At 33.7% G+C, this 144179-nt stretch overlaps 4 protein-coding genes and 5 pseudogenes across 5 annotated transcripts; 3 read left to right on the plus strand and 6 right to left on the minus strand.

The window, feature by feature from the left end:
* Window positions 1-1693: 1693 nt before the first annotated feature.
* Window positions 1694-3224, minus strand: LOC120199051 (putative clathrin assembly protein At1g33340). Its single transcript, XM_039200257.1, has one exon. It carries the CDS (start codon window positions 3194-3196, stop codon window positions 2114-2116), a length of 1083 nt encoding a protein of 360 aa, XP_039056188.1. The 5' UTR covers window positions 3197-3224; the 3' UTR covers window positions 1694-2113.
* Window positions 3225-19036: 15812 nt separating this feature from the next.
* On the plus strand, window positions 19037-26528 carry LOC120199052 (putative 1-phosphatidylinositol-3-phosphate 5-kinase FAB1D). Of its 2 annotated transcripts, XM_039200259.1 has the most exons (13): window positions 19037-19311; window positions 19399-19432; window positions 19571-19749; window positions 19858-20263; window positions 20699-20843; window positions 20924-21283; window positions 21677-22534; window positions 22666-22994; window positions 23233-23359; window positions 23495-23650; window positions 24002-25474; window positions 25562-25831; window positions 26006-26528. In XM_039200259.1, the coding sequence occupies exons 1-13, from the start codon at window positions 19071-19073 to the stop codon at window positions 26288-26290; spliced, it is 4863 nt and encodes a 1620-aa protein (XP_039056190.1). In that variant the 5' UTR covers window positions 19037-19070; the 3' UTR covers window positions 26291-26528. The 2 variants fall into 2 exon arrangements, with proteins under 2 accessions (XP_039056190.1, XP_039056189.1); XM_039200258.1 differs by having other exon boundaries at window positions 19571-20263.
* Window positions 26529-30272: 3744 nt separating this feature from the next.
* On the minus strand, window positions 30273-31981 carry LOC120199053 (laccase-12-like). The gene is made up of 5 exons (XM_039200260.1): window positions 31668-31981; window positions 31428-31579; window positions 30965-31185; window positions 30770-30880; window positions 30273-30707 (listed from the first exon to the last, which is right to left on the minus strand). Exons 1-5 carry the CDS (start codon window positions 31764-31766, stop codon window positions 30397-30399), a joined length of 894 nt encoding a protein of 297 aa, XP_039056191.1. The 5' UTR covers window positions 31767-31981; the 3' UTR covers window positions 30273-30396.
* A 4461-nt stretch (window positions 31982-36442) lies between these two features.
* LOC120199055 lies at window positions 36443-76635 on the plus strand (annotated as a pseudogene).
* A 14082-nt stretch (window positions 76636-90717) lies between these two features.
* Window positions 90718-92018, minus strand: LOC120199059 (annotated as a pseudogene).
* Window positions 92019-110020: 18002 nt separating this feature from the next.
* LOC120199058 lies at window positions 110021-111696 on the minus strand (annotated as a pseudogene).
* Window positions 111697-112738: 1042 nt separating this feature from the next.
* On the minus strand, window positions 112739-118330 carry LOC120199057 (annotated as a pseudogene).
* An 8735-nt stretch (window positions 118331-127065) lies between these two features.
* LOC120199056 lies at window positions 127066-131582 on the minus strand (annotated as a pseudogene).
* Window positions 131583-139854: 8272 nt separating this feature from the next.
* Window positions 139855-142235, plus strand: LOC120199012. The gene is made up of 3 exons (XM_039200234.1): window positions 139855-139944; window positions 139986-140207; window positions 141792-142235. The coding sequence occupies exons 1-3, from the start codon at window positions 139855-139857 to the stop codon at window positions 142002-142004; spliced, it is 525 nt and encodes a 174-aa protein (XP_039056165.1). The 3' UTR covers window positions 142005-142235.
* Window positions 142236-144179: the final 1944 nt, after the last annotated feature.

Consider the following 144179-nt stretch of genomic DNA (forward strand, 5'->3'; position numbering starts at 1 on the left):
AATCGAGAAGTACCAATATTGGGCACTGAGTGGGTGATTACCCTTCCCCACGCGTAACTGACTCTGTAATCCTTAAAAATGAATTTCTGGTTAAACACAGACCAATTTTCATCTTTAAATGATTTTTTTAAAATTCGTTTCTGGGTATTCGACCTACCTAACCAAAAGATCGATGACGACTTTAATCTTTTTTGATTTAATTCAATTTTAAAAAACTGATTTTTCTCGAAAGTCGTGTCGTACATCTATTTTTTTTTATGTCCCGGTGAAAAACGGTGATGACACTTAGTTAACAAAGAAAATTTGAGAATAAACCCAAAATCTTTGTCTACTACTTTCGCCCTCAATTACTCCAATGGTTATTGCATGGCAAGAACACAAATCTAAGGAGAATATAAAATGAGAACTATAGAAAATATGAAGCCTAAAAATTCCTCAAGAAAAAGTCTAGTGGGTACTTATCGAGCGAGTTGGAAAATGCTCGACTCATGCTCGTTAAAAAAATTTTGTTGCTCGACTCGTTTCTTGTTTAGCTCGTTACTCGTTATGCTCGATGCTCTTTGATCACCTCGTTATTCACTAAGCTCACCGAAATTTTTACCTTGTTTTCTTAACTATATGTAAAGTCTAATAATATTATATAGAACTTAATATAAAGATAAATTAATAAATTTAACAAAAAAAATATCAAAAGAGAGAATGAAGTAATTTTAAAGTCTAAATTCCAAAGTAACAATCAACAAAATACATTATAATAATAAATAAGGTTTGATTTTTGAGTGTATGAAATATTTTTTTTAAGATAACTATTAAAAATATATAAAAAATTAACGAGTTGCTCGTGAACTTATTGAGTCGAGTTGGACTTTGCTTGACTCAACTCATTAAGGTGTCCAGTCGAGCTCAAGTTCGAGTCGAGTCAACTCGAGTCGATTTTTTATCGAGCTTTAATCGATATGAGTTCAAGTTGCTCAACTCATTAAGCATCCCTAGTCAAAACTTTTGTTTATGAACTATGGCTTTTAAAGTATATCATAAGTAATATACTTCGAATTTTCTCAAAACTTTTAGATTTAGAATAATAGTAATGGTTTAATTAAAAAAGATGATACAAAAATCATAAAAAATTATTAAAACTTTCATTAAAATTTTCAAAATTTTGAATAATATTATAAAATTATATATATATATATATATATATATATATATATATATATATATTTTATATTTTAAAATAATAATCACAGTTGGACACGTGCTATATACTAACGTAAAAGAACAAAACATTCTTATTTACTCACTCTCGTATGTATATTGAATAAATTACTCTTTCAAGAGGGGTCAATTTATTCAATTTTAAAATTGATATGGACATCAAGGATGTTTAAACCAAAATATTTAAGGCGTATAGTTATTTTGGATCAAAATATTCATTTTTAGGGAATAAAGTTTCTTCTTCTTTTTATTTATTTATTTTTTTTTTACAATAAATGGATCAAAACAAGCATTTAGGTATAATAAACAGACTAGAATTTTTTTTTTCTTTTATAAAATATAATTAAATAATTTTCTAATAGTCTCGAGTCAATATAAGATAATATTTATTCAGAATCTTATTTAACTATTAACAACTACTCGAATTCAAAATCTGTAGTAGAACAATACTTCTTTCTACCACCATGATCGCTCAATAAATTCAACAAAATAAGTTATAGTATACGAACTTATAATAGAATTGAATTATGATCCTATTGCAATACTCAAATTCACCTCCCATGGTATTCAATTTGGGATTTCTTGACAATTTGGCATTCCATAAAAGATGAGTTTCTATGGCAAGTCGAAGGACCATTCACAACACATGACAACGGTTTCACTCTAACGAAATTATCGTAACGAATCAAGTTCAATAACATTGTTCACTAGCAACTAGCAAGCACCTACCAAAAGCTCTTGATAATTTTCTTTTTGTGATTTTCTTGCATCTTCGAGATCTAACCTCCGGTTGGAGGATAATGTTAAAATTCATCTTCATTTGATTCAGAGAATCCATGGAGTTGAGCTTCTCTACCATCAATCTATTTTGTTCTTGGAATAGCGTTGACAAAGGCCATTAAACAATATCAACAGGAACCTGCAATTCACCGTAATCTTCGTCAAAAACAACCCAGACCTTGCTTATTTTGGTTTCAAGACTGAATGAGAACTGATTCGACGACGAACTAGTATCATCTTCATCCCCTTCCTTATCGCTTTGTTTACCCGTAGACGAACTCGTTGACATGATGCTGGAGCATTGTTCCAATGCCGAAACGTGATCCATGGTGATTATCTGCACACTTGGATACTCCAGATTCTTGTTCTCCATCACTCGTTTGCACGTTTCGTACAGATCGGCAAGCTCTTTGCTTTGTCGAGAAGCCCTCTTGAGTATGTTGCAGGCCAAAGTTCTGGCCGGCGTCGTCAAATCGAAGAACATGTTGATGAGAATCTCGATGCCTTCGCAGTACATAATGTAAACTTGGAAGCTCTCTTTTAAGGTGTTCGCCATGGCTGCTTGGGCCAAGTTGTCTGCAGGCGGCACGATATCAATCGACGAACAATCCAAGACCCTGTCCATAAACGCCTGACATTTCGGCAACTTACGAAACACCATGTCGACCGACTTCTCCTCGTAACATCCGAACTCCGGGCCATTGAACATAACTGGTTCGAGTTTCCCGGCTTGTGTAATGGCCCAACCCACTCGTTCCTCGAGATACGCCGCGTAGGTACGTAGGAACGAAAACAAGGAGTTGCGGAAACAGTTGGCGGTGGCACTCATTTGGAGATGACCGGAGACGTGAGCGTTACGCAGCTCTCGTTCGAAGCAACGGTTGCCGCCGCGCAAGAGACGGTGGATGAGCGAGAGAGTCTTGAGGGCGACGAGGTGGTCTCGGGTCTTGCAGAGCCGACGTGAAATCCTTTCGGCCAGGAAAGGGATGGATCCCGGAGAGTTGGAGACGAGGAAGAGGATTTCGTGCATGTATTTGTCCTCGATGGGACCGTTATCGTGGCCAGTGGCTCTGAGGACGACGATGTCTATATCGGAGAAGGCTTTGCCGTCGTGGTTGTATATCATGGCCTTGCCGATGGATGCATGGTCCTTCATTGACCCAAGAGCTAGGCGGAGCTTGCTCTTTATGTCTGCCCCCATTTCTTTTTCTTTTATTTCTCCTTTTGATTCATATTAAGCTTGGCAAGAGGCAGATTATATAAAGAGAAAGAACCTGGTTTGTTTGAAAAATATGCAATGAGGAATATATTCTAGATTTTAAAATATAGCTACCCATACAAAAAAGTATATATAATATATATATATACAAAGAAAATAGTGGACCTCTATGTTTTTCAAATGCATGATTTTGTTGCTTTTAATAAACTGCCCCAATGTCAAACATAAATTAAAATATTTATTTTTATTTCAAAATAAAATAATAATAATAATAATACATATTTTATATAAAAAAAACCTAAGGTGATTACAAATATATTTATTCTAAATATTCTAATCATTCAACAATGAATGCTCAATCATCCTATTATAACTGATGGTATTTAAACCCGTAACCTTTAAAAAATAATAATTTATTTACCACTGAAATAAATTGTTCGCGTGATCTGAAAAAATTAATCTTTACTTAAAATATTAAACGAATAAATAGATAAAAACTCGTGATCATGGGCAGAACTTCATTCAATGTCGGAGTGCCCATTAACATCTCAATTTAAAAAAAATCTCAATAAAATTTATATTAAAAACATTAAAAACAAATTTGACACCACTTAAAAAAGAATATTAATATTACTTTGAAAATAATTAACATTCCTAACTATACATTGACACTCACGTCCCGTTCATTTAAAAAAACAAAATTCTATTATATATTTAAATTTTAACATTACAATTTGAATTTTCTGTCTCTATATTTATTCGTGATTCACACCCTCAATATATATATATACACTGTGAGTATAAATTACTTTAAAAATATTATTTATACACTGTGAGTGTAGATTATAAAATCAACATAAAAATGCAAATATAATTTTTTAGTGAATGAATGGTATCTTTTTTCCGAAAAATAAAACGTAAACAAATCTGGAATATTCCCATGCATGCTTCAATGGTTGGCAGTTGGCACACACTAGTTGGGTAGTGTCCAGGATTATCCCCATTTTGTATCTATATTTTTCTTTTAAAAATTAATTTACTGATTTAACTTTTAGTGAATATAATTTTAGTTATGTTTAGTAGGATGGCAATCTAATCCGACGTGATTCTATCCGACCCGATCCGACAAGGTTGATTTTTTTTTTTTTTAAATTTGGTTAGGGTCTGATCGAGTTGGGTGGAGGATAAAAACTGTGACTCGATCATACTCGAGGATAATAATGTAATTTTCTTTAAAAAAAATCTTATTTTTTATCGGGTCTGGACGAGTCGGGTCAGATTTATACTTTGAAAATTCGGGTCATTTCGAATTCGGGTGGATGATATATTCTTTGGGTCGAGTCGGATTCATGTAGAGATACATATTTTCGGATATGGTCAAGTTGACCAAAAACCCAATCCTAACCTAACTTGTTCTCATCCCTATTTATTAGATATATATTTTGATCCAACATCTCTTGTGTTATTTTCTTCGATTAATATGAAATAAGTATGAGGTAATTTTTATTTAAATATAACTTTCAGTCACTTCACATTGAATGTTCATATCCTTTATATATTCATGGTGCTTGGATCATATACCTTAAGGAATAACAATAATTCATTTACTTCCGATGTCGCTTGGTTCATACTTAATGTTATAGATCCTCAAGAAATAATTACAAGTAATAGTATTTATTCTAAAAACTCTCAATCATTTAAAAATAAACGTTTAAATACACTGATAGCCATTGATACCTGATCTTGAAACCTCTAAAATTAATAATCATCTCTCTAACTATTTAGATAATTTTGTTTGTGGTGATTGACGTTACTTTTAAATCTAATTATATATATTATTTGAATACCATCGTTATATTTAGGTAAGTGATATTGACATTTATTTTATCTAGAATTTAAATCACGTGGGTTATGTATCACATCAGTGGACACCATAAAGAACTCACAGAACATTAACGAAGATTTACACCAATTGAATGAAAATGTTGGGCATTGCGCACACCACTAAACCCCCCCCCCCCAAATTGGATTCTCTTCCTTTATTTTTTTTCGAGTGTTGAAATTACAGTGGCTTGGCAGAGAAGGGTCTCCCACTTTCGGGTCTTTTGGATATAAAAGAATAAAATAGGGCGCAACGTCAACGCAGGCCTAAAAGGGTCAGTATTTGGGGGGTGGAAGAAGAATCTCATTCTCTGGAATAGGATTCGAGTGCTTAAAACTCTCCCCCCATTCGCACCATCATATCATATCACAGTTTTTTTTTAAACCAATTTTGACTTTGCAATCAATCATCTTGCACTCAACTTCCATAAGGAAAAAACTAAGGGTGTTCATTCGCTTAAAATGATAGTCGATCGAATCGAATTATCATTAATCGAATTAATCGAATTTTTTTTAACCGTTAATTGAACCAAACTTTTTTTTGAAAATATTAACCGAACCAAATAAATTTCGGTTAATTTTCGAATTAACCGAACTTTTTTAAATTTTTCTAAATTATATAAAAATTGAATGTTTTTTAATTAAAAATAATAATTTACAAATAATTTAAATAATATATAATTATAAAATAAAAATTTTATATAGATTTTTAAATTAATTAATATTGATTTAGGTTTAAAAGTTTTTGGATCTTAAATTATTAATTGGGTTTTAAATAGTTTGGGTTGAGCCCATATGTTATATATAATATATTTAAAATTTAAAATTTAATTTCGGTTAATTATCTAATTTCGAACCAAATTAACCGATAACCGAATTCTAAAAAAATTATTAACTGTTCTCCAATCGAACTAATTTGGTAGCCGACCGAATTAACTAAAATAATTTTGTTCAGTTGATTAATTCGGTTAAAACCGAAAAATGAACACCCTTGTTCATAACTAATCATTTAATATCTAATCTATGACCTCTCCATTCAATACCCATATGTCTAAGGATGGGCACGGGATCACAATCTAACGGGTTTTGACCTAATCGGATTAAATTTTTAAAAAAATGAATTTGGGTTGGGTTAGATCGGGTTTAGGGTGCAAAAACACTCAATTCGACCCGAAAAAAATTTAAATTTACCTTATAAATTTACCTGATCATTTTTGTTGAATAAAAATAATATATATATTTCGGGTGAAGAATATATATTTTCGAGTTAGATCGAGTCGAGTTGACCGAAACCCGACCTGAACCCATACCCATCCCTACATATGCCCATCTCTAACCCAACACAAAATTAGGAGCTAATAACGTTAAACATCTCATAATCATGTTTTAGATCTTAAATTTATCTTCACTTTTAATGAATTTTTAAATTATTAATATCATTTTAATTATGTATTTTTATTAGTCTAGCTTATAACTTCATTGTCAGAGCTTTTGCTATACAACAGTCTCCAATACTTAAGTCGGGGCATAAAATACCAACCAAACAACTTTAATAATAAAAATATTTATTGTTATTCTTTGAAGTTTTGGATTCGAGCAATGTGAATGTAGAGATAAGAATATTCGTTGTCAAATAACTGAAAGTCTTTGAACATATACGACTTTATATTCACCTTAGATTTATAGGGAAAGACATACATGAAAGGAATATTGAAGAAGGAAAAATATTTCAGTTGGTGCATTAAAAATTTTTAGGCAAACTTTATTTACCCAGGAACAAAAAATACAACTGTCAACCCTTTACAATCAGTAATGAAAAAAAAAATACTCCCTTGTACAATATTCAACTCGTTATAAAAAAATTTATTGACAGATTTCGCTCTATCTATGGGTGAGCCTATCAATCTACACCTAATTACCTCCCTAATGTATCGAACAATATCTTCAACCTCCATAGATTTATGCTGAAAAATGCGAAGATTTCTCTCCCTCTACGCATAATAGTAACAGAGTTTCAAGCAATTTTCATGATAATTGTAAAGAGAGACTTGCCCTTGAGACATTTAACAATCCACTTTAGTCCAGCCCCTCACTGCACGCTAGAGATGGCAAACTTGCAACACTCTCGTCCACACAACCTTAGAGAAGGTGCAACCCAAGAAGATATGGTCCCTTGACTCCATTTCATTTCCACAAAAAACATAACCGTGATCCATAATAAGACCAAAGGAGATCAACCTATACCTCGTTGGAAGCCTATTTAAATAACCCGATATTTTTATACTTATATGAAAACTAAATAAATTTATTCATTTTGTGTTGACGTGAATTTTTCTCTCTTCTTTTTATCTCATCGTCTTCTTCATCAAGATTTAAGTCTTTTTATCTATTTTCACTTAGCGTTCAAATTATAATTCTTTTACATATTTTATAGTCATCTTAGACATTGACAAACTCGTCGCATAATTATTCACCACTCTATCGATTTAAAAAAAATTAAAATCTTTTTTTAGAACTCGTAAACTTTTTTGATGAATTAAAACTCATAAACTTGTACACAAAAGATCCATCGTTTTAGAGTTTAAGGGATTTTTCATATTTTTAGGGTTTAGAGTTTTCGCTCAAAATTTTGAAGATGAAAAATATTCTTTCAAGAACACGAACAACATACTTAACGATGCATAACAATTGATCGACATCAATAACTGAAAAATTGAAGATTTTCTATAAAAAAACAAAAGACAATATTCATGTCATCATGACGTTAATGAGTTAATGGTCCAATAAAAAAATCAATTTAAAATATTTAGTGATAAAATTAAAGTTTTTCTTAATTAAATAACTAAAATGAAACAACACCTAAAATTAGTACTACTATACATTAGCCATTTATTTTCCTAAAGCCGACCCAAACCGAAAATTTTACAGTCTCCATCCGATCCGATATGACCTGACCCGAAAATTTTATATCCTCTATCCGAACCCGAACCAGACCTTTTGAGATAAAACCAAACCCGACCCGACCTAAAATAAAATATATATTAAAAAATTTATTTTTATTCAATAAAAATAAGAATTTAATTGAAAAAATAATATATATATAGGGTTATTATTGTAATTATCCCTAAATATATAAGGTAAAATTATATATTTTTCTCGGGTCGGGTCGAGTCGGCTATTTTTCACGATAAACCCGAACCCGACCCGAACTCAACCTCTAAAAAACCCGTCCATAACTTTTTTTTAAAAAAAAAACCTGACCCGATCAGATCTAGTTGAAACTCGTCGGATTCAAGTACAATGCACATCCCTAATTTTTCCCAAATCAAATTATTTTCGGAAACCAAATCTTAGTTGAAATTGCAGTTGACTTTCCCATTTCCTTCCGAATCAAGTTTGTGAAGCAGTTTTCTTTTTATTATTCATTTTTATGGGTAAAATATATAGATATTTATTAAATTATGTTAAAATAATTATTTTAAATATTAAAATTTTAGAAAATATAAAAATGATCATTAAATTTAGAGAAGTATTGCAAAACAATTAATACCGATCATAGAATAATGATAAATTTTAATAAACCTAAAGATCGTTTATAACAGTTCAATAAATTTAATAATGTTTATTAATAATTAATAAAATTTAAATTGTTATTTTATAACCAAGCATAACACAACTTCTGTACGTTATTTTTTTAGGATAAGAAAATATGTTAAGGATTTAGCTTGGATAAATGAACATAGTTTGCAGCCCATTTTTAAAAAGCCCATCAACTGAGCTAAAGACTGTGGCCTGTCCAAACCTTTGCAAGAGTTGCCCTTAAAGCGGAGTTAAAGGTTAGCTGTCATTGTACAACTATAATTAAATTCTAAATTTGTAGAGTTTAAAATATAACTCTAATTAGAGTGAGTAAAACTCGAATCGACTCAAAAAATCAATTTTTCGATTCGATTCGACTCGAATTGAGTTCGAGTTACAATTTCATAAACTCGACTCGAAAAAATTTCAAGTTCAAATCGAGTTGTAAAATATAACTCGAATAACTCAAAAATTTTAGTAATTAGTAGATTTATTATTAAGTTTGAGTCGAGTCATTAGACTTTGTATGATATATTTATATCAAATATGAAAAAAAAAATGAAGAAACATATTTGTATTGTATGTATGGTTTATAGAAAGTCACTTAAATTGGAACCAAATAATATTATAATATTATAAATATTCACAATTAAATTTAAATAGAAACTCGAAAAATCGACTCGATTCGAAAAAATTTGAAGTCAACTCCGAGTTGTAAAATAGGAGTCGTCAACTCGAAATTTTTGACTCGATTTGACTCGACTCGATCAAACTCTCATCCCTAACTTTAACGTTATATTAGTTTATAATTATTTAATTCTTTAAAAATATTCTACATATGGAATTTCACATAGATTATATCATTTATTATTAATTTAATTAAAAAATCAAAGTATCATGTATAACTTTTTGTTCAAGATTTTATAAATACCTGTGAAATAAATTAATCAAGAATTTAAACTCTATAAAAATATTATATAAAAGAAAAATAATATTAAAACAAATCTAAAATAATATATTCAAATTATTTAGAATAGAGTCGAGAAATCCAATTGAAAGTCGGAATCAATTATAGGTTTGGCATGGCTGGCATTGGTGGGGTACTCCGAGATCATAACGGCGTCTGCCTTGCCCGGTTCTCCAAATTCATAGGAGAGTCGGACCCGATTAGCGCGGAATTTGCCGCCATCTTGGAAGTGGGCGAGATAATGTCAACAGCAGTGGAGGTACGTTGAGTCAGACAGCCTTTCTGCGGTAAATTACATTCAAAATCTGAGTTCTTTGTTAGTTTCTTGAAAGGTGCCGTACTCAAGGTTAAGGAATGGTGGACCAATGTTTTCTATGGGATTGACTTTGGATCATTTTATTTGTTGCCTAGGCTGTTGCTTGACTTGTTTCTGAATTGGTGCGCGTCGTTTCTTCGGTTTTTCTCTAGGGGTGGTCCGTCGTTTGTTAGTTTTTGCTTGGTTCGTGTTGCCGTAGTAGCATGATCGGCTATAGTTCTGTGTTTATGGTATCGGTTGTAACTTATTTCCATCCTAAGGACACTCTTTTTCCTCCATTTAGGAGTAGGGAGGTTTTTTAATGAGGTCATTGGGATGGTTCTTTGTGTTTTCATTAATACAAAGTATCCATTATTTTCAAAAAAAAAAAAAAAAAAATCTGAGTTCTTGCCCTGCGCACCTTGTTGAGTTAATAACTTCTACGTTATAATTGGGTCATTAAATTTCTACATAGAGAGAGGAACACTGTTGCTCATAATCTAGCTAAAGAAGGAATTAGTCGTGTCGAAGCTTTGTTGTGGTTAAAAGCTAATGAGTCAAGGGTAGCGTCCTAACGGAATGATCGGTGAGGAAAATGATTGAACAAGACAGATCGTTTGTGCAATGTAGGATTGTGTTATTTTGCACGGAAGGAGTTTGGCCGAGGATATCGTGTAGTCAAAATGAAGAACAATATTAGGCATCATTCGCACTGCTTTGTCTTGCTACTAATGGTTGAATATCATTTTATCAATGTTTTGGTTATCAACATCTGGTTTAAACTGCTGTTAGAATATTTAAGTGTGCAGGTTCCAGTATTTGTATGGCGTCACTAGATAGGTATTGAAGTTTTGATGTCACCACGCTATTGTTTGGGTGTTGTGCTACGAATTGATGTCTGATGTTATTGATGGTGTGCTAGAATATCGTGTATTGAAGTTTGCAATTAATTGATGTTATTGATGGTGCTGTGCTACAAGAGGATTTTTTAGCTCCAGACTACAGTATTTCTCTTTCATTGATATGGTGTTTGGCAGTCCATCTGGGTGGCTGTCGGTTCTAATCTGTTATGTTGGATTTTTATATTGAATTGAGCGTTGGTTGAAAGATGAATTTCGCAGGTTACCAGATTTTACCCTCGAGTATTTGTACTAGTATTCACCGACTTTAGAAGTTAGACAATCTGGTTCAACTAGCTCCTGTTACTGCTGTTATAGACACCCATATCTTACATGGAAAACTCTTACGGGAGAAGTTACATGTAGAAGAATAGAAGAATAATATAAAAGGAGTCATCATTGAAAACCTAATCCTTAGTAGATATTTATAGGGATAGATACTTGATTACAAAGGAAAACTAAATAAAGTATAAATCTAATTTAATGAAGTTTTCTATTTTTAATCAAATTGAGATTCTTATTTTTCCAAACTTAAATATTAATTAGTTTGTGTCACTTTGAATTTGAGTCAAACTCTAATAAATCTCTATCTTGAGATGAATTCTGAAAGTGCAAAGGTTTCGAGACAAAACATCTAAATTCGATGAGGCACTCAAACTCAACAAAAACAATTCCACTTCAACGAACAAGTTCTCCACCTTGAGAACATATTTTCCATTTCTTCCACGAAATCATTTAGAGGGGTATTCTTCAATAATGATTGCCAATTGAATCCAAAGTTTGCCGAAACTTGGATTTAGTCTTCACACCGGTAAAGAAATCATAAGTGCTAACTTCGCTTATAACTTGTTCACTACAAGCAATATCATGCACAACACTATTCCGATCATCAATGGAAATTATATATTTTCCGTTATACTCATGAAACTAAATTTTCTTCTTCTCGAATCTGTTATTCCTACATAATTGGACTTTCTTTTTCTTCTCAAATCTGTTATGTCCACGAAATAGAACCTTTTCTGCTCCTAAAACCGTTATGACTACAGTTGTCTTGTTCAACACAAAATCCTCCTTTACCATGAACGAAAAAAAAATTGTTCATCTTCTATAATAGTTAAACCCTGCAAAATTTAAAACTTGGTAGTTTTCCTATGCACTTCCATCAAAATAACATAGCTCTTGTAAATTTACATACCTCTATCTTGCATAATTTGAATATGGTGTTGGGATCCAACAATGACTTCTCATACCTAGAAGATCTCATTATTGTGATCGATCAAACAACTCAGACGCTCTGATATCAATTTTTTATAATATTAGAATGATTATCGGCAAACAAATAAATACGATCAAAAACAAAGAACACCAAGAATTTACGTGGAAACTCCTTTTGGAAAAAAATCACTTGCAGAAGAGGAGAAAATTCACTAATGTCAAAAGAATAAGAATACAAGAGGAGCCACATGGACAACCTAATCTCTAACATTAACCCTTAGTATATATTTTTAGGAATAGATACTTGATTACAAAGGAAAACTAAATAAAATAGAAATCTAGTTATCTACTTTTAATCAAACTAAAATTCTTACTTTTCTAAATTTAAATATAATTAATTTGTGTCCCTTTGAATTCGAGTAAAACTCTAACAACTGCAGTGTCTGCTTCGGGTTTTATGGCCTGGTCTCTTATGGTCGTATTGGTTACTGTGTAGTTATCTGAGAGCATGATCGTAGAGTGCTGGTTAGTCGTATTCAGCTGGTATTTGGTCCTAGAATCTGATTATTGTGGTTCATTGGTGTGGCGTTTCCATGCTTAAATATGTTTGAGTGGAGCCGGATGCAGGTGAATTATGCCATGTTTAGGTGCTGCCACAACATGTGTGCATCATCGGATGAAGTGATTCAAGGGCAGAAACTGGTGAGAAAGTCGATCGTGTGCAGAATCGGTGTTCAAAGGGCCTGGATTTGATGCTTGTTTTTGTACACCAGTATGATCGCATATTTTAAAGGAGTGGGGTAGAAAATTGTAGCACTTCTGGAAATTCATAATTTAAAATCCAAAGCGTAAGTTGGTTTGGAAGTATCCAAACGCTCAAGTAGTTAGTAGGAGAAGTCTGTTCCAAACAGCTTGTGTGGTTAAATCTTGCAGTTGTTTGCTGTCTTTGTCCCTGTACTTTTGTGTCATTGACTGGGGTGTTAATTGGTATAGCTTGGCTAGGTAAAAACAAAAGTTTTGAGTTGCCCCCGAGAGCCGTTATAAGATACTTGGACAATTATATTTGTGTTAATACAAATCATTTAAATTCAAACAATAGAAAATGTCAGAATAATTAAGAATTTTAAATTCATAATCAGTCGGACTTTTGCTTCATTGTTAACACTTTTAAAACCAAATTTCATTTGTCCCGTGCTCCACCTCATCATAATATAATTGAGACGTCAATCCAAATCTCGCATTAAATTATACATGTATATAATATACTTGGACAATTATCTTTTTAAAGTGAATTTGGATGGAAATTTAACGTTAGTCGAGTGGTTCAAGGCATTTGTGGGGCACCATTATCTTGAGTGTCACCAAGTAACCTTAGATTTGCCTTTTGGAGTGCTTTTATGTTTTATCACAGCCTCAAAAGTCAAACGTTTCTAGTGTCCCCCCACTTTTTCAAATGATTGAATATTCTAATCAAACAATTACATTATTTAATTAGGTGTCATCACCAAGTAACCTTACATTTTTTGATTTGTTTAGTTTTATAGTATTATTAGTTAATTTGTTGATATTATTTGATTGGGTTTTAATATGATTGACATACTTATTATAACATTTAGAAGGATATATATTCAAATATAATTAAATATATGTCATCTTTCAATTTATGAGTGGGATAAAATCTATGTGATTTAAATATTGTTTTTAAAATTTCATGCTTAGTAATCATAAATTGATAAACATCAAATTTTGAAAGAAAAAAATAAGCAAAAGTTTGCAATCATGAATTCGGCCAAATGTCAAAACAAAGGAGAATGTGACTAGGCGCGTAAACATAGCACCACTCGAATCGTATAAGTATATACCCTTCGAATCCTCTTAGGTGGGCTCCCTATTTTAAAATTGTCAATCAATATTATAATTTTGAATATCAAAAACGTATTTCGGAAGATATATATATATATATATACACACAAAAGCTTTCGAATTTTGAACTTCGAAGAGGGCCCATGTTATTAGGAGAATGCACACTGAATTTTTTTGTATGTTTTCCCTATTATCTTTCGTAATAGGCAATGATTTTATTAGTGACGGAACTTGGTGATAGAGTTTGGAGGGATCAGTTTAAAACTTTCAAAATATTTGAAATTTAAATTGAAATTTTTAAATTTTTTGAAGGGTTTAGTTAACATTTTTTTCCAAAAAATTGGGATCTAACTATAACAATTAAAATTTTGATAGGCTTAATGAGAAATTTTAAAATTTATGGGAGTGGATTTAATAACGAACACTAAAATTTTTTAAAGTTTAATATGATTTTTTAAAAATTTAAAGGGATTTAAATTAAATTTTTAAAAATTGTAAGGGTCTAAATTATAATTTCTTAAATTGGGGCATGTCCCCCGTTTGTATCTCTTTAGTTCCACCATCAAATCTTATTCATGATTGTGTAGAAAATTGTGACTTTTTTAAAATATTATTACTTCCGTTCCATATTTTTATCCATTTTAATTTTTAAAATTGTCTCATTTAAAATGTCATCTTAAAAAAAGTCAACCTTAAAACAATATTTATATTTATTTTTTTTAGCTTTTTATGTCTTATCTTTTTACACTTATCAAAACAAATTTATCAATCTTTTTTAAGGATAATTTTGTCATTTTCTTCATTTTATATAATAACATATGGTCAAACTTATCTCCTAAAACTTTGTATTTAGTCAAACATAAGAAACAAATCATGAGACTGAAGAAGTATATTAGGATGATTTTCCAATAAATTTGTGTTAATATTATCCACAATTGGTGTAAAGCTCTTTTTTAATCTAAATTTTTTCCTTAAAAGAATTAATATCTAAAATAATATTTTTATTTATTTTTTGGATTAATATCTTTTGTGTACGTTGATTAAATATGTTTTATGTCAAATGTGTCTTTAAAGATGTTTCATGTTAAACATGTATTTGACAGCGTATGATTAAAAGCTTTTATAAATGGAGATCTAGATCTGTTAAATATTTTAATCCTCATATCGTGAATGAAATAAATTCGATTTAGAAGACCATTTTTATTATGAGTTTTTGTAAATCTGATCCAAATTATTTAGTTAATGAGTCAAATACCAATAGTTATATAAATTTTTTTACCACTTTGCATATGCTCATTTTTATTTAATTTTATTAATTCGGTTAATAAAATAAATAAAAACTAAAGTATACAGTAAAAAATATAGATATATAAAGATTTAATATTACTTATCTTTTTTCTAATTAATGACTATGAAGTTTAAAGATTAAATTAACAATTAATCTTTCTAGTATCACACGTCATTGAAAATAACATAAGATGAAGATTCAATGATCAAATTATAATAAATAAATAATATAAGTGACTGAAATGTAATTTATAAATAGTTGGGAGCAATATAGTGATCGTAATTAAAAAATTAAAACAGAAGTGACCAGTATGGTAATTGGACCTTAAAAATCTAGCAGAATCCTTTTTAGGATTGTTGGGACGACAGTTGCCGTGTGATGAGTAGGCTATCATTGCTTTCCGTCTAATACAAGATCCGTTTATGGAGACGTCATCCCTCGGCCGAATAGCTGATCGCCACGTCAAAAGAATAAAGGCATTACCCTTTTGATACTTGTCCACGTGGCTGACGGTGACGACAACAGTCTGTTAACTCATCACCCCCAGATAATCAGGTTAGAATTTTGATGAAAATGAGGCAGCCACCTAAGTTATTACATTTTGGACATCTCTCAAGCATCTTGCACTGCTGTCCCTTACATATATATTATTATTCGTATTGTCCTTTTGTTGCGTACAGATTTTATTTCATCCATCATTTCATTTTGGATCCTTGTTTTCAATACGGGTACCATGTAATAATTTATATATTTATTATATTCAGTAGCCACTTTGAAAATCAAAATTTTATATATTTATTATGAGATGATTGCATTTAGTCAAATATTATTACGCCAAATAAAATGGGTCCACGAGATCAAAATTGACTAGGGTTATTTATATCTCTAATATATTACAATAATCGGATGAAAAAGTTAGCTATACTTTTTAAAATAAACGAAACATATACATGGTAATTATTTGATATAATTGTAGTAAATTATTTCACTCTACGAATAAGAGTTTAAAATAAAACAAAGGGTAAATTATATCGGTCCTCACTTAATTTTACTCTATCTCTTATTTTGCTCACCGTACTTTCAGTTTTTCTATTTTGCTCACTAAACTTTACAATCGAATCCGACCTCCATTTGGTCGGAACTTGCTTCGAAGTCCACGAATTTGAGATTGAAAGTGAGGAAACCGAAACGTTTCATTCCAAATTCACGGGTTTTGAGATATTTTTCGGTAAAACAACCACCAGATTCACACTCAGGGGGTCAAGACGAACCGACCCATGAAATTTGGGATCGAACAACATCATGTACGACTGCGGAAAAGTGGCCGGAATGAAAATAATGTGGTGGTCGACAGAGAGAAAATGAAGAAGATAATGAAAAAGGGTAAATTACATCATGAGTCACTAAACTTTACTCTCTCTCATATTTTACTCACCAAAACGACGTCGTTTTGATTCCTGTGCTGCGGTCGTTAAATAGTTAACGACATAGTGAGCAAAATGATTTAATCTATAAAGTTAAGAGAGCAAAATAGAAAAATTGAAAGTACAATGAGCAAAATAGGAGAGATAGTATAGTTCATTGAGGAACGATGTAATTTACCCAAAAATAAATGAAACACATGCCCATTTTTTTTCAATTCAATTGGTATTGAAAAATATATGGCTTATTTTTTAAATAATATATATATATATATATTAAGTTTAATATTTTAATTTTACTTGAAATAAGTTATATTAATTCTATTAAAAATATATTCAATAAATCTAAAATTTTAAATCATAACATATATATATATATATATATATATATATATATATATATATATTCTACTTGAAACGTTTTCCCAATTTAACAAACCAATTAAACACGGTTCAAGTTTTTTTTAATTAAAAACCCCAATAGTATATTCTTGATGAACTTTTGTAATAGACATTTAACAGATATGAATGGGATTAATTAATTAAACTTTTGCAGCCGAAATTTCTAACATGGCTTAGTTCATCAACAATCATGCATCAAGCTTAAAAATACTCATTCATGCATGTACAATTTTACCCCTTTGTTTTTATTTATTATCATTATTTTGACCTGTTGATCAATTAATTTAGATTAAATATTATAAAGTAACAACCCTTTCCATTCAATTGCTCTATACACAACATCAAGTTTAAATATTTGATTTTACGTAATAAATCGATATCTTATCTCATTATATTATTAATCATTTTGCTTTTGTTTTGTAGTATACGAGAAAAAAAGAATAAATATGATTGTAATTTTCTTTTTAATTTTCAAAAAATATTGAAAAAGTGTCGATCCATCCAATCTTGAATCTACCTCCCATAGAGCAGTGTGAAATAGAGCAACAGGGAGTGGAGCCCGCTATTGAATACGTTTCTTCAAATTCATTTCCCTTTCTTTTTAATTCTCATTATTTCTCAATCCTTCTCTTCTTGTTTTACTCTCTCTCTCTCTCTCTCTCTCTTCCTCAATTCATTTCTGTTGTATTCTTTGGTTTTATTTATTTATTTCTGAAAAAGAAAAAAATATCCTTGCTTTCTGGGTAGAGAAAAGGGAAATCGTTATGCTTGGGATTGGGTCAGAGGTCATCACACCCAAATCTTTGTTTTTGGGATTACTTTAACAGTAAGTATTTGTATTTCCGATTCTTTGTTTCCATATCTATTGCCTTAATCTTTGGGTTCATTGAGTTGATTTTGGTTTGACTTGATTATCTTTATTTTTTCCCGTTTTATATTGTTTGTTCAGCTCTACTATGGTAGCTTTGTTTTTTTTCTTTTCGGAAAACATTTAAAACAGTGTCCAGTTTTTTTTTTTTTAATTCAGAAGGTGATTTTTTTTTGTGATCTTATACATTTTCCAGATCACCTGGCTTTGAAAATCATATTTTTTCTTTTGTTGAAGTTTACAGTTCGGTTTTGGATGTTGGTATCATCGTTTTCTTCTTGTTATGGTGTAAATATATTTATCGACATTTTTATTCTACATGAAATTGCAGTGTATTGTCACTGTTTCCAATGAACAATGTTTGATCTATGTTCACTGTTTACTTTTTTTTTTCATTGTATTTGATAGTTTTAGAAACATCAATAATTTCAGGTTTTGGACTCTGATTTCCTTTTGACATAATTTTTTTCCTGATTGTAAACATGGATTTAGTGTATGATCGTCTCAATTCTTTGGTAGTTTATTAACTTGTTTTTCTCCTGAATTTCTGGGAGTTTATGCCAACGCCATATGTTCCTTTTGATCAATATAATATGAAGGATTCCTTGTGTTCATAGCATAAATACTTCTAAAGGGGAGAAATACTCTTTGAAATTCCTGATTCATTTGGGATACTTTTGAAACCTATGTAGAATTGCAGGTTTACTTGTGAAGACTGATATAGGAATTAATGCCGTTTTTTGTTTGTCTCTGTGAACACGGAAACACACACATAATTCGAGCATGACACAACATGGATACAATGACAGATATTGTAGGACATAATAATAAGGATTATTTTTTATGCAATCATATACAATGAAATTGTAAAATTTATGCTTTTCATAGAAATATTAACATGCAGTTAACTCTTTTTTTTAATTCAAAACTAGTAAGCTGATTATTTAATGTTTGAAAAAAAGACTTCATTTAAAAATCTCTTTGAGAGATAATTTTAACCTTTGTAAGTAAGTGAATCTCAGAGCCTTACCGAAGTGTTTGGTTGGCTCGATAAGATGATCTTAATGTCTAGATGGAATTCATTGATTTAGAACAATTTACATTATTTTGCACAACAAACTTATCTCCCCTTCTTATCCAATAGGTGATTGAATTTGCTGGAGTTATTATCTCATTAGATGTGTAGCATGTGTCATTACTGTTGTGCTGAACTTTCGAATTCCAGTGAGGACAAGAGGAAACCAGAGAACGGTAATGTTTTAATCACTTGTACTGGAGACCCAATTCGGCCGTGTAAATTATTTTGGGAGAGGCAAGGAAGAGAATTTGTAAAGCGTGATGGTAGTACTCTGTATTCAACACCATTGATCAGTCCAGCTTCTTCATTGTCTAGCTGTGATCGTTCATATTCTAGCTGCAGTTAGTATCCATCTATTTATTATTTGTTAATTTAGCTCTATCCCATTTTGAGATAACTGTTTTAAATTTTTTATTCTATTCCATCAGGTGATTTTTCAGTTGATATAAACTCATATGATCGGTAGGTGCCCTTCTTTTTTAATCTATTATGGTGCTGTTATACTACTAGTCCTTATTAATTGGAGACCTGTGATTCTATATGTGTGACCGTTAATATAAATACACACACATGGACTTATTTATATTTGATATTTCTCAGGGTTGAGGGTGAGCAAGAGTTTGGTTCAAAAATTAGTCATGGAGAGCTCCATTATCTGCCAAATGGACGAAACCTGAGCTCAGAAGGCCCTGGGGAGAGAGTTGATAGCTCGAGTATCATAACAGAAAGCAACTCGAGGGATGAGAAAAATAGCAATGATATGGACATAGTTAGATATGGTGAGAAAACAGACACTAGTACTGAGCTAGCAGCAAAAGAAATCGGAAATTCTCCTAGATCCTTTGTCAAAAAAAGTGGAGTTCCTCAATTTATTAATGGTGAAACAGATAGTCAAATTTGGGAACCTCCGGAACCTGAAGATCCAGAGGATGACTTGGAGAATACACTTGCTTATGATGATGACGATGAATGTGGAGATGGCATCAAATGGGGAAAACCAAGTTCCTTGAGTCATACAGATGTGGGCAATGAACTCTACAGGTTTAAAGAGGAAAAACAAAGGGCAGTGAGAGAGGTGATAAATGGGAAGTTCAAAGCTATTGTCAGTCAACTTCTTAAATCTGTGGGTGTTGCCTGTTCTGTGAATGACAATGATGGTTGGGTGGACGTAGTTACTTCTTTATCTTTGGAAGCAGCTCTTTTTTTGAAACATGATCCTATTGACGGCAGTGCAATGGGCCCAGACGGATGTGTGAAATTGAAATGCATTGCAACCGGTTCTCGCAGTCAAAGGTGATATGATTTCAATATACTGTTTAAAATTATATTGCACCTAGTTATGGATATTTATTCAATAATTAATTTAGATTTTACATGGAAGAGACAAATAGGTTTTTTGTTTCACTTTTTACTTCTCTTTTTAAGATTGAAAGGTGACCATACTGTGCTTTTCTGAAGCATCTTCTTTGGATAGTTCTTATAAATGTGTATTATCTGCATAAAATTTAATTCATTGGGAGAGTATTGTTTATTTTTCCTTAAAGTGGTAGCATGTAAGAGCTTAACACACTTTTTAAAAATTTAATTAGTTGAATGAACATGTTAGAGCATGTGTGAAGATCAAAATCTCTCGTGCTTTATTTGAAACACCTTATTATAATAGAAAATTAATGTTATTTCTGTTATAGGATTCATTTCTTGAACCTAAAAATTAACCCTTCTTTGCAGCCAATTAATCAAGGGCTTGGTCTTCAAAAAACATGCTGCTCATAAGCACATGCAAACTAAGTTCAAGAATCCTAGGATGTTATTAATTCAGGGAGCCCTTGGTCAGTCCTCAAGTGGGTTGTCTTCATTAAGTTCACTAGATGAGGTACCATGGAAAAAATAATTCTAATTTATGTAATGCAGAAGTTTTCTACTCTGTTTCTGATCATTGACCCTTAAAAACAGGAAAAAGGTCATATGAAAGCTCTAAGGGAGATGATAGATATGTGCCATCCAAATGTGATATTGGTGGAGAAATCTGTTTCACGTGATTTTCAGGAGTGTATTCTTTCCAAAGGAATCACACTGGTGTTTGATATGAAGCTACATCGTCTCAAGAGAGTTGCATGCTGTACTGGCTCACCAATAATACCGTCTGATCAATTGATTAATCAAAACCAAAAGCAGAATGACTCCTATAAGCAGTGTGATTCCTTTCATATTGAAAAGTTCGTTGAAGAACATGCTTCCACTGGTGAAGGGGGAAAACGATCAAGTAAAACATTAATGTTTCTCGAGGGCTGTCCTAAACGTCTTTGTTGCACTGTAAGCTGACTTATTCTTCTATTTCTTTCTTTTTTGATTCTGTTTCCCCAATAGTCATGATGCACCAATATGTTACATACAAACACATTTTAAAATTGAAGTTTCTTTATGGGTAAGTTACACTTTAGCAATTTATAGTTGTTTATGTATAGCTTTGTTATGGGGATTTTACTTTTGAGTGATGCTTGGTTGTCTTCCACTTGGTTTCTTTGCAACATTAATTTTTATCCTCCTGTTTCTCAAAAATAACTTGTGATTGATATCTGGTCTTGAGATATTTGACCTGATGCTATCTGCCAGATAACAAGCTTCTTCTTCATTCGCTTCTTTTCTGGTATATCTATGGCATATTCCCGTATGTGTCCTTGTTAACTTGATATCACGATGTTGCAGATTTTGCTGAAAGGAAGTCATTCTGAAGAACTGAAAAAGCTTAAGTGTATTGTTCAGTATGCTGTTGGCATGGCGCATCATTTAATCCTTGAGACTTCCTTCCTTATCGATCAGAAGGCAATGTTCTCTACAATTCCTTTAACTGGAAAAGCAGACGTGTTGCCAACAGATCAGGAATCCCATACCTTAGAAATTTGTAGTACAAGTGTTCCTTGTCTTGATGACTCTACATCTGAAATTGGTTCAAATGAAATTGACATCCCCATCTCTAATGGATACCATGAAGAAGGTTACCATCTAAATGATGATCAAATTTTGAATTCAGGATTAGACAGCAGTTCTGCTTTATCTTTGGAGCCATATAATCCAGTCATTTTCTCTGGTTTGTCATCTATTTCTGCCTCTCTGAAGAAAGTAATTGGGAACAATTTTCCTCTTGCATCCACTGCTCCTTATCGGTCATTTTCTTCATATTTTGGGTTAAATGAGGAGGAACCAAAGCTCACAGAAGCAGTTCCCATGATGAAAAGTTTAGAGGTCTCAGAGCAATTTGATGCGGAATCTAAATGCGGTCATGATGAAGAGAAATCCCTTGATGATGGACAACCTCAATCTTTTCCAGCTTCCTCTGAAGCCCCGATTCAGTTGAATACTAGTGGAGATAATGATGAAGAGAAAACACAAAATAAGGAGAACATCAATGCTATGTTGGATTCACAAAGTATTTTGGTTCTTATGTCTAGCCGAAATGTTTTAAAGGGCACTATGTGTAAGGAAAGCCATTTTAGTCATATAATGTTCTACAGGAATTTTGATGTTCCTCTTGGGAATTTCCTTCGAGATAGTTTACTCAATCAGGTCTCTGGAATTTCTTTTCAGAGTTTTCTCTCTTTTATTTTACTTGTGCAATTTTCTCCAGTATGCGATTCTTGATGAGTCATGGTACTGTTGAGTTTTCCAGTCCCACTTATAGCTTTTTCGTTTTGCAGAGAAGGCAATGTACTATATGTGGTGAACTCCCGGAAGCTCACTTCTACTATTATGCACATCATAATAAGCAGCTAACAATACAAGTTAAACGGCTTCCAAAGCATTTACCTGGGGAAGCTGAGAGTAAACTCTGGATGTGGAGTCGCTGCGTCAAGTGCCAAACTGGGAATGGAATGTCAAAATCTACAAAAAGAGTTCTAATGTCAGCTTCTGCTCGTGGTCTCTCATTTGGAAAGTTCTTGGAGCTCAGCTTTTCCGAACACTATTCCTCCTACAGATTATCCAGCTGTGGTCATTCTCTGCATAAGGACTTTCTTTATTTCTTTGGGTATGGATTACTCTTTCCATTTCCATTTAATAATAATAAACTACTTTCAAATGTATTATTGAAACAGAAAATTGTCCTTTGTGTTTGCGATTTGGGCTTTTTATGTTTTATGGTAACATATTGTTATTTTTAAATGTTTGTGACAATACCTATTACCTAGGAGTCGGAGAGGTTTATAGTTTCTTATTCTCAGAGACTTGTTTTCCTTAGATTTCTTGTTATGTTAATGTAACTGCAGGTTAGGCCCTATGGTTGCAATGTTTAGTTATTCTACAGTTATCACTTATACTGTGTCCATGCCTCCACAACGACTAGAGTTTAGCAGATCAATTAAACCATATTGGCTAGAGGAAGAATTCGAAAATGTATGTGTCTATTCTGTTCTCACTGTGCTTTGATTTATGATATGATATTTATTCTGTTGTAAAACACATTTTCTGTGCCCTCACCAACACTCACGCATGCTAACATGTTTGAATTTGCGTTGATATTTTCGTTAGGTTTACACAAAGGGGAAGCTAATGTTCGGAGAGGTTGCATCCTTTTTGGATCACATAAGATCTCAGTTTGTGGGCTCAACTTTAAACCTTAATGGTTCCTTAAAAGCATTCTCTGATGTTGAAGAGATGCTGAAGCTGGAAGCTTCTGAATTTGAGGTTGGTTTATCTTCTTGTTTCTGAAATATTGTTGGGCTTTATTGATTTTTCTTTTTATTCATCAATCACCCACAAGCAACTATTTTTCATGTTCAATACTGTGTGAGATACTGTCATCTCTATTACGAGTGTGTGCTTTTGTTTGTTTCCCTGTTTCAGCAGATTGTTATCACCAGTGAAACTTGATTATACCATAATTTTCAATGTATATTATATTTAATCAACAAAAGAAATTGTTGCTCTGCCATGTAGTTCAAAATTCCAATAACCATTTTAATTGATTTTTTTAGCTGCAGTGTTTAGTTGAGCTAACGTGTCTCTAATTCACATATATCATTGGAAAAATTGCAGCTAAGCATTCAGAATGCTGTTGCAAAAAATGAGAATGGAAACTTGGGTCCTCAAAAACTCCTCAACTTGAACAGAGTAAGGTGGGACCTTTTAGCATCATTCATTTGGGATCGACGCCTGCATTCTCTTTTGTTGCCTGATCCCACAGTATTAGTCACTGGTTCCAACAACAAAGCAGTGCCGGAGCAACCAAAGTTGCATACGGATAGTACTGACGGAGAGGACAATGGTGGAGAAAATCAACATTTGTTACCTGCAAATACTGGTTATCCGAAAGCTTATTCCGATCCATTTGTTGAAAGAAATGAGTTTTCTGGTGATGAATTATCTTCAAACGTCCCTGTTAAAAAATCTGAAGGATGTGACAGCACACACGACAGTTCCACAGATGATGAAAACATTGAAAAGCCAATAGTGGGTTTTGTGTTCCCTATGGAATCATCCAAGCTAGAGTCCATTGTGGCACCTAATATTTCTGTTAGTCCCAATTTTGGCAATGAAAATTATCAGGCAGGGAATGCACCTATACCAGGTCATTTACAAGTAGATAGAACAATCCCAATATCTAAAGATCTTGACTACAATGATTCTATAATTGATGCAAGTCGGGATTGTGGATCTCCATGTTCATTACTATCCAGTTTAGAAAACATAAATGGATGGTTCTGGATGCCTTCTTCTGAAATCAGACAAATATATATGAAGGATATTCTAAGAGGAAATGTCCCCAAGTTTGAATCTGTCAGTAGTTACACTCCATCACAAATACCCACAGGCTATCAGTTAATCAGGGATGAAGCATCAAGACTACACATACCTCTAGGAACCAATGATTATATAGTGTCAGATTATGAAGGTGAACTCTCAAGTATAATTGCTTGTGCATTAGCATTGCTGAAAGATATGCCTGCTGTAACAGAAGTGCCTAATGAGGAAGGGAGGAGAGATAAACTAATTGAAAGTTTACATAGCCTAAGTCGAGCTCCTACTGTAACATCCCTGCAATGGTCGTCCCCTGGTTCATCTGATTCCGACTCTGCCTCTAGCCTGAGCATTTCTTCAGAAGAGTCACGCTTCTCTAGTTTTGATGGGTTGAACTTGTTGGATTCTCTAGTTCCTCCTGATGCTTATAACATCGAGATTTCTCTAGGGTTTTCAAAATCACTTGGGAAGGGTAAATACTCGGTGTTTTGTTTATATGCTAACCAGTTCCGTGATCTTCGAGAGCGGTGCTGCCCTTCAGAACTTGATTACATTTCTTCTCTTAGCCGTTGCAAAAATTGGGATGCCAAAGGAGGGAAGAGCAAGTCCTTTTTTTCTAAAACACTTGATGACAGGTTTATTATAAAGGAAATCAAGAAAGCAGAATATGAATCATTCGAGAAGTTTGGTTTACATTATTTCAAGTACATGAATCAATCATTCGATTCTGGAAGCCAAACATGCCTTTCTAAAGTTTTTGGGATTTATCAGGTTTGCTATAATTTTCTTTTATAGTTTTTAAAATATGTAATCACTCCATTCTTTGCTCATTTTCTTGAAAATTTGAACATTTTTCAGGTGATAGTAAGACAGCCTAAAACAGGGAAAGAGTTGTCGAGACATGATCTTATGGTGATGGAGAATCTTGCCTTTGGTAGAAATCTTACTCGACTATATGATCTTAAAGGGGCCTTACATGCTCGATTCAGTTCAGCTGCTGAGGGATCTGGAGATGTTCTATTGGATCAGAACTTCGTCAATGACATGAATTCCTCTCCATTATATGTTAGTAATCAAGCCAAGCGTATCTTGCAACGGGCTGTATGGAATGACACAACTTTCCTCAATGTGAGCTTTAACATCTTTCTTTTGAATAGTTTTCAAAACTTTCCTTTAACCCTCTCACGGCGACATCCCAAACTGAACCCCATATATAGATGTATATATATCATCTGTAGGTTACATTTCTCTAATTTAGAGTGAGACATAGACTGAGTTGTGTTCTTGTGCTTTCATTTGCAGTCGATCAATGTAATGGATTACTCTTTACTTGTTGGGGTGGATATGCAGCGACAGGAGCTTGTATGTGGGATTATCGATTATCTAAGGCAGTATACTTGGGACAAACAACTCGAAACATGGGTCAAGTCTTCATTGGTTGTTCCTAAGAATCTATTGCCGACCGTGATTTCTCCGAAGGAATATAAGAAAAGGTTCAGAAAGTTCATGTCAACTTACTTTCTGAGTGTCCCCGACCATTGGTGTTCACAGGGATCCCCCGACCCTTGTCAACTTTGTGGCACTTAGGATGATGCCCTTTTCTCAAACCAAGTCCCTAAATGGTACTGCTTCCTACTTGTATTCTTTGTTCCCCATTTTCCTTGAATCATTCCTCATTCTTCATACGATCAGTTGAAAATTGCTGTGTATATATATGTTGTATATTCAACCCCCCATTATCATGCAATTTTTAGCAAATTTCTGGGGATAGTTTCAGTTACCATTCATCTTATTATGTTCATAAATTTGTATTTCTGAGTGGAACCTGTAAAGAGAGATGTCGATGTGGAATCAATGAAAAGTTTCAGCTACCCGTTTGTCTTCCCGGTGCCTTGTGAAAGAATTATTTCAAATGACGATTTCCATCATTTTTAAATAGTAGTTGAAGCCAATCACACTTGTTCCCTCCCTCTTATTTTTTATTTTTATTTTTGAAATGAGGGCCTCATTAAAAATCCCTTCTAAGCCTACAAGGAGAAAAGAGTATCTACATAAATTTCATTACTAAATAAAAAACTAAGCTAGTACATCGTTTCGAATAATCTCGAAATAAACCGAGTCAAAATACATAGCATTACCAGTAGAGATGCACAGAAGCCGGATTTCAATCCGATCCGGATCGGATAAAAACCGATCCGGTTTTTTCTCCCAACCCAAAAAACCGGATTTTAAAAAAACCGGTTCGGATCCTAACCGGTTTGGAGGGTCGGATGGTGTAACCGGTTTCGGTTTGCAAAAAACCGGTTTTTTAAAAAAAACCGGATTTTTTCGGATAAAAAACCGGTTTTTTATCCGGATAAAAAACCGGTTTTTTATCCTGTTTGAAAAAACCGGTTTTTTAACCGGTTTGAAAAAAACCGGTTTTTAATCCGGTAAAAAAATCGGTCGTTCAATTTTTTCTCAAACCGGTTATACTATCCGGTTTTTAAATATCCGATCCGGTTTTAAAAAAAAACCGATTTTTCCAAAATCCGGTTTCGGATATTTTTTACCCAAAATCGAATATTCGGATTTTTTGTGCACCTCTAATTACCAGTACTAATAGCTCATTTTGCAAGATTATGAGCAATAATATTACAATCATGTACAATATAATGAAAACTAAACCCATTAGAAACATACAACACTTGATGCGTCTCAGATAAATGGATCCCGATCGTCGAAATGTCTTTAGTATAACGATGAAGCTTATTGACCAGTAGCTGGGAATCAGTCTCAATCATCACATTCTATCATCCACAATCCCTGGCCAAATGAATACCTGCGATAATTGCATATGTTTCAGCTAGCCCTGCTTCCACACATCCTAGAGAAGTCGAGGCGATTCCACCTAAGACCCCACTATTTGAGTACCAGGCAATGACTCCTATAGCTGCCATTCGATTTCGTGGGTCAAAGGCACCATCAACATTCACCTTCACTACACCGTGCAGAGGAGGCTTCTAGCGTGTCAGATTTAATCCAAGAACAATCCCATCATGAGCGCTTGGAACATAGTGAGGATCCGTCTGAGAATTCTGAGCTTGGACAAATTCTGCCCAAAGTGACTTCTCATTCGCCAATAACCCAAGGTGAATGAATAATACCATCATGTATCATTGCATTACGTCCATTACAAATATTCCAAAAAAGCATTATGAACCATACAAAATTTCAAGATCAAGAGCAGAAAAGAATGTCTCAAGCCATTTTAAGGGAGATATTAACTGACTAAATAAAAAGGAACATGTCAACCCAACTATTATGAAGGTTTTTTGGTCGTACGAGCAATCACGAAGAAGGTGCACCACTGTTTCCATATCTCTGTTACACATAGGGCATAAACCCGTCCCTATACTTACAGTCAGAAGGCGGGAACCAACCGGGAGCCCTCCACGCGCCATCCTCCAAGCAAATAACCTGACCTTAGGAAGTGTTCGAAGCTTGGTAATGATTCGAATTTGTCTCTATATCCAGATCGAACCGAATAAATCCCAGAATCATGATCGCCCCAAATAATAATATCCTCCGAGCAAGGAGCTATCACCGTTGATAAAATGAGCTCAACATCCGAGGTCGTAAAAGTCGAATGCACCTTCGTCTCATCCCACCTAGGTTGTCCTTTATACATAAATTGAAAGCCACATAATCTGTCTATTAGAAGTGATATAATCACCTGTTAGGTTAACCAACGTGGAAACACCCCGCTTATTTGTCACCAGGTTGAGCTTACTATCCGTCCCTATCCTCCAATAAAACGCTCCATTAAATGCTTGAATTGCCTTGTGTATTCCTTTCCATTCAGAAGAGCTTTTATCTCCAATAGGAGCATTTAAAAGATCCCCATTTGGAAAATATTTTGTTCTAAGCACACGGGATAGAAAACAATTTTGTTGTGTAATCAATTGCCAAACATGTTTTCCAATTAGGGCCATATTGAAAGAACGAAGATCGTGAAATCTTAATCCCCCACGACACTTAGGTTTACAGATTGTTTACCAAGCTACTAGAGGCCATCCTTGTTCAGAAATCTTACCCGTCCACCAGTATTTCCGCATTATACTAGTCATCTCATTAAGAAGATGCTTCGACAGTAGGTAGCAGGACATTGCATATTGAGGTAACGCGTGTGCCACTGATTTAAGGAATACTTCTCTGCCCCCATACGATAATAATCTTTCGGTCCATCCAGTTACCCTAACTATGACTTTTTCGCTTATATAACCAAAGGTGTTAGTTTTATTTTTACCTATATGAAGGGGAAGACCAAGATAATGTCCCAGGGGTTGAACTTCTTGAATACCAAATATATTTGTCATACCAAATATATTGGGACTAAAATATATAGCTGATTTGTCCAGGCTAATTCTTTGCCCAGAAGATGATACATACAGTGATAGAATCTTCTTGATGTTATTAACTTCAGAAATTAAAATTTTCAAGAACACTAAACTGACATCTGCAAACGACAAATGGGACATACGTGGTCCAACTTAACATTCTCGAATACCCTTAATATCGCCTACTGGTTGAGCCTTATGAAATAATGCAAATAGCCCCAGTGTAATGAAAAGGAATAAGAATGGGGATAAGGGGTCTCCCTGCCTTAATCCTCGACTCGGAGCAAATTCAGTAGTAAGAGAACCATTTACCCTAGCAGTGAATGTAACGAAAGTTACACATCTCACAAGTAATCTCACAAACTCATCACATAACCCAATCTTCAAGATGACACTCTCCAAGAAGTTCCATTCTATCCTATCATAAACCTTCTCAATATCCAACTTAAATGCTGCCCCTTTGTTAATCTCATTCTTAGAAGAATTCAAGTAGTGCACTAACTCATGCGCTACAAGAATATTGTCTGAAATTTAGAAAATAAAGGTGATTTAAATTTAATTATTATTGAAAACGAAATGTTACTTTTGAAAAATAATTTAAACGGTTTTTAGTTTTAATATAAATTTATTTCTAAAAAACAAAAAGAAAACCTGATTAAGTTGTTACCAAATCTAATGTTAATGCATGTCAATACCCGAGGTTGACATATAACTATTACTTTCGAATACATTATTCATTATTATACATATGTATAAGATTCATTATTATAAGGTTGGAATTATGTTCTTGTTTTTTAACTATAACAACGAATAATATAATTGGGTAAATAGATTTTAACACAAAAATAATACATACCGATGATTAAATTTATATATGAAATAATAATAATAATGAATGAAAAAGTAATGGATGTGAAGATTCAAAGGCGCCTGGGCTGGATGGTTTCAGCATTTCGTTCTTCAAGCGGTGTGGGAATATGTTGAAAGGGGACTTATTTGATGTATTTTTCCGAGAAGGAAAATTGAAAAATTATTTATTATTTATTTAGATTGTTATTTACGCTTAATATATATAATTTTTATAATAATAAGATTTATGTATCGATTTACAATCAAAACTATATATTACATGGATTGAAATACGAAAAAGAAAAGTTTGGGACTAGGCCAAATTACAATATCGAGAAGTACTGGTTCGAACAAAATACATGCATAACAACATACGATAACACATTATTTCCACACCTATATCCATATTGAGTCGCTTATTTGAACATCAAATCAAATCCTTAGCATAGGAGAGCATTAAGTAAATTAAGCACTACTGAGGTTGATGGTGGTGGCATATCGCAGAATTCCAACGGCTGTATGCGTGGCGTCCGAGGAAGGTCGAGCAGTGATGTAATAATGGCCTAGATTCTGGTATGGGCACAACAAAACGTCCGTCACCTGGCCGGGGGCCAGGGTTAGCGAGCTTCTGAAGGATCGTCGGCTGTATGCCCCGTTTTGTCCGACAACGGTGAGGCTGTGGTACGCGATACGGAACACCATTGTGTCGTTAACCGCATTTATCACGCGAACAAGATAAAGTGCCCCGTAATTTACTTGATAGTCGAACGTCGTATCTGCAACAACATACATTTTAGCACCTCATAAGGCTCGGCATAAAAGTATATTGCAGGCGTACCGCTGCTGCATCCATATGTTTCTCCGGGATGTCCGTTGATGGTGTACGCGTCGGCTTGGCCGGAAGCTATGTTTTGATTGGCTTCGGTTAACTCTTGCTTGAACCATTCTCCTGAAAGAAGAATTCGGCAAAAACAAGCGTTGAGATTCAAACAAAGTTGCAAAATATATGAATGAAACAATTAAAAATATGAACCAAGTATGATTGTTTGATCTGAATCAGGTGTAAGGAAAGGATAGCCTTCGTTGGGTGCAGGCAAAACGACAAAGGCTCCATGGACGGTTGTGCTAGCCCATGCACTGGTGGCGTGCCACCATAGAGTGCCAATCTCATTGTGTAATTCAATATGGTAAGTGAAGTTTCTTCCTGGCTGAATCATATCATTTGAACCATTAATTGATTCCTCAACGCCCTCCCTGCCCATGTTCCCGAAAACCCACCGTTAGTATTTATACGAGACAAATTTTATGGTAGAAGATAAATATATAATCAGATACGGACAGATTTTATGGTAGAAGATAAATATATAAAAAAAAATTACAGTGCAAGTGCAGTTCATCTATCGCTGTATATGATCGATTATTTAGCTCATCAGAAAACTGGTGGAAGCTACTGGAAACAACGTAAAACATAGAGTGATAATAGGTAAATATATTACCACTTGATGGAAAGAGCGGTGTTAGCTTGATTGTGGACATTGACGAAAACAGTGTCTCCTCTGCGAACTCGAATTTCAGGCCCTGGGAAGCTGCCGTTTACAGTCAAGATGTTCTTGGTGCTACACAGCTTTGTAAACTGGGATTCTTGCAACTAATTTAAACAGAGACCCAGAATCAAAATCCGGCACCAGCTGACCTTATTAACAGAAGAAATTAGAAAGATGCAAGAAATTACTTACAAAGAAGTCGTAATAGTGGACATCGGCCGTGGATAAGACAAGGGTACTCAGAAACAGAAACCCTGAAATCCAGATGAACCCTTGTTTTTGAGAAGCCATCTTTTTGCACCCGTGTTCTTCAGGATCCCCTGTATTTGTAATCTTCTGATCGATTTCTTATTTCTCAATATAAAGAAAGAACAAGAGTTTGGTCAAGAAATGGCTAAAAAGAAAACCCAAGTTTCTGAAATCACCAATCCCCAATCGGAATTGCAAAGCTCAAACTATTTGCAATAGAAAATTGATGAATTCCCAGAGGCGTAGGCCGGAAGGCAAATAATGGTAAAAGTCAGACACAACTGTTTTAACTTGATCATTCGTCCTCGTCCCACCTAATTTGTCTTTGAAAATGAGGGTTTGATGGAAAATGACTTTTTCATTTTTAACGGATGTAAAGGAAGCGAGATTACAGACATCCTATCACTAGGTCTATTTTAATCTTATTTTCTCGGATAGGTATGTCAACATGGAAAAAATATATTAAACGTTTCTAGTTGTTCTTCACGTCAGTTTTAATTAATAATATTTATCTATGTCATTTTTTTAATGAAATTTTTTATCTCATTCTTAAATATAAATAAGAAGTGAATAATTATTTTAAAATTATTTTAAAATTTATGATTCTCATTCAATAAGATCATAGATTTTGTGGTGAGCATGATCCATCAAATAATTTTTCGTTAATTCGGGTAAGTTAACTTCATGAAAACCAAGGTTGAACCGTTTTTCAATTAAATTACTTAATGTTATTGGTATGTTTTAGTTATATATATATTTTTAAAATTTAGTCACTTTTTTAAATACTTTAATGTGAGTATAATATACATTATAAATATTAAATAATAATATTAAATAAGTTATATATATAAAATATTCGTTAATAATCTCTAGAGTAAGAAGTGATTAAAACTCAAAAGCTCTCAATCTACATCTGACACTTTTTTGAGTCTTTATTTGTTTTCTAAATTGTGAGTTCAATAACCATTGTAAGTAAAATTCTAGTTAAAAATTATTTCAAAAAATATAAAATATTCATTGAATTCATCAAAGAGTTTCAGTGATAAAAAATTTATTCTTCTAAAAGATATCAATTAAAACAATCACATCTATAAAATATATATATATATATATTAATAATAATTTAAATGTTTTAATCAAATATTATTATCCTAAATTGTTAAAAAATATATTCATTAAAACATTTGCAAGAAGTCGACAACTCCATTGTACAAGCAATTAAGGAAGGAATTTACGCCAGGTCCTCCCTACGAAATAGCCCAATATGCAAGCGTCCCTTTTTCTTATAGTTTTTGAATTTAACATTAGCGTTATAACCTCAATATATAAGAGAATAATTATTATATTTAGATGTGTTAAATTTGTGTAGGGATATTTTAAAATTTATTAATGAACAGTTAAGGATTTTTTTAAATAAATATCATATTACAATTTTAAATTAATAAAAATATAATATATAGCACTTTCAATTATAAAAATTATATTTTATGAACTAAGCGATCTCAGTAGTGAAAGACATGATTGTTATCTCCAAAAGTTACGAGTTCGAGCACCAAAAGCTACAAGGTGTTTGAGTGGAATGGTTGTAAGATTTTAGAACAGATATCACCACTTGTAATCACCTTAGATTAATCAAAAAAATTATATTAAAACTTTTGATAAATTATCCTATTAGTCACTAAACTATTATCATTTCTCTAACTTGCTCATTGATTATTTTTGATAAAATCATTGTTAACGTTATATTTGTTTTATTTTAGTGAATTTTGATCACTAATCATTAAATTTTCTTTAAAACTTAATTGAGATGATGATGTGTTGTAGTATAATAACAATTTAAGTCCCTGAAACTTTATATATTTTATCAATTTAATTCTGATTTGAAAGAATTTAACCCTTACTATTTAATGACAGTTAAACTTTAAAATTTCTATATTGCCTTTTTTCGGCCCTAAACACGAATTTGCTTTCTTTTCTTTCCTTTTTCAACTGGAATGCATTATCAGTTGCTACTCTAATGTCCAAAAATAGTTTTATCTTTTATTTTCTTAAGATTTGTATGCTTGTTAGCATTATAAGGACGTTCAATTTTTGTTTAATAATGAAATAGGAGCCTAGTTTTATGCTTTGATAAAAAAACAATTATTCTACAACATTATTTCATTTTTTTAAATATAGGGGTGAACGAAGTTCGACTCGACTCAAAAAATTGATTTTTATTGAATTCGACTCGATTGGCTTCAAGTTGTAATTTAATAAACTCAATTCTACTCAAAAAATTTCAGGTACAAATCGAGTTACAAAATACAACTCGAATAATTTGAATTTTTTTAGTAATTAACATATTAATTTTCAAGTTTGAATCGAATTCATCGACTCTGCATGATATATATATATATATATGTTTATAGAAAACAATTTAAGTCGAAATGAAATAGTACAATAATTAATTCATGTACACTTCTTCATCTAGTAGTTTATTCTTAATAATTTGACATGATTAGATCTTGTGTTTCGATTTCATATTTATTATGATTTGATACTAACCTATAGGGGAGGAAGAAAAAGGATGAGAAACTTGAGGTTTGATCAAATATATAGTGATTTATAGTAAATTTATGACTTAATTAATTGATAGAGTATACACATTTTGAGGTTAAAGTTATAATATTATCAGATCAATTTATTATTTTCACTAATCTTTTAAATGATCAAAATAAAAAATGTTATGTTAATAATGATTCTGATAAAAATTGATAGTCAAAATAGAAAAGCAATAATAGTTTAACGACCAAAAGGGTAATTTAACCTAAAGCTTTTAAACAATTTACCACCCACCATATATTTTTGTATATAATAAAATAAATTTATTTTAAAGTTGAACAAAATGTCCATATTGGTGGCTTTCGGACGGGTTTAGATAGGGTTATTTTGATTTTGAGATCTTTTGAATTCAACTATTCAAGTCCTTTTGTGTTTGATAAAAAATATATTTGTATTAAAAATTATATTGAATATATTTTAGACTTATATTTTTATTATTTGATATATTTGTATTAAAAGTTAAAGGAGTAAAACAATGGTAAAATAAAAGTTTGAAAGTTACAAAATAAAACTTGTGTCTCCTTTGATTAAATAAATAGTAATATAGGAAAAAACTTCATTGTTACCTAACTTTTTAAAATAATTTATTGTAACATAAAAAAGAGTTATCTGTCTTATTCCAAATTTCTCGTAATTTTAAGGATAAAAATGAAATTCTATGATTATATTAATTTCAGAACATCAATTTTGAATGAACTAAAGTTAAGATTTCATCATCTAAGAAACATATGACTCTCACCTATTCAAATCAACTCAATAGGAATGATTAAAAAAGGACCAAACGAAATTAATTAATATAATATATAAATAATAATAATAATAATAATAATAACAATTATAATCCTGCAAACCCAAAGCGAGAGAGATAGAAAGATACATCTTCATAAAGTGTTAGCTAAAATTTCTAGATTGTAGAGTTAGCAATTCTTCTCCTTCACGAAACCGAGGAGGCGGTCTTCTGTTTTTTTTCTTTCTTAAAAAAGACTTCGATCGTTAATGTCAACTTTAGAGAAAGCTACAGATAAGTGTTTAATATAACTATATTCACGACCGTTTACAAGATATTGAATTATATGTAACCAAAACTAATAATCAGTTGCGGACCAAGTGTTCCCTTTTTTTAATTTTATTTAAATAAACATCTTATTTATTTTCTGAAAGGTATTTAATGATAGAGTAATGTGTATGTGTGTCCACTTATACCATGAGCACTATCTCCATTGGTGTACGTGGACACACATACATACTACTCTATCATTTAAATAAATATCTTACGTAACTAGCATGAGTTCATGGAAAAGTCAAGAAAATAAACCTCTATCTTATCAAACTTGGATCGGTTCAACTGTATTGTGTTGTAAACATCGTTGTCTGAGAACGTGTTAATTAAGAAGACCTGTTTTTAATTACTTTAACTACGTACTCCAATTCAGAGTTAGCAACAAAGTCATACATGGCAGGCAGGTCGGACCATAAACATAAAATTACAAATGAAATTAATGTACATAAATTGTTACAAGTTGCCGATATGTTATCCAAATTAATAACGTAATTATTGTTAATTATTCACAACATCAGCCATTTCAAACCCTTGGTTTAGTATAAGTTGGAATGAATGGATCAAAATTATAAGAAATTAGCCTAATTTTCAGTGGTAAACTGTGTTTACATGGAAGAAAAGACTTTTCAAACTATATTTCACGCCCTCATCCAGAAAACTGCAGGGAAACTTTGTAATACTATTAAACAAGGATAGCCATGAACAAGTTGTAACAGGGATATTAAGTTAATGAAAACTGCATTAGCGAAATATTATAAAACGACTTTCATGGTCCAACATGGCATGGACGTGTAAAAAAAAAATTCAATTGAAAATGGAAGTTTCATTCTATATACATATTTTGGAGGATTAATTCAGTTTTAGCCCCCTCCAGCAAGAAACTTAATGAGCTCAGGTTTTGTTATCTAACTCGTTGAATTTTATGTGCATATAAAAATCCAACTTTCCAAGCTTACATGGCATGTGACGTACTTTTCCCCCCAGATAATGCAAGCTCCTTTATTTATATGTATAAATATTGGAAGAATTGTTTTCTCTTTGCCAAGAAAGAAAGTCGAAGGCTATATATAAATTGTATTTATGACCCAAAGACAAAGATAAGAGAATTCAGGGGATAACTAAGAACACATTAATTAGGAGGAGCAAAATGGGTTTAGGGAAACAAGGTTTTGTGTCTGTAGGGGTTTTATTTCTGACCACTTTGTTCCTTTTCTGTGCAGCAGATGTGCATTACTATGAATTCTTTGTGAGTGCCCTTTTTACCGTCTGAACTTAATGACGTCGTAATTAGTTGCTCTCTCTCTCTCTCTCTCTCTCGGGAAAAATGATGAAAAAAATATCTTTTAGTGACTGAGATTATGGATGGCGTGATAAAAAAATTTCATGAAATATTTTTTTCCAGAAAAACAGGCGTTAAAAAGTGAAGGATAATCATGACGGTTGCTTGTGTTTTTTTTTAACGGACAGCAAACTATGTACTATAGTTTTTCATAGTTTTTGTTGATTAATAATATCGTAGACATTTCATTTGGTGGTGGTTTTTTATTGCAGGTGCGAGAGGCGAACTTTACGAAGCTGTGCAACACGACGACTTTGTTGGCCGTAAACGACAGCATCCCTGGACCTGAGATTCGGGTACATAAAGGTGACACTATCTTCGTTAATGTCCACAATCAAGGCAACTACGGCTTTACCATTCACTGGTAATTAACCTTTCTTTTCCAATGGTAATTTCCCAAAGAATTGAAACTAAAATAATAATAATCATGTTGTTGCAGGCATGGTGTGAAACAACCGAGAAATCCGTGGTCTGATGGTCCCGAGAACATAACTCAGTGCCCGATCCAACCAGGAACCAACTTCACGTACGAAGTCATATTGTCGGATGAGATAGGAACCCTATGGTGGCATGCTCACAGTGACTGGACTCGAGGCTCCGTCTTTGGACCCTTGGTTATTTTACCACCCGAGAACGAAACTTATCCGTTCCCCGAACCCGATGGCGAACAAATAATCATGCTTCGTAACCATATCCGTCAACCGTCACTTTGTGTTGCTTATACCAAATAATACTATATAAATCTTTTATCTGATTTCTTTAATTAATTTGTATTGACAGAATCATGGTTCAACCAAGACTACAAGCAAATCATTGACCAAGCACTTGCAATGGGGACTGTTCCTCGCCAACCAGATGCTTATGCCATCAATGGATATTTAGGCGACACGACCGGATGCCCCAATGGTACGTTGTTCCACTAATCCGGATAGGGTTATGAGCCTTGGAATCGGCTGTTTTCAATGTTAATTGAACCCTTTTAAGTTGTTAGACGACTAACAGGCTATAAATTGACTTTTGCAGATACAATGTTCAGTATGCAAGTGGATTATGGGGACGCATACCTGCTCCGCATAATCAATGCAGCAATGAATGAGGAAAAATTCTTCGCCATCGCGAACCACTCCCTCACACTTGTCGCCCAAGATGCCTCCTATGTTGACAGGTTTACGAGCGACTATATAATGATCAGCCCCGGACAAACCATGGATGTTTTGCTCATTGCCAACCAAAACGTCGGCCAATATTACATGGCTACTCGGCCTTTCTCTGACAGTTCTAATCCGCCTGTCGACTTAATCACCACCGGCGTTTTACTGTACACCAACGGTGAGGGTACTGGATTGAATGCTTCCTCGATAATGCTACCGGTAGAAAACGATAGGAATGCTACCAATAATTTCACCAGTCGAATTAGGAACACGAATGTCACTCAAAATACTCCATTGAATGTGCCGGCCGATTCGGATATCAACAGACGAGTATACATCGCAATCGGCGGAAACACCTTGCCGTGCAACACGTGTTCTAATCCTTTTGGACAAATTAGATTTGCTGCAAGTTTGAATAATGTCAGCTTCGTTTTCCCGCAAGTTGACATTCTTGACGCGTATTACAACATGTACGTAAGCAAAAGAAAAAAAGTAGTTTCATTAACTGTATCTAATTCTTATACGAGTTCTTCCAAATAATCCAGGAGCACCAGTGGCGTTTTCACCGAAGATTTCCCCCTTAGCCCACCGGAATTCTATGATTTCACCGGGAACTTGTCCGGTTTAAACACGATGGCTGATACAGGGACGAAGGTTGTTATGCTAAACTATGGGGATGCAGTTGAGATAGTGCTGCAAGCAACACAGACTGGTCCCGGTGGAAGTCACCCGATCCATTTGCATGGGTTTAGCTTTTATTGGGTGGGAACTGGTACTGGAAATTTCAACAATCAGACCGATCCAAGCACCTACAATCTGGTTGATCCACCGCTCATTAACACTGTCCACGTTCCTGGTAGAGGATGGGTTGCCCTCAGATTTTTCGCAAACAATCCTGGTAAGTTTTCATTGAGGTCATTTTCCATGCATCTTTTCAATAACAAAATTAACTTATTAACTAGTGGATACGTAATATATGTGCAGGGGTGTGGTTTATGCATTGCCATTTCGACAGGCATGCTAGCTGGGGAATGGACACTGTTTACATTGTGAGGAACGGGACCACCGCAGGAACAAGCATCCGCCCACCGCCATTTGGCATGCCTCGCTGTACTTAGGACTAGAATCATATCATGTGTGGATCTTTATTTTTATGCATCAGTTATATTTTAGATATTGGGAATAAAATAATTTGGAAATGTAACTTTATAATCAATAAATGATATCGTAATCGCTCGCTTTGATTTGTATTTCTTTTTTTAAAGATAATTTTTATTTTTTAACTTTTAAAAGTTAAAAAACATGACTGATAAATAAAAATATGAAATCACATCTAGTACTCACATTTTTACCGTAGAAACATGATAAATAAAATAAAATATCTATAATCACAATTGTTGTAAATGATTGTAGTATAGATATCCTTTGACAACGGTGCATACGTCACTTATTAATTTTGTCTTGAAATCGACCTTGAATTCCTGCAAATGCCTTTTTTTTCTAATATCGATAAATTATCGGAGTGTCATGTATGTATAATTTTACAGAGAACGGCCTTAATCTATGCACTCTTCTACTCTTAAACGCTGATAGAACACTGCATCTACGCCATCTTCACACAACCTTTAGAAGGCTCCTTCATTTAAGTGCCTCTCCGATATCCACATGAGTAAAATCCCTGCTGTCGTAACCGGTTTTCGTCCGGGCACGAAATATTTATTTGGCGAGAAAATTGATGTAAATAAATAGTTTTGAAAATAATTTGGGAGTCGCCATCGGCCTTTTGGGTCAGGTAGGTCGAATACCTAAAAATTATCTTTTAACAGAGTTTTTAAGAAAACATCAGTTAAAAGATGAACTGATCTGCGTTTATAACCAAAAATTCTTTCTTTTAAATAATAAAAAGGGATTCGTGGTCGGTTACGTTTAGGGAATGATTAGCACCCCTACAACGCCCAAAATTGGTACTTTTTAATTATAAATTGTCTCTATTATTAGAAATTTAAAAATTCAAAATATATTTAATTTATAATCCTATTATTTCAAAATTATAATTATGAGAAAAAAATAATTTATATATATTTATAAATAAAATATTTATTTATTCAGAAATATCAGAAAATGACTTCTAGGTGCCTTAAGACAGCTCTTTTCTTCGATATTAATAAATATTAATATAATAATTTAAATAAAATTAAATTATAATTTTTTTATAATATTTAATTTTAAAATACCAGAATAGGACATCCAGTTGTATTAAGACTGCCCTTTTCTTCGATATTGAAAAATAAATATTAAAATAATTTATGTAAAAAAATATAAATTATTATTTATTATATATATATTTATATGACTACATAATAATAATAAAAATAATATTTAAATATATAAACAAGTAAAATTAAAACAATAAAAATACAATTAGAACTATATATTTAAAAGCAGTAAAATAAAAGAAAATATTTAAAATAAGTGACTAAATTATAATAAAATTAAAATTAAATACCTAATTCATAATTAATTATTTAAAATTATAAGGATTAAACATGCTATTTTCCTTATTTATTAATTTAGTGACTAAAATAAAATTATATAAAATTCGAATATCATATTAAAATAAATTAAAAATATAAACTCACGATTAAAATATTATTTATTAAAATTAAAGGATTAAATATGTTATTTATCCTAAATATTTATAAATACGGTTAAGGGCTAAAATATAAATAAATAAAATTTAGAGACCAAATTAAAAGGATTATAAATTTGATTTAGTGACTAAAATGTAAAGATTACAAGTTAGGATGGCTGCGGACGGGATTTAATCTTTAAAAAAATTACACAAATAGCCCTCCCCAAAACGGCGTCGTTTGGGAAGGGCTATTTAAAGCCAGATTCGGGCCAGCTCTCATTTCCCCATTTCTCTTCTCTCTCAAACAGACAGAGAGCCAAAGTTTTCTCTGGCTTCTCTCTAGCTTCCCTCACCGGAGGGAAGCCGGTCACCGGGCGGCAGCCGTCTGCCGCCGTAATTCCCACCGCCGGCCACCGCATCTGGTGGCCGAAAAAAATTTATTTTTACACCACAACGTAGATCGGACCGTCCTAATGACGGTTCCGATGCTATTTTTTCCTAAATAGCTCTCCCGATCGGAGCAAATCTAAGAAAGTACTTTCGATTTTCGAAGGTTTTGGTGACGTTTGAAGAGGTCCGGCGGTCGTGGCTTCCTCGGTAAGCTTCTCTCCTTTCTTTTCTTTTGTTTTTGGTTGCTGTGTTGTGGGTTTTTTTTCTGTTCTCCGTTCTTCCTCTCCTCTTCCTTTTTTTTCTCTGTTTTTGCTGGTTGTTGTTTCCTTTGCAGGTTGGGTGATGGCTTTATAGCCATCACCGACGCTTGTCTCGGACCGGTCCTAAGGGTGGAGTTCGGTGAGTTACCGAGCTATGTGGTGACTCACCTCATAGCCGCGACGTGTGGGGGGCAGCTGGATCTTCTGGAGCGTTCTGTTGAAGCGGTGGTCGCAGCTTCCTGAGGCGGCGGGATGGCAACAGTAAGGGAAGCAACGACGTGTCCCTAGGGTGATGATACCCTAGGGTTTCCTCTGGAAAACTGTTGACCGTTGAATCAAACCAGATCCAACGGCTGAAATTGATGATGGCGGCTAAAAATGATGAAACCCTAATCAGTTTAGGTTTTCAGTTTAACTGGGCCTGGACCAAGTTGGGTCTGGGCTAGTATGGGTTGTAATTGGGCCTCCGGTCTGGTTTGTAATTTGGGCCTGTAATAATATTTATTAATAATAAATAATAATAATAATAATAATAATAATAATAATAATAATAATAATAATAATAATAATATAAATAATATTTAAATGAAAAAAATGAGTATCTTCAGCTGCCCCTCTTTGCTTATTCTTAATAAGAATAGAGCAAAGACGAAAAGATAATAAGTTTTTTCATTTGACTTCACTTGATTAATATGGAAATGTTGAATAAATTTTTCTCTTTCTTCATATGAGTTCTTCTCATTATGAACTTTCCACTGGGGATGATGTTGACCTATTTCCTTCTGTGATAGAGTCATTCAAAAGGTTGAATAAGCTCTTCTCATTATGAACTTCTTCTTTCTTTTTCAGATGAGTTCTTCTCATTATGAACTTTCTCTAGAAAGGTTGATGCTAATATATCTGCTTCTGTGATAGAATTATACAAAAGGTTGAACAAGCTCTTCTCATTGTGAACTTCTTCTTCTTCAGATGAGTTCTTCTCATTATGAACTTCTTCTTCTTCAGATGAGTTCTTCTCATTATGAACTTCTTCTTCTTCAGATGAGTTCTTCTCATTATGAACTTTCTCTGGAAAAGCTGATCTATCAAGTGATGGATTTGAACAAAAGGTTGAACAAATTCTTCTCATTATGAATTTCTTCTTTCAGACGAGTTCTTCTCATTATGAACTTCTTCTTCTTCAGATGAGTTCTTCTCATTATGAACTTTCTCTGGAAAAGTTGATCCATCAAGTGATGGTTTTGAACAAAAAGTTGAACAAATTCTTCTCATTATGAATTTATTCTTTCAGATAAGTTCTTCTCATTATGAACTTCTTCTTCTTCAGATGAGTTCTTCTTATTATGAACTCGAACTGGTAATGCTGATATATTGAATGATGAATTCAAGTAAAAAGTTGAACAAGTTCTTCTCATTATGAACTTCTTCTTCCTTCTTCAGATGAGTTCTTCTCATTATGAACTCGAACTGGTAACACTGATCCATTGAATCATGAATTCAAGCAAAAAGTTGAACAAGTTCTTCTCATTATGAACTTCTTCTTCCTTCTTCAGATGAGTTCTTCTCATTATGAACTCGAACTGGTAACACTGATCCATTAAATCATGAATTCAAGCAAAAAGTTGAACAAGTTCTTCTCATTATGAACTTCTTCTTCCTTCTTCAGATGAGTTCTTCTCATTATGAACTCGAACTGGTAACACTGATCCATTGAATCATGAATTCAAGCAAAAAGTTGAACAAGTTCTTCTCATTATGAACTTCTTCTTCCTTCTTCAGATGAGTTCTTCTCATTATGAACTTTTTTTCTGGAAAAGCTGATCCATCAAATAATGGATTTGAATCTTTGCTAAAAATCTTTGAAATTCCTGTCAAAATTCAACATGGATGAGAATGAATGAAAATACACCTATTTTTGCAAATGCTTAAATATGATGCATAAATGTTAAGTTATTTGATTTCAGATTGGTGAACTGAGTATTTCTTCAGTTGTAGAAACCCAATAAATCTTTCTTCTTCAAATCAGAGAATCTATCATCTTTGACAAATGTAGATGTAGATATAATGTCACAAAATTTCTTGAGAATAAAACTCAATAGTATAGGCTCTTGAAAAGCTTGCATTCATGCAACATGTTGATTCTGATAACAACTCATCTGATTATGAAGTGATCTTTCAAGATGATTTCGCAGATATCGATAGTTCTTTTAATACTGAGAAAATCTTGAATTCTGATTCTGATGAGGAGAGTAAACTGTTATACTTGAAAAGAAATGGGATTCTCAGAGGCTGAGGTTTTAATAGCCCTGAAGAGATGTGGTTCAGATTCATCAATTACAAAATTGACAGATTTTATATGTGCTGCTCAAATGGCTAATGCTGCTGACGCACTTCTTCCGGTAAAAGGTAGGAAGCCATTATGCAATGATCCTAATTACAAGAAAAGGCGAAACTTGGGCTATGATTTTTGGGAAAGGAATAAGCAGAATAAGCTTGAAAAGAAGCTTCTTAATGAAGATGATCATGCAGTTCATCTTTTAATTCCAATGATTGGTTTTGTGGTTCCTACCGAACCAGATCAGATAACTCAAAGAACACTTTCAGAAGATGCTATTGGGTCTTCTTATTTCTACTATGAGCACATTCATCTTTCAAATTCAATGATTAGTTTTTCGGGGTTCATATCAAACCAGATCAGATAACTCAAAGAACACTTCCAGAAGATGCTATTGGGCCCTCTTATTTCTACTATGAGCACATGGCACTTGCTCCAATTAATGTTTGGACTGGAATATCATAGTACTTTATTTGATGTAGAGCCAGAATTTGTAGATTCGAAACATTTTCATGCTACTACACTGAAAAGGGCTATATTCATAATTCTGCCAATTGAGAACAAATTTTCTCTTATTCTGCTTCCTCAATGTGCTGATGTTTTTCCATTGACAAAGAAATGATGGCCTTCCTTCGAGTGTCCAAAAGTATGTTCTTGATGAGTGCTGAAAATGGAATCTGGTATGGGTTGAAAAGAATAAAATTGTTCCACTTGAATTTGATGAGGTGGAAATGCTTCTAGGTTTCCCTAAAAACCATACACAAGGATATGTATAGAAACATGTTCCATGGTGGTATCAATGTCCTGTCTCTTTTCTCTGGGATCAATGATGCAGAGGTTGCCTTTTAATTGTCTTGGCATACTTTTAAAAACAGATGTGCAAGAACTGAATGATGATCGGTTGGAGCAATTGATGAGTAGTTTTAACGGACTCGACCTTGTTGTCGGTGGCATCCAATGTAACAACCTTACGGGAAGAAATAAACATCATTCATGGGCTTGAAGATTTTTGTTGGTGCATTTACTTGCAATGATTGCTACAACAAACTATCTCTTCTGCTGCTCCAATATATCCCACTCTTTTCGAATCATGGAACGGTTTAGTTGACAGTAAAACTTGTCATCTTTAACTTTTGGAATACTGTAACCAATGTTACCCTATATAACCAGAGTGTAGATAATGACTTGTTCATGGCTTTATGATGATGATGATTTGCTTACTTTGTATTCCATGCCTTTAAAAGTATTAACATAAAGTGATATTCAGAAATCTTTAACTTATTTCAAAATTATGTTAATTCATAGAAGAATAAATTGAATTTTCGAAAATAAATTGAATCTCAAATAAATTGAACTTGGAATTTATTAATTAATAGATAGAATTATACTCAAAGTTATGGCAAGCACAAGAATGATAAAAATTCAAATGACTCAACAAATTATTAGCATAAGTATTTCTAAATTAATCAAATTGACACAATTTAAAGTAATGATGTAAGCTTTTGTCTGGAAGATCTCAAACGTTGTCAAAATGCTTGTAGATGTGAAGTTTCTCCCAAACTGTCAAAATCTTAAGAGGGGTTCAATTGCCAGATGCCTAATATCAATATGCATTTGAGCCGCCCATTCAGGTTTTCAACTCAAATCCTTCATTTGGTTACAAGATGCCCTTTGCGGGTTTTCATCTTGACACCCTTTTTTCTTTTTTCTCTTTTTTTTTTCTTTCTTCTTTCTTCTTTTTTTTCTTTTTTCTTTTTCTTCAAGCATAATATTTCTTGACATAATCCGAGTTTATTGGATTTCTCAGAATTTTTCCATCCATTTCTGCCAAGATCAATGCTCCTCCGGAAAAGGCCTTTTTCACAACGTATGGCCCTTCCCAATTAGGCATCCATTTCCCACGGAAATCTTTATGTATAGGCAAGATCTTTTTTAGTACTAGATCACCCTCTTAGAATTCTCTTGGATGTACTTTCTTGTCATGAGACTTCATCATCCGTTTCTGATACATCTGTCCATGGCAAATAGCTTTCAATCTTTTCTCCTCAATAAGGTTCAATTGATCAAATCTAGCTTGGGTCCATTCGGATTCATCCAATTTTGTTTCTCTCAGCATTCGAAGCGATGGAATCTCAACTTCAATTGGTAAGACTGCTTCCATCCCGTAGACTAAAGAAAAAGGTGTTGCCCCAGTAGATGTTCAAACAGTAGTTCGGTATGCATATAAAGCAAAAGGTAACTTCTCGTGCCAATCTTTGTAAGTTTCAGTGGTCTTTGTAATGATTCTCTTGATGTTCTTATTTGTTGCTTCAACTGCCCCATTCATCTTTGGACGATATGCCACTGAGTTTGCATGTTTGATATTAAACTGTGCACAAAGTTCGGTCATCATTTTGTTGTTCAGGTTCAGAGAATTATCTGTAATGATCCTTTCTGGTAGGCCATACCGGTAAACTATCTCTTTCTTTATGAATTTACAGACTGTGGACCTCTTAATATTGGCATATGAAATAGCTTCAACCCATTTGGTAAAATAATCAATTGCCACAAGGATGAAGCAATGTCCATTCGATGCTTTTGGTGTGATTGCACCAATGACATCTATTCCCCACATAGAAAATGGCCAGGGTGCTGTCATTATGTGTAAAGGAGATGGGGGTACATGAATCTTGTCTGCATATATCTGGCATTTATGACATTTCCTTGCATAATCAATGCAATCTGTGTGCATGGTAGCCCAATAGTATCCATATCTCATTATTTTTCTGGCCATGGAAAGACCATTTGCATGTGTTCCACATATTCCACTATGTACTTCTTCAATGATGCTTCTGGCTTCGCTGGTATTTAAACATCTCAATAGCATTTGATCATTGCTTCTTCTATACATAATTTCTCTATCAAGAAAATATCCAGCAGACATTCTTCTCAAGGTTCTTTTATCAATTTCAGATGCATTTTAGGGATAACTTTGATTTTTGATATATTGCAGGATATCATGATACCATGGTTTACCATCTACCTCTTCTTCCACACTATAACAATGTGCAGAAATTTCATATACTTGCATTTTGATTGGCATCATATCAACTTTCTTAGTTGCCTGAAACATAGCAGCTAATGTAGCCAAAGCATCTGCCATTTGATTTTCTTCTCGAGGGAGATAATTGAAGGTGACTTTCTCAAATTCTTTCACTAATTTGAGGGTAAAATTTCGGTATTCCAACAATTTGGGATCTTTTGTTTCCCATTCTCCTCGTAATTGATACACCACTAACGATGAATCTCCATATATCTTGAGACATTTGATTTTTCTTTCTATAGCTGCTTTCAATCCCATGACACAAGCTTCGTATTCCTCCATGTTATTGGTGCAAAAGAACTCCAGTCTACTTGTAAAGGGATAATAAATATTTTCTGGAGAAATTAACACTGCCCCGATTCCTCGTCCCAAGGCGTTGGATGCTCCATCAAAGTAAAGCTTCCAAGATGCAGATGCATCATTTGTTCTGACTTCTTCATTCATGGATATGCACAACAAATCTTCATCGGGAAAATTGAAACTCAAAGGCTGATAATCATTTGATACACGACTGGCCAGAAAATCAGCTATGACACTTCCTTTTATCGCTTTTTGGTTGACATATACAATATCAAACTCAGATAATAACATTTGCCATCTAGCCATTCTACCTGTCAAAGCTGGTGATTCCATTAAGAATTTCAAAGGATAAGTTTGGATATCAACCAAGTAGTATGGTATAACATATATTGTCTGAGTCTTCGAGTAGCCCACACCAAGGCATAACATAATTTTTGTATTGGTGGATATCGAATTTCACAATCAGTAAATTTCTTGCTCAGATAATAAATAGCTTTTTCTTTTCTTCCAGATTCATCATGCTGTCCTAGTACATATCCCATCAAATTTTCAAAGACCGTCAAGTAGAGAATTAACGGTCTATCAGGCATTGGTGATACTAAAATGGGGGCATTGGATAAATATTTCTTAATAATATCCAAAGTTTCTTGACATTCATCATTCCAGACTTCAGGATTGTTCTTTCGAAGTAATTTGAATACTGGATCACATTTGTCAGTTAATTGAGAAATGAACCGAGATATATAATTTAATCTTCCCAAAAAGCCTCGAACTTCTTTTTTTTGTATTGGGTGGTGGAAGATCCTGAATTGCTTTTACTTTATCTGGATCAATCTCGATTCCTTTTTTGCTGACCAAAAATCCCAAAAGTTTCCTGGAAGTTACCCCAAAAGTGCATTTAGCGGGGTTGAGCTTTAATTGATACTTCCTCAATCTCTGGAAAAGCTTTCTCAGATTTTGAATATGTTCTTCTTCAGTTCGGGATTTGGCAATCATGTCATCTACATATACTTCAATCTCTTTGTGCATCATGTCATGAAACAAAGTTACCATGGCTCTTTGATACGTTGCCCCTGCATTTTTCAATCCAAATGGCATCACTTTATAGCAGAATGTGCCCCACATGGTTACAAATGTTGTTTTTTCCATGTCTTCAGGATTCATTTTTATTTGATTATATCCTGAAAAGCCATCCATGAATGAAAACCATGCGTGTCCTGCAGTATTGTCTACCAAGGTGTCTATGTGGGGTAATGGAAAGCTATCTTTCGGACTAGCTTTATTGAGATCTCTGTAATCCACACACATTCGAACTTTCCCATTTTTCTTTGGTATGGGAACAATGTTGGCTACCCATTCTGGGTATTTGGCTACCTGTAGGAAACCTGCATTAATCTGTTTCATCACTTCCTCTTTGATCTGCAACAACATTTCTGGCCTCATTCGTCTGAGCTTTTGTTGGACCGGTTTATATTCTGGATTGATTGGAAGCTTGTGCATTACTATATCTGTACTCAAACCAGGCATATCTTGATAAGACCAGGCGAAGATATCTTTGAACTCTTGAAGAAGATTTATCAATTCTTGTTTTATCTGGATTATCAGAGTAGTACCAATTTTCACCTCTTTCATTTCTTCATTTGTTCCCAGATTTACAGTTTCAATCTCTTCTTTGTGAGGTAGAATTTGTTTATCTTCTTTTTCTACCAGTCTTAATAATTCAGTAGGAACATCACATTCTAGTTCATCCTCACACCCATTGATTTCTTCCAGACATATGGGCTGCTCTAAATTTATCTCTTGATTAAATTTAGGAATAAACATGCTATTAACGTTGTGACACCTGCAAATTTAAGTCAGACATATTTCTGAAAGAATATAGTAAATTTATGAAATAAATAAATGTAAAAATGTAATAAAATGTAAAGAATGATTGCCATCTAAAAATTTTAAAGAAAATTTCTTATATTTCCTTTACAAGATAACAAAAAGTTTTCATACTTTTGGGCTAAACATAAAGATTAGTTCTGAATATTACTCTGCGTTAATATTAAAAACTAAAGGAAGGTCTTCAGTGGTCCAATTGTTGAGTGTTTCTCCAGGAAAACATGGGCGAATCCTATCCAAATATTTGCCAGTCTTGTTGTCATTCATGATCATGTTGATAAATAATCCATTCATAGCTTCTTCAACTATGCTTTGATCTTTCATCAACTTTTCTTCTTTAAATGCCTCAACAAGCTGTTGTTCTACATTAATTGTTCCCCCTGATCTGAATGTGGTCTTCAATTGTGGGAAAGACATGTGTTCCCAAAGGATTTCTTCCCCTTTCAACCTTGCCTTTCTATCTTCACACCTTCTTTTCATCTCTTTGTTCTTTTGCTGAAAATTGGGCTTAAATCCAAGCCCAGAACGATCTTTCTTCATCTTTATACTTACAGGAACTGAAATCCCTTGAAGATTCTTTCCTAAACCTTTCCCAGCTTTAGCTCCGATGCCTAAAGTTTGTCGTACCGTCATCTTGGTACAATCAGATAATCTGGGATATGGAATTTTGCTTCCTTCTGCAATAAAGGTTGCATTGACAAATTCAAGAGCTCGAAAAGAGCATTCAAGAGCATCATCATTGGTTTCAATATATGGAACATCACTTGTTATAGACGCAATGATTTCTTCTTCAGCTCCTACGCATATTAGTTGTCCATCAACAACAAATTTCAATTTCTGATGTAATGAAGAAGGAACGGCTCCTGCTGAATGAATCCATGGCCTCCCTAATAAACAATTATATATAGGGTGGATGTCCATCACCACAAAGTCAATATTGTACACGACTAGTCCGATTAACAACGATATTTCCATTTTCCCAAGCACCTCTTTTTGAGTACCATCAAAGGCTCGTACTACATTCTGATAACTCTTCATGTGTGATTTATCCACAAGCATTCTTTGAAGTGTGACTAGAGGCATCAAGTTGAGAGCAGATCCATTGTCAATCAATACTCCTGGCAAAACATGACCATGACAATGTGTAGTGATATTCAAAGCTTTTACTGACCCCATTACGCCTTCAGGTATTTCATCATTCGTGAACGTTATGTAATTGTCAGCGGCTATATGTCCCACAATTCTGTCAAGTTTATCGAGGGATATATCTTCAGGGATAAATGTTTGATTAAGAATTCTCATCAAAGCATTTCTATGTGCTTCTGAATTCATCAATAGATCAAGAATAGAAATTCTCGCTTGTTGTTTGTGTAGTTGTTCAACCACACTATACTCACTATGTTTCAGGAATTTCAAAAATTCTTGCGCTTGTTTTTCTGTTACAGGCTCATTGAATGCTGGAGGGGATTCATCATCAAATACCTTTTGGGGTATTACCATGGTTTTTCCTTTTGTTTTCACTTGTTCCGAGGCATTGGATGTTTCGGGAGAGTAACATCTCCCACTTCTTGTAAAGAAACCGACTTCACTCACTGCTTCAGATGTCGAACCCAGACTCTGTATTTTCTCTTCTGTTTTTTCTAGAGAAACAGATCCTCCTACCATTGAAACATTGGTAGTATAATTCCAAGGTACTCTGCGAGTATCCTTGTATGGAAATGGTAGAGGAGTGGTGATAACTACTTTCGGCTTTATTGGTGCAGGAATCACCTTAGATGATTTCACATTAATGATCACAGGATCACTTGTTCTCTGACTAGGTTTAGAATCCTCTGATGAACAAACATCATCTTCTTTTTTCCCTGGTTCTTCTTCAAAGAATTCTATCTCTCCGATATTCATCAATTCTTGCAATAAATCCCTAAACTCAAGACATATTTGAATTCATGCCCCTTCTCTTGATGATATTCACAATAATTCTTGCCTTCATTATGCTTTGGCCTGAATTGTTGTGGAATTATACCGGCTAAAGAGAGTTGTTGAAATATCCAAACAAAAGGAGATTTAATTTCAGAAATGTCAGTTTTTGCTTTCTTTCTGTTCTCTTCCTGAATTGCATTCACATTTTTATCTCCATGATTTGGCAATGGATGATTTAATGTAGATGGTGAATTGAATTCCAACTTTCCAGTGTTGATCAAATTTTGAACCACCCTTTTGAATGCCAAACAGTTTTCAATAGAACCCGTAATTCCTTCATGGTAAACACAATGTGCCTTTACATCATACCATGGAGGGAATGGTGGTTGCATGGGAACCAAAGGATAAGGCTGTATGACATCTGCTTTTATCAGCGAATCATAGATCTCTGCATAGGGTACTGGTAAAGGTGTAAAAGACAACCTTTCATTTTCCTTTCGAGATCCTCTGGACTCTGCTCGATTAGTGTTTGTTTCCTCTTTCTTAACCCTTGGCTGGGTTATTGTAACACTTTTCGATGAATCCTTGTTGTAAGAGTTTGCATTGTTGATTTCATTTTCTTTTTTCCGGTACACAGATCTTTTGGAACTAGATCATTCATTTGATTCAATTTTCCTAATTTTCAAGACATTTTCAATGAGTTCTCCAGAAATGACCAAATCTGCAAAATTTCTGGTTGCATTCCCCATTAGATGATTTAAATAAGGAGCTTTCAATGTATGGACAAATATTACTGTGGCCTCTTTTTCTGACAAAGGTGGTTGAACCTGGGCTGTCGTGTCACGCCATCTTTGAGCATACTGTCTGAACGTTTCGTTATTCTTTTTCTCCAAATTTTGGAGAGTCCATCTATCAGGGACCATGTCTGTTACGTGGCGGTACTGCTCTAGGAATGTTTTAGCCAGATCTTTCCAAGATCTAATGTTGGCTTTGGTCAATTGAGTATACCATTTTAAGGATGGTCCTGTCAAACTATCTTGAAAGCAGTGAATTAACAATTTCTCATCTTTCATATATCCTGCCATTCTGCGACAAAACATAGTAATGTGGGATGAAGGGCATGTGGTACCGTCATATCTATCAAATTCGGGAGATTTGAACTTAATGGGGAGGATTAGGTCTGGAACCAAACTCAACTCACTAGCGTCAAACCCATAGAATGATTCAGTTATTTCCACGGATTTCATTCGTTCTTCTAAGCTCTTGATCTGTCTGGTAATTCTTCATTTACTTTTTCTTTTTCATTCAGCTCGTTCAAATCTGGGATTAAATGCTCAGTATTAAAATCCCCTATTTTCACATCTGATATAAATGGATTTTTGCTTGAAGGTGCAGGATCCACTTGTCGATTTTCATGTGGTTTGGCTTCTTGAAATGCTGATGTACGAGCATTGATTTGTATAGGTGTAGTACCAGAGTGATAAATTGGTTCTGGTGGAAAACCTAAAGGATACATAGGTTCTTGGTCGAAAGATACAGGATTTTCATGCATTTTTCCAATGATAGCCTGCCTTTTAAACATGTCTTCTATTTTCTGCATCATGCTGTCTTGTGAATTTGCAATACTGGCTTCAATTTTCTCTAGCTTCATTCTCATTTCTGCTTGTTCTTTATTATGTTGTTCCTCAATACGTTGTATTTTATCCTCCATAATTCTCTTAGTAGCTTGTCTAGTACCGTAGTGATGTTGTATTTCTCTTTTGGCCAGAATAACTGCGATTGAAAAATCTTCTGATATTATTATATTTTTTTTCAAATTTTAATTAATGAATTTTATCTTAATAATAAAAATTATACATAAAGAAAATCATGAAATGAATAATGAATGAATGCAAAATGTATGTATACAAAAAGGTATTGATCCCAAAAAGTTTAACTGTCATAGAACAACTTTCATCGGCATACAAAAGTTTCTTTATAATAGTTCATAACTACAGATAAGGCGTAGCTTTCCTATTAAGCTCTATAATTTCTTTCATTAACCATGACACCTTCTTTCCGAACTTAGAAACTGGATCAACATGATGCTCAATTATTTTAGCTTCAACAGCTAGTTCCCCAACATATCTAGCAACTTCGCTCATTTGTACCATGGCCTCGAATACCATATTACTTCTTTCTTCACTTCTTTCTACATAGAAATCAGTTGACTTTTGCCATTGTTCATTAGTTCCTTCAAGAGTTTGCTCTAACTCAGTGATTCTGACTTGACAATTGTGTAGAGTTTTTTCAAGATCTCTAATGCGTGTTCGCAGTGAAGCACTTTCCTCATTACTTTCTTTGAGATCATTAGGTCCTAGACGAACCTTTTCTTGAAATAATGACTCTTCAAGTTGCAAAATGTAAGCATTAAACTCTGTATTTTTGTTTCTAGACTGATCCAGATCTTCTTCAAGTTTTGTTCGTGCTTCTTGCGTTCTTTGATTAAACTTCTGGATTTGAACATTCTTGTTTCTGCATCTTTGCATCCAATTGCTAGCCATTTCTTGCTCTACCTCAAGTTTGGTGTTGAAATTCTTTCTTTCCAGCTCCCATTTTTCTTTTTCAATATTGGACGCTTCAATCTTTTGGCCTCTGACTTCAAGTTCGGCAATCAACTGGTTCATTTCAGATTCAAATCCCTTGAACATGATATTTTTCTCATCTTCAAATTTATCAAAGATGTCATTATTCATCTTTTCTAAATCTTTGGCTCGATCCCTTTCTCTTTGCATTTCATTCATGATCTCGCGGTGTTCAACTTTGTGTTTTATAATTCGCTCTCTTCTGTCAACCTCAAAATCTTCCATTTTTTGCTTTCCTTTCTCAAGGCTTTTGAGTAGACGGCTATTCTTTCCTTTCAGATCTTCAACTCGACTTTTCTCGATGTTCAATTCTCTGGTCATTTGTACTGTTGATTGGCTTGGTCCTGATGCTTTCCGGGATTTATATAACTCCTGGTAATTTTTCTTTAATGCTCTAAATTCACCATCAACTTTTTCTTTGTTTTCTCTCAACATTGCACATTGTGATGAATGAAAGTCAATGTCAACACCCAACATAGCTTTATCTCATCTCATTTGCTCTAATTCTTTCGACCAACCTTCTCTTTCTGCTTTAAACTCAGCTCTCAGGATTTCAATCTCTGATGGAACCACCTTAATGCGATCTTCCATAGAGATATCCTCATTTTGATCTGGTAGAGGAATATTTTCATTTTTCCTGACAGATCTCCATTCCTCATAATCAGGAGTTAGCATTTCTTTTGCTGCTTTAGCTCAGATACAAAAAGTTGTTTTCCAAGCTGTAAAGGCTTCCATGATATTTCTTTTATAATTTTTGCTGTGGAATGCGAACTCAGATGAATGTAATCCAGCAGTGACAGGTACAAATTGACGACCTTCATACTGTCTTATGACCAGAAGTGGTGCATATCCAATTCCTCCCCACAATCCGAGCAGCATTATCCAATTGTAATCACCACATTTATAAAAGAATTCTCTTTGGATTTGCCATGGGGCTCGCCAAACAATGTCATTGCTTTGCAGATTTCGAAAGGCATTAATCCACATATCTTTCTTAATTTCTTTCGGCCATTCTTGCTCCAGAAATTCTTTTAATGGTGAGTAATCCGTATTAAAGCCTCGGTATGAAACTTTTTCTGTCCTCCAGAAATGGCTACGGATCCAAACATATAACAACTGGGTACACCCTGAGAATCGTCCACCTCCTAGCTTTCTACAAGCATTTAACGATATGAAAGTCTCTGCTAGAATTGCAGAAGCGAGATTAATCTTTTTTGGTAGCTGCTCAAACAAATCTACTACTGCAGCTTCAATATATCCCAATACTTTTGGGAAGATGACCATACCATACATACCCAGAGCAAATAGATCGAATCATACTTTAGTGTCTGGATGACTCTGAATAAGTTCTTTAATGTTAGTCCAAGCAATGCCTTCGCTTTCGCCTTTTTGTTTTGTACGGGATGCCACCCATTCTTCTCGTACTCCGACAATCTTTGCTAATTTAACTCGAAAGGGTTGAGTTTTAATTGACTTTGAATAAATTCGATTCTCCAAAGCCCCTTCTATATGTAGCAAAGTTGTGTACTCTTCAATAGTAGGGACCAAGTCCTCCTTTTTGAGAGTGAAGCAATTGTACCCTAGATTCCAGAATTGAATTAGGGCTCGAAGTAAGTCATCATCAACTTCGACATAGAGCAAATATGGGATGTCTCCGTAAGTCTGATAAAACTGCAATTTTTTGTTTGAGTCCCAATTTTCCCAAATGCTTCGCAAATCTTGCATGTCATTTCCTTTTAGCGAAACTGGAGCATAACTGACCAAGTCCGATACATAATCATCTTGCAGACTGTCTCCTCTTTGTCTTTGTAAGTCCTCAGCCCACTGTCTTACTTCTGAGTTTAGAATTATTTGATTTGAACACTTTTTATCCATGGATGAAAGCTTTCCAATGAGTCAATTAACACGAGGATCAATGCCTTTTATCCTATATGATGCTATGCAAACAGAAGAAATAAAGAACACAAAAAAAAATGAATTAGTTTACATAATAAAGAAATTTAATAATAATATCTACCTAAATATCTTTATTTAAACATGCTTTTTTCATAATTTAAATAATTTAAATTTACATGTAATTTAATCAATAAGAAAATAAATAAATAAATTAAAAGGAAAGTTAGAATTCATTTCTCCTGTGTGTACACCTATTTTGGACAAAATTTCGGCATGGCTTCAGATCGAAAGAGTTTCTAGGGTTTATTATATGCAAGGTTTCAGATCTAAGAATAAAGGTACCCGAATTGTCCTTGTTAGTGCCCCCTTGGGTTGCTAACCCTCAATCCTAGTACATCACAGACTAAAGTGGATCGAGTTCAATTCGAGGGGATACATTTCTCTATGCCTGACACGGAGAATAAATTCTCACGAAGACATAGAGCATATGAACCCCAAAAGTTACTTGCTAGGTCTAACACGGAGAATAAATTCTCACGAAGACGTCGCTTTCACTTCCACTTAAAAGGGACAAACTCAATTATAGAGCTTTATGTTATGCAATGCAAGTGTTGTGTGTGAGGAGAAATGTTCAAACCTCTGACAGAAAAAATAAATAATGAAATAAAATACTTGCAAATAAAATGAAATATTAAAAAAGAAAATATATAAATACTATGAAAATAATAAGTATATAAAAAAAATTTGAAAAGAAAGAATTATAAATCAAATATATGAATTTTTTAATTTATAATTAATAGAGACAATTTATAATTGATTTTAAAAGTTTGACCGTCCCCAGCGGAGTCGCCAAGCTGTCGTAACCGGTTTTCGTCCGGGCACGAAATATTTATTTGGCGAGAAAATTGATGTGAATAAATGGTTTTGAAAATAATTTGGGAGTCGCCATCGGCCTTTTGGGTCAGGTAGGTCGAATACCTAAAAATTATCTTTTAACAGAGTTTTTAAGAAAACATCAGTTAAAAGATGAACTGATCTGCGTTTATAACCAAAAATTCTTTCTTTTTAATAATAAAAAGGTATTCGTGGTCGGTTACGTTTAGAGAAGGATTAGCACCCCTACAACGCCCAAAATTAGTACTTTTTAATTATAAATTGTCTATATTATTAGAAATTTAAAAATTCAAAATATATTTAATTTATAATCCTATTATTTCAAAATTATAATTATGAGAAAAAAATAATTTATATATATTTTATATATAAAATATTTATTTATTTATAAATATCAGAAAAGGACTTCTAGGTGCCTTAAGACAGCTCTTTTCTTCGATATTAATAAATATTAATATAATAATTTAAATAAAATTAAATTATAATTTTTTATAATATTTAATTTTAAAATACCAGAATAGGACATCCAGTTGTATTAAGACTGCCCTTTTCTTCGATATTGAAAAATAAATATTAAAATAATTTATGTAAAAAAATATAAATTATTATTTATTATATATATATTTATATGACTACATAATAATAATAAAAATAATATTTAAATATATAAACAAGTAAAATTAAAACAATAAAAATACAATTAGAACTATATATTTAAAAGCAGTAAAATAAAAGAAAATATTTAAAATTAGTGACTAAATTATAATAAAATTAAAATTAAATACCTAATTCATAATTAATTATTTAAAATTATAAGGATTAAACATGCTATTTTCCTTATTTATTAATTTAGTGACTAAAATAAAATTATATAAAATTTGAATATCAGATTAAAATAAATTAAAAATATAAACTCAAGATTAAAATATTATTTATTAAAATTAAAGGATTAAATATGTTATTTATCCTAAATATTTATAAATACGGTTAAGGGCTAAAATATAAATAAATAAAATTTAGAGACCAAATTAAAAGGATTATAAATTTGATTTAGTGACTAAAATGTAAAGATTACAAGTTAGGATGGCTGCGGACGGGATTTAATCTTTAAAAAATTACACAAATAGCCCTCCCCAAAACGGCTTCGTTTGGGAAGGGCTATTTAAAGCCAGAAACGGCTGGCCCGAAGGGCCATCTCTCATTTCCCCATTTCTCTTCTCTCTCAAACAGAGAGAGAGCCAGAGTTTTCTCTGGCTTCTCTCTAGCTTCCCTCACCGGAGGGAAGCCGGTCACCGGGCGGCAGTCGTCTGCCACCGTAATTCCCACCGCCGGCCACCGCATCCGGTGGCCGAAAAAATTTATTTTTACACCACAACGTAGATCGGACCGTCCTAATGACGGTTCCGGTGCTTTTTTTTCCTAAATAGCTCCCGATCGGAGCAAATCTAAGAAAATACCTTCGATTTTCGAAGGTTTTGGTGACGTTTGAAGAGGTCTGGCGGTCGTGGCTTCCTCGGTAAGCTTCTCTCCTTTCTTTTCTTTTGTTTTTGGTTGCTGTGTTGTGGGTTTTTTTTCTGTTCTCCGTTCTTCCTCTCCTCTTCCTTTTTTTTTCTCTGTTTTTGCTGGTTGTTGTTTCCTTTGCAGGTTGGGTGATGGCTTTATAGCCATCACCGGCGCTTGTCTCGGACCGGTCCTAAGGGTGGAGTTCGGTGAGTCACCGAGCTATGTGGTGACTCACCCCATAGCCGCGACGTGTGGGGGGCAGCTGGATCTTCTGGAGCATTCTGTTGAAGCGGTGGCAGCAGCTTCCTGAGGCGGAGGGATGGCAACAGTAAGGGAAGCAACGACGTGTCCCTAGGGTGATGATACCCTAGGGTTTCCTCTAGCAAACTGTGGACCGTTGGATCAAACCAGATCCAACGGCTGAAATTGATGATGGCGGCTGAAAATGATGAAACCCTAATCAGTTTAGGGTTTCGGTTTAACTGGGCCTGGACCAAGTTGGGTCTGGGCCAATATGGGTTGTAATTGGGCCTCCGGTCTGGTTTGTAATTTGGGCCTGTAATAATATTTATTAATAATAAAATAATAATAATAATAATAATAATAATATAAATAATATTTAAATGAAAAAAATGAGTATCTTCACCTGCTAATTCATATCATCAGAGATACTATTATCAACACAGTTTAAGATCTGGGTAGTATTAACTACTCCCGAATGGATCGGGAGGATGTGACTGAAATAATTGTTCTCTTTAAAATTTAAAATTATTATATATTTTAATTTTTTTATTTATTTTCTATTAAAAATATGTTTTTGTCTCGTTAGAATTTTGTAAATTCCTTTTTTTTTTTTAAGGAGCATGGGAGTTTAGTGAGAGAAAAATGATTCTCGAGGTAGGTAATAAAGAGATGAAATAACATGCATAGGAAGGAGTAGATGAGTATGGATCTTTCGATAGGGCACCATGTCCACAAGATGTTGAAAAACGAATGAGAGATCAAGATCAATCACATTCATCGTGAAGGTAACCGAATAGCAGACCGTATGGCAAAACTGAAGCAAGCTCAAATGGGTAGAGTTCACACATTTCCAGCACCCCCGGAAGGCACAAGGGATCTACTGAAGGTAGAAGAATGCAGCATAGAATCGTTTAGTTAGCTTAGTTGTTTCCTTACTTATCGAAAAAAAGGGATTTTTTAATAAAAAATATATAATGACATCATCATTAGTATGTGATATAAGCTTATGTTATATGTCATCAAGATTCAAAAGTTAACGTAGTTAATAAAATTACTAAAATAGCACATGGAATTAAAGTTTATATACCTAATTTAGGAATAATTTTTGGGCAAAGTGCACAAACGGTCCCCCGACTATATAGGGTATTGTTTTATTAAGTCCTTAAACTATTAAAAGTTATAAAATTGTCCTCTGACTATGGAGTGTTGCTTTATTGAGTCTCTCGACTATTAAAAGTTATAAAATGATCAACTGACTATTCATTATATTCCCTACTTGTTTATTTTTGTTAAAAAATTCATGATATTCTGAGTTGAACGCTAACATGTTGACGGTGATATAATAAAATTTGATCCTAGAATCTTAAACGGCTATCATATCAAGTTATTATGTTAACAAATGACGAGTTTGAAAAATGACGAATTTGGAATATAACGAATAGTTAGGTGACCATTATATAGCTTTAATAATAGAATGACTTAACAAAGCAACATTCTATAATCGAAAGAACATTTTATAACTTTTAATAATCAAATGACTTAATAAAGTAGTATCCTATAGCCGAGGAATCATTTGTGTTCTTTACCCTAATTTTTTCAAGTATCAATTTAAAAAAAGTGTGTAATTCATGTATCGAATATAAATTTAAACTTAATTTTAGTAATTTTTTTTTTTGTAGGAGAGTTGCTTGGATTTTGAATTCATTATCATTAATGGAAAGGCTGCCCTGGCAGTTGCTAACCAAATTATAGACTCAAAGTCGTATTCTTCTAGACTTGTATTGAAAACAAAGTTTTAGCCAAATGAGTTCCTTCATTCCTTCTGCATAACAATATTTGGTTTTTAGAGGTTGACAGAATACAGAAGCGCAGGATTTGAGGTGAAGCTATTCTGTGTGGTTTAGCGATGTGTCATCTTTATCAAAAGATAACTAAAGTATCTATGTTTTAGAATTCCCAATTAGCCCAAAGTGATGTCGATTATCATCCTATTGGTTTGTCATACGTTGCTTCTACTTTGGGCTAAAAACAACTTTTTAGAGCAATAGCAGTGTTTGCCTCAATGGTTGAAGCACAATTGAAAGCTCCACTTATGGCCATCTTTTGGTGATTTCAACCTTGTTGGTATAGTCTCATCCATCAAGGTAGTTGCTCAGTTTTACATAAAAGCAATCCAATCTATTTTGATCCTTAACAGCAAAGGTAAAAATATTAAATGCAGAGAAGTAATTGACAAAATTTTAAATTATTCATATGGTGATTATTAGGCTCACAGTCGAAATCGGTACATATGTGAGACGATATTTGTCCTGGCTCAACCTTGCTCTATTCAACACTCATTGCCTTACCTCAGTCAAAATCGAAATCACCTTTATCCCTCTACTAGTCGTTGAACTCCGAACCAACCTAAACTACAACTTGGCCGATTACCAGATCTATAAAACTAAACCAAAGCAGTAATAAAACCACATTAGCAAAAATGCACAAATAAAACTAAAAAAGAATAGGGAAAAGGTGAAAATCAAAATTCACACATGAAGCTTATTCTTTTCTTTACGAGTTCTTAAATGATCAGAGCCTCTTTAGAAACTCTGAATAGTTGAAGGTTGAGAACGAAGAGAAGAAGAGTATAACTTAAAACTAAATTGATTCAAGGATGAAAATTGTAAATCGAATATATGAATATTGTTAGGTATTTAAGAGAGGAAAAATGTCCAAAGCAATATCAACGTAAAATAAGACATACAAAGACAATATTTTACGTGGTTTGGGTTTGTCTACCTCCACGAACGAGATGAATAATAATTTACTATAAAAATAGAAACATAGAGAGTATAAATACATGATATAACATATATCACAAAACCTTATATAGATATCAAAGCCCGATATATACCAAAGGCTTAATTAGAAAATAAGTGTCTAGAATATATTTTCCTCCAAATAGGTGCCAAAACTTTTTTCAATTGTTAACGGCCGTTAAATTTTGCTAATTTTAAAAAAAAAAAATTATTTAAAACTAAAAATAATAGTGTTATATTAAAAAAAAAGACAAGAATTTTGATTTTTTTAAAACCCAAAACTTTAAAAACTCTTATTTCAACCCCTAAAGCAACATCGATTGTCGCCCTTTACCGTTGATGAACCTCCACTTGACTTCACCTCCGCCTGAAGATTGATAACCCCATGAAAATTCACTAGAATAAGATTCAATCGATGTGTGTACCTCGACGAACCCCGATATTACAAAGTGCGACCCCACGTGATCCCGACTGCCAATCGGTGACAAGGATGACGATGTCTGACTATGAAGATGGCAAGGACGATACCGACGGCGTTAGTCATGACCGAGAAAGATGAGTCGATGGGTTAGAGATTTAGAGCTTTTTGTAATTTAAGAGAAATTAGGGTTATTTTAAATATAATAATGTTTTTTTAATTTTTTTAAAAAATAAAATTCTCAAAACTACCAAAATGTGACACATGTCACTTAACAGAGTTTTTTAACGAACGTTACAGTCGGGACACCTAAAGTGGTAATGTTAGGCACCTTGATGAATCGAAAAAAAAGTTTGGCCACCTATTTTGGAAAAAGTTGTATTGTTTGGACACTTATTTTCTAATTAATCCTATAACAAAACACTCTTTCAACTCCTTTACAAAACTATATCTGCAACATAAACTCCAAAAATTATGGAAATCTCCAAAAAATATTACATATCTCCAAAATAATTATCTCCAAAAATTATAGAAATCCCATAAGAATTATTATTTTTTGGATAATCAATCATTGTATTCATCCAAGGAAGCAGCAAGCTACTACAAGAGAACAAACCAGCTATACAAGTCCCCAATCAGTACATAATTAACTTTTACAGTATCCAACCTATTTATATTGTATCTATACAATTAAATTCTAACTGCCTCTTTGATAGCATTTACAATAGCAGTAAACGAGCGAGACAATCCTCTAAAAATTCTTCGATTACGCTCCTCCCATATGAAGTAAATGTACCCTGTCCAAGCTAGTTTAAGAATATGAACTAGCAGAGACTTGTCTTTTAAATTTCTATTCAACCAACACAGTTGGTCATCCCAGCTCAGGCTTTGCTGCTGCAATCCACAGCTTTGCAGGATAGCATCCCAGACTCTCCCCGGGTATACACAATCCGAGAAGAGATGACTTCTTGATTCTAAATCAACCTCACAGAACCCACATCGAGCATCAGTCATCGTTGCAAAACGAGCTAATCTCTCCTTAGTTGGTAACCTGTCGAGAATAGCCATCCAAGTAATCAAAGAAAACTTAGGGATGTGTGCAGGGAACCATATAAGTCGATGCCAAACCACTTTGTCATTCCTATCTCTAATTTTGTCCCATATCCAACCACCCCTAACTTGAGACCAATTAGTAGTAACAGTAAACAAACAACCAACTTGTTCTCTTATTTTTGATAAGCTTCCTAAGAGTCTAGCTGAAATGAGGTTTGATTACAACGTTCCAATAATCATCTTGCTTAAAGCAGTAAGACTTAATCCAGGCTATCCACAGAGAGACTTCACCAGCCAGTAAATTTTTAATAAGCACCAGACAGCAGGTTTTGTTCCAACCAGCCAAGCTTCTAAGTCCCAAACCTCCCTTTAATTTAGGTGAGTAGATCTAACTCTATCTTACTCTGGCACCTCGAGCAGGGGAGTCATTGCCCTTCCAAAAGAACCTCATACACAGCCTTTCAATGTTCAAGATAACTTCCTTAGGCAGAATAAGCTGCCTGCTCCAGTAGGAGAAAATATTAAACAATACAGTTTTAATGAGCTGCAACCTCCCTCCAAAGCTTAGTTTCCTACTAGACCACTGCCTCAATTTGCCCTTGATCTTATCACATAATGCTTTACAATCAGTCCCAGAAAGCTTCCTAGTCACCAAAGACACCCCCAAATACTTAACAGGGAGTTGTCCAACTCTGAAGCCTGTTGCATTTCTTATTTGTTCCACTTCACCCCCAGAAATTCCACAAGTGTAAATCTCAGTCTTCAAGGCATTTAACTTAAGTCCAGACAAATCATAGATTTTATCCAAGATGCTAAGCACCCCAACACTGAGTCCAATGAACCATGACAAAACAACAACAATTCATCAGCAAAACATAAATGTGTAAGAGAGATCCTCTTACACCTTGGATGGAATCCAAATATTCCATTCCTGGCAGCAACATCAAGTATTTTAGAAAGAAAATTCGTCACAAACACAAATAGGTAGGGGACAATGGGTCCCTTTGCCTAACACCTCTTGCACCTCTCAAGTATCCTACTAAGTTGTCATTCAAAACTATTGAATACCTAGGAGTTGTCACACAGGTACTAATCCATCCACAAAATTTTTTAGGAAGTCCCATACCATCAAGAATATTCATCAGGAAATCCCAACTGATTGAGTCAAATGCTTTCTGCAAATCAACTTTAATTGCACACTTTGGGAAGAGATTCTTCCTTGTATAACCCCTAACTATTTCTTGTGCTAGCAATGTGTTATCAGTGATGCTTCTGCCCTTAACAAAAGTAGATTGACTAGAAGAAAACATACCAGGGAAAAACTTGGCAAGCCTAGTAACCAAGATTCTATTGATTGTTTTATACACAACAGAGCAACAAGATATAGGCCTAAATTCCTTAGCAATGCTTGAATTCAAAGACTTAGGCACTAAGACAATGGTAGTAGCATTAAATGTTGGAAGGAGATAAGAGGACTGAAAAAAGTACCTCACTGCATTTAGAAAGTCTCTATTAACAATCTCTCAAGCTGCCTTGAAAAACCAGAAGGTGTAGTCATCTGGGCCTGGGCTCTTATCCCTCCCCTGTCTGAATAAAGCCTCCTTGATTTCCTTGTCTGAAATCTCACCTTCTAGTATCCTCTCGGCACTAGCAGGCAAGGAATAGTTCAATATATATTTTAACCATTCAGGATAGCAACTCTTAACCAAAGGGTCAGCAGCCCCTATAAGCCTACTGTAAAAATCCACCAGCTCAGCAACCATGTCATCAAATTTCTCTAGCAATTGCCCATTCTCATTCTTAAGAACTCTAATAGTGTTCTTCTTCTTTTGAGACTCAACTTTCTGGTGAAAAAACTTTGTGCTTAAGTCACCTTCCAGCAGCCAGTGAACCTTGGCTCTCTGTCTATAGAAATCCAGTTCAGCCATTTCCAAGTCAACTAAAGCAGTTTGCAATTTCTTCTCCTCCTCCATCCCAGAATGATTAGCAGCAGGGTAGTTAGAAAGTTGAATATGTTTCCGTTCAGCTCTTTTAGCAGCTACTCTAGAAGAAATATCAGAGTAATGAGTCCTATTCAAATCCTTCAAAATAGGCTTCAATCTCTTTAATTTGCAAAACAACACCTACATAGCATTACCATCACAGTGATGTAACCAGGAAGCTTTAACACTGCTCAGAAAATTCTCACTTGCAGTCCAGCAATTGAAAAACTTAAAAGGCTTCAGTTTATGAACCTGAGCCTCTTTTTGAGTCCAAATAATTTCCAAACAGTGATCGTATACTCCAAGAGCCTTATACTTAGCAAAGGAGAATGGAAAATCCAACAACCACTTAGGATTAATAGGAATCCTATCTAGTTTCTTGACCAAGTACGAACCTTCTTCTTTGTTAGACCAAGTGAAAATATGCCCTACAAAAGGGTGATCTTCCAGCTCCAAGTCCTCCATGCAACCCTGTAATTCTTCCATATTAGATGAAGAATATGACCCCGAATCACAATCAGAACTCTCATTAACCTCAGATACAATGTTGAAGTCACCCCCAACTACCCAAAAAGAAGTACCAACATCATTCTCCAAGTTTCTCAAGTATTCACATAGTCCTCTCCTAATTTGGCTATTATTACTGCCATAAACTGCATTAATAAAAACTTTGTGGTCAGCAATGTCACCAAGGATGGTAAGGGGTTGGTTTGATCCCTCAACAACATAGAAATGTAATCCCTTCTTCCACAATATCCAAATTCTACCTCCATCAATGAAATTATAATTAGCCTCATAATTCCACTCATCAAATAGAGCATCAAACCACTTAGAAATATTGACTTCTCTAATTCTAGTCTCCATGAGACAAATCACCTCCACCCCTAAGCTCTGTAATTTATTGAACACTTTTCTTTACTTGAGGGAGTTATTAATACCCCTCACATTCCAGAAGCAAATCAACATTAAGCATGAATAGGAGGACCTCGACTACCAACTCCTACACTAGTATCATTAGCTTTAACATTCTCAACCATATCCTTCTTTTTTGCTTTAATCTCATTGAGGAGCACAGTGACTCCCATAGCAGCTACTCGAGGCTTACAGTCATGACCACCACCACCTGCCAGCACCTCCAGTTTGCTTAAGGAGCCAATATTATCTTTTCTCCTCCCTTTAACTTTCTTCTTGATCACCATGGAATCTTGCAAGGAAGGAAATTCACCTCCAACAGGAACATCTTGCATACCACCAGAAACTACCATGCCCCCTGCCAGCTGCATAGCTTGTACACCACTTGCAGACTGTTTCACCTTATCAACTGGAACCAACTTAGCCTGGCCAACATCAACCACAAGAGTATCAGTATTCTTTTGAAGGTTATGCACAGATAACTCCTCATCATTCCCAACCTTTAACTCAGTCTTTTTAGTACATTCAATACTACCATCAGGGATATATGCATTAGGACAAAGAGTCAGACTAATAGAAAATGCTTCCTTTCCCTTCAGCCTCTTTTTTTTCATTAGGCTTAGTGGGATTGAGAATTTGGTGATTAAAGTAAGATGATTGAATAGTTCAATGATTTGTTCGGAAATATTTCTTAAACGTTTATAGTAATTATCCAAAGAATTAAAGGGCAAAATGGTCATTTAGCATGAAAGATATTTTTCCCCAATAATATGAATGAATCACGTGGGGGTGGGAGAAAGAGTTATCTGAAAACTCTTTCTTCTTCCTTTCTTCTTCTCCCAACCGTGGAAGCTAAGCAAAGGTATCTGATTTGTTGATTATTTGTTAAATTAAAGGTTAGATTTTGATGATTATATGATAACTAAGCTTAAGGAAAGCTTAAGTTGTCTTATAATCAAAAGATGAAGAAGTTATAATAGATTTAAGAAAATGAGTTTTTATATGAAATCATGGAAAAGAGTTGATAAGTTGAATTTGAAGTTAAATTTGACTTGTCATCATGCTAATTAAGGAATATGAAGTATTAGAATTTTATTTAGAACATATTGAAATTTGAGTATGATTCTTGAATTACATATGAAGGATAGGATTTTAAAGTTATAGATGATTTTCATGGATATAAGTTGGTTTAAGTAATGGTAGTTGAGTTTAATGACATGATAGGGGTTTAAAATAGAAGAATTGATGATTTTCGGGCTTAAAGTACAATTTCTGGGTAGAGGGAACCGATACCTATGAAGGGGAATCGATTTCCCTTCTTGAACAAAAAATTTCCAGTATGTTCAGGGGGTATCGATTCCCCCTGGGGGGGAATCGATTCCCCCTAAAGGAAAAATGAAATTTGGTTCAATAATCTGGCTTAAGTTGTTAACATCAAGGTTAAGGTTTAGGCTTCTGATAGTTGTTTTGAAATGTTATATTTATGTAGATATTGAGCCTAAACAAGTTCTGGAATAATCAAAGGATTAGAATTGATTCAAATCAAACAAGGTTAAGGTGAGTGAAATTTTAATTGTACTTATATTATTGAACGAACATTGGCTTGCGATGAGCCAATGATGGAGTTACTATGGTAAGAAGTGACTCCTAAAATGTTATTTGATATGTGATTCTTATATGTACATAAATACATGATATGCATAAACAAAAGATACATGTGATATGATATGATATACATGATTATATGCATATGTGATATATGCTATGAGATATGACCAATGTGAAATGAAATAAGCTATGTGAAATATGAAATGACATATGAATATGCAATACGTGATATATGTGATATGATATGAAATACATGGTTACACATACATGTGGTATGTGACAGAAGAGAAAGAACAAGTGATGAGAAATATATTCATAATAAATACCCATAGTATATGATACGAGAGCTATAGGTATAGTTGGCATGCCAAGAGTCGAGGGTATTGTAGTCCTTCGGGACGTAGTGGTCCTACGGGACATATATAGCAGTCCTTCGGGACAAATACTGAACAAATGTTCAGTGCCCCATGAGGGAATTTATACGAGCTGTGGTGACAGCATTAGTGCACAACCTCAATGTACTCACATACCTCTATTCTCAATAATATACATGGGCAACAACAACAGCAATTGAAATATAAATTAAAGTGAAAGTGATGCAAAAAGGTAAGTTTCATGTGTGCATGACTTGATTATATATGTCGTAGGAAATATATCCATGCATATTGAAATATCATGATCAAATGGTAAGAATGCATATTCATGAATCTACTGTTACATGTTTATTTATTGCCTCACTAAGTCTATGACTTAGCTTGTAAGTGATTTACACGTAGGTACCAAGAAACGTGAAGAGCAAGAATAGAAGTAGCAAGGACAGTATTATTACTAGAAGATCATATCAGAAGTAATCGACAAAGTATATATTTTGTTGTGTATAGAGTGTTGGCATGTAATAAGTCGTTAATTATGAGTACTCTGATCAAGTTTGTATTTTGTGGTCTCTTTTATGTAAATTAAAGTATTTTGTTTTAAATAAAGTTTTAAATTCCCCGGGGGTTTTCTTTAAGTGTCAAGGTTTGAAAAGTCAATGTGACACCTCAGACTCGTATTCGGGTCGGGTACGGGTTGGGGTGTTACAGTTAATGACATCAGAGCTAAGGTTTAGTCTATTCTCGTCATAAACCGGAGTCTAAAGTGTTTTATAAGATATACATGCCAACAAAATAGTGAAAACCTCTGATCTGATGGAATAGTAAGTGTACTGTCTTGCTAATAGAATTAAAATAGTATGTTATATTAGATATATGATCATAAGAGTTTCTAAAGTGAAATACAAGGTGATAGACCTGAAGGTAATAGCATTCACCTGCCCTGGCCAGGCAGGGAGAAGAGCAAAAACCTCAAGGAATGCATGTATAAGATTAGAGAGTGATTCATGATGTTTAATGCTATTATGATGTGTTTTAATTTTATACTTCTATAATTCATAGAATTAATGTTTTGAAAAGAGTTGAGAACACCCGAGTTTAAGGGTGAATTTGAGAAATGTTCCATTGTTATGGAAATTTGATTAAATATTAGGAAGATAATATTATAAAATTTTCATTTCTCCAAAGTGGAGAAGTTAAATTGAGTAGTTTTATTACTACGTAGATAAGCTAGAAGTATGGTGAATAAATGTCACCATAAGAATGTTAAAATATCAAGTGATGTGGTTATCATTTGTAGAAGAATTTATGAATAAGTACATGAATGATCAGTTCATAAAACAAATGAAGATCGAATATATGAGATTAACAAAGAAGTTACACATGCATGTGTATGAGTATAAGTTTAATAAGTTAAACATATTTATTGTTGTGTTAATTTTGATTAGGAAGGATAAGGAAGAACATGTGATTGGTTGTTTAGGGCTTGCGCCTTAAATTAAAAGAGTGTTACTGGTTTTGAAATTGTTCTCAATTCAAGAAATGATTAATCACGTTAAAATTCTATAAAGAGCTAAGAATAAAAGAATTGAAGAGAAAAAATTTAAGACGATTAAGAGAATTAGTGTTTAATAGAATTAAGCACCATTAAAGAAAGATAGAGATTCTGGCTTTCAACTTCAAACCAGATATGAATTAGTTGTATTCTCCGCCACAGAATCAAATCAGATGAGAATCAGACATAATAAAGCAGTAGGGTCTGATATTTGAAGATTAAATAAGGAGTTAATTGATGATAAGTTAGGGTTAAAGACAACCTTTGTGAATTGGGTTAAAAGCTTTGTTAGAAGTTATGATAATTGAAGCAAGAAAATTATTTTAAAGGGATATAAATGAGTTTAAGTATGTGTATGTGAGATAAGGATTTGAATGTTCAAGAGAAGATATAGAGTAATAGAAAAGTTTGAGAATGAGTAAGTCAGTGAACAATTTATAAGATAAAGGAAGCTATAATGTTCGATTTTAATCAGAGAAATAATATTGCGTGTGAGTAAAAGTCCAAGTTTGAAAAGTTGAGTAAGATATCATTGGAAAATATATATATATATATATAATAATAATAATTTGATTGAAAATATGGTATATGATTGAGTGGATAAGGGTTGTACCCTAGATTAAAAATTAAAGATTTCGTTTAAAAAAATTAAGGTGCTATTAAATAATGTTAAAGGATATCCACTATTATAAAGTGGAGAATTTAGATGAGATAATTTAGTTGCTATGCAGTTGAGCTAAAATATGGTAAATAAATGTTGTAATGGGAATAATGGAAGATTTATTGATGTGAATATTGTTTCGAAAAAAGTTTAAGAAATAGATATGTCAGTAATTATTTTATAAGATGAAAGATGTTGAAATGTTGAGAGTGAACAAATAAAATTTCATGATACATGAGAATGAATATGGATTTGAATATGGTTAGGTATTTGGATCATATATATATATGATTAAGGCAATGAGAAGAGTATTTACAGGTTTTAAAAGGCGCTCTAAGGAATAAAAATAATGCAAGTATGAGAAAGGATAAAGAATAAAGTTATGTGAAAATAATGTTAATTAAGGTTATGAAAATGTGATAAATATTAGTAATCAAATATAAGTATAAGTGTTATTATGATGTTTTTCATATAGATATGAAAAACGTAATGGAGTAAAAAAATGAATGAAATTATTTAGATTGCAAGGAGATTTTGATTTGTGATAAATGATAGAGTTTAAAGGTTTAAGAATGAAAAGGGTTATGATGAGGTGTAAAGTATAAGTTTGGTATAAAATTAAAAAAAATTCAATTCTAAGTGGAAAGGATAAAGAGTTATGAATTTTGTATCAGAATTTCAGTAGAGACTAAATTTGGAGGTTTATGAAGAAACTGATTAAGTTAGTATCCTTTATCATACTGAGGTAAATATTTCTTGGATAAGTATGTAAGGTTATATGAAAAGATTGTTGGATTTTGTAAATTGTATGTCTTAATTATATCTGATGAAGATTTCAGATTATCTCAAAGTTGTGGAAATCTTTGAAAAGGTCTTAGGAATTTAAATTAATTGTAGCATTGATATCTATGCATAGACAAATAGTGAGTTTAACAGATTATTCATACTTTAAAAAGGGTATTTATGATTGAGTTCAAAGAATCATGGGAAAATTATTTACTTTTAGTAGAATTTGTCTATAATAATAATTATCAATTGAGTATTAAGATGACTCTGTATGAAGTTTTATTTGGGAGAAAATGTCGGACATCATTAATTTGGTTCAAGTTAAAGGATCATAATTTTATTTTCCAGGATTTATTGAAAGTGGTTGAGGATAAAGTAAAGATAATTTAAGATAATTTCAAGATGACATCTAATCGACAGAAGTATTAGGCAGACTTGAGGTAGAAATAAATTAAATTTTATGAAGACGATAAAGTTTTCTTAAAGTATCGTATTAGAAAAAAAATTAATTATGCAAAGGGGAGCGTATAATAGAGTTTAAAAGATCGGAAAAAGAATGTCAGACTAAGTTAACCAAGTGTAACATGTATTGGTTTAAGGTTGTGTTTCTCAGCCATGTAAATATAGTAAAAAAGATAAGGGTTTATTTAGATGTATGAAGGAAACTTGAGATATATTTGAATGATAGTATTCTCTCTAATCAAGTTGTTAAAGATAAGTATGTTACTTTTGAGATGAAAAAAAGAGAGTATTGACATCAATTTCAAGATTGATATGAGTAAAATTTAGAAAGAAAGGTGTATAATAATTTGGATGAAGATGGTATAAGAATAAATGTTTGGTTTATGTTGTAAGTCATTAGAGATGGATGAAAGAAATCAACGGACTCATGATGTGGAGTGATAAGGATTGAGATTACCATATGGATGGAACCTTATTATTTCCATGATGAGCGACATTATATTTATACGAATTTATAAAGATTAAAAGGTGTAGAATCGAATGAGTGAAAAGATAGAAATGAATGTAATTCCTTGTTGATTGAAAATAAGTTTAGTAATTGCAACCACGAAGGGAAAGTTAAAGATTTAAAGTAAGATAATGTTGTCATAGGAAGAGTTATTATTGAGTTTGTTTAATGAGTAGTAGGTTTGCAAGTAAAGAAAGATATCAAAATAGTTTTTTTTTGTGACATTGTGTAAAAGAAATGCTGGAAACTATTAAGTTAGTTGAATAGAAATATTGAGATTTTGTATGGACGGATTGGATCAAAGAAGTTGAAGAAAAGTGAAAAAAAAAATTAAGATAGTGGATAGTTAACAGAAGTTCTATATATATATTTAAAGAAAAAAATGGAATTTCTAGATAAGTGATAAAGTATTTATTAATGTCTTGTTTCGAATAAGATTCTCTGTATAGTATAGTATAGTTCAGTCCTACAATCATTAGACCTTATGGATCCTTAAAAGAGGTGGATCTGTAGTATAATATGGAAGTGCAAATATGATATAAGTAGACAGTTCCCATATACTTGTACAGTGAAAATTCAAGGACGAGTTTTCTTAAGGGGGAGAGATTTGTAACATCCCAAAATACGGGTTAGTGATTAAATTGTAAAGTTTCAGAATTTGGTGATTAAAGTAAGATGATTGAATAGTTCAATGATTTGTTCGAAAATATTTCCTAAAAGTTTATAGTAATTATCCAAAGAATTAAAGGGCAAAATGGTCATTTAGCATGAAAGATATTTTTCCCCAATAATATGAATGAATCACGTGGGGGAGTGGGGGAAAGAGTTATCTGAAAACTCTTTCTTCTTCCTTTCTTCTTCTCCCAACCGTGGAAGCTAGGCAAAGGTAAGGGTTTTCTGATTTGTTGATTATTTGTTAAATTAAAGGTTAGGTTTTGATCATTATATGATAACTAAGCTTAAGGAAAGCTTAAGTTGTCTTATAATCAAAAGATGAAGAAGTTATAATAGATTTAAGAAAATGAGTTTTTATATGAAATCATGGAAAAGAGTTGATAAGTTGAATTTGAAGTTAAATTTGACTTGTCATTATGCTAATTAAGGAATATGAAGTATTAGAATTTTATTTAGAACATATTGAAATTTGAGTAAGATTCTTGAATTACATATGAAGGATAGGATTTTGAAGTTATAGATGATTTTCATGGATATAAGTTGGTTTAAGTAATGGTAGTTGAGTTTAATGACATGATAGGGGTTTAAAATAGAAGAATTGAGTGAAGAATTGATGATTTTCGGGCTTAAAGTACAATTTCTGGGCAGAGGGAACCGATACCTATGAAGGGGAATCGATTCCTCTTCTTGAACGAAAATTTTCCAGTATGTTCAGGGGGTATCGATTCCCCCCTAAAGGAAAAATGAAATTTGGTTCAATAATCTGGCTTAAGTTGTTAACATCAAGGTTAAGGTTTAGGCTTCTGATAATTGTTTTGAAATGTTATATTTATGTAGATATTGAGCCTAAACAAGTTCTGGAATAATCAAAGGATTAGAATTGATTCAAATCAAACAAGGCTAAGGTGAGTGAAATTTTAATTGTACTTATATTATTGAACGAACATTTTGCGATGAGCCAATGATGGAGTTACTATGGTAAGAAGTGACTCCTAAAATGTTATTTGATATGTGATTCTTATATGTACATAAATACATGATATGCATAAACAAAAGATACATGTGATATGATATGATATACACGATTATATGCATATGTGATATATGCTATGAGATATGACCAATGTGAAATGAAATAAGCTATGTGAAATATGAAATGACATATGAATATGCAATATGTGATACATGTGATATGATATGAAATACATGGTTACACATACATGTGGTATGTGACAGAAGAGAAAGAACAAGTGATGAGAAATATATTCATAATAAATGCCCATAGTATATGATACGAGAGCTATAGGTATAGTTGGCATGCCAAGAGTCGAGGGTATTGTAGTCCTTCGAGACGTAGTGGTCCTACGGGACATATATAGCAGTCCTTCGGGACAAATACTGAACAAATGTTCGGTGCCCCATGAGGGAATTTATATGAGCTATGGTGACAGCATTAGTGCACAACCTCAATGTACTCACATACCTCTATTCTCAATAATATACATGGGCAACAACAACATCAATTGAAATATAAATTAAAGTGAAAGTGATGCAAAAAGGTAAGTTTCATGTGTGCATGACTTGATTATATATGTCGTAGGAAATATATCCATGCATATTGAAATATCATGATCAAATGGTAAGAATGCATATTCATGAATCTACTGTTACATGTTTATTTATTGCCTCACTAAATCTATGACTTAGCGTGTAAGTGATTTACACGTAGATACCAAGAAACGTGAAGAGCAAGAATAGAAGTAGCAAGGACAGTATTATTACTAGAAGATCAGATCAGAAGTAATCGACAAAGTATGTATTTTGTTGTGTATAGAGTGTTGGCATGTAATAAGTCGTTAATTATGAGTACTCTGATCAAGTTTGTATTTTGTGGTCTCTTTTACGTAAATTAAAGTATTTTGTTTTAAACAAAGTTTTAAATTCCCCGGGGTTTTTCTTTAAGTGTCAAGGTTTGAAAAGTCAATGTGACACCTCAGACTCGTACTCGGGTCGGGTACGGGTTGGGGTGTTACAAAAAAAATTGAAATCTTATTCCATAAGAATTATTGCTTAAAATAAATATTTACTTTATTAAATAAAGTCAACTACTAAGAAATCTTCAATTAATATAATCATAATAAAATTCAACTTAATTATATTATAATTTGAGTCAGAATATAACAAAAATAATTTTTGTATCATCAGTTGAAGAATTGGTTTTAGTTACTAACTGGACAAAGTCTATAGTTATTTGGTCAGTCTGACTTTTAGTTAATATACTAAACACCCATTTTCATTTCAAGCCCATCATGATAGTTTATAAATGACATACTTCAGTTCTAATTTTTATTATTTTGTGGGATTCGAATTCATGAAACCAATACAAGAAGTGATTAGATGCTGGGTCATTTTTGGTTTATCTAATACTAATTAATTTCAATAATGAACATAAAAGGTTAAGTGCTAGAGGAAAACAGTCTAAATCAAGGCCTTAAAAAGATATACCAGATGGAGATTCCATCCTTGTTGGAGCAATCTAGCACACCAACTTCTTGGATAGACATTAAAGTCTATCAGTTTCACCAATTTGGTGCTCTTACTTCTCTATATAAAATCCGTAGAAGATGGCTTTTGCATCCATAGTGAGAAGGGGATCATGCCAGAGCTCTGCCACTACAGCAAACAAGTATGACCTTTCCTATGAAAAGCTTCCTTCTCCAAATACTATGCTTCCTACTCTTTCATCCCCAACCTTCCTCACTAGCAATAGATGAATATGAATTTGTAGTAAGTGATTAAACGAGTACGGTTATTCTTCTGAAAAGTTCGAATTTTTATATATTTTAGATATTATTTTTTGTATTTTCTATTGATAATTTATTTTCTTCTCTAAAATTTTATAAGTTGTCATCCTAATATAATATCTTACATCGATCCTATTTGTGTGAACTCTAAACTTGTTGAATGTCGCTTCTTACGAGAGATTCCATCAATTAACTATCTGTTTAACTAAACTGCCGTGGTTTCTTAAACATTTACATGCATGTGCGCAGGTGAAAGAAGCTTCGTACACAAGACTGTGCAGTACAAAGAAGATTTTAAATGTAAATGGACAATTTCCAGGGCCAACTTTAGAAGTTCAGTATGGAGAAACAGTTTATGTCAACGTTTATAACCAAGGGAAACAAAACATCACCATTCACTGGTATATTAACTGTAAATATACACACATACATACATAAATACATACAACATACATATATATATATAAAATGTTGTTAGAGAATGTTGTAGCAGATCATTGTGTTTACGTAATGCCTTGATCAGGCACGGACTTCAACATAGAAGGTATCCGTGGTCGGACGGACCGGAATATATCACGCAATGCCCTATCAGACCAGGAGGAAGATTCAGGCAAAAGCTCTTATTTTCGACGGAGGAAGGGACCCTATGGTGGCATGCTCACAGTGACTGGTCAAGGGCCACTGTTTATGGGGCCATTATCATCCACCCAAAGGTTGGAAGTAGGTACCATTTTCCCAAACCAGATGCAGATTTGCCCATAATATTAGGTATTCAACTCTAGTTGGATCGAAACCGGTTTCGTCAATGAAGCCAAATAGCTAATTGTACATGTTGATCATATAGGTGAATGGTGGAAAGAGGATATAACAAAGGTTGTTCAGCGATTTCACGACACTGGAGGGGACCCCAATATATCTGATGCATTTACCATCAATGGTCAGCCTGGTGATCTTTACCCTTGCTCCAAAAAAGGTACTATTTCTCGAGATTAATCGAATTCGAAGTCGAAAATTATGATTTAAACATGAGTTATTGCTGCAGGTACGTTCAAGTTAACTGTGGAACGAGGCAAAACTTACTTCGCTTGATAAATGCAGCAATGAACGTAATTTTGTTCTTTGCCGTAAAGAAACAAAATCTCACGGTTGTGGGCATAGATGCTACCTACACAAAGCCAGTTAGCAGTGAATATGTTTCCATTGGTCCGGGACAGACGGTTGATGCGTTGTTATCGGCCAACCAAAAGCCCGACCGATACTACATGACTGCTAGAGCTTATTCTACTGGTCCTAATCCTGTTTTTGATAACAGCACCACCACTGCAATAGTTCAGTACAGAGGAAAATACACTTCTTCTTCTTCTTCTTCGTTTCCTTCTCTTCCGTTCTACAACGATACGAATGCGGCCTTTTCCTTTTTCGGTAGTCTCAAGAGCTTAGCTGATAAATACCATCCGATTGAAGTCCCATTGGACATTGGCAACCGGATTATGATCACGGTTTCCGTCAACACTTTCCCTTGCCAACAAAATAACACATGTGCTGCTCCTAATGGAACTAGTTTTGGTGCTAGTATGAACAACATAAGCTTTGTTAGTCCATCGACTGCTCTACTCCAAGCTTACTATCAGCATACCAATGGGGTGTATGGAGATGATTTCCCATACATGCCACCGTTTTTGTTCAATTTCACCGATAATTTTCTTCCTGTGGACTTGGAAACTCCGAAACGAGGAACTGAGGTGATGGTGTTGGAGTATAACACCACGTTGGAGATTGTCTTGCAAGGCACGTCATTATTGGGTGGGATTGATCATCCCATTCATCTCCATGGCTACAACTTCTACATCGTCGGATTTGGCTATGGGAACTTCGACATATACAAGGATCCTTTAAGGTATAACCTCAAAGATCCTCCGCTTCGGAACATGGTGGTCGTCCCCATCGATGGCTGGATCACCGTGAGATTCAAGGCAGACAACCCTGGTAAATTGCTTGGCAAACAACCATTCTCCATTAATCATAATTATAATGGATGTCATTACTAATCTGTGTATATTGTAGGAGTTTGGCTTCTGCACTGCCATATAGAAAGGCATATGACATGGGGGATGAAGACTGTTTTCATTGTAAAAGACGGAGAGCAGCCCGATGAGAGGTTACTGCCCCCTCCACCGGACATGCCACCCTGCTAATATATTTCTCCTCCGTTGTTATTATTCTTTTTTTTAATTGTGATGCTTTTTTAATATGCCATGGCTTCAACTCAACAATGTTGTCTCAACTATGGTCTTTTACGCCTTTAAATAAATATTTCTATGTTAATTGAATTTGCTCTTACGAATTAATTAATATTAATTGTGACTTTTAGATAAACTCGTAGGGTAAAAATATAAAATAAATCAACTACTATGCAAGTCGCAATAAATTGTCTAACAATTTGTGTTAAGACTTTTGATTCATCTAGTTCAATCTGTATGGTATTAATTTGGATATACATAAAAAAAAGCTTAGATTGATTTTAAGTTTAAATCTCCACTCATTCAAAAAAAAAATTATTTGAAAATTTCTAATTTCACACTCAAACTAATAGATAGGAAGTCATTCTTGCTCATAATTTTGGTAAAATTTACAATTTCAGGATTAAATTAGATTAAATTTGAATAAAATAATGAGTTAATTACATCATATGTCTCTAAATTATAACCCTTATTTTAAATTAGTCCTTAAACTTTTAAATATTTTAATTTTATCCCTAAACTATGACTATTGTTTTAAATTAATCCTTAACTTTTAAACATTCTAATTTCATCCCTAAACTATGACTCTCTTTCTAAATTGGTCCCTAACCTTTTGAATAATTTAATTTCATCTCCAAATTCACCCAAACATATAAATATGCTAATTTCGAGAATAATTTAACTTATACTAAAGTTTTGCCTTTTGTTCAGACATAATAATATAATCTAAGCTAACAATTTTATTAGCAAGAGATGTGATTAATATATATAGTTTAGAATAAAATTGGAATGTTAGAAAAGTAATTCCGTTTTGACGCTGATGCGAGATTCACTACAACAAAACTGATATGTAGCGGCGTTTGGAGAGAAAACGCCACAAAAGTTAAACATATAATAGCGTTTACAAGCGTAGCGCCACAAATTGATACTTTAGCGGTGTTTGTTGTAAAAACGTTGTAATAGATTTGGCATATAGCGGCGTTTTTACAAAAAAAATGCCGCAATAGAGTGGTAAATTAGCGGCGTTTATACCACAAACGCCGCAATAGATTAACATATAGTGGCGTTTTAGCCAAAACGCCGCAATAGATTGGTAAATTAGCGGTGTTTATACCACAAATGCCGTAATAGATTACACATATAGTGGCATTTATTCTTAAAACGTCGCAATAGTGATAATAAATAGTGGCATTTTTAGATAAACGCCACAATAGTGTTAATTAATAGTGGCGTTTTAGAAAAAAGTCACAATAGTTTTAATCAATAGTGGCATTTTTTAACAAACGCCACAATAGTGTAATCAATAGTGGCGTTTTTTTGTATAAACGCCGCAAAATGTTAAATATATAGTCCTTCTTTTCTCCTACTCGAACCCTAAAATCAATTAAACTCTTTTTCCCTCAAAGCTTCTTCTCTGGAACAACAATAGCTCTCAAACGATTCCTACCGACGTCGTCGTTTGTATGTCCCAGCGACCAAATCGGGCCTCTCACCAACGAACTATAACACAACTGCACGGTTTGATCCCTCTTATCATTAATGATCTTTTTCATTTTTTGGGTCTTCTGAAAATGGGAAAACCCCAAAAAGCTAACGTATTTGAGAAAAAGAGAGCAGGTGTTGCCTTGAGTAAGAGAAATTATCGTCGACGGAATGTCTAAGTGGCATTTGCTCTGATGATGGATCAAATTATTGTTGGGAGGATATCGGTCCGGTCTCGCCGTCGAAACTTGATGATGACCCGAAAAGAACTCCTATTGCTCCATACCCTTCCATGGCCGATCTCCTTCTTGAAGGTTATAATCTATGAATCTTTCAGCCGCTATAATTTGTTTTTCTACGCTCAGTCAAATTTCATAGATTGTTTGCATATAGGATCTTCGAAGCTTATTGAGAACGATGATAGAGGAGTGGATAAATACCCGATGTTTATAATTGAATTTGGTAACTCTGTGGCGTTGAAAGAATCTTCAATTGGAAAAGCAATATCTATCCTAAATGAAGATGAAGTTGCCTCTACTGTTACTTTAAGTAAACATTTATATCATCTATTTAAATTTATTTTAATTTTTATTTAGTTCGTAAGCCACCTACAATCAAGTTTCATACTGTAGGTGAAAGGTCGTTATCTGTTTCAAGTGAAGCACTGAAGCGCGCAAGGACTCTTCTTGGTGAACCGGAGGTAGGAGATTCATTTGGTGAAATGGATGAAGAGTTTCTCTATATAGAGTTTACACGGAGGAAAAACTTAACGATACGTCGTCAAACAATGAAAACAGCTTTCCTACGTCCTTTCCCCACGAATGAGCACAACTAAATTCTACTGAACAATATGGTGAAAACTATTTATGCATAACTTTAATGTTTCTAAATTGTAATGTATTTTGTTGCTAAGTATTTTTATGCATAACTTATGTCTTAATTAAAATGTATGGTTGTTGTTAATATGTAAAATCAACTAATGTTTCTCCATATACTGTTTATACATATATCAGTCAATTTAGTTGATGTACATTAGAAATGAAATATGTAAAATCAACTAATATTATCTAAATAAAAGGTAATTAGCGGCGTTTGTATCCAGAAACGCCGCTATAGATCTGACATTTTGTGGCGTTTTTGAAACAAACGTCGTAAAATGGTTGTATATTGTCATTTATAGTGGCGTTTTTCCAATAAACGTCGCTATAGGTACGTACTTTAGTGGCGTTTTTATACAAACACCGCTATAGAATCGTACGTTAGTGGCGTTTTTATACAAACGCTACTATATAATAGTACTTTAGTGGCGTTTCTATACAAACGCTGCTATATACTCATACTTTAGTGGCGCTTTGAATCTAAATGTCGCTATAAACTCGTACTTTAGTGGCATTTTGAATGAAAATGCCGCTAAAGACTTGTACTTTAGCAGCGTTTTTATATAAACGTCGCTATAGACTAGTACTTTAGTGGCGTTTTTATACAAACGCCGCAATAGATATAATATTTTGTGGCATTTTTTTAGATAAACGCCACAATAGATATAATATTTTGCAAAAAACGTCGTTATAGGATAGGGCAGTATTGGCGGGTGCTAGGTAAACGACTCAGTAGAATTGTCAATTAGCGGCGTTTGGTTCACAAACGTCGCAAAGTATTATAAAAACCCCAAAATCAAATTTCTTGCCCGAGCCCTAATTTCTTTCTCACCATCGTTCAGCCAAGCGTTCTGGTTCCCCTTTCAGTATCCATTTCAGTAACTCCGCCTTGCCCTCCATCGTCGGTTCATTTTCTTTCTTCCGTAGCCACAAGCAACCAGAGACCCAGAGCCACCCAAACCAACGCCATTACATTTACGCCAGGTACTCTCTAAATCTCTTCTTTGCACTGAAATAAAAATGGGTATTGATTTACCATCTTATGTTCTCAATTTCTCATGCTTTTATGTCCATCTTTCCTGACCTACAATGTATTAAGATTGTTGGTAGAACACTGCCCTCAGTCCATCTTTCCCTGATGCTTTTGTTAGACTCATTGACTTGATTGTCTTGGTCACTTCTTCGTAGGAGAATGGTTTTTATAGGATTTCATTAATGTCTTCAATGATTCTCAGTCCTATTTCCAAAAAAATGTATTATCAACTTTTTCCAAGTCGATTTTAAACATTTTCTCAAAGTAGCCTTTAGTAATACTCTAAATGGATATTTCATCTTCCCACTTCTCTCCCTCCTCATCTACTAGAGAAGTAACTTCTTTCTGTTTCTTTCATTAAGACACAAACCTATAAAAGGCTAGTATTGTTGTCTTTGTTCTTTAACCAATTCGCCTTTGCTCTCTACTCTCAATAAATTTTGAATTTGTCTGCCTCCATGTTCATCTGTAGTTTCACTTCGAAAATTTCTCATAAGATATCCTGACTGGGATTCAATCTCCTTTTATTCGCTCAATCTCATCTTCAATTCCCTCTCAATTAACCCTTTTCCTTTCATATTGTTTTAAACCACACATCCAGACCCTCTATGATTCGATTGTGCTTTTTCAGTATTGTCCCTGGGTTTGATATCCATAGACACTCGACCTTTGAGACACATGACTCTTCCATAAGCCATGCTGCTTCAAATTTAAAATGTCAATGGCGTTCTTCTTCCCCCACCGTATCCATTAATAATGGGTGGTGATCGGAACAATAATAATAAATGTGATAGCTTTTGATGAGAAAAAAGTTACCATAATATTGCATTTGTCACTCCTCTATCTTGTCTCCCTCTTATGTTATTTTTTTTTTCTTTCGGCCTCTCTCTTATGTGTACCATGACCCTGGTAGCCCACGTCAATTAGTTTAGTCTTCTAGAACTTTACAAAATTCCTTCATTTACCTATCGTTTTGTTCTAAACCACCTTGTTTCTCGAATGAATATAAGATCTTGTTAAAGTCTCAGATGACCATCTAAAGGAGACTTGGATCATCATTCAACTATCGCAAAAGGTCCCCAAGAATTTCTCCTTCTACTTTCCTCGGGAGCTCCGTGGAAATATGTGCATCTTCAACTAATATTTTCCTCTAAATCTGTTATTACCACGTCAATATGTGAAGTTGAGAAAGAACGAAGGATAATGTCGTACGAACCCCTCCAATCCAAACATAATCCTCTATTGTTGCCTCGTAAGTCAACCTCAATCCCACTTGGGAATCCCACATATCTTCGAACTTTCTCCATTTGTGAACTCTACAGTTTTGTTTCTCAGAAGAAAACTACATATGGGTTAATGTCTCTTAGCATGTGTCGAAGATGATTAACCGTATGAGGTCTACCCAAACCTTGGATGTTCCAGTTTAATAGTTTCATTGCATCTAGCTGGCCTGGTTTCTTAAGCCTGTCGATATTATGTTGTTGTCGTTCTTGGAATCTTATTGCGTCAAACTCGAAACTGTTGAATATGATTGTCGTTGTGTCTTCAATCCCTCTACTTTTTCCATAGGCGAATCTTCCTCTATTCCCACCATCTCAGTGTCAAACCCCTGATTGGTTGTCGGTTGTTCCATATTGATTGTAGAGAAGTATTTTATGATAGGATTCACCCACCCTATTGCCCCGACTTTCAGCTGTGGTTTTTGTTTACTTCCACTGTTAACTTATGTGCCTTTATGATCCAAAGAAATCTTTCCATTATCTGCTCATGTCTTAAACTGTTATTCGTCATACACCCTCTTTGTTCTTGGGGGTCCCTCCTCTTTGAGCCAATGACTCGTTTAGAACGCTTTTTGTCTCGGTGGTGCTTTAAGGGATGCATCCCATAGTGGAACTAGTTCTTTTTGGTCTTTCACCAATCTGATAGGACGACAGAACCTCTCTCCATGTTCCAGTTTTCCACATAAATAATATAATAATCGTAATTTTTCGTATTGGAATGAGGCATATCTGAATTTGACTTTTGGCATTAGTTGTTTTTTCTTTTTTAATGGATTTCTCACATCATTTTTCACTCTTGTTCTTATGCTTCCTTTATAACCTAAAGAGACCGTTGTCGTGTCATAAGATATAAATTTTCCAATGAAATCCTCAATTACCTTGTGATGTGTTCTCATATGAGGTTTGTTGGTAGGTCATTGATTTGCACCCGAAAATTAACTGTGAAGTGGTACTGTTTTTGAGTCCTCTCCTTGTAACTTGTGGAATGCCAAGATGTGTGAATTAAAATATCAGGACCCTTCGTTTTTTATTCTGTCGACATCCATCTCGTGATATAGGCGAAAAGGATATCTCTCTTCTCCCAATTCGATGATGGATATGCCTTTTATTGGTCGTCAAACATTCACGAGTATCATTCTCATTGCTTGAAAATTCACCAAACTAGCAGTTAAAAATAGCCCCACAAAATAGTTTTCAAAGGTTATTCCTCCATCCGCTTTTCTTGTTCAATTGATATGGTCTCCTCCTCGTCTTCTCCAATATCTAATTCTCTTGCGTGTACTTTAACTCTGTCATATAATATTAATAACCCGAATTCACTTGCTAATTTGATACGTGTGATGAAGGGAAAACAATCAAACTCCTTTGACTAAAAAAGGCAAAAACCCTAAAAAGCAATCAGAGCAACAAAGAGAAAACAGTTTATACAATCAAACATTGTAATCTTAAAATCAAATAAGGTAATACAACATTCCCAGTATAATGTTTGGTGGACTTCTTACTTGATTTAATATAATTAATGAATATGAAATTACTTTTATCATGATTAAAGAATATAATCAGTGATGGATGCAATATTTTATGTTAGGACCGAACTTGAACTTATAAAATGGGATGAAAACAAATTTTTAATAAAGAATACATAAATAAAATCTAAAATATATGATAATTTTAAATTTTTAATAAAAAATACCTAAAATCCCCCCAATAATAATATTTTAGGCTTGTGCTATACTTTTTTCCCCACCTCTTTTTGTATATTCCGAAAACTTACGAAATAGGTTACCATTTTAAATATTTACATATATGGTCAACCTAAATAATATCAATTACAGAATAAAGTAATTTTATTTTTTCACATAGAATTTGTATATATCTTTGCACATGTGACCAAGGGAGGTGTTAGAATGTTTTGATTGTGGGGTCAATTTGTTAATGTTAGTCTTGTACTGATGTTAGATAATCATTTGTGTTTGTGAATTCAGGATTTTTAAAGCTCCAAATCAGTGAATATTACATTTGTGGACCCTTTGTTTGCACTTGTCTACTATTTTTTTTTCTTGAAATGTTGATTCTCAGAGAGTTTTAGTGAACATTACCCAGGTAACAACTACATTTGAATTTGAAACTCCAGAAATACGAAATGGATAAGAGTTGGATGGATTTCTCAAGGGTAAGCGTCAAATATCGAAATGGAGTCAAAAAATTTCTAAATTTAGCTTTTTTGAATGCAAGCCAAGAGAATATAATTCTTTGCCCTTGTAAGAAATGTGTTAACATTAACTGGCACATTCGTGAAGTTGTGTACGAGCATCTAGTTATTTTTGGATTTGTTCGGGGGTATAGAAAATGGATCTTTCATGGAGAGTTTGTATCATATAGATATGCTTCCACGAGTTATTCAACTTATCCTGCTCCTTCTCACCATCTAACTTTTAGAGAATATGACATGGAAGAGATGTTACGAGATGCATTTAATATGCACAATCATCAGCCGTATGTTACAGAAAATTATTGTCAGAATAATGTTAATGATTTCATTGAGATGGGAAGAATTAGAAGTGCTGAAGAGCCAAATGGAGAAGCGGAAAAGTTTTACAAGTTGCTGAATGAAATGAATGAACAACTTTATGTGGGATCAAATTTTTCAAAGTTTTCTTTTTGCATTCGTCTTTTCCACTTAAAATGCTTGGGAGGGTGGACTGGTAACTCCTTTACGCAATTGTTGGAGTTACTAGGAGAAGTGTTTCCTTTTGCAAAAATCCCTCAATCATGCAAAGATATGAAGAAAATGATAAAAGATTTGGGTCTTGGATATGACAAAATTCATAGTTGTCCGATTGATTGTATGTTGTATTGGGGTGATCGAAAAAATCAGGACTCTTGCCATGTATGTGGAAAATATCGATGGATGATTAGGGAGGCAGAAAATGTTACTGAGGATGAAGCTCAAGCACGATCAAGAAAGAAACCGATTAAGATTCTGCGATATTTTCCTCTCATACCTAGGCTACAAAGATTGTTTATGTCCTCCAAGACTGCTGAGTCTATGAGGTGGAATCATGATGGCAGAACCGATGATGGATTATTACGGCATCCAGCGGATTCTTTAGCTTGGAAGTCATTTGACAACAAGTATCCAAGTTTTGCGAGAGATCCTCGAAATGTCAGGCTCGGTCTTGCAACTGATGGGTTTAATCCATTCAAAATCATGAGTACTTCATATAGTACTTGGTCTGTTGTACTTGTTCTATACAATTTTCCTCCCTGGATTTGCATGAAACAATCATCTTTCATCTTATCCATGATAATCCCTGGCGAGAAAGGCCCCAAAAATGATATTGATATTTATATGCAACCACTAATTATAGAGTTGAAATAGTTATAGGAAGGGGTCGAAACGTACGATGTGTTGACGAAGGAGAACTTTAATTTACGTGCGACTTTATTATGGAAAATTAATGATTTTCCCGCGTATGCAAATTTATCGGGTTGGAGTACCAAAGGTCGTTACGCTTGTCCTTTTTGTGCTGTAGAAACATGTTCGAAGTGGTTGGTTAATGGAAATAAGTTCTCTTATATGGGACATCGTCGGTGGTTACCTGATAATCATAGATTTAGAAGTCAAAAGAATATGTTTGATGGTGATGAAGAGTTTCGAAATGCTCCTGACCAAACAACCGGCTCTCAAATATTCAGAATGTTGAAAAATATCAATTTTACTTATGGAAAGATGAATCAACCAAGTAGTGCACGATCAAAGAAAAAGGCAAAGCAAGTCAATAAAGAGGTTGAAGTTGACGAACAAACTGATGATGAGTCTGATGAAGAGGATGATCCAAACGAGGTAGACTTGTGGAAAAAGAGGAGTATATTTTTCGAGTTCCCTTATTGGAAAAAGCAGATTTTGAGACATAATCTTGATGTAATGCATATTGAGAAGAATGTTTGCGAGAATATTATCGGGACCATTCTGAATGATGGCAGAAAATCTAAAGATAATCTTAAGAGTCGACTTGACTTAGTGGATATGGGAATTCGACATGATCTTCATCCGCAATTACGTCCAAATGGAAGAAATTTCTTGTCGCCTTCTATTTTTTCTCTTTCGAAGAAAGAAAAAGAAGTGTTTTGCACAGTGTTGAAGGATATAAAAGTCCCAGATGGGTATGCATCAAACATTTCTCGACGTGTCAGTGTTAAAGATCGAAGACTTTATGGTTTAAAGTTACATGATTATCACATATTAATGCAAGATTTACTGCCAGTAGCTGTTCGTGGTTGCATGTCGAGTAAGGTGACGTCTTGTATCATTGAACTTTCTAATATAATGAAAGCCATATGTGGGAAAGTTCTAATGGTTGAAGAACTTGATAAACTACAAGATCGAGTCGCCTTGACTTTATACAACTTGGAGAATATATTTCCACCTTCATTCTTCATAATTATGGTGCATCTGCTAATTCATCTTCCTCACGAAGCAAGAGTTGGTGTTCCAGTTTTCTATCGATGGATGTACCCTATAGAGAGGTGTTATTTGAATATCACGTTTCAAATTACTACTGATTATACCTCTCACTCAAATGTATTTACGTAGTATGTTGTTTTGTGTATAGGTTCTTGGGCAAGTTGAAGTCTTATTGTCGTAATAGGCGTTATCCGGAAGGATCAATTGCTGAAGGGTATTTGGTAGAGGAATGTATGACATTTTGCTCTAGATATTTGGAAGATGTTGAAACAAGATGGAATAGACCAAATCGAAATGATGTGTTAAGTACTGATGACTTACCTCAACATTATTTCTTTGTAAGTTATGGTCAACCATTAGGGAAAGTTGAAATTGCACATTCAGATGACACGTCTTGGGTACAAGCACACCGATATGTTCTTTTCCATCACGATTCAATAGATCCCTTTCGCACGTAAGTCTTTCGGACCCAATCCTAATGAAATCTCTTTATCTTTTATATTTATCAATTTTTAACGACATAATATTCTTTATAGTGAGTTTAAAGAGGTATTGAGATCTCGAGCACGCTCCCGAAGATTAAATCAGCGAGAGCTACATAAGTTATTCACAGAAACTTTTCATGAATGGTTAGGCCAGACGGTAATCAACTAAATCTTACGGAACACTTATAAATTATATACGTCTTTCTTTTTATATCGACGTCAATGCAAATTAATTCACCATTCATGTGTAATAGGTTTGGAGTGGGAGAGAAGTTAGTGAAGAAGTTAAATGGCTTTCTCAAGGTCCGAATAGAATAGTTAAAAGATATAATGCCTTCCTCTTTAATGGGTTCAGGTTCCACACGAAATCTCGTGAAAGATTAAGAAGGACACAAAATTGTGGAGTCGTAGTTACTTCGTCAACTACAAGTTATGCTATTGTAAGGGACAATAATCCGCAGGAGGGAGAGGTCGATTATTATGGAAATCTTACGGACATTATTGAGTTAGATTATTATGGAAAACAAAAGGTTGTGTTGTTTTGGTGTGACTGGGTTGATGTAAACAGATGTATAAAAAGAGATAAATTCGGGTTTACAATGGTGAATTTCTCTCGATTAATTCACACGGGTCAACGTTTGATGAATGAACCATATGTATTTTCTTCTCAAGTGAAACAAGTATTTTATTGTCACGATCCAATGGATGACGGTTGGTATGTTGTGCTTCGAAATACTCCCAGAGACTTGATAGACATCGGGGATGTAAGTAGAGATGACATTGAAACAAGATCATAAAGTTTACCTCTACTACCACAAAACTTAGATGAAACTACCAGTAATACAACACAATTTCAATGGGTTCGGGAGGATGTTGATGAAGATATTTATGATAACTGACATTATATAAGACTTTTGTACGATTTTATATCTTCATTTATTTATTTATAATGTTATAACCTTTAACATGTTATCTTTCAATATATTCATTAATTAATTCATTTTTTATTACTCATGTTTGTTTATTATAGATATCATGCCGAGGAGAAAAATAAATAATTTACGGGTTGTTCGAGCTTCTGAAGACCATGAAGAAAGAAATAACGAGGAATCGAATGCACCTGAGTCTTCCGAAGTTCCGGAAACTGTTAAAGAAGACATAGAAATTCAAAGTATTCTTCGAAACATTATTTACTACTTTGTTCATTTTCAAAACTAGTATTTAATAATTTCTTATATAGTTGAAAATGCTGGAACGCGCAAGACTCGAGGACGTACAACTTTGAAGGAATTATACCAACTTCCTCCTAGGCATCGTGTCAAAGTTTCAAGAAACGATGTCGGTCAACCTATTAGCCCAGAATCACGTCTTCTAGCAGGTTACTTAGGCATAGTTGGACGTAATGCGAATCTATTACCGATCAATAACGAGTCATGGCGCGAAATGCCGAATAGTAACAAAAATCAAGCATTGGATTTTGTTAAGGTAATAATTTCATTATAATACATACTCTATAGAAATTCAATACTAATTTATCCTTACGGTGCACACTTATATGTTGTATAGGAGAAATTTTCTTTAGAGGTCTCTGACGATTATGTGAAGCAAACGTTAGGGAAGAGATTGAGGGATCAAAAGAGCTCCTTAAAGAAGAAATACTTCAAGAATGATCTCAACCTTGAAGAGAAGTTGCAAACAGTCCCACCAGGAATGCTCAGGTACCAATGGGAAGATGAGTCAGATTTTGGAGTTCACAAAAAGGACAGGTATGATGTATTTTTCAGAAATAATTGTAACGAATTGTAAATCATCATTAATAGTGGTTGTTTGACATTGTAGACCCGAGAGCATATTGGTGTTGCTAGCAGGAAACATCAAAAGTTTACGCACACGGCTGGATCGAAGAGTTTTGCTTGTATAGCTCATGAGGAGGTATTATAGATTATTGAAATAGTTTTTTTGTATTCCATGTACATACTAACTCATAGTAATTATATTATGGTACATTGTAGGAAAATACATCCGGTTCTAAAGTTGGTCGAAACTAACTCTTCGATATGACACATACGAAGAAGGATGGCACTCCTATGACTGCTGACGTTGCAGAAATTATGGTACGTTTTTTGGGTAGATGTTTTAAATTTACCTGACTTTATTTATATTTTTACCATGACATTTTTTATTTTAATTAATTATTCACTTTATTAGGAAAAATTGAGGGAGAAAAAGGCGGAGTATTATGTTGCTGCTTCGAGTCAATGTATTGTTAATGATGATGACATTGAAAACCAAGCTATTAATGACGTTTTGGGTCCTGAAAGATATGGTCGGGTGCACTGTCAAGGATCATTCGTTACTCCTACCAAATATTTTGGATCCAGTTCATCACAGTACATGTCATCACAGTCTCGATCTTCCCACCAAGAAGTTTGTCGTTTAAAAGAAAAGTTGGCTGAGATAGATCAACAAATGGCTAACTTGAAAACGGAAAATGAAGCAAGGGAAGCAGAGAGAGCAGCAGCAGAAGCAACCAGAGTAGCAGCGGAAGCAGAGAAAGAAACAGCGGCAGCACAGAGAGAAGCAGCGGTAGCACAGAGAGAAGCAACGACAGTACAGAGAGAAGCAGCATATCAGCAGAGATGTGAAGAATTTGAAAAACGACTCAATGATATGATGCTGATGATTCAGAAAATGCAACCTCATAATCCATCATTGTAGTCTCATTTATGTTATGAGCATTCTACTGAACCTTCTGTAACTGAACTTATATTACGTTAATGAAAACTTTTATTTATTATATTGGATTTGATGTTGTTTGTTATGGATATAGAACTTGATATTATTATTGTTTTGTTTGTTGGATAATGAAACAGGTTGAAAAAACAGTTTTGGGGTAATCAAGCATAATTTTTAGGGTTGTTAAATTCTATGTTATTTAGCGGCGTTTGTAAAAAACCGCCGCAATATACCATACATTTAGCGGTGTTTTTATCCTAGAAACGCCGCTATATACAGACCTGAACCGGCGTTTTTAGCAGAAACGCCGTAAAACATCAACACCTGCTGCGACGTTTGTGAAAAAAACGTCGCTAAACATCATAACCTATTATGGCGTTTGTATGAAAAACGCTGCTAAATATCAACTCCTATTGCGGCGTTTTTATAACAAACGCCACTAAATATCAACACCTATTGCGGCGTTTGTCTGAAAAACGCTGTTAAATATCAACACCTATTGCGGTGTTTGTCACACAAACGCCGCTAAATATCAATACCTATTGCGGCGTTTTTTGTGAAAAACGCCGCGAACTTTAGCGGCGCTATTTTCAACGGCGGTTTTTGCGGTGTTTATCTTAACGCTGCATGTGTTTTTAGCGGCACTTATAAACGCCGCTAAAGGTAAAAAACGCCACAAAAAGCCTTTTTTGCTGTAGTGATTTTATTTCCTAGAGGTTTCAAAATGTCTTTAGCAATGCTATTTTAGGTAATTCCCTTTGTAACCAACCTATATAAGTAACTATAAGATTAGGGGTGAGCAAAAATCGACAAGACTCAAAAAATAGAATTTTTAAATTTGAGAAAACTCGACACGAATTAACTTCGAGTTGTAATTTCATAAATTCGACTCGACTCAAAAAAATTCTAGTTCAAACCGAGTTGTAAAATACAACTCGAATAACTCGAAATTTTTAGTAATTAACGGATTGATTTTCAAGTTTGAGTTGAGTACTCATTGTTTAGTTTCGATTCAGAGGTTCCATTATCCTTTTAAGAAGTTGAAGCAGACTCTCATGTTTAACACCTAGTCTGAAGCTTTTCATTTGCGGGAAGCATGGCCTGGTTGAATTACTGAATTCCTCTAGTGGACCAGTTTTGTTCGATTCTTATGTTTGCCTTTGAAAATTAGTGGTTACAGTACTCTATATTTATGAGTTGTAGCCATCTTAAAATTTGGAATCAAGGAAGGTTCTATATTTCGTTGTTTTGTTCTTCATAGTGAGATGTGATTTTCCTCTTCGTTGTGTTTAACAAGCCCATGAAGTTTGTTGGATATTCCACGGTCAGTTTAGGTGATGATGTGTTGGGGCTTGCTGTGCTTAAGATCTGTTACGCATCTTGGTAATCCTTGGTGATAGACAAGGGTGTTCGAGACTTTTGTTAGTGGAATCAAATATTAGAACTCAACCAGGAGTGTGTAAAATAACACTCCTCAACTCAATTTGACTAAAAAAAAAAGTTCAAGTTAATTTCAAGTTGTAAAATTACACTCCTCAACTCGAATAATTCAAAAACCTTTTTTGAGTAGAAGTTATTTGAAAACATTTTTTAGTCGACTCGATCAACTGTTCACCCCTTAGATCAACCCGGCAAGTCGTTCGGTTTATTATAAAGATTAAAATAAAATAAAAGGATCAAACTAACACATTAATTAACAATTTCAACAGGCTCAAACCCTTTCTCAATGGATGCCTTGACAGCATCCAACACCATCTGTGTCTTCCTGCTAATTGTAGGCCACTTTATATCTGGCTTTGCACCATTCTTTTTAATATCTTGAACCAGCTTAGCAAACTCTCTCATCATGCACACCTCCTGAGGTAGATCCGCGGTCACCGTATGTTCGCTTGGACGTGGCGTCCATCCCGTCACGAGGTCATTGAATCTGGATTTCGCGGATGCGATATAAGAGGCCTCGTGCTCTTGGTAAGGAATGACGAAATCGGTGAGATGCAACGTTCCATATGTTCCGATGGCGATGATGTTCATTGTCAAAATTTGTAAGAAAGAGCAGTGGAAGGTTGCGGTTTTGTCATTAAGAAGAGCCCCTCGCAAGGCTGTTGCAGTTTTCGGCAGCTCGTAGTCGGCTGCCCACAGGATAGAGCGGATGCAGTACCACCCCTCGTCACCGAGTGCACCAAGAGCATCTAGATCGGGCTTCACACGAATGTCGTTCTTGAGAAAATCAGGATCGGTAAAGAATGAGAAGCAGCTGTTTACCTGAGAAAATCAACATAACGTATCGGAATGATAATTTAAAAATATCTTACGATGAAGCATAGGCCGCAACACGTGCCCACGCTCAAATGTATATGGCAGCACCGCGACAGCTGTTTGGTACTATGATTACGAGTAAAATTAATTACTAACACATTACTTGCATGCAAGAACCCCAACTCATTTTAACAATTCATTGGCAAAGTTATAATCTTCTTCGTAGTTAGGAAAGAAAATTCATTGAGGCGGAACCTAGGGAAAAAGTTTACCGTTTTAAGCTGACCAAACCGCTCCTTATCTTCCAAAAACTCTTTCATTTTCTGGGTCCTGGGGTGATGCATCCACATGGTTCCATCCATAATCTGAACCCCATTTTCCTCGCAAGCCTTTATAATCTCATCAAACTCGGCCACATGCAAGGCCACGGGTTTCTCCGTCAGCAGATGCTTCTTCTTCTGAGCAGTCAACACAGCCCATTTGAGGTGTAGGCTAGTGGGCAGGGGCATGTAGACGGGGTCGTCCAAAAGGGACTCGTAGGAGCCGTAGATCTTGGCTTCAGGTGAGAAGCCATTGGCCTTAGCGAAATTGGCGGCTTTGTCGTTGGAGAGGCTGGCGACGGCAGAGAGTGGCGTTGGGTGCAAGTGCTATGGCTCGGGAGACTTTCCGGGCTATCTCGGCGCAGCCCATGATTCCAAATCTGATCGGAGAATCAGTCATATTCTCGGGTGGGAGGAAGAGAGAAAGAAACAAGGTGAGATAGTGGATGTGATCGATAACTGATGAAAGGGCAGTGTTGTTTGATGAAGTCGACAGATGTATGTGATTCAGGATGACTCATCCATCCTTTATTCACTTTTTACGACGCATTTACTCTCATGCTTATACGATCAATTCATCATTGATATTTAGGTAAATTCCCATACTAAACACTGGATTATTATCATGTTTCATTTTCATCACCCAAGAAAAATCCATTTTTTTCATCTGAAGGTTATAACATTCGAGTAATTTGAAATTTTAGCTCTAGATAGGAGTTGATGTAATTCTTTACCATGAAATTTCACTTAGACCAGTCTTTAATCACTATATAATAATTAATTAAAAATTCATTTTTAAAATATTTTTACCATATAATAGTAAAATGAGCTTCCAAACACTATTAGATCAAATCGGCCACAGTCTTCGGAATGTTTGAAATAACAATTGAAGAGAGAGCAGTGCGTAAAACATTTTATTCTAAAATAACAGAAATCTACTTCACAACACGGCTGCCAGCATTGGTTAATAAGATAGAAGATCTACACATAAATCCAGCATAATCCAATAATGTATACCAGATTTGGAGAATGAATTGGCTAATCCAGCAAGTTAAACAGGTTTACCCTTCTAGGGTACAAAAAGAAGTAATACGCCATCAACACTAACAAATACTCAGGTGTCAGACAATGAGAGGATTAGACGAAATTTTCATTTTCATTTTCATTTTCCTCTCTTTCACGTATTCTCGAAACAAGCTCATAAATATGACACTGATGAGATTTGCTACAGAATCTAGAATAAATTATAATTTTACAAGCATTGTGGATGTATATGAGAACCCACAACAGTTTTTGTTCTGTCTTCTTCCAGAAAGCTCGTTAAATATTTGCTTTAAGAAAGTTTATTGTTTTTGAAATTCAAAAAACTATGGGTAGTCAAAGCATATCCCTATTTTAAAGGGAATTGTTAATTAATTTTGCTAATGTTTAGGAAGCAGTTACTACCTAAATTTAGCTTGTATTTCAGCTATTTAAAGAGATTTTTTTTTTTGAAAAATTCTATTTAAAGAGTTGAATATTGAATAAAGTGGGTACTCATTCCTGCAATCTTTTCTCTCTAGAAAATTAAAACTTTCTTATCTCCAGTAATTCTATTTTTCCCTCGTCTTCTTTGTTTAAACCTTCAATGGGTGTCAGAGCCATTTTTTTCTTAAGAGATCTGTGAGTGTAATGGAGATTGAAACTAGTTTTTCTCAAATATCTCATCATATCTTTCATGGTGAGAATTATCAACTTTGGGCAATGAGAATGGAGACTTACCTTAAAGCTTTGGATCTTTGGGAGGCCGTGGAAGAGGATTATGAAGTTCCTCCGCTGCCAAATAATCCTGCCATGGCCCAGCTCAAAACTCACAAGGAAAAGAAGACTCAAAGCCAAAGGCAAAAGTGTTGCGAAATACGGCTATCGAATCGAATAAAATTATAATTGATAATTTGAAAAAATACAAATGAAGATAAATAAGACACAAATTTTACGTGAAAACCCCCTAAATAATATAGGATAAAAACCACAGGCAACAGTAGAAAAATTTTACTGTGAGAAAATAGAAATTACAACTTCTCTCGATCAACCAAGGAGAAAACAATGATAATTCTCTCTTGATAAAAAAAAAGAAAAACAACTCTCAAGTAACTCTCTAAATTCTTTAGTATTGGGAGAAAGCTAGAATGATTTGGATGGTTTTGGAGCTAAATAGGTTAGGGTATTTATAGTTGAAGTTTAAGGATTAATCTTGTAAATACCCTAAAGTACAAGGATTAAATTGTGTAAATTTACCATCAATTTTTCAACAATTGTAGGTGGAATTATTTTTTCAAATCACCTTTCGGTGCCACCAATTTCGGTGGTACCATTTTTCAATAATATCTCACATGAAGATTTGATTGGAACAATCATATCTTCACACCATTCTTTCTACCTTGTACCTTCATGTTGCTTACGTTTCTGGTAGCCCACAAGAGGATCGATACCAAGTAAATTTATCAGCATTGATCGCTTTCGTCATGAAATCTGCTATGTTGTCTTTGGTATGGATCTTTTGCATATATATCGTCCATTCTTCCACCTTTTCACAAATGAAATGGTACTGAACTCGTATGTGTTTTGTCCTTGAATGAAATGTTGGATTCCTTGCTAAATGCAAGACGCTTTGACTGTCACAAAACAAAGAGACATACTCTTGATTGTGCCCAAGCTCCTCCGATAACATCTTCAACCAAATTGCTTCTTTACTGGCTTATGTAGCTGCTACATATTCTGCTTCTGTTGTGGATGTAGCCAAACCTGACTGCAATTTTGAAACCCAGCTTACAGCTCCACCAGCAACTTTGAACACATATCTTATAGTATATTTGTTTTATCCAAATCCCCTGCATAGTCAGAATCGACATACTCATTGATAAGTAAGTTTGATCCTCTATAATATAATACAACATTTGAGGTCTCTTTGATGTATCTCAGGATCCTCTTTATTGTATTCCAATGCTCTTTGCCTGGATTCGCCAAGTACCGACTACCCACTCCCACTGCTTGTGCAATGTCTGGTCTTGTGCATATCATAGTGAACACTAAACTTCTCACTGCCGATGCATACGGTACTCGAGACATCTCCATCATCTCTTCTTCACTGCTAGGACTCATACTGGAGGATAATTTGAAGTTAATAGGAAGAGGGGTAGAAATTGGCTTACAATCTTGCATGTTGAATCTTAACAAGATCTTCTTCAAGTAATTCTTTTATGAAAGCCAAATCTTCCTATTACTTCCGTCTCGGTGAATTTGCATCCCTAGAATCTTGTTTGATGATCTCAAGTCCTTCATTTCAAACTCCCTAGCCAGTTGTGCCTTCAATTTTTCAATATGATCTTTGTTGGGTCCTACAACCAACATGTCATACACATACAACAGTAATATAACAAAATCGTTATCACCAAACCTCTTGAAATAAGCACAAGGGTCTGCATTAAGTCTGTTGTATCCAAGACGCATAATGAAGGAATCAAATCTCTTATATCAACACCTTGGTGCCTGCTTTAGACCGTACAAAGATTTGTTCAACCTGCAAACCAAGTTCTTCTTTTCTTCTTCCTCAAAACCTTCAGGTTGGAGCATGTAAATCGATTCTTCAAGAATTTCATGAAGAAAAGCTTTTTTAACATCTAGTTGCTCTAGATGTAAGTTCAATGTAGCACACATTGCCAAGAATACTCAAACTGTTGTTAGTCAAACTACAGGAGAAAAGATTTCATTGAAATCAATACATTCTTTTTGAGCATATCCTTTGACCACCAGTCTTGCACGATATCTCTCAACTTGATCGTCACAATTTCGCTTGATTTTGAAGACCCATTTGTTACCAATTGGCTTCCTTCTTTGTGGTAGTGGCACAGGGTCTCATATATTATTTTTATGAAGGGCTTTAATTTCTTCTTGCATCGCCATCATCCACAGTGAAGCATCTAAGTTGTTTATTGCCTCCTGGTATATTGATGACTCACCGTCCTCTGTTAAAAAGCAATATGCAACATTTCCTTCTATAACATAATCTGAGTGCCAATTGGGACGTTTTCTCACACGATTTGATTGACGATTTTTTGGAGCTTCAGAAATCTCTGGTTCTTGTTCATCATGTGATGGTTCTGCTTTAGAAGAATCTCCTTGTTCAACCTCCTTGTCCACATGTATCTGTGTAGTCTCTGACTTTTCAGCGCTATCATCGTCTTCTTTTCTTTGTAGTTTATCTTCTACAAAGATAACATCCCTACTAATTATCACTTTACGGGTAGTGAGATCCCACAAGTGATACCCCTTTACACCATCAGCCTACCCAAGAATTTGCATTTCTGGGATTTTGGATCCAGTTTTGAAATTTCTTGGGAGTTGTACATCACGTACACAATACTTCCAAATACATGGAGGTTTGAATAATCAGTTGGTTCACCAGTCCATATCTCCATTGGTGTCTTCAGCTCTATTGCAGTTGATGGAGCTCGATTCACCAAATACAAGCGGTATTGACTGCTTCTGCCCAGAATGATTTTTCTAGGCCTGTATCCCTCAAAATTGCTCTTGTTCTTTCTAACAAGGTTCTGTTCATCCACTCTGCCACTCTATTTTATTGAGGAGTGTTCGCCACTGTGAACTGTCTTTTGATGTCTTCTTTCCAACAAAAGTTATTAAATTCTTCACTTTTGTATTCTCCTTCATTATCTGTTCTGAAACACTTGATCTTATTTTCAGAATCAAGTTCCACCCGCGCTTTGAAGTTTTTGAAAGTAGAAAACACGTCTGACTTCTTCTTAATAGGATACACCCAACATCTCCTAGAGTAATCATCAATAAATGAGACAAAGTATTTTGCTCCGCATAGGGATGTAACTGGAGTTTGCCATACCCGTCAGAATGAACCAATTCTAGAACACTTTGCCTCTAGAATTTGACATGTTGAATTTCAACCGGTACTGCTTACTTGTTATGCAATGCTCACACAAAGTAAGTGATACAGTTGTTAAGACTGAAAGTAGCTTTTGCTCCGCAAGGACTTTCATTCCTTGTTCTGAGATGTGTCCAAGTGTCTGATGTCATAGCATTGCAAAATCTAAACTACATGAGGCAACATAGGCTTCTGCTTATAGTAAAGTCTCTCCCTTCAGCATATAGAAGTTTGTTGCTATCTTTTCGCCTTTCATCATCACAAGTGCTCCACGAAACACCTTCATGATTCATTTCCGTGTTTTAATCTTGCTTTCATTATTATCCAACAATCCGTAGGATAATAAATTTTTCTTCAGGCCTTTCACGTGCCGCACATCTCGAAAAACTTTAATTGTTCCGTCGTACATCTTCAATTTGATGGTTTCAACGCCAATGATCTCTAAGGCATGATCATTGCAACTATATACAGATCCTCCTAAGACATATTCATAATGATGAAACCATTCTCTTCTTGAGGTCATGCAATATGTTGCTCCCGAATCAATGAGTCATATATTTATAAATCTTTTTCTGCCTTCCACGGTGGTTGATGCTTCACAACATAGAGCATCTCCATCATCTGAAGTGTTTGTGGTATTGCCTTGTGGATTGGAGTTTTTATTTAGACTCCAACAATCCTTCTTCAAGTGACCATTCTTTCCACAATTGTAGCACTTTAAGTTTATTTTGGTTCTCGACTTTGATCTATCATGTTTGTGACTGCTGCTTTGGCCACCTTCTGTTGATCTCCCTCTTATCGTTGTCAACGCTTCTGCTTGTTGCAGAGTTACTTTTCTATCTTCCTTGTTCTTACGCCGATTTCTTTCTTGTAGAACAACAGCTGCAACATCATCGAAGACTAGACTGGTGACATTATTGTTTTTCAAGTTGATGATGAGTTGATCATACGAATCAGGTATACTTTGAAGTAGAAGTTCAACACGTTCTTGTTCTCATATTGTACATCTTAAGGATGTAAGCTGGGAAAATAAAGTGTTCAGCGTGTTTAAGTGCTCTGTCACTGAAGTAGATTTTGGCATCCGGAGAGTGTACAATTTCCTCTTAAGGAAAATTTTATTGTGTAACGATGTGGCTTCGTACAATTTGGTGAGATGATCTCATATCTCCTTAGTTATCTTCTTCTCCTCGATGCTTGACAATATTTCATCTGCTAATGCTAGATGAAAGTTTGCCATAGTATTCCCGTTCATTTCTATCAATTTGCTGTCATCTATAAAATCTATCGGTCTTTCACTGATAGCTGCTAGACAACCGTCTTTTCTCAAGATGACCTTCATCTTCAATTTCCACAATGAGAAATTTCTTTCATTGAACTTTTCAATATCAAATTTCGTTGTCATAGCTTCTATTTCAGATAGCTCCCAATATTTCACTATCGTGAATAGTTCTTTAGAACCTTAAAAAAATGGGTAATACCTTCTTATTTTCTTATGTTGGAAGATCCACCTTTTGGTGGCAACCATAAAGAAAATAAGTAGATATTACATACTCTATTCTAGCTCTGATACCAATTGTTGCGGAATATGGCTATCGAATCGAGCAAAATCACAACTGATAATTTGATAAAATAAAAATGAAGATAAATAAGACACAAATTTTACGTGGAAAACCCCTAAATAATATAGGGTAAAAACCATGATTAACGGTAGAAGAATTTCACTATGAGAAAATAGAAATTACAACTTTTCTCGATCTACCAAGGAGAAAACAATTATAATTCTCTCTTGATAAAAAAAAAAGAAAAACAACTCTCAAGAAACTCTCTAAATTCTCTAGTATTAGGAGAAAGCTAGAATGATTTGGATGGTTTTGAAGCTAAATGGGTTAGGGTATTTATAGTTGAAGCTTAAGGACTAATCTTGTAAATACCTTAAAGTGTAATAACTAAATTGTGTAAATTTACCATCTATTTTTCAACAATTGTAGGTGAAATTATTTTTTTAAATCACCTTTCGGTGTCACTAATTTTGGTTGTTTGTTGTAATTTCAATAACAATTTTCACGAAAATTATGTCTATCCAATCAAGAAAAGAAATGTAGGAATATCTCAAAAAATAATACGAAGAAGATGAAAGGATATAAGGCATGCAAGTATTGAATTTAATAAGAGAATTTGAGTTGCAGAGGATGAGAGAATCGGGGACAATCAAAGAATATTCAAACAGATTGTTTAAAATTGTCAACAAGGTAAGGTTACTTGGCACTAAATATTTTGAGTCTAGAATTGTTGAAAAGATTCTTGTAACAGTGCATGAAATATATGAAGCTTCAATAATCACCTTGGAAAACACAAAAGATTTGTCTAAAATTAACGTGGTAGAATTGATAAATGCATTGCACGCTTAAGAGCAGTGAAGACTCATGAGGCAAGAGCAAGTCGTTGAAGGAGCTTTGCCAGCCAAGCATCATGAAGTTAGAAAGCATAAAAGATAGAAAAACACATATGACATTTGTAGCAAATTCTGCAAACTACCACACTTGAGGTAAGGGTAGAAATTCAAAGAAAAACTATCCACTTTGTTAGCATTATGGTAAAATAGGTCATCCACTATTCAAATGTTAGAAGAGACCAGATGAAAAATGCAATAAATGCAATCAACTTGGACATGAAGCTGTGATATGCAAAAATAACTTGTAAAAGCTTGAAGAAGTCCATGTAGATGATCAAGACGAGAAAGATAGGATATTTGTAGTAGCATGTTTATCAACTAAAAGTTCTTCAGAAAGCTGGTTGATTGATAGCGGTTGTATAAACCACATGACTCCAAACAAAACTCTCTTCAAGGAATTGAAGTCTTCTAAAGTCACAAAGGTCAGAATAAAGAATAATGACTATATCTCCGTAAAAGGATCAGGAACAGTGGCAATTACAACAAGTTCAGGTACAAAAACAATCTCAGATGTTCTTTATGTACCTGAAATTGATCAAAATTTATTAAGTGTTGGTCAATTGTTAGAAAAAGGATTTAAAGTAACCTTTGAAGATTTATATTGCCTCATTTATTATGCTTCTAGAAAAGAGACTTTGCGAGTTAAAGTGAAAGGAAAAAGTCTCTCATACAATCCAACGGAGGAGGAGCAAATAGTGTTCTTCAACAAAGCTTGCACCATAGATATTTGGCACAAAAGGCTTAGCCATTGTCATCTTCAACGAATGCTAAAAATGAAGAAAACAGACATGATAAAAGGAATGCCAAAGCTTGACGATCATCTTCCAAATTTTGTTGCATATCACTTTGGTGAACAAAATAGACTACTATTTCCAAATTCAACTTTGAGAGCTTCCAAAAATTGCATCTAATTCACATAGATGTAGTCTGACCTCAAAGAGCACCATCGTTACAAGGTAGTATTTATTATATCATTTTTATTGATGATTTTACAAGAATGTGCTAAATTATTTTTCTTGAAATTCAAGTCATAAGTGGATGTGGTATTTTTAAAGTTCAAGAAATGGTAGAAAATCAAAGTGGTTGTAAAATTCAAGTGTTAAGGTCCGACAATGGAAAGGAGTACACTTCGACAAAATTTGATTTATTTTACGAAGAAACTGACATTAAATATCAGCTTATTGTTCTATACACTCTATAATAAAATGGGGTTAGTGAAATAAAAAAAGGATCAAAAATGGAGATGGCTAGATATATGTTGCATAAAAAGGAGTTGCCTAAAACATTTTGGGCAGAGGCGCCAAACACAATAGTTTTCTCGCAAAATCATTTTCCAACCAAGGCTTTGAAAGACAAGACTCTATGTGAAGCTTGGCATGGATATAAGCTTTCACTTAGCTTTTTAAAGTATTTGATTGTGTATGTTTTACTCATGTTCCACATGTTAAAGCGTGACAAACTCGATAAGAAAGTAATTACAGGTATCTTAATGGGATATAGTTCAGTTTTCAAAGCTTATAAGGTGTATCATCCTCAAATGGTAAAAATGACAATCAGTAGAGATGTGTAACTCAACGAGGATGAGAAGTGGAACTGGATGTTTTCGTAGAAAAAGACATGTCGCAAAACCAAGAAGTGGTTTTTCTAAACAAAGATGAATGACTAAATGAGTTGGAATTGATTCTTTAGTTAGAGGTACAAGAACACTATTAGATATCTATAAAAGATGTAATGTAGCAATTTGCAAACCTACTAACCATGAAGAATCTTTAAAAGATCCAAAATGGAAGAAAACAATGGAAGAGGAGTTGTCAATGATAAACAAGAATAAGACGTGGGAGTTGGTTGAAAAGTCTGAAGGAAGAAAAGTCATTGGAGTTAAATGGGTGTTCAGAATAAAGCTTAATGCAAAAAATTCCATCAACAAATAAAAGGCCAAACTTGTTGTTAAAAGTATTCTCAAATTTATGGTGTGGGTTATTCTGACACTTTTGATCCTTTTGTAAGATTAGATACAACCATATTGTTGCTCACAATATCTGCACAAAAAGGCTGAAAAGTGTTCCAGTTAGATGTCAAATTAACTTTTTTAAATGAAAAATTGTAAGAGGACATATATTGGAGCAACCTGGGGGATTTTTGAAGCAATGCGGAGAAGAAAAAGTCTATATGCTCAAAAAGGCTCTTTATGGCTTAAAGCAAGCGACAAGAGCTTGGTACAACAAGATAGATGCCCATTTATTAAGCCTTGGATTTGTTAAAATTCTTTCAGAATCCACTCTTTATGTGAAATATAAAAATAATGATACTCTCATTGTGTCACTCTATGTTGATGATCTCTTGGTGACAGGAAATAATACAAGTCTTTGAAATGACATATCTTCGTCTTATGACTTTTTTCTGGGAATGGAGATCAAGCAAAGCAAGAACAAGGTGCTCATATGCTAGAAGAAATATGCAAATGAAATATCGAAGAAATTTCAAATAGATGAATGTAAAGCGCCGAACACACCCATTAATTAAAAGGAGAATCTGTGTAAAGAACATGGAACTAATAAAGTGGCGAGGGTTATCATAGAAGCTTGATTGGGTGTTTAATGTACCTTACTGTAACAAGGTCTGACATCATGTATATTGTAAGTCTTTTATCTCGATTTATGCACTGTGCTAGTGAACTATACTAAAGAGCGACAAAAAGAATATTAAGGTACATCAAAAGTACTATTGATTACAGTGTCAAGTTTGAGATGTGACAAAACTTAAGGTTGTATGGTTTTTTGGATAGTGAATGGGTTGGATCTATTGATGATATGAAAAGTACATCAGGATATTGTTTCAGCTTAGGCTCAGGAATTTTCTCGTTGTCCTCTAAGAAAAAGGAGAATGTAGCACAGTCCATTGCAGAAGCAAAGTTCATACCAGAAACTGCAACAGTAAACCAAACCTTATGGATGAAAAAGATGATGCGTGATATAAATATGGATCAGAAAAATAACACTGAGATTTTTGTTGACAATCATGTAACTATTACAATCTGATTCGTTTACATTGTTTCCACCACTGTAAGAGCCCAAATTTGACCACTATTGATCAGACACTTAATCTCTTTCCCTTTATCGGACCAAACTTTAGCCAACCTAAAGTATGTCTCTTTTACCATACTCGCTATTAGGATATGGCGTGTACCTTTGAGTACTGAATTAATGGCCTCAGCAAGGTTTGTTGTCATGTTTTCATATCGTCGGCCACCATCATATATTTGCGACCATTTTTCTCGCGGGATTTCCGAAGCCCACTTCCAAACACGCTCATCATAAACCCACTTCAAATTCTCCAACATCTTATCAAAATTTGTTGTCGTATTTCATATCATGTTTTATAATATATATTGTGTTAACTTCAATTTAAAAACACATACACAAATGGATATAAATGTTGAAAATAAAATTTACCCATACTGACTATCTCATTACGAATGTGATCGTTATGAAACATTTTGATATATTTCTTACCAATATGGTGAATACCATATGCATGATATGTGTGCGGAGGTGTCCATCGACTTCGTGATCATTCAAGTATCGCCAAAAGACTTGTTCCTCGATCGGATATCAAGGACACTCCATCTTATCGAATGACATACTTACGTAGATTGGTCAAAAAGAAATCTCAACCCTCTATTGTCTCTCCTTTAACAATGGCAAATGTTATTGGAAAGATATTTCGTTGACTATCTTGTGCAACTGCTATCAATAGTATATGTTTATATTACCCGTACAACCACATACTATCTTCTTGGACCACACGCTTGCAAAATAGAAATGCTTCTATATATGGCTTGAATGGTCAAAAGATTCTATAGAATATTCTCTTCCCTTGAAGATGTTGACCTTCTAGGTTGTATGCAAGCATGGTTTGAGATTTCACTATTGTAACACCTTAAACCAGTACGACACACATTCAACCGATTTAAGATGCTACACGGAACCACCGAAGTGGTTAACCAACTTATTCTTACTTTCTTATACTTCAAAATAAACTTCTACATTTGAGAGCCCTCAAAATATATAGATACCTACATTTTGACTCTTAACTAACTTTACAACTCAATACAATTGAATTAATGAATATACATGCCATTTAAAAAAATTGATACGTACTCTACTCTGTACTGGATCTGTACCTCAGTCTCTGTAAAGTTTCTCAACTACTGGATCTACAAACCTGCCCATGGAAACATTCAAATGCTGAGTTATAGCTCAGCGCTACACTAACAACTAAAACATACTAAAAGTTTTATCAATGAAATGTTCAAGTTATCAAGTCTACTGCTATCTGATCTATTAGTTTGTTATGTTCTACTTTAGTGAGTATACTCGTATACTCACTCTCTATTCTATGGTAGACGTCATGGTACAACTGAGGGTTATACATCTCGAAGCTCACACACCCCTCTAGTCTACCAAGAATGTAGCCCCCAGAATCTCTACATTAGACACCATATTCCCAACTAGCCCACACCTTGAGTGCCAGACCTTGCGCCCAAATTATTCAACTTAAAATGCCTTACGCACTCCCTAAGGATATCTGGACTGAATCTATATTTTCGACTCTACTATCTTTTCTAAAAGAACTCGGGTGTCTTGTTCGTTTTCCCGAACATTCAAACAAGGCTAGTCTTATTTCACCATATTTTATTTTGGTTTCTACATTTGAATTAAACATTTATAAATGTTCTCACTTGTACTCTTATTTGATAGAAATTATAAGCTTTTGGGAAACCTCACTTACCTCTATACTTTCTCTTAACTTAAAGCTCATTTCCTATCGTTGGTATCGATATTGGCCTTACAATATCGATACCCTTGCTTGCCTCTACACTTACTCGTGCTTTAAAGCTCAAACCATATCCTTGGTATCGATACCAGCCTTACGGTATCAATACCAGCCTTACGGTATCGATACCCTATCCAAGGTATCGATAACCCTACAACTACTTCATTAATTGTATCCCAAATTTAAAAACCTTATATAACACTTATTTTAGTGTTTTAGACTTATTCGTTCCCATTTATGGTCATACTATGAGTCTAGGGCCTCTCGGGCAACGTTTTGGCCAAAACCAACTAAAAGTATCGATACTAGCTCAAGAGTATCGATACTCCTGCAAAAGTTTCGATACTTTATATAAGTAACGGTACTTTTAAACATTATGTTCTACCCAGTTTCAAAACTTTCTGGTATCAATACTCTTGCCTAGAAACTCATGAATTTGCCCAAAACGAAGAACAAGTATCAATACTATCTTTATAGTATCAATACTCTACTTGCAGAAGTCATAAAACACATACGAAAATACTATATTTCAATCCTAAAGACCCTAGTGAGGTCCCCAAACATTATTTAAAGTCTTATGTGATTACAAGGAGCATAAACAATGATTTATATCATGCTTATAACATAAATCATGTAATCTACCATTAACATATATCATTAGGCTTCATAACTTACTCTTAAGCTAGAACTCATTTCTAATGACCACTACGAGTATGAAAGAGTTGAAAGTATGTTACCTGGCCTCATTGGTTACTAAAATCTCCCTCAACTCAACCAGTAGTCACCTTACCTTTATCATTTACTTTAGAACTTCACTCACCTCATTGGTTAATCAAAACAAAACTAGGGGTTACTAACTTGTCTTTGACTTGGAATCTAAGTTAAAACACTCTATACTACTTAATATTACTCAAAACAAGCTTGAATCTCTAGTCTCATTTCAAACTCCCAAAAACTCATTTTGAAAACAAATTCTAAAACTTATAAAATTGAGCTTAAAACAAAACTTAAAGGATGGAGAGAAACATTCTTACCTTGGCTAAACCAATCTAAGATTTGAATGCTTGAACTTGACTTTTGAAAGGAATAAGAAATGGAAACTAATGGAAGGAAGGAGAATAATGGGTGAGATATTATAGGGGGTTGGTTTACGTGAATGATATAAAAATGAGGGGAAAAGATATCAGCTTTAACAAAAGGGGTAAAATACACTTTTGGTCCATCTCCTTTTAACTCACTTTTAAAATCATCATTTTCCTAACTCTTGGGCCTTAATTGATCCCATTACCCTAATAACTTGGTCCAACTATCTTGAGAGGTCTAATTGGCTTGACTTAAAGGTCTCGAATTAACTCAAACTACTAACCTAGGTTTCGTGGTATTACAACTATAGTTCCCAAGATGAAACGTTTCATAGCTTGTAAAAAATCTGGTAGCTCATTGTATGATGTATCCCAATCGCCATATATCAACCTTATTGTCTTCTCCTTCACATACCAAACTAGTTTGTATTTTATATTATATTTGAATTGGTCACGAATAGATGCAACTAACACCAAATAAGGGATCTTTGGATTTTGTTCAACTAACACATTCACATATTGGCATATTACATCGGAATCTAATAGTCGGTGGTCTTATTCGTTGGAGTTTCATAAATATGTGTGAGAGAAATTATACCTTGTAATGACCTAAGCATCTTGCATCGATATTTTGGACACTCTGATCAGCCACTTACACTCGGGGCCATATTTAACACAATTCACATACAGAGTTTTCTGGTTGGACTCTACAACCTTGTAATTTACATGGCCTTTTATGCAATACTCTTTAATCGTCAATGTAGCTTCATTTTTTTCCTCTAAATTGCTTCCCAATAGATAATTCACCCGAGTTTTCGAATGATTCAGTTACGTAGCCAGAAGTCAAATGTGGCATCTCTAGAATTCATGTGCCCTCATCGTATCATAATCTATCATGTACATATGATGAGTAGGTTGATACGATGTCGGATATTCATCATTGGCTAAATAAGCTTCACCACCATTGAAAATAGTGTCATCGTTAACCAAATCAGTTTTTTCATCTTCGCATCATGTGTTTCTCCCCAACGATTTTCAGTGTCAATATCAACAGTTGGTTCCAGATGATGTATGTTTCTTGCCCCATTCTCTGCTGTTGTCGATGTCCCACTGACTTCATTTGCCCTTTCCAACATTACCATAAAATTATTTATCGACCTATATGTCGGGTCCTTAAACTCACTTCCGAAAGTCATTTGAGATGAATTTTCAACCACATTTTTTACGACCTATAAACATCAAATATTTTATGCACCTTAACAAATAATTCAATAACTGAAATATTTGTTGAGTCATGTATTTCAATCATGATTCTAATATCAGCGTCTTCTTCAAGTGGTATTGCAACATATGTGATTGGATTGGGACATATCATAAACATGTACCTTAACCCATCAATTGTAGCTCGTATTTTTCTTTCTATCATATCCTTCATTTCTATAAATAAGATGTTTCTTTTAAACATCATATTTACAGGTGTTTTACACTAAAAACATCGATCTCATTCTCTACAATTTGTCCATTATAATAGATAATCATGAAAAATTTATTGCTCAATTTTCCCTACATATGATATATATATATAATATATATAACAAATAAAATAAAATATTCTAACAATATTTTTCTATTATCTAAATAATAATTAATTTTTTAATACTATTTTCAATAATTAATAAGTTAAAATGATCTAACTATTTGATCATTTGTAATCCAAATACTAAATTAATACTATTAAAATTTTATACTAATGATTCAGAAGTCAAATAAAAACAAAAAATAGTAATACTTCAAATAAAATCTATTCGTACTTATTTGATAACTTTTTCCCCCAACTTGATTTACTAAAAATATCTCGAAACAACTTTTTACTCTCTCTTTAATCTGTAAATGAACTCAACGATATTATTTAACAGAATAATATGAGATAAAATATAAAAATTTATATAAATCATTCGAATACTTACTCAAAAAAATTATCATACAAATTTGTTAAACTTTTTCTCAAATGCTCCAAATGTTCGTTCTTCCAACTGCTTGTTTCCTTTTTCGTTTTTTATTATTTTTTCTTCAATCAAATAACCCATCCCATACGTATATACATCTAAAATTATATTTTTATGCAAAGCTGATTTTACACGCATAGCTGGGCATGGGGACCTCTGCAAAGTATTGGGAAATGAAATTGTTAGGTCTGCAATTGTTGCATAGGAACAGTTAGAGGTGTTTAAATCTGGGTATTAGGGTTTTCGGATAGTTGAAGTATCAGGTATTTGGGTCTTCGGGTAATTTATTTGTCAGTTTGTGTCCTGATTTGAATGTTGCACCATATCTGATATTTTTTTTATTTTTAAATTATTAATTTAAAATATATATATATATACAAATTTAAATATTTAAAACCTCGAATTACATATTTTAACATCCGAACATAAAATTTAAAATTTTAAAATATAAAATATAAAATATAATAATCTATAATATAAATAAAACATAAAAATTAATAACTAACTAGGATAAATATGAATTATGATAGTCATTAACAACCAATTACTAAACTATCAAAACTTAATCCAGATATTAAATTATAATCACAACCCATTTATATAATTTAAATATCTTGACTTTAATTACCTAGACTATCAAAACTTAATCCAATTATAATCCAATTACAAATTAATTCAATTAAATTAATATCATATTTGATAGTCATAATCCAATTACTAAACTATCAAAACTTAATCTAATTATAATCCAATTACAAATAATATCAATATTTATACAAATTATCATGTTAATGGTCTAATAATTGAATTATATATATATATATATATAATATATATTATAATATATATATATATATATATGACTAATCGGGTTACTCGGGTAACTGGATACCCGGAAAAATTCAATTTTGTTACCCGGGTCTGACCGGAAAATGTCAGATCAGGTATCGGACCTGATCGGGTAATTTTTTAAAAAAAGTATCCGATTTTTTACGTTCAGGTTGGCAAGTAGGGTCAACTGGGTCGGATATTTTTTCACACCTCTAGGAATAGTGCTTCATTATTCACTCACGGGCAGCAGTTGTGCATGTAGCAGCAATGTTGCACGGCTCTGCATGGGAGCAGAGATGTCTGCTGAAGACGCATGAAAATCTTGTAGTCTTCACCTTGAAGACGTGTAGAAATCCTGGGGTCTTCAAATTTCGAAGATGTGTAGAAAGCATGAAGAGTTTGGCTTGAAGACGTGTAGAAAGCATGGAGTTTTCCAAGTCGCATGGATTGTTATTGGTCTTCAAAGATTACTGTAAAATTCACTCTATTTGAGGAAATAAACGATGAGTGGATTATTTGGAGAAATAGTTATTCCAAAAGCATTATTCCAACACTTTTGCCCCTGATGACTTGATGCAATTCATGTGTCTTTTAATCATAATAACAAATATATTGATTGAAACTTATAAATATGATGTATGTCTTTAATACAAATTGATAAGAACCTTGGGAGAATCACACCCCAAAAGCTAGCCACTAGAGCAAAAGACTGTCGGCCCGTATACACCCACAAAGAAATCTCATACTCTACTATGGAATTCAAGCCCCACACCGCGATTAGGCACGTTACAAAGAGAAATGGAAGAAATGATTGCACAAATATGTGGATTTATATGGTAATAAAGAAAGCAAATTTTACTTGTGCTTTCCCTCAAAATAAAACAAATATATGAGTCTCAACATCACCTTTTGCTCAAGACTATGGAGGCCACGGCAGCACAATAAATATGGAGGTTGAATTTTCTTGATTTTTCTATCAAAATATCATGAACACTTGGCTTTAATATAATTAAATGAATAAAAATTCATTTAATGGGAAATTACCAACTTACCATTACTAAATCATGATAATTACTAAATTATTCATGTTCATGCTTTCAGTATCCCTTACATAAAGTCAAAGATGAACAAAATTTTATTCATTTTTCCAACTTAGTTCTTGTACTTTTTGAAAATTGCAAATTGGTCACTAAAATCCAACGGTCTCGATTTAACATGAAAAATCAATTTCAAATCCAATGATCCATGTTAATTTCCATCATTATATAATAAGAAAATAATTTCATTAACATTTTTCTATCATCCTTCAGAATTTCTTGAATTTTTTATTCAATCCGATCATTTGAATTTTTTTCTCAAACTTTACTGATTTATAGCTTCTAATACAAATTTCGGATCAAAAAGATGAAACCAAGAAAATTCATTTTTATGGGTAAACTATTCATTTACGGGATAAAATTTCTTTCTAAAAAAATTATTACTTTGGTCCCTAAATTTTTTCCAAGTTTATACTTTAGCCACTAAACTTTTAAAAATTATATTTTGGTCATCATCATTGGGTATTACAAATTGTATCCCTAAACTATGATTCTCCTTTTAAATTAGTCCCTAAACTTTTGGAAAATTTAATTTCATCCCCAAATTCACCCAAACATATATAAATGTATATGGAATGTCAAAAATGTAATTCCGCTTTGACTCTGATGCAAGGGGAATTTTGTTTCATAGAGGTTTCAAAATGCCTTAAGCACTGCTCTCTTAGGTAATTCCCCTTGTAACCAAAATGAAAAAATGAAGGCCGGTGCCTATATCCGTAACCATAAGACAAAGGTAAGCAAAACTCGACTTCGAAAAATCAAAATTTTTAATTTGAAAAAACTCGACTAGAATTAACTTTAAGTTATAATTTCATAAACTCGACTCGACTCAAAAGATTTCAAGCTCAAACAAAAAAAAATACAACTCGAATAACTCAAATTTTTAATTATTAGTGAATTAATTTTAAAATTTGAGTTGACTCCCTCAACTATATTATAAATATATATCATATATGAAAAAAAATATAAAGAAATACACACATATTGTATATAATTATAAAAATCATTTAAATTAAAATCAAATAATATTATAATATTATAAATATTTATAATTAAATTTAAACAGAAACTCAAAAAATTCGACTCGAATTTTATTAACTCGACTGACTCTGAAAAAAATTTAAATCAATTTCAAATTGTCAAATAAAACTCAACGAATGACTCAAAAAAAAATTTAGTCAAGTCAATTGTTCACCCATCAACCCGGCAGGTCGTCCAGTTTATTATACAGATTAAATTAAAATAAAAGGATCAAACTAACAACATTAATTAGCAATTTCAACAGGCTCGAACCCTTTCTCAATGGATGCCTTCACAGCATCCAACACCAACTGTGTCTTCCTGCTAAATGTAGGCCACTTTTTATCTGGCTTTGCACCATTCTTTTTAATATCTTGAACCAACTTAGCAAACTCCCTCACCATGCGCACCTCCTGAGGTAGATCCGTGGTCACCGAATGTTCGCTCGGACACGGCGTCCATCCAGTCACGAGGTCGTTGAATCCCGGTTTCGCGGATGCGATATAAGAGGCCTCGTGCTCTTGGTAAGGAATGACGAAATCGGTGAGATGCAACGTTCCGAATGTTCCGATGGCGGTGATGTTCATTGTCAAACTTTCTAAGAAAGAGCAGTGGAAGGTTGCGGTTTTGCCATCTTCCCACAGCAGTGAAGCCCCACACTCCAGTATCACCCCTGCTTCATTAAGAAGAGCCCCTCGCAAGGCTGTTGCAGTTTTCGGCAGCTCGTAGTCGGCTGCCCACAGGATAGAGCAGATGCAGTACCACCCCACGTCACTAAGTGCACCAAGAGCATTTAGATCGGGCTTCACACGGATGTCGTTCTTGAGAAAATCAGGATCGGTAAATAATGAGAGGCAGCTGTTTACCTGAGAAAATCAACACAACGTAACAGAATGATCATTTAAAATATCTTATTAGGCCGCAACAAAAGAGAATTAGATTATATTACGAGCAGAGACAGCAACGTAATGTTTATCAAGGTCACCACAATACTGGATCCGTAATTTAGAAACATAGTCAGTATTTTTAGGAAACAAATCAAGTCATAACGTCCGTAACCTCTACATGGCAGCACCGCGATAGCAGTTTAGTACTTTGATTATGAGTAAACTTAATTACTAACATATTACATGCAATAACCCCAAAACTTAATTACTAACGTATTACTTGCATGCAAGAACCCCAACTCATTTTAACAATTTATTGGCAAAGTTTTAATCTTGTTCGTAATTAGGAAAGAAAATTCATTGAGGCGAAACCTAGGGAAAAAGTTTACCGTTTTAAGCTGACCAAACCGCTCCTTATCTTGCAAAAACTCTTTCATTTTCTGGGTCCTGGGGTGATGCAACCACATGGTTCCATCCATAATCTGAACCCCATTTTCCTCGAAAGCCTTCATAATATCATCAAACTCGGCCACATGCAAGGCCACGGGCTTCTCCATCAGCAGATGCTTCTTCTTCTGAGCAGTCAACACTGCCCATTTGAGGTGTAAGCCGCAGGGCAGGGGCATGTAGACGGCGTCGATGTCGGGGTCGTCCAAAAGGGACTCGTAGGGAGCCGTAGATCTTGGCTTCAGGCGGGAAGCCATTGGCCTTGGCGAAATTGGCGGCTTTGTCGATGGAGCGGCTGGCGACGGCAGAGAGAGTAGCGTTGGGTGCAAGTGCTATGGCTCGGGAGACTTTGCGGGCTATCTCGGCGCAGCCGATGATTCCAAATCTGATCGGAGAATCAGTCATTTTTTGGGTGGGAGGAAGAGAGAAAGAAACAAAGGTGAGAGAGTGGATGTGATAGATAACAGATGAAAGGACGTGTTGTTCGATGACTCATGTATCCTTTATTCACCTTTGAGGAGTCATTCTTCTCAATTATTTTCATGCTTCTAGAATTCATCATTGATATTTGGTAGAATTCAAACTTAATTTTGGATGATTGAAACGTGGCAGCAAAGTAATGCCTAGATAAAAAAATTATTTTATGATTCTGATTCATTACAGATTTTAATAAATAAAAAATTTAAATTTTAAAATAACCTTTAAATAATTGTTTATTATTTACACATAAAATTGAAATAAAAAATTATCTTAAAAAATATAAAATTATTGTTAATTGAGACCAAGAATGATGTGTCTTAACAATTTTTCTGCATGGATATTGCAATATGCACTTGTATAATTAGGCGGCTGCAATTACATGGTTGAAAAGTCAAAGGTGGCAGGCTGGCAGCAAACCAGCAAAGTTTGAAATTGCTAGAAAGGTGAAAAGCAAATAACGAAAACAGATGAAAATTTCATCAAGGCAAGCAAGCATTATTTGGAGGAAACTAACAGCATCCGGAGGACTCAGTTGGTCTTTAATCACTATATAATATTTAATTAAAAATGCATTTTTAAAATATTTTTACCATATAATAGTAAAACGAGCTTCCAAACACCACGGATATAGATCAAATAGGCCATATTCTTTGGATTGTTTTAAATAACAATTGAAGAGAGCAGAGCGTAAAAAGTTCTAAAATAACAGAAATCTACTTCACAACACGGCTGCGAACATTAGTTAATAAGAGAGACGACCCACACATAAGTCCAAGAACGTATACCAGATTTGGAGAATGTATTGGCTAACCCAGCAGGTTAAACAGGTTTACCCTTCTAGGGTACAAAAAGACAAGTAAAACGCCATCAACACTAACAAATAATCGAATGTCAGACAATGAGAAGATTAGACGAAATTTTCATTTTCATTTTCCTCTCTCTCACGTATTCTTGAAACAAACTCATAGATATGACAGTGATGAGATTTGCTACAGAATCTATAACAAATTATAATTTTACAAGCATTGTGGATGTCAATGAGAACCCACATCTGTTTTTTGTTCCGTCTTCTTCCAGAAAGCTAAAAAAATCCGATGGAAGATCGACGCTGTTGACAATAGTTGTATTCAAAGAGTGCTATGATGGCTGCTGCATCTGATCTTGCCGAAGTGCCTGTTGGAGTTGAATGACCTGTTGGCGCTGTTCAGGTGGCAATGAATTCAGCTGTTCTGGCGTTAGGTTTAACACTTGCTGCAGTAAGACGGACTCGACATCGGGAGCCAGCTGTGGCTGTCGGAGAAACAAAACAATGGTATCATAAGTTTCACAATTAACATCAAATCAGCCACATTGAACTATGAATGCAAATCAATTCACATTGACCAATATGGACTTGGCACCGTTATTGCATTGGCTTTGTACAAAACCTATCTAATCCCTACCATTCAAACTCCAAGAATGAATTTTCTGCCATTAAAGACTGTATAAACTATGCATGAGTAAATGAACTCAAAGTAGATGAGGTTTTTAACTTTTATATCAAGTTTAATACATTACCTGATAAACCTGCTTTCCAGCATATTGCACCTCTTCTGTTCTAGGTACTAGTTTATCAGGTGCTGAATCAACACCAAATGTTTGTGATGTTTTGAATCCACATATATTGGACACATTCGACCCTAATGGGAGAGAACTGCTTTCCCCGCCATCTAATTTTGCCTTTTTCAAAGGCCAATTTACCGCCTCTGAAGGATTTCGAACAATATTTGATTTTTCCACAACGCCAGGTGTTTTAGAGGGACCAGGCTGTTATAAAAAATGAAAAACAGAAGTTAATAAGAAATGCCGGGAATGGATATTAGAAGAAATAAAACCCAGTGTGTTCTACCAACTTGAAAAAGATACAGCCAATGCTACAGCTCAAGAAGATCAGAAGAAAGAGGACTGGTGTTTGCCTGTGGAAAGGGAGGAGAACAGAAGCAGCAAAGGATCCGTCGAAATGTTCAACAAAAGAAAAAGAGCACACACGTTACCTAAAAAATACATCTGGGACTGCTAAATTCCTAAATTCTCAAATCTAATGATTCTCTCAACAAAATTATATAAGAACAAATCAGAACATAATCTAAAGGTGCATGCTTTTAATAAACATAAATTAAAACTAAAATTTCTCTGGTGGTATGTTCTAGTTCCAAGTTTGTGAAAGAAGCTTTTGTACCTGGAAGCTGGTGTCTGATAAGGAGGGATGAGGTGCAGGGGCTGATTTCATGACAGCATTTGGCAAAACCACCTGACCGCCATGACTTAAATTAGCAGTTGCAAGATGTCTTGAGTGTGGCAATGAAGGGTGCAAATGCTGGTTCAAATATGAAGAATTTGCCATAGGAATTTGTGGTCTAACAGAGGTGTTTATAGAAGGAAGTTTGGGAACTACAGAATGTGCAGCAGCTGGTAGTAGAACATGATTGCTGGAATGTTATGGAAGTTGTGTCCGAGGCTGCAAGGTCGACTGTAGGGTTGCAGAAAATTGGTTGCAAGCTAAAGAATTATGAGGCATAGAAGATATTTGACTTTGTACTTTTGGAATCAAGGCAGTCTGAGCCATCTGAAAGAGAGAGAGTGTGATGTTGGCTGCTGACTATGCTGGGCATCCTGCAATGGACTCTGTGCATGTTGACAAAGAAGCTGTCGTATGTTTGGCATCTTTAACTGCAAAATTCAAAAGAAAATTTTTATTTTATGCCATACGGTTTCAAATCACAGAATAAACGAACATTTTTTTTGAGACAATGAAACAAACCATTTGGGGGGTGAACATTCCAAGCATTACCTGTGCCTGAAAAACAAAGGCAAAGTAAGACCGAATCTGACTTTATCAAATAGTATCTTCAAATGTTTGAATCTTCCGTAAGAACAAAGAACACCATAAAAAATACAAGGCTTAAATATACAAAAGGTGCCCAACCTATGCCCTTTTTCCAGTTTAGTTCCTAACGTTTATTTCGTTCCAATTTGGTGCCTAATGTTTCATTCCGTTACTCAAAATAGATCAAGCCATGACGGACCGTTAAGTTTGGTCGTTAAGTGACACATGTCATAATCTGGTAATTTTAAAAATTTTATTTAAAACTAAAAAAATTAAAATTATATATATATATATATATATTTAAAAAGAAAACACAAATTTTGAAATAAACCCAAAACTTTGAAAACCTTCATTTCAACCCCTAAACACATGTTGACCGTCGTCTTTTGCCGTCGATGAAGCAACACCCGACCTCCCCTCCCCTTGACGACCAAAACCCCCATGAAATCGTGAACGATCAAGGTCGATCGGCCGTCCAAATTGCGTGGGATCGCGATTTTCATCCTAGTGTTTGCGGGATATAAAACGTTGATTCATCATCGATCGGTCACGATTTTATGGGGGTTTTGGTGGCCGAGGGGAAGAGAGGTCGAGTGGAGCTTCGTCGACGGCAAAAGGCAATGACCAGCATGGGTTTAAAGGTTGAAATGAAGACTTTCAAAGTTTTGGGTTTATTTCAAAATTTACGTTTTTCTTTTAAATAAATAAATATATATATATATATATATAATTTTAATTTTTTAATTTTAAATAAATGGTCAAGTTTTGACCACCGATCAGCTAGCCCATTCAAATTTGCTTTAAGTCACTTCATCTCTATTTTGAAGCAGAAATAATCAGCTGGATATTCTAAACACAATATTGCTGTTGTGAAGAGTATTTTATTCAGTAATATGAAAACAATGTTTCTGAATAACAACTGCCATTTTTGCCCCGAAAGAGAGCATTGTTCATATTCCTTCCCAGAGACAAAATTAATGATAATTTGAGACATATCTAAAACGAAAACAAAAATGTAAAAAGTAACCAATCAAGTATAAACATAAAAGGTTTAAATTTAAAACAACAATTTGATTTTTTTGGAATTTGGAGTGTTTCAAGGATATATTTAATCAAGGGAATCTGGATGAAATTTATGAGAAAAATACCAACTATCTGAGATAAATCTCTCTCTTCATATTTTCTTATAAAGAAAGACCAAACAATGAAAAATACCTGAAAAACAGCTTTCAGCAACTGAGGTTTTGAAAGCAGTAGCTCACGAGCTCTTTCCTTATTTTGTGAAGCCATTTTCTGTTGAAACAAGACGTGAAAGAATACCATTAATTAAAGAAAAAGGAGGAATGATCTGTATAACAGTTTGTATTGCTCAAAGTATACCTTCAGCTCAGACATAATTTCATTCAGCTGGCTCTTAGACATTTTGGCAAGATGGAGCGTTAGAGGGTCAGTAGCTGGTGCTGGCTGACCCAGTAAAGCATTTTGGTTATGTTGCAGACCAGCCTGCACACCACCAAGAGCTTCAGCCAAAAGAGCAGCAGCAGTTATAGCTGAATGGAGACCAATAGGCTGCAGGTGAAAAGATTCACCCTGGACTGCTTGGCCTCCTACTTGTTTTTGAGGGTCTATTATGTGTTGGTTAAAGGGGGGAAATCAGGCTGTATTCCTCCAAAAGAAAATAATCTGAAAGAAACATAAATACTAACCAATATTTGTTGCCAGTCCAGGTCCACCACGGCCCTGCAATAAAACAAGGTTCACTGTTTAAGCTATTATTTAAAAAAACTAATAAGAAAACAGTTATACTGAAGAATCGTAAAAGGTAGGGTAATGTATGTATATAGGCTTTTGTTTCAATGAAATAAGCTTCAGTTACCACCAATGTTATAGAACAGAGAGTTAGATTGTCAATGTGAGTATGTAGCTTTACAGTAGACCTATCACCCAATAGAATGGTTCAAGTAAAGTGACAAAGTCTTAAAAGTTACAATGCTAGAAATTTGCTAAAATATTTAGCAAATATAACCTTGCAAGTACATCTCAACCATGCATTCACATGTGTATAAATAACTTATCACATTGTTCATTTTCCTCTAATTTCAGTATTAATGGTCTAATATAAAAGGCTGAAGGCCCTTCCCAGATATAATGATTAATCTCTTTCTTCGAGCAGGGATATTTATGTGGAGGCAATGGCCCATGATATCAAGTTCATTGTAGTTTTTCCCTTTCTCACTTTTTAAGAGTTGGAATACATTACCAAATAAACATACAGAAATTGAAAAACTAAAAACTTTATATGTGAAACGTGAACTGTATCAAATAATACATACTAAAGAGGAGGCCCCCTTCTAATATATCATACAACAGAATAAAATAAATTTCATCATTAAAGGCTAGGCAGCATAAATAATTTGCATAGATCATTCCTAAGTATCAGTTTAAATACATAGATATCCCAGAGAAAACATACTTTTCCTAGGTAACTGGAATTACACTTAAAATGCAGATATAAACAGTTTGGAATGGAGGAAAACTGGATTTTTATAGGCTTAAATTAAATTGATCTATACTAATTACTAAATAGCTACCTACACCGCCTGTGACATCAAGACCAATGATCATCTAATCATGTTATAACGAACACCACTGTGAAGAAATAGTTCACCTGTTCTCGATTTCTATCAGAGCCTTTGTCATTTTCAGCAAAATCAACTCGTAATTGCCTTCCATTGATCTCATAGCCTTGAAGATTCCTTCGTGCACTTAGAGCTGTCTCTTCATCCTTGTACTCGCAGAACCCATAACCTTTTGGTTTGCCAGTTTCTCTATCAATAACTAATCTGAAATGAAGAAAGAAAATCTAGATATGAATGAATCTAAAATAGAAAAATATCTTCCAAAAAGCAATTTCATCTCATATCTAGTAAACAAAGATTTCTAATGGGAATATTTCATAGTTCATGAACAAGACACCCAAAATATTAGACTGTATTTATATGTTTCTGCCTGGATGTTTAGTGAATACTCGAGTATAACTTTGTTCAATATTCCTAAATAACTTAAAACCCATCATACCTGTCAAGGTCAAAAGATTTTAAATTCTCTACGAAAATATCCGTTGCATTGTACTAGTCCGTAGTCCCAACCATCACTATCAATTATGCAACTACGCAGTTGAAACAATCAGGCAACTCAGTTTGCTTTAAAAGCTTTACATTCAGTAACCAATACCAATTCTATTCAGGCATAGTTACAAACCTAAAAGCTTTTAACTTAAAAGGGGAAATTGAGTTTCAAATGTCGAAATATTCTAAAAAGAAAATTTCAAACCTGAAAGAAACAACAGGGCCAACCTCCCTGCAGATTTCTATAAGCTGTTCCTCAGTAGCATCATAAGGTATATTCCCAACTGCCAACGAAAACAAAAACAAAATAAATACCAAATTCAGTAACTTTGTAAAAAGAAAAAAGCAAACCATCGGATTAAAATCATTTAAAAAATTAAAAAAATCAAATCTTGAGATTATTCGTGATTAATACACAAATATTTCTCAGAAATTAAACAGACAAAAAAACAATCTAAAGAGTAAGAAGCAAAATCAGAGAGGGGAGATAGAGACCGAAAACGCAGCGATGCTGAGGAGCGGCCATGAAAAGGGTATCGAAATCAATATGAGAAGAAGGTGAAGCGGCGCCGCGGCTTCTTCTTCCTCCTCCTCCACGTCGCTCTTTCGAATTCAAAGGTAGGCGCGGCGCTAAAGTGGTTTCTTCGAAGATTTGCTCTTGATTCTCCGTATTTTTCAGTTACGAGAGAAGTGAAGAAGAGAACTAAACGAGGATTTGATTTGCTTGTTGTCTCTGTGAAATCTCAAGGAGAATTTTCAACCAGAGAGAGAAAGGAAAAGAGGGAAGGCTGTTGTTTAATCACTTTTTTATACTAATTTTTCAATTTTTGAGGCTCTGCCCTCTTATGCGTTAACGAGGATAGGACAAATTAGTAGAATTAGATGTTTATAGTTTAGACGACGTAATTGTTTAATAGTTCAAAGGGTTAATTGCATCATATGTTTTGTCTTTAAAAGTATGATTTTTATTTTAAATTAGTCTCTAATTTTTTAAATGTTTTGATTTTACTCTTAAATTATGATTATCATTTTAAAATAGTCATTAAACTTTTAAACATTTCAATTATTCCTAAACTATGATCTTCATTCTAAATTGGACCATAAACTTTTTGTGCATTCCAATTTCACCCCAAACTATACCTTTACGAATAAAATTATTAGATCAAGTTATATTATTATTGTTTAAACTATGGTTAAAATTAATTACCTATTTGGATGAATTTGGGGATAAAAATAAAATATTCAAAAGTTTAATGATTAAATTAGAATGAGATTCATAGTGTGCATATGAAATTAAAATATTCAAAAGTTTAAGGGACAATTTAAAATAAGGATTATAATTTGGGGACATATGATTCAATTAACTCTAATTCATATTCTAACATATTTAATCTTTAAAAATTAAATAACTTATAATGTAACATATAATTACAAAATTATCCTCAATATTTTTACAATTTTTTTAGTCCCTAAAAATAAAGAAATCCCTCTTAATATATAATTTCTTTTAGCATAATTATTTTGGAAAAAAAAGACATCACATGTCCCTGTAATTTAAAAAAATCAATGTGATCATCGTACTATTTTTATCTCAATGTGATCCTCCAACTCATAAAATAAATCTAATGTGGCTTTTTGACCATATTTTTCATCGTTGACTGTTACGGTGCTGACTGACAGTTCATGGTGGCTAATGACTTAACGATGACATGTCAGATTGGCTAAATTAATTTTTAATTTATTTTGTTTGAGGGTTAAATTGGTGTTTTTTAAAGATCAAGGGCTTATTTAATTTAAAAAATAAAAAAATTATAAATTATAAATATAAAATTATTCAAATATTCAAAAAATTATAAATAAAAATTAAATTACTAAAAATTAAATATAAGTATTAAAAATACTAAAAATGTTATAAAAAATAAAATATATATATATATAATATGTTATAAAATAATTGATAATAATTATTAAAAATATTAAAAATATTTTAAAAATTATATATATTATAAAAAATAATATATATATATATATATATATATATAATATGTTATAAAATAATTACTTATAATTATTAAAAATATTAAAAATATTTTAAAAATGATATATTATATATAACATATAGGCATATCATGAACACTTATATAAAGTATTCTTAATAGATTAATTGAGATTTGCAAAACTTTAATTAGTCGAGACTTATGCTTTTTTTATTAGTCAACACTTATTATATTTTCTAATTATTCAGTGGCGAAGTTAGAAAAAATTTATAAACTATGCCAATATAAACATAATAAAAATTTTATCTAATATAATTCATACATTTTTTATTTAGGGTAAACTAACTATTTGGTCACCCATCTATTACTTAATTTGTGTTTCAGTCATTCAATTATTTTTTTTTCAAAATCATAGCTAACCTTACTTCAGTTCTATTTTGATTACTCACCATTAAAAAAATTTAACGATGTTAACATGATATTTTTTTAATTATTTTTCAATCATGATATGACATTATCTTATGATGTCACATCAATATCACTGCTAAATTTTTAAAGATAAGTGACCAAAAAATAAATTAAGTTTGATTTAAAATAAATAATAGTTATATGACCAAAATAAAAAGTAAATAATTTATGAGTGACTCAATAAATAATTTCCCCTTTTTTGGGCATTGGGGGACATAGCCTAGGTAGGCCTAGGCTTGGATCCGCCCCTATAATTATATTTTTGTATGTCTTAACTAATTTAAAAGATAACTATATGGTAATTTTTGCCATAAAATATAATTAGAAAGCATAGTAAGTTTTGACTAATCTAAAATTTATAAGTCTCAACTAATTTAAATTTTGTAAGTCTCAATTAATTCAATAAAAGTACTTTATATAAGTGTTGATAATATACCTATATATTACATGTATGTCAAGTATAATATATCTTTTTAAAAAATATTTTTTTAATAATTTATAGGTTATCATTTTATAACATATGATATATATTAAAAAATTAAAAAATTACAATAGCTTTAAAATGTATATTTAATTTTTTAGTAGTTTAATTTTTATTTTTAGTTATTTTTATACTGAATTTTTTTAAGAAAAAATAACTTCAGTGACCGAAAATGTCATATAATATACGATTTTAACCAATTTTTTTTGGATTTGCGAAAATGATCAATAAATTCGCAACGCGAACTCCAATTTCGCAACACAGGTTCCAAAATCGCAATTCGATATTCCAAATTCGCAACGCGAATATGTAAATCGCAACGCTGATTACCGATGTAGGTAAACAGTACTATCGCAACGAGATTTTCAAATTCGCAACGAGATTTTCAAATTAGCAACGCTAATTACAGATATAGGTAAACAGTACTATCACAACGCGAATTACAAATTCGCAACACTAATTACCGATATAGGTAAACAATACTATAGCAACGCGATTTACAAATTCGCAACGCTAAGGTACGGGTATCTTCTATACTTTCTTTCAAGATTTAATGTACTCAACATCCTATCTGTAGTTCAGACTTTGGCGTTAAATAATTACTACGAAAAGCCGCTAGTTCCGAAACAAATATAACAAGAAAAATAAAATCCAGTTTTTTATAAATAAAAAAAATAGGTCGTTAAGGATTAGGATGCTATGCAAAACATGCTTCAATATGATGCTACATGTAGATATGGCATTCATTAAACTACCCTGTACTTCATGAGGCATTCATTAAATTATTTGATGACAAATTTGAAGTACAATGAAACAATTTCAGCAACTTCGCTCTAGGGCATAACAAAACTTCCCTTTTATATATATCTTCATGAGGCCATCGAGCACCCCAGTACCCTAACTGTTCCTATAAGGAACCATAATATAGAAAACAAGACACCAAAAATCGAAATGAGAAAGAACCCCTTACAGGCTGTCCTCCGAGCATTAGTGTTTCTAGATTTTGTTTTAGACCTACTGAAGCTAGACATTCGCTTGAAGGCCCGATTTACCAAAGGACTCTCAGATGCAGAAGCAGAAGAAGTAGGTATCGACTCCACAAAGGACCACAACACGGAAGAAAACCAGATAGCATCACCACCACAGTTTTTTTCACATTGATCTAGATTATTAACACTGTACATCAAACCTAAATATGACCCAAAAAAGTAATCATAAGCAAAATTTTACAGTTTTGCAATTTCCGATGCCAAAAAAACACATCAAATATTTGCATCCTAATCACTTGATAGTGACTATAAATGAAAATACTCGTATCAGCAGAGCTCTTGAAGCATGCTCTAGTTCCCTTTTTTACAAAGGCTTTTTGCCATATGGACTTTTGGCACATCTACCAAACCATCCATCTCATCAAGAGCTCCACGAGCATGGACTAAGACCACAACTTTGTTCGAAACAGAAAAACATTTCAGTGAATGCAAGTTAACATCACAGATAAATGCACATTGATATCCGCACTTGTCCTACCTGAAGTTGTAGAAGCATTCCCAGACTTGGTCCTGATGGAGTGAGGACATCACCACTTTGATCATGTGTCCAAATTGAGCCATTGATCTAATCCATTTGGAGTGGTTGCAGCACGATTTACAAATTCGCAACGCTAATTACCGATATAGGTGAACAGTGTTATCGCAACGCGATTTTCCAAAATCGCAACGCTAATTACTGATATAGGTAAACAGTACTATCGCAACACGATTTTCAAATTCGTAACAAAATTTTCAAAAATCGCAACACGATTTTCGAATTCGCAACGCTAATTACCGATTTAGGTAAACAGTGTTATCGCAACACGATTTTCAAATTCGTAACGTGATTTTCAAATTCGCAACGCTAATTACTGATATAGGTAAACAGTACTATCGCAACGCGATTTTGGAAACTGTGTTGCGATTTTGGAACCTGTGTTGCAAAATTAGAGTTCGCGTTGCGAATTTGTTGGTCATTTTCGTATATCAAAAAAAAGATGGTTAAAATCGTATATTATAAGACATTTTCGGTCACTGAAGTTATTTTCTCTTTTTTTAATATTTGAATAGTTTTATATTTAAAGTTTAAAAAAATTATTTAGAAAAATAAATAAATAAACCCTTGAACATAAAAAGTTTAATTTGACACTATTAAATCAGTATTGTGAATTATTACGTCAGCAGCGTAATAGTCAACGATAAAAAAGATTGATCAAATGACCACATTGAGTTTCTTTCCTAAGTCGAAGGGTCACATTAAGAGAAAAATAATATAATGGCTACATTGGGGCTTTTTTATGTACAATGATGCCTTTTTATCAATTCTTTTAATTGTATAAGGTGATTATAAAATAATTTATGTTCATAATTTTTCTTAATCATTGATATCACGCCCTAAATGTGGCTACTAAACCCCAGACCTAAAAGAGAACATTCTTTTTAATCATTGAGATGATTTTTAATCTTCCAATTAATTTTCAGATTATTGATTTTATACTACTTAAAATAAAGATGTATAACGTCAAACGTATTATAAGTCGCATTTTAGAATAAAGACGTAATGCAATGAGTTTTTTGAGTTGAAATTCGCAGACCCTATTTGTAGTTCTTATTCTCTTCAGTACTCAACATCCTACAATTGCACAAGCTAAGGTACAGGTATCTTCTATACGTTCTTTCAAGGTTTAATGTACTCAACATCCTATCTGTAGTTCAGACTTTGGCGTTAAATAATTATCATGAAAAGCCGCTAGTTCTGAAACAAATATAACAAGAAAAATAAAATTTAATTTTTTATAAATAAAAAAATAGGTCGTTAAGGATTAGGATGCTATGCAAAGCATGCTTCAACATGATGCTACATGTAGATATGGCATTCATTAAACTACCCTGTACTTCCTGAGGCATTCATTAAACTATTTGATGATAAATTTGAAGTACAATGAAACAATTTCAGCAAATTCGCTCTAAGGCATAATAAAACTTCCCTGTTATATATATCTTTATGAGGCCATCAAGCACCCTAGGACCCTAACTGTTCCTATAAGGAACCATAATATAGCAAACAAGGCACAAAAAATTGAAATGAAAAAGAACCCCTTACTCTTGGTTGTCCTTCGAGCATTGGTGTTTCTAGATTTTGTTTTAGACCTACTGAAGCTAGACATTCACTCGAAGGCCCGGTTTACCAAATGACTCTCAGATGCAGAAGCAGAAGAAGTAGGTATCGACTCCACAAAGGACCACAACACGGAAGAAAACCAGCTAGCATCACCACCACAGTTTTTTTCACCTTGATCTAGATTATTAACACTGTACATCAAACCTAAAGATGACCCAAAAAAGTAATCATAAGCAAAATTTTACAGTTTCGCAGTTTCCGATGCCAAAAAAACACATCAAATATTTGCATCCTAATCACTTGATAGTGACTATAAATGAAAATACTCGTATCAGCAGAGCTCTTGAAGCAGGCTCTAGTTCCCTTTTTTACAAAGGCTTTTTGCCATATGAACTTTTGGCACATCTACCAAATCATCCATCTCATCAAGAGCTCCACGAGCATGGGCTAAGACCACAACTTTGTCCGAAACAGAAAAATATTTCAGTGAATGCAAGTTAACATCACAGATAAATGCACATTGATATCCGCACTTGTCCTACCTGAAGTTGTAGAAGCATTCCCAAGATTTGGTCCTGATGGAGTGAGGACATCACCACTTTGATCATGTGTCCAAATTGAGCCATTGGCCTGATCCATTTGGAGTGGTTGCAATGCGATTTACAAATTCGCAACGTGATTTTCAAATTCGCAACGCTAATTACCGATATAGGTAAACATTATTATCGCAACGCGATTTTCCAAAATCGCAACGCTAATTACCGATGTAGGTAAACAGTATTATCGCAACGCGATTTTCAAATTCGTAATGAGATTTTCAAAAATCGCAACGCGATTTTCAAATTCGCAACGAGATTTTCAAATTCGCAACGTGATTTTTAAATTCGTAACGCGATTTTCAAATTCGCAACGCGATTTTGGAATCTGTGTTGCGATTTTGGAAACTGTGTTGCGATTTTGGAACCTGTGTTGCGAAATAAGAGTTCGCGTTGCGAATTTGTTGGTCATTTTCGCAAATCCAAAAAAAATTGGTTAAAATCGTATATTATAAGATATTTTCGGTCACTGAAGTTATTTTATCTTTTTTTAATATTTGAATAGTTTTATATTTAAAGTTTAAAAAAAATTATTTAAAAAATAAATAAATAAACCCTTGAACATAAAAAGTTTAATTTGACACTTAACAAAACTAAAAAAACTAATTGAAGTCGTATGTTATGTCATCTGTCACGTCATCAGTCATTGTGAATTGTCACATCAGCACGATAAACTATTAAATCAGTATTGTAAATTATTACGTCATCATCGTAATAGTCAACGATAAAAAAGATTGATCAAATGACCACATTAAGTTTCTTTCCTAAGTCGAAGGGTCACATTAAGAAGAAAAATAATATAATGGCTACATTGGGTTTTTTTTATGTACAATGATGCCTTCTTATCAATTCTTTTAATTGTATAAGGTGATTATAAAATAATTTGTGTTCATAATTTTTCTTAATCATTGATATCACGCCCTAAATGTGGCCACTAAACCCCAGACCTAAAAGAGAACATTCTTTTTGATCATTGAGATGATTATTAATCTTCTAATTAATTTTCAGATTATTGTTTTTTATACTACATAAAATAAAGACGTATAACGTCGAAAGTCTTATAAGTCGTATTTTAGAATAAAGACGTAATGCAATGATGTTGAGTTAATCGATCGATGGAATCGGCCAAGAGGGGGTGAATTAGCAATAAAGATTTTGGTGGAAGCTTTTGTAGAAAATTGAAAGTAATTGCACATCGATTTAGAATGGTTCGACTTTATCAACCAAAGTCTACGTCCACTACCTTAGCTATCCACACTAAGGATTTTCCAACAAATTCACTAATTTGTTCTTTCTTTTAAGTCCAAAGAGATAACCTTACAACTCCTTCAATAATATACCTCAATTCTTGAGAACACTCTTTCTCAAAGAGAATATTACAAATTTGCAAACTCACAAGAAAAATCTCACAAGGCAAATATGTTTGCACAATTCTAGAACAAAGAAAGAACTCTCAAGAATAAATACAATTGAGCACAATAAGTGTTCTTGAAAGCAAAATGAATATTGAATGAAAAATAGGCTTGAAATGCTCAAACTTGAGGTTTGATGCTTTCTCTTTGATTCTCTCTTGATTCTAATTGCTTGATGTTTCTTGTTTTTGATCAATGGCTTCTAAGCTTGTTTAAATACACCTTGAATCACTTTTGAACGTTGGGGATGATTAGTGGAGTCAATAGAGCCGTTTAAGTGTGAAAACAATTAATTAAAACAGTTGGGAGCGTCAGTGCATCGATGTATACCCATGGTGCATCGGTGCATCAGTGTAAAATTCAAATATTTTGACCGTTGGATCCTTAGTGCATCGGTGCACTAAAAGTGCACCGATGCATCAAGTGCATTCGATGTTTCAAAATAGCCAAAGTGCATCGATGCATGGTTGGTGCATCGATGCATCAAATGCATTCTATGTTTTCATAAAATCCTCAGTGCATCGGTGCATCGATGCATGAAATGTATTCGATGTTCAATTTAATTCATGGTGCATCGATGCATGCATCGGTGTATCACTCTGAAAGATTGATTTTAGGCATGATTTTGGTTCAAAATACTTTGTGAAAATTGTTTCAAAAATATATTAAGTATAAAACACAATTTTACAATTTAGTAAGGTTTGAAATTGATCTTAAAAGACTTGGAGTAATAATTTGATATTCGATTAATTGAATCGAATATACTTTAGAAAATCATTTGTAAAATCTTAAAATTCATTTAAACTAATTTGTTATATAGAAACAAAAATGTTTTCAACAAATGAGTTTTTTGAGTTGAAATTCGCCGACCCTATTTGTAGTTCTTATTCTCTTCAGTACTCAACATCCTACAGTTGCACAAGCTAAGGTACGGGTATCTTCTATGCTTTCTTTCAAGGTTTAATGTACTCAACATCCTATCTGTAGTTCAGACTTTGGCGTTAAATAATTATCATGAAAAGCCGCTAGTTCCGAAACAAATATAATAAGAAAAATAAAATCCAATTTTTTATAAAGAAAAAAATAGGCCGTTAAGGATTAGGATGCTATGCAAAGAATGCTTTAACATGATGCTACATATAGATATGGCATTCATTAAACTACCATGTACTTCCTGAGGCATTCATTAAACTATTTGATGACAAATTTCAAGTACAATGAAACAATTTCAGCAACTTCGCTCTAAGGCATAACAAAACTTCCCTGTTATATATATGTTCATGAGGCCATCGAGCACCCCAGGACCCTAACTGTTCCTATAAGGAACCATAATATAGCAAACAAGGCACCAAAAATCGAAATGAAAAAGAACCCCTTACTCCTGGCTATCCTCCGAGCATTGGTGTTTCTAGATTTTATTTTAGACCTACTGAAGCTAGACATTCGCTTGAAGGCCCGGTTTACCAAAGGACTCTCAGATGCAGAAGCAGAAGAAGTAGGTATCGACTCCACAAAGGACCACAACACGGAAGAAAACCAGCTAGCATCACCACCACAGTTTTTTTCACCTTGATCTAGATTATTAACACTGTACATCAAACCTAAAGATGACCCAAAAAAGTAATCATAAGAAAAATTTTACAGTTTCGCAGTTTCCGATGCCAAAAAAACACATCAAATATTTGCATCCTAATCACTTGATAGTGACTATAAATGAAAATACTCGTATCAGCAGAGCTCTTGAAGCAGGCTCTAGTTCCCTTTTTTACAAAGGCTTTTTGCCATATGGACTTTTGGCACATCTACCAAACCATCCATCTCATCAAGAGCTCCACGAGCATTGGCTAAGACCACAACTTTGTCCGAAACAGAAAAACATTTCAGTGAATGCAAGTTAACATCACAGATAAATGCACATTGATATCCGCACTTGTCCTACCTGAAGTTGTAGAAGCATTCCCAAGATTTGGTCCTGATGGAGTGAGGACATCACCACTTTGATCATGTTTCCAAATTAAGCCATTGGTCAGATCCATTTGGAGTGGATGCAACGCGATTTACAAATTCGAAACGCGATTTTCAAATTCGCAACGCTAATTACCGATATAGGTAAACACTACTATCGCAACACGATTTACAAATTCGCAACGCGATTTACAAATTTGCAACGCTAATTACCGATATAGGTAAACAGTGTTATCGCAACGCGATTTTCCAAAATCGCACTGCTAATTACCGATATAGGTAAACAGTACTATCGCAACACGATTTTCAAATTCGTAACGAGATTTTCAAATTCACAACGCTAATTACCGATATAGGTAAACAGTGTTATCGCAACACAATTTTCAAATTTGCAACGCAATTTTCAAATTCGCAACGCGATTTTCAAATTCGCAACGCTAATTACCGATATAGGTAAACAGTACTATCGCAACGCGATTTTGGAAACTATGTTGCGATTTACAAATTCGCGTTACGATTTTGAAAACTGTGTTGCGATTTTGGAGCCTGTGTTGCAAAATTAAAGTTCGCGTTGCGAATTTTTTGGTCATTTTCGCAAATCCAAAAAAAGTTGGTTAAAATAGTATATTATAAGATATTTTCACTTAAGTTATTTTCTTTTTTTTAATATTTGAATAGTTTTATATTTAAAGTTTAAAAAAATTTATTTAAAAAATAAATAAATAAACCCTTGAACATAAAAAGTTTAATTTGACACTTAACAAAACTAAAAAACTAATTGAAGTCGTATGCTATATCATCTGTCACGTCATCAGTTATTGTGAATTGTCACATCAACACTATAAACTATTAAATCAGTATTATGAATTATTACGTCAGCACCGTAATAGTCAACGATAAAAAAGATTGATCAAATGACCACATTGAGTTTCTTTCTTAAGTCGAAGGGTCACATTAAGAGGAAAAATAATATAATGGCTACATTGGGGTTTTTTTAATGTACAATGATGCCTTCTTATCAATTCTTTTAATTGAATAAGGTGATTATAAAATAATTTATGTTCATAATTTTTCTTAATCATTGATATCACACCCTAAATGTGGCTACTAAACCCCAGACCTAAAAGAGAACATTCTTTTTAATCATTGAGATGATTATTAATCTTCCAATTAATTTTCAGATTATTGTTTTTTATACTACTTAAAATAAAGACATATAACGTCGAACGTCTTATAAGTCGCATTTTAGAATAAAGACATAATGCAATGAGTTTTTTGAGTTGAAATTCGCCGACCCTATTTGTAGTTCTTATTCTCTTCAGTACTCAACATCCTACAGTTGCACAAGCTAAGGTACGGGTATCTTCTATACTTTCTTTCAAGGTTTAATGTACTCAACATCTTATCTGTAGTTCAGACTTTGGCGTTAAATAATTATCATGAAAAGCCGTTAGTTCTGAAACAAATATAACAAGAAAAATAAAATCCAATTTTTTATAAATAAAAAAATAGGCCGTTAAGGATTAGGATGTTATACAAAGCATGCTTCAACATGATGCTACATGTAGATATGGAATTCAATAAACTACCTTGTACTTCCTGAGGCATTCATTAAACTATTTGATGACAAATTTGAAGTACAATGAAACAATTTCAGCAACTTCGCTCTAAGGCATAACAAAACTTCCCTGTTATATATATCTTCATGAGGCCATCGAGCACCCCAAGACCCTAACTGTTCCTATAAGGAACCATAATATAGCAAACAAGGCACCAAAAATCGAAATGAAAAAGAACCCCTTACTCCTGGCTATCCTCCGAGCATTGGTGTTTCTAGATTTTGTTTTAGACCTACTGAAGCTAGACATTTGCTTGAAGGCCCGGTTTACCAAAGGACTCTCAGATGCAGAAGCAGAAGAAGTAGGTATCGACTCCACAAAACACCACAACACAGAAGAAAACCAGATAGCATCACCACCACAGTTTTTTTCACCTTGATCTAGATTATTAACACTGTACATCAAACCTAAAGATGACCCAAAAAAGTAATCATAAGCAAAATTTTACAGTTTCGCAGTTTCCGATGCCAAAAAAACACATCAAATATTTGCATCCTAATCACTTGATAGTGACTATAAATGAAAATACTTGTATCAGCAGAGCTCTTGAAGCAGGCTCAGTTCCCTTTTTTACAAAGGCTTTTTGCCATATGGACTTTTGGCACATCTACCAAACCATCAATCTCATCAAGAGCTCCACGAGCATGGGTTAAGACCATAACTTTGTCCGAAACAGAAAAATATTTCATTGAATGCAAGTTAACATCACAGATAAATGCACATTGATATCCGCACTTGTCCTACCTGAAGTTGTAGAAGCATTCCCAAGATTTGGTCCTGATGGAGTGAGGACATCACCACTTTGATCATGTGTCCAAATTGAGCCATTGGTCTGATCCATTTGGAGTGGTTGCTCCAGCTCGTTTCCAGAAGACTAGAATGGTAACTGGAAATCCACCTGCTCCACGGTTGTATTGGGAATCAACTGTCGATCCATCAGGTTATTTATACAGAAATGAGATTGATAACCCACCTGATTAAATATATTATCCCCGAAAGCATTCAATTGAGGCTGCAACTACTGGTCCATGAGGCTGCAACTACTGGTCCATGAGGCTTATATTTGATTGAGGTTCCAATTGGTAATTTACCTGATTTATCATATTTTGTTCAATAGGTCCAATGTCTTGTAGGAACATCGCGACATCATGGTACAGTTCAAATTCAGCCAGACCATACAACTCATTGAACTGCTGTCCATTCTCCACAGGATTCTCAACATTGGAGGTCAAAACATCAGAATTTAGGAGATCATCAATTTCCAGAAAGTCCTTGTCGCATATTTGTGGTAATTGTTCGATGGGGTCAGTAACAGACGTGACCTCAGGTGCCTCATGCAACTGCAAATGATATGTAGGGGAGTGCGAGAATTCAAAGCTTGCATGGTCATGTACAACCTTAAGCGGCTTAGGAAAAAGTACATCCCTCGGAGATGGCTCCAGAAAAGTACTTTGTATCTCTTCTTCACCAGTAACTCGAGGCAATACATAGTCAAAATGAGCTTGTGGCTGTGAAAGGACAGTCTCGTTAGCAAATTGTCTCATGAACTCCTCGATATCATTCAATGAAGGTTGAATTTGATCATTAGCTTTTTCATTATCATCATGAATGGCCTCAATTGGTTGTTTGACAGGGGTGATTGCATCAACCGGTTCACTAGTATATTCCTCATCAGCCCATTCTTCTTCTTTGAACGGAGCCCCATACTGCTCCCCATTTTTAGGGCCAGGTCCACTTTTTTTGTACAACTTATAGAGAGCATAATAGTCCTGAAATGCAAAAAAAAGAAAATCAGAATTAATAAACAGGTCACATGAAAGAGGAAAAACTAGAAAAGTTCCTCCAAAAACTTCTTCTGCCGCATACCTTTGCAGTCTGGCATCTTTTGAGTTCCTCCTCATCAATGGTATACTCATGCATTACCCAATCTATTCTCTCGCCATTAGGTGCACGCCCTCTGTAGAAAACTAAAGTTTTCTTGACTCCAACTGTTCGAGAATTACAGGTAATGGCACGATCTTTTCCTGTTGCCTTCCAATACCCCCGTCTGGTCACTCTGTTTGACCTTGCTGCATTAGGGTATTTCCTGTCTCTCGGATTGAAGAAGAACCACTGCCGATCCCCAGTCTTCAGTATCGATTGTGTTGTATGAATTTTTTTTGCATTTTTGCTCATTAGAAAACTGCTAATACAATAAATAAAACAAGATCAAAAACCAGAAACCTTAGTTTAAAAAAGCACCGCTTAAGCGCGATTAAAGCGTTAAGCGACTCGAGCGAGGCCCCTAGCGCTTCAGCATAGCAAAAGCACTACGAATTCATTAAGCGGTAGTAATCGACGCTTTTGCAGCGCTTTTAGCAAAGCGCTAATCGGCGCTTAATCGCGAGTTTAGAAGATACGATTCTGGGATTTAGCAGATACGATTTTTGGGCTTATTTAGGGTTTAGCGGGCTATTAAATTATCAGTTTTGGTTTTTTTTTTCTTGTAGCTTCACACTAAGAAACGAAATAGATTGGCACAATCTAGATTGAATGACATGGTGTTTGTGAAATTCAATCATGCCTTGAAGCGCCGAGCTAAAAGTAAGGAGACCGATCCCATTCTTTTGCAAGATATTGATGAGAGCAATGAGTGGTTGATGGGAAGAATGGAAGAAGATGAAGATGATGATGAGGCGGTGTTTATTGGTGAGGATTTGACATAGAGTGATGTTGCTAACGCTTCCGGTGCATATGAGCCTAGTTATCTAACTAGAGCATCAAAAGTAGTGAATGATGGAGCCGGACCATCGAGAAATGATAAAGGAAAATCTCCTGCTCATAATCCTATCTCTAGTAGACCATCTCGTAGATGCTTAGTTGATGAAGATGAGATGGAAGAAGATATTGGAGTGTCTAGTGATGAAGGAGATGGTGTTGTCCGAGTTGATGACGATGACGATTTAGAGGATTTTTAGTTATAAGGAATTGAGGGTTTAGAAAAATACTTTTGTTCATCTCACTTTAGACTACTTTTAGTGTAGACCATCTTTTGAGATTAGTATGCTCGTATAGTCGTATGGTTAATCGTATATAAGTATTTAAGTGTTTATAACTTATAAGTTATAAGTAAATTGAGAATTATATTTTGGTGTTTAAGTACTTATAAGTTTTGAATATATGTATTGACACTTTGATATTTAAGTATTTATAAGATAATTTATAAATATTTTATATTTTTTATGAATTTCGGCCTTTCTGACGCTTCTTATGCATAAAGCGAGCGCTTTCGCTTAGCGCTTCGGCATCTAGGACCCTAGGCGCTTTACGCTTTTTAAAACCAAGCCAGAAACCAACTAACTCTATCTGTTGCTTAACATTCTCAAACAAGAAATCACCATCTGAAATAAATGGAATCAAGAGCCTCAATTCCGAATCCCCAAAAATAAACTCTCTTGTTCTATAGAAACATTGAGATATCTGAAAACTCCACTGATTAGTCAGCTTTGAAGTTTATAAAAATCAAAGGTTTAAAGAAGTTAATTTTGCAAAATCAAAAGTTCCATGTGTTAGGTAACAAAACAAAATTCTAACATACACACCTCGATCAAATCTAAATCGCACGACCATCAATCACGCTATGGAACCTGAACAAATCATACAGGATAATAGTTCCATTAGCGATGTCATCCAATCAATCTTTAGGGTTCCAAATTCCTTCAAAATCAAATTTATATACAAGAAAAAAGAAACAAAAAATGATACCAAATAAACAGTACAGTTACTGTGCAAAGCCAGGATGAGCGCACTCCATGGATGTTCTAGATTGAACAAGATGAAAATAATCATTTTAATATTACATGGCTGACATCAGTAGCCATATAATCCTCACCAAACAAACCCAGAAAATAAGCAAATCAGTAACAGGTAAAATCAACCCCCCCAAACAAAGAAAAGAAGCGATTTAATGAAACGAAACGAAGTAAACGCAAATATTTTCTCGATTATCCGTTAAACTGACAAAATGCGGCAAGATAAATCAAGATCAAGAATCGATGATCAAAAAAACAATTTCAGGGGGAGAGGGGAACATTTTTACCAGGCAACTCCTCAGGATTCCACTTGTAAACATCAGTCTCCCTTATGATATCAAGCTTGAGCTTTCTTCTACAGGTTTTCCGCTTTAAATAATAAAGAACCAGCTCTTCATCGGTTGGATGAAATCGGAACCCCGGTGGCCGCACTTGGTGATAATATCAGTCGTCACAGCCGCCGCCGCCGCCGTCATCTCTCTTAGTGATAAAAAACTTTTACTTTTCCCCTTTATGATAAAATTTTAAAAAATGGAAACTTTCTGATCAAGAAAGCAAAAACTGAAGAAAGCCAAACTTTAGAAGAGTAAAATTATTTCACATGATGTAGAATTGGAAAGCGGATCTTAGGGTACAATCAGTACGAGCAAATTTAGGTTTTAAGAAAGAAGAGAGGAGTGCAGTCAAAGAAGAGAATTCGGAAGAGATTTTACTTGTTACACTAGACTGCTAGGAAGTTTCGATAATATATTCATATTAGGTTTCAAGAATTATCTGATGTATCTAAGTCCCTCCCACCTCAAAAATTATTTGATGTATCTAACTCATCAAATTATTTGTGGTCTTAATTAATAATATTTATTTATTTTATATTTTTTAAAATAAATCATTAATTATTTTTTATATATAAATAAGAAGTGAATAGTTTATTAAAAATTATTTTAAAATTAATAATTTTCATTCATTAGAATTATAAATAACGTGATGAATCGAGTCTATCAAATAATTTTTCCTCTTACTCGAGAAATTTCCTTCCATTGAAAATATAGCGTATGACACACATTTTTTGTTACATAAAGTTTAGGTCAGGAGTGACTCTCCTAATATAGTATAAGAATATATCTAATTAGAATTTATATAGTAATTTACAGATTATCCAAAAAAAATAATGATGATAAAATTTAAACTTAATCTTATAAATTTAAATTCTTAAATCTCAACCACTTATATCAATATTCGTAATTGCTAACGCGCTTTCATAGCTTGTATTCCATTTTTTTCTCATATTATTTTAGTAAATAAAATAATTTTGGTCAAATGTATATATCATGTGATCCATCTACCAACCAACTTTTGTTGCTTGAGTAGCAAGAATGCAGTATGATCAGCGGAAAACTGCACTTCTTTTACTAATACTATTTTTGGCAATTTTACCCCAATAACACTCTAATAATTAAATATTATATGTCATGTACTCTTTCTCTAAATATTATCTATCTAACACTTTTTTCTGACAAAGCATAGATCATGACGTGCGTCTTCACAATCAGGGTTTTGTCTAAGCTAACATCACGATTAAAAAGTACGGATTATGAAGCATGCTTTCACAGGGTTCTGTTCAAGCTAGTGCCACGTAACAAAGGCGCGGATTATGAAGCGCACCATCGCTGGAAAATTTGACAAGTGCAGGGAAAGCGCAGATCATGAGGTGCGCCTTCCATTATTCACGAGTTATTGCACACTCCATTATTACCTGAGTCAACTCTCTCGGTCACTCATCCCCCCTCCCCTATAAATTCTCCCAAATACAAACAGCAAACCACACCAAAATTACTTTCGCATTCTTCCTTTTAGAAAGCGAAGTAGATTTTGTTATAATTTTTAAAAGGTAAAATTATTTTTTTATTATATTATATTTATTTTATATTTAATTATTTGACCAAATTTTATTATACTAATTATTTTGTATTATTTTTTACGGTTATAAAATGGAAAACATGATCTTATCTCGAGATATTTTGCTGATACGGTAATAATATTAAATTATGTTATCTAAATTATTATGAATTTTTTTATTTTGTTAGCATTAATTTATATTTTAATTTGTATACTATTTATTTTATTAGGTGTATTTAATTCGGAAACAACTGCGGTGCCATTTGAAATGGTTGCGGTGGCATCTGAAACGGATGCAGAATATAAACCGATGGCTTGGATGGTTTCGGTGTTGCAACGGAGAACGATCCGGAAACGCATGCTCTCCGTTCACGAGTCGAGGGACGATGATGTTATGACAATGGACGTTTTTCTTGACGCTGACGAATGCTCTCGCCTCGTGCTTCCTTGAAAAGTATTAACGACTTCTCGTTTGTGTTGAACCACTGATAATAGTCATCAACAACTGAATAATGATCCACATAAATCGACTCCCAACGGAGAATGCGTCCACGTCAATCCTCCATATCATTACTCACTTGTTCTACTTCATCAGCCAGTTGACTTCTTTTTTGTCCCGTCTATCGATGTCTATCGATGTTATGCATATTGTCAAGATCTCTAGGTGCTTCAAGAATAGATTGTATGAAATCAAATTGACGGAGCACACGATCAATAGGATGCCACTCGACAATAGCATAACATATTAGAGGGGTCACCGCCATCCATTCATTTAATGGGTCATTCAAGTGAGAGGGGATGCAACGCCTCATTTCTTTAGTAAAACAATGATCCAATTGAAACTAAAACAAATATATATATAATTCTTATCAAAATAATATTCTAATTATATAACGATAATTAAAGGTAAATAATAAAATTTAAATACATACCTATGTACCAACCTTTTGATCAATGAGCATCAAAATTTCTTTCAAATTGTCTGGTATATCACGGTGATCTTTCCTTATAGATGATCACCTATTCAGTGTAAAAAAATTCCATTATATATTCAAAAAATTTATTTATATACAAACTCACTATTGAAATTACTTCAACAATAACGGAAAGACTAACGAGTTTTTCACGACCGGACATAAAAAAAGGCATGCGATACCACACCCATGATTGCAGAAGAAGGAGACATCTGCCAATAGCATTTTTTCGATAATTAGTTGCTCGAAACATTTCTTTATTAAGAGATGCCAAAACAACGGATCCCCAACTGAATGAGTCGTCAACTTAAAATTCTGTGAGATTTGACGGACATCAAGATCCCTCCTATGAGTTACAATATGCAAGCCCGGTCAAATATTTGAGCATGTTCCTCGGAACAGTTGTCGCTCAGCCGTCGAAAATTTCTAGCAAACCATGATAACAGTATTCGCCCACCATTGAAATTAGGCGGGATACCTTCAAAATACTCCTCGCATAAGGAATGTTAATCACCATCCGCCACACCAAAAATAACATCTCCATCTACCGGAAGCCCCAAATGTAAGGAAACATCCTCCAACGTAATAGTGCACTCCCCACACGGAAGATGAAATGTGTCTAGTCTTCACCTCTCAATCAATGCAGAAATAAAGTTGGATTCAAAGTTACAGTGCCCTTCATATTTCGCTATGCAGCTGAATCGAGCCTCAGCTAAATACGGCTAGACACGACTCGGTATCTCTAATTTAGCGTTACGAATAAATGGATCTAATATACGGTCATTCACCTATTATATAAATAATATACAAATTAAAATATAAACTAATACTAAAAAATAAATGAATAAAATATTCACAATAAATAAATAACAGAATTTAAAATTATTATTGTATCGACAAAATGATTTGATATATAATTCTCATCTAAACGCAACCATTTTATAACTGCAAAAAGTAATAAAAAAGTAGTACAATAAAATATAAAAAAATAATAAACTATTAAATGATTATAATATTATAAAAAATTAGTTTCTAAAAATGATAACTATACTTATTTAAAACTTGATAGAACAATATATAGAATGAATAAATATATTGTTTTTTTGTGTGGTATGAGTGTTGGATGATAGGGTATTTATAGGGGGAGGGGGACGGTTGGGATTTAAATGCATAATCTGCGCCTTCCGTCACGTGTCTGATTTATAGTAAAGACGCGCTTCATGATCTTCACTTTACCACCGTGGCGTCAGTTCGGACAAAACTCTGTGAAAGAATACCTCATGATCCGCACTTTGTAAGAAAGGATGCTAGATCGATAATATTTGGAGAAAGAGTGTCTGACAGGTAATATTTAATTGTTAGGGTATTTTTGGGTAAAATTGCCATTATCTCCTTTTAAAAAATTTATTGTTTGATTCTTAAATAATATATTTGAATAATTTTATTTAATTATTATATAAAAATATTGAGAAGATAATTTTTTAATAAAAATAGTTAATTTTATTAAAAGAAATACACCCAAAATTACAAAGAATGTTTATGACCATAATGGTAAGTTAAACATATAATTAAGGTATTTCTATATAATTACTAAACAAAAAAATAACCACTTGAGATCAATGATCAGATAAAAATGAATTTAGCTACACATCATCACTTTAGTCAATGCGTTATAAAAAATTGATTCAATATTTTTTACAATATCACTTAAGTAATTGATTTCATCAAATTTATTATAATGTAGACTACTCAAATCAAAATTACGAAATCATTAAGAGCATATAATAAGTTTAACATCTTAAATTTAAATTAGACATTTTTATTAAATTAATCTCAACATGACCACCCAAATTAATAGATATAAACTCATTAAGAGTAAAAAATTCGATCTTATATGTCGATATTCATCAACTTCTTCTTAGTAGGAGTATTCAAATTCTGGGATATGATTAAAAACATTTAATAGTTTGGTTTTTTTTAATTTGATTAATTTATCAAATTTATCTTAATAAAACCACTCAAATTGACAATATGTGAGCTGGACGTTAACTTATTGATTGAGATATGATAAAATCATATTTTTACTGATGTTTACTGGTAACATCGTTGCTTTCAAATATTGATTCGACAACATAATGTAAATGGAGATTCAATCTATAAAATAAAACTCAAATGATTTTAGGACTAAATTTTATCATATCTCAATCAACATGTTAACGTCCAACTCAAGAGATTGCCAATCTTTTAACGAAAAATTATGATTTTGAAATATATAAATAGTTGAGTGATCATTTTATAACTATTAATAGTCAAAGTAATCAACAAAGCAACGTCGTCATATAGTTAGAGAACTATTTGTGTACTTATCCTATAAAATAACATGTGTACTTTAAAAAAATATTGTATAATATTTTAAAAAATATCAAAGGTAGAAAAATAAAAAAATATTTAAAATAAAATTTAATTAATAATATAAATTATTTAAATTCAACACGTTGAATGGTTATCAAATAAAATTTGGTTTTCTGAATCGAACTGTTGATACCTTCGCTGCATCTAAAGGCCTTGTAAAAACCGTTAAAAGGAAATCTGAATAAGAAAAAACAAATGGTTAAACAATACTAACAAGAAGCATAAAATTTTTCCAATTTTCCAATTTTACCCCAAGATCCTATAAATATATTCCAAACCTCTCAATATTTAACAGTCAGCCGCGTCGCACAGAAATTCTCTTTGAGCGAACGAAGCAAACAATCAAGTACGCGGATAATCGCCCAATCATGAGGTTTTTCCACTCTCTCTCTCTCTAATTACTTCTTAATTTCCATTACGCACTTTCTCTAATTGTTGCTTCGAAGATGTAGGAAATGAAGGAAAACGAAATTGAACGTTAACTTCCATTGTCATTATTGTTTCTCTACCCTTGTTTTGGCCTTTCAAGGCTATTTTGTTCGACAACAAAAAAAGAAGCTTTCTTTCTGGGTTTTCTCTGGGTTTCTGTTATTTTTATTCTGCATCAAGGGATTAGTATTTTTAAAATAAATTTAATATTTTTATTTTCATATTTATAATTCAAGGATCATATATATTTTCAAATTGAATCTTTTTATTTAATTAACGGTTTTATTTTTTATTAAGAAATATGTATGAAATTTTAAAAATTAATTAAAATATAGTTACATAATTCAAATTGAAATTACTTTAAAAATATATAAAATTTAATTTTTCATTTCAATATTGTATAAATAAGTATTTAATATATATAAATAATCTACCATTGTGTTACATAAACATTTGGTTTATTCTAGTGGTTTATATTTCTTAAAATTCTCATGTGGTCTAGGTTCAATTCTCACCATGGGCATACTTTTTTTTTTCTTGCTGGAAATAACTATACTATATAGTATATACTGCATTGTGTAATCAAAGCCCAAACATGAAGCTTAGGCCGGAGGTGAGGGCGCGTTCATGCTTCCTAGTGCACAGGTTCAATTATCCCCAAAACCCCTTTTATTTTTATGCTATTTGATTTTCATTTAACCTGTTGGAAGATAAATTTATTGAATTAAATTTGATTTAAGACCAAATTAATAAAATATATAAATATTGAGGACTAAATATATAATTATACTGATTTTATTAACGGTCACACTAGTATTTTTTTCACTAGATATTAATGGCAAGTAGTATGATTAAACATAATTAAATATTTAAGTGGTCTTTTTGATAAAATTGAAAGATTTTTGTCAAAAGTAGAAGGTCTTCATAGTTGAGGGGTCAATGATATAGTTTATCCCAAAAAAAAAATTGCAATTGCCGGTAATGTCCGTCGTGCTTTTTGAGTCAAAAGAGATGGGAACAGAAACAGAAACCTCTAAAGACACCGGAGAAATCGAACCACTGTTACAGGACGTAACAGATGTATCCGACCCTAAACCCAACCCTAATCCGAGAACCGTGAAGACGAGGGTACCCGAAGTAGAGATCGTTTGTACCGACAAGACCAGAACCAGCTGGAGGTTCGAGATATACTTGAGAAATACGGGTTGAAATCGATTTACGCTTTCAGTACCCAGTCGGGTCGCGGCGTCCCAATCCGATTTCATCCGAGAAACGGAAGGTCTATTCCCGGATACAAGGACGGATCGGTGGTTCACATTGACGGCGAACCAAAGGTAATTTCAATTTTTTGTCAGTTTTAATGGCTTTAGGTTATATGCGATTTTCTTATGTCATGTATATCGTTGATCAGAATTTTTATCTCGAGTTTAACAAAAAAGTTACATCGAGTATAAATTAGTACATATTTCTGAACAATTAAGGATCAAAATTTTATTTATTTTTAAGTGGCAGAATCTTATTTTTCACATGAAACAATATGCTTATTCATAACCTAATTTATATATATAAGATATCCGAGGAGAATGCTCAATTAGGATCTTAAACCATTTCAAATCAGACCAAGCCTCAACCAAATAGAATTTATTTTCTTATGATTACAATTGATATAGATATAATTATACTTGAATGTATAACTATTAACCGAGTCTGTGTTGGATGCTTAGAAGTAATTGCTTTCTGATCCGTGGATCAAACTGTAGGAGATGAGGCTTAAAATTTCAGTAATGAAAAGATCAGCAAAATTCTTATAACGTGGATTTTAGACTTGTCTTCAAATATGATGTTGAAGTGAATCACAGGTTTGACTACATCCCTTATCTTAGAGGTTTAATCGAGTTCAAACAGTAAGAAGTTTGAGCTTCAGCTAGATTTGAAATTTGAAGCTCAAGGTTCAACTTGAGCTTGAACTTGATTGAGTTTTATTTTTAGAACTCGAACTTGAGATAATGATCAAACTGTTTGAGTTAACTTGATTAGGCTTGTTTACCTAGTAAAAAATGAGTTCGATTATTTGTGCTTGAGCTCAAGGTTGAATAAAAAAAATTCAATACTAATTAGAAATGAACAAAAAAAATACTTGAATTGAATTCACTCAAAGCTTTAGCATCGCTCAACAATAGCTGAGCCGAATTAGATTTTTCTTTTTTCATTTTGGAATAAACCCGAGTAGGTTGCAAGTACACATGTCTCATTGACACCTATGCTTAAACCTATGTTATACATTTGACTCAAATTCTGGTATCAGATGCTGGTATGTGTCCAATTGTCTTTTGTTTAAATTTTTTTGACTCATAGAGTCAGCTAAATGGGTCCAAAAATTAGATGCAAGTACTTGGATGCATCTAATAACAATGGCACATTACAATTTTTTTAATAAAGGTATTCGTAACGAAGTACAAAGATCTTTGAATTCATGAGAGGCTGACTATTTAGTCAAAAGATATAAGGGAATGGATATTTGGAACAAAATACTTACCATCTTCAAATAGATTTCCCCCTACCCACCTACACTCAATCAAATAAATAAATTATGTGTCATTTCCTTTGTGTACGCTCCTCCGGACTGTATAAACTTTCCCATGCACATGTTTTACAGCAAGTGGTCCATGTTGCTGAGTCTAACTAGCTTTCAGTCTCTCGAATGTCCGAAAATTTTAATACATGTAATATAGTTTCCTGCAACCCTGTGTATGCATTCAGTGAATGAGTAAATGACTGAGCTTACGGGCAACTCATGGCCATGGAATGTTTTAAATGCTATAATCATCTTGGCTGCTGACTGCAAATTATTCAACTGTAGGTTGCTGCTGCTTAAATAAGTTGATTTGTTTTCTGTTTTGTTTTATTCTCAATTTCAGGATTCATTGATCAAACCTATAACCAAAATATTGGTGGGAATAGCAGCTCTTACACTTCTAATAACTCTACTAGTGAAGGATACTCCCAAATGGATGAAGAAATTCAACATTTTGGCTGGAGATTTCCCTCCTTGGGTTCTTGCTTGCGTTGTTATCGTTTTCACCCACATGAGGAAGAGGACGAAGGATGCCTTGAAGAAGTTTGGTTGGTGAATGGAGATACTCTTAAAGCCATTTTGTAAGCCCAATAAGATACTGAACACTGTTAAATCTTGTGCTTTTATAAGTTGTTTTGCCCAGAAAATGTGTTGATCCTTGTGGAACATTCGTAAAATAATAGTGGAAATCAAACTCATTTGTAGTAAAAGGGACATACATGATGATATATCTCTTTTCTTACCAATTGTGTTTAATTACAGTGTAGATTATTTAGCTTTGTCTTCATCCATTTTGACAATATTTTAGATTATTTATTCAACACAAAAAGTTCAATTTTATGTTCGGTTGAACTACTTAAAGAAAAAGGGATACAACTTGCAATGATTTGTCTTCTCTTAACCGATCATACACTGCATCTTCCCATTCATCACTTAACCGATCACTAAATTAATGATTGAGAAGGTTTTTCTCTCTTCCTAGTGGCAAATTAATGATTGAGAAGGTTTTTCTTTCTTCCTAGTGGCAAATTGTTGATTTACTAAGGGTTCTAAGTCAGGATAAGCCAGTTGAAGTATTACTATTTGACTCGTCCCCAAGAGTGTGGAACGCTTGCTTGAGTGAAGAATTGCACACTATAGCATATCTAAATAGGGACTGATGCAGGATTTTATGTTGCTAAAATTTTAGAAAGTGATCAACTTATAAAATTCAAGAGAGATGGAAATAGATTTACAATTAAAAAATATATAAGAAAAAATTAAAATATATGATAATTTTACACTTTTAAGGGCAACTGCCCCCTCTCGCCCCCTTGGTCCGTCCCTATATCTAAATTTAATAAAAAAATAACTATATTAATCAGTAACATTGAACTTTTAATAAAAAAATTAAAAAGTTTCACACACCCACACAGACTTTTAACTTAATTGATATTGTTTTTACTACAATACTAAGAGGTTGTGAGTCCAAACACAATTAAGGGCAATTTGGTATAACTTTTGAAAAGTAACTTTTAAAAGTGTTATAGGAATGAATTTTTAAAAACATTATACAAAAGTATAATTTAAAATTTAATTGATTGAGATTACTATTAAAAAAGTGAGTTTGAAAAAAATAAAATGTTCATTATAAATTTTATGTTGTAAATTAAAAATATAACATTTAAATTATATTTACACTTATATATGAATCATATCAATTTAAACTATAACAAATTCAAAACAATTATTATTATATATGAATTATATCAAATTAAACTATAATACAAATATGAAAAATACAAATAAAAAATATAATTATAATAAAAATATAGTTTATATAACTCATTATTAATATTTTAGTTTTAAATAATTAAAATAAATAATTAAAAGTGATAAATTTTTTTTTGAGGATGTTAGTATTAAATTATTAAAATAAAATATAAATACATGATTGAGTGGAGCCCGTGCATTAATAAGTCTAAATTATAATTTACTTCCAAGCGCAAAGTTAAAAATAGAAATGCTAGAAATCATAGTTTTTGCGGTTGATTTGAAACTACTATTTCCACTGTAATTTTTTATTTTATTTTTTACTCGTTTAACATTGATTTTGTAATCAAAACGGTTTTTTTTAACTAAAAATACTTTTAGAAAACTTTACCAAACGCATCCTTATACATAATATTCTTTGATTTAGAGATTAGAAAAGGTTTAAATAATATATGTATTATATTAAAAAATGGCTATATGTGTATAAAATAATCATGTACATATTGTCGATCCTTTTCTAGTTTTCTAATATACTTTTTACCGATGACGAGGTCACTAACCTTGGCTATTCGCCCAGACACCCACCGTTGACTTCTTTTTCTTCCCTCCCCTCATATAATTTGAGTTATTTTATTTTTTGTTCATTAATTTCTCCCTTTTCGTACGAAATTATGGATAGTTTTATATGCTGTTATAGTATTTTTTTTATAATATGTTTTTTTTAAATTGAATTTGACCTAACATCTAATCTAGATTTTTGGATTAGACATTGATAAATGTTTAAAATCACCGAAGATGGATTATGATTGAGTTGTGATAAATTGGTAATGTCAAATTGTCAACGAGTCATTATTGTTATATATATTTTTTTTTGTTATAAGGAAACATTGTGTTAGCAGTGTGGGCGCTTTCTTCTTAGTGAAGTCAAGTTGGGTTAAAATTATAATTTGCTTCCAAGCACAAAGATAAATGAAAACAA

The sequence above is a fragment of the Hibiscus syriacus genome, unplaced genomic scaffold (assembly GCF_006381635.1).
Source record: "Hibiscus syriacus cultivar Baekdansim isolate YM2019G1 unplaced genomic scaffold, ASM638163v2 tig00005294_pilon, whole genome shotgun sequence".
Taxonomy (NCBI): domain Eukaryota; kingdom Viridiplantae; phylum Streptophyta; class Magnoliopsida; order Malvales; family Malvaceae; genus Hibiscus; species Hibiscus syriacus.

Bases quoted from the DNA above. Each gene is read 5' to 3' on its own strand.
- LOC120199051 (XM_039200257.1), bottom strand. From the start codon at position 3,196: ATGGGGGCAGACATAAAGAGCAAGCTCCGCCTAGCTCTTGGGTCAATG.
- LOC120199052 (XM_039200258.1), top strand. From the start codon at position 19,071: ATGTGTAGCATGTGTCATTACTGTTGTGCTGAACTTTCGAATTCCAGT. The intron at 20,844-20,923 runs GTACCATGGAAA...CCTTAAAAACAG, and splicing joins CATTAAGTTCACTAGATGAG to GAAAAAGGTCATATGAAAGC. The intron at 23,651-24,001 runs GTTGGTTTATCT...GAAAAATTGCAG, and splicing joins TGGAAGCTTCTGAATTTGAG to CTAAGCATTCAGAATGCTGT.
- LOC120199053 (XM_039200260.1), bottom strand. From the start codon at position 31,766: ATGGCTTCTCAAAAACAAGGGTTCATCTGGATTTCAGGGTTTCTGTTT. The intron at 31,580-31,667 runs GTAAGTAATTTC...TGTTTAAATTAG, and splicing joins TCCACTATTACGACTTCTTT to TTGCAAGAATCCCAGTTTAC. The intron at 30,881-30,964 runs GTTCATATTTTT...TTCTTCTTTCAG, and splicing joins AGATCAAACAATCATACTTG to GAGAATGGTTCAAGCAAGAG.
- LOC120199012 (XM_039200234.1), top strand. From the start codon at position 139,855: ATGTCCGTCGTGCTTTTTGAGTCAAAAGAGATGGGAACAGAAACAGAA. The intron at 139,945-139,985 runs GTAACAGATGTA...CCCTAATCCGAG, and splicing joins TCGAACCACTGTTACAGGAC to AACCGTGAAGACGAGGGTAC. The intron at 140,208-141,791 runs GTAATTTCAATT...TCTCAATTTCAG, and splicing joins ACATTGACGGCGAACCAAAG to GATTCATTGATCAAACCTAT.